This window comes from Cyprinodon tularosa, unplaced genomic scaffold (assembly GCF_016077235.1).
Source record: "Cyprinodon tularosa strain WSP-4 unplaced genomic scaffold, ASM1607723v1 ctg267, whole genome shotgun sequence".
Lineage (NCBI taxonomy): Eukaryota > Metazoa > Chordata > Actinopteri > Cyprinodontiformes > Cyprinodontidae > Cyprinodon > Cyprinodon tularosa.
In genome coordinates, this window is record NW_024038971.1 from 1,516,955 (window position 1) to 1,634,384 (window position 117,430).

Consider the following 117,430-nt stretch of genomic DNA (forward strand, 5'->3'; position numbering starts at 1 on the left):
CTCTTTATGTCAGCTGGTGTGACTTTCTCTTTTTTTAACCAATGCACCTCTCTGACCTCTCCCTTTGACCACATGAGGAGAGCTACCCTGCTGGGTGTGTTTGTATAGAAGTTTGTATATTTGTGCAAAGACTATAAAGTCCCTCCTGTACAACACCACCAGGCCTAAACCCCCACGCAGTCCAAGCGTAGTGGAGGCCTACCTGCTCGACAGACACCTGTAAAATCGTAAAACCGCACCATTGTACAGGTTCAAATATTAACCTCCATGTCTCTATAGGTTCAGTTCCAGAACTTTAACGTAGATCAGATTTCTAGATAAATTATTATTTCTTCAGCTTTGTTGAATTCTGACATATTTATATGATTAAGTATACTAATTTCACTACTGATCAGAGCAGCATACAAAACATTTTTTATAACGATTGTTCTTTGCAAATATTTGCAGTTGTACTTCTTGTGTTGACATCCAGAACATAAACATGTGATTTTATTTGCTCCAAGTGCATTTTTTTTTTTTTTTGTCTCTCCTTTAATGTTGTGCATGAAACAATAATAGTAAACAGAAAAATAAGACCTTTCGGATTTAAAGGAGACGATAGCCGATCCTTTCAGATGTGCTGGATCCAGACGGTCTGATGTCGTAGGCAGCTGCACTTCAAAAACTAGATCAGATTTCTATTACAATATGTGTGTCTGGTTTGATTCTGCTTTGAAGGAGTGGTCCATTTGTGACAGGGATCTTTCATCCCTTGTGTGGTGTGTCGGGGGGACGTGGAGCCGTTGCATTTTATTGTTGGAAATTCAACACCATCAAACTATTTCACATCAAAATACAAAGCACATACTTGTCTCATTAAAATTTCAGAAATATAAAATATGAGGTTGATTTTTTTCCCCCTTTAATTCCTGCTGTCAGACTTAACTTTTCAGAAATGTGTTTTTCCCATGAATGATCAGTGAAACTTAAATAAATTTCGAAGACCCATTCTGTAAACCTGATAAGCAATCTTAAAATCTATACTTATAACCCCCCGTTCTGCAGTCAGCTGGTCCCTACAAGTATCTGTAAGTCCCCACAAAGTAGTATTTTCTAGGGAATATGGTCTTACATTGTCCCCTTTAAGGTAACAAATACTTTGCCACATACAAACACGACGTCTGTTGTTTCCTGTTGGACAGAGCTCTGAATGAAGGTGGATGTGAAACAGATGTCATTGCAACAACATTTTCAACTTTGTCCAGAAATGGCAGGTGCAGAAAGACAAAAACATCGCCCCCACATGCAAACTACAGAGCCAATAAGACGGAAAGAATGAAGGCACACACTTTTATCAGGTCGGAGTCCAGTGGGTATAATATACATGTTGGGGGGGCGTAATGGGTGGTCATCAGAATGTTTTATGGATTTATGTTTTTCACAGGAAAGATTCAAGGTTGGTGATGTATTTCTATCAGTTTTCTTTAAATTAAACAATGGAACCGCAGACCCGAACAGCTGGGAGGGGACATTTGTGTTCTGTTCTACTGAATCTAACAGAATTGAAATGAAGTTTAGTTTTCTTCTTCACTGTTTCACATTTCTTTTAAAATTTGTACTGTTTGTAGTTGTTTTTGCTGTACCTGCATCTGAATGAAAATAAAATAAAGTCCTGCTTGTTTTTCAGAATTTGATAAGGAAAGCTGCATGGGGAGATTGTTACAGGGAGAAAAAAAAGGAAAGAAAACACTGGACCCAGTCTTCTTATAGATATTGAATATCCTCTATAGGATAATTAACTTTACTGGTCAATGCAAATGTACAATACAAATAAAATCGACTTATGGAGCAATCAGATAATACTAAATTTACTGCAAATATAGATTGTATTAATAACAATCAATCATTAAAAAAGCAGATGCCCGTGATACATCAAGAAAGGCACATAGGGAAATCCCAAATGAAGTACCTGACAAACAAAAGACTATCACAAGACTAGTTTGTCAGTTTTTGTCAGTAAGCTGTGCAGACGGCTGTCTTAATAGAGAATCTTGAAAGCGCTGTGGTCTCAATTTTGATATCTCTGCTTCTGCAAGACCTCATCACGCTCCTGCTGACCAAAAGGAGCCCAAAGGTACACTGCTTAAAAACAACACATTGAGGATCTTTAAAACTTTAGGTTTTTTTTTAAGCAGATGAGCTTCCTATGACATCTGTTGTAAAACTGAATCAGCTTATAAAAAAAAAAAAAAAAAAGAACATCATGCTAACAGTCCAGCATGGTAGTGGTGGGTTGATGGGCCGGGGCTGCAGACACCTCAGTTATCAGAGCTTTGCAGGAGCCTCTCCTTAAATGTACAAAAAATGTTGCTAATCTGCAAACCAGTTTCTTTAAAATACACTGTTTACTACATATGATGGTCAATCAAATCAAGTTACATTAGCTGCTTTCAGAATCAATCCTATAAAAAAAGCAGAAATAGGTGGTTGAGAAGATCCTGGTAGTTTTGTAGTTTGAGGAAGCACGTCATCTATGACGTGGCTGGACCCTGTTTAAGGAGGAATCGCTGCTGTTTCTACTGGCTGAGAGCAACAGAGGTCGACTTTATGTTATCCAACATTGCCTTGTGCAGTTGCTTTTTACAGAAACTACTTCCTACAGCTGTTTAAATAAAAAAGCATCCAAAATAAAGTCTGCTAATGTTGCTCGTTAAGCTTGGTAAAGCCTTGGAAGATGAACAGAACCTATTTTACAAACCTGGTCTACAAAGAGGCAACAGAAAGACCCAAGGTTGATAGAGATATCATTATCAGACATTTATTTCGAAATATTAGAGCTGTTAAATGTTCTGAACAAGCTCTTCTTCACTGGTGAGAAGGTGCAACTGAGCTCAACCAAACCATTTCAAGCAGAAAGTGAACTAGAAATATGAGATTGTCAGTTCCCAGGAACTTCGGAGACTGTAAGGAGACGCTGCGTCATTTGTTAAATGTAGGAAATCCAGCCTGATGATTTCCTTTACGTCCAGAAATATAGAAGAAAGAAGCTCAGAGCAAGACAGACACAGTGGAAGGATGAAAGGAGACGCATTTGTAACTCACAGATATCCACAGATTTGAAGAGAGGCAGGGTGGGGTTGGAGTTCTGGTATTGGGGGTTTGTGGTGGGGGGTTGATGCCTAAGTACATGGGTGGTTTCATTGCTTGAGGGTTGATGGTGGGTGAGCAAGAGACACGCTCACACAGAGCGAACGAGCGAGCAGGCCACCCAAGTAGTAGCCAGTCAGAAACCTGCGTGTGTTTGCTGCTGACCCCTACACATTAGCACAACACTTCCTCAATTTGTCTTCTGTGTTCTTGGACCACAAATGAATTTCCTCCCACCCTCTTTTTTTTTTTTCCACACACTACCTTTCAAGATGCTAACATCCTCCTGCTTCACTGGCCTTCACCCACCCCATCTCCAACCTAAACTTCTGAATGCACTCACACACACACACACACACACTGACGCTCTTTTCACAAACTTAACTTGCTTATGTTACTTGGCCAACAAAGAGAATGCATGGAGATAACAACCTCAATTGAAAGGCCTCGGAAACTTACTAAATCAGATATTGCTGTGTCCCTCTGTTCTAATTATGTCAGCATTGAGGCTCTGTTTGATTGGAATCAAGCCTTTTGATGTGAAGCTGCAGTAAGACGCCAAAGATTGACCTGCTCTACACCCACGAGGTTCTTATCTCTTTCTAATCTGATTAGCACAAGTGTTGAGTTGGAACTCCAAAGGCAGAAGTTGTTTTGAATTATATGAAATCCACCCTCTTTGTCTAGATTTGTACATTAGCTGCTATTTTTTCAATGCATAGATAGATAGATAGATAGATAGATAGATAGATAGATAGATAGATAGATAGATAGATAGATAGATAGATAGATAGATAGATAGATAGATAGATAGATAGATAGATAGATAGATAGATAGATAGATAGATAGATAGATAGATAGATAGATAGATAGATAGATAGATAGATAGTTTTGCCTGTGAAGCCCTGCCCTTTCTTTGAAATCCGCAGGTCCAAAGTTTGCATTACCACCTGCCAGTTGCAACTGACAATACCACTGTTACAACCGTCCTAAACAAAGACTTAAAGAAAGTGTGTTTCTCTGTCTCTTTCTGTGTTCTGTGTGTTTTGCCCCAAAAAGGGAACCATTCATTACGATGACAAAGGGGTAAAGAAATGCATTATCATAATTAATCTTGTGTGAGACCGTGGGTGGCAGCTTCAGCTCTGCTTCTGAGTCTGAGGGAGGATGTCAGTGCAGAGTAACTCCCTCTACTGCTAAGCTGCGCTTTCCTTTTATTTCTTGCCTTTTTTCATTTGACTGAAGATTTTATTTGATGCCTGTGGTCTCACAGGTAAATATTTTGGAAGGGTAATCTTATAAGAAGATTTTACGGTCAGAATCAGACCTGCATAAAATTACCTTGTCAAGGTTCTCTTTGCTTCATGACTGATTTCTGATATAATTAAGAGGATTACAGCTAATTTGTTTTTTTTCTTCTTTTTTTTTTTGTTGGAATAGATATACATCAGCATCTTTTCCAACACAGAAATTTATGAAGGAATTATTCATTTCATCATGAAAATGTAAATTTCTAGTTTTTTTTAGTTAATTGATCTCCCTGAAAATCTCCAGTGCAAGCAAAAAAAAAAAAAAAAAAGCAGTTTTTCAACTCTAACCTCAAAATCCAAAATCCAATATGGCTGCCTTATACGGCCATATAAATAAATAGGCTTTTATATACCTATTATCATATATGATATTAAGATGAAAACCTCTGCTACAAAAACTTGGTAAAAGATAAAGGGACTAAAGGATAAAAAAAATGTTTAATAAAAAAAAGAATAAGTTAAAAAAAAATGATTTTTCTAAGTTTTCTTTTCTATGCATATTTGGTAGCATTTTCTGTGGGTTTGCAAAGGGAATATTATTTACGGGCCTGTGGTATGGAAAAATTTTGCAACTCCTGAACTTGCATCAATTTGCTGATCTACTGGTTTCCAAATGTTAAAGTTTAACTGACGAGTGAAGCAGAACCCAACATCTGTAGCCTTCAGCCCTTCCTGCTGGTTAATAGAAAGTTACAGTTACAATTTTAAGATACATATTACTTTACTTTTTAATATTCTTTGTGGTACCACTACATACAGCTCAAGTATATACAGTGCTACTTATTCAGCTCGTCTAAAGCCCTGGTTATAAAAACATATTTTGATGTATTCCTAATTGGTTCTTAATTGTTTTTTTTTTTTTCAATACATCTGTAAAATCTAAATAGCATAATCATGAAGCTGTTGAAACAGTCTGAAAACACCATTCACCCTATATATAAAGAATGGAGGGGAAGCAATATGTTCTGAATTTTTCTCAGGGTTTTTTTCCCCTCCAAAATAATCAATATTATATAATTTATCAAAGCAATCAACAAGAGATTTTAAGGTCAAATGGGTCATAGTGAGGTACAATGACTCCAGTGATAAAGCCATATTAGTAACAAATTGACTTAAGGACATTTATGTTGCTTAACTGTCCACGAGGTACAGTAATTGTAGAGAAAAGGGGTAAATTAAATTAGATTTTTATGTGCTCTTATCTAGTTTTTAATTTTTTTTAATATCTTACTAAATTATTCTATGTACCGGTACTTTATTTTTAGGTTTTCAGTTATTTGTTTCCTGGTGTTGTTTCTTTTACCAACCTTTCATTTTATTTAAGTCTCAGTTTAGTGTAATAATAGGTTAAACCAGAAAACAACAATATAGGTGAGATAAGTTTTCCTTTTTATAGTCTCTGCAACATCTTTGACACTATTAGCCCCATAAATGGGTCACTTTTAAAATTATTTTGTTTTGAATGTCTTAAATAAGCTTTTGAAAATGTAATCAATGTAAAACTCCTCTTCATGGCAGTTTTGATTACAGGTATGTTATTCAGTTTTTGTTAAATATCCTTTCTTCTTTGTGGATATGGGTTCTGTGTCACAACAGCATCAGCTTCGCTTGATTTTAAGTTTTTTAAATGGAAAATCTTTTTTCACTTAGTTTTTTCTCAAATGATCAAGAACTAAAGGTGTGAAATATTCCTGGTTCTGTGTAAAAAAAAAAAAAAAAAAAAAACATTTCCCTGGCCTGACAATTAGTGAGGGCCGAAGCATCCTTTAACGTTGCCTTTAGTTAATACAAAACCCACAACAGACAGAAATTGAAGCATGGATGAGAGTTTGAATGGAGTAACTGGGGAAGTATTAAATCTAGGGTTAGAGATGATAAGGAGGTATATGGGATAACAGAATTACAGGAGTAAATAATAAGAAAGAAACATAGAGAGATCGGAAAAGTTTAAAAGCTCTAAGGTGTAAAATTAGGATTAAAGAAGAAGAGAATGAAGCTGGGATAAACAGAGGAAGTTGGGAGAGGGAGAGAGAACACACGGGACAAAGGATGTGGAGAGGTGAAAAGGGGATCAAGGGGTTTGTGTTTGGAGGCTAGGGAGGTGTGATGGCAGATATCTACGCAGTGCATGGTCATCTCCCATGGTTTATTTATCCAAGGCCTCTAGACCAGGCCTTGGACCTCCCTGAGTTTGTTAGGCTTGAAGGGGCCCCTTACCACACAACCCAATTCCTCACATTCCACATTAGCTCCCATTTCCAGCTGCCTGTTTGCTTCTACCATTCAACCTGACCCAACCCAATCCAAGAGAACCAGCTCCAGTACAGCAACGAAACAGACTGGGCAGTGCCACGCTGGAAATTCCAATGAGTCTATAGATGAAGATGTGTGCGTGAAAAAGTTGTGTAGGAGAGAAAGACTTCAGAGAGCTGTTGTGTAGCAAACATATCTTTTCATTAAATTCAGCATTATTACTGCAACTTTCATTAAGAAATTTCAACAACAGTTAAAATAAATGTCACTTGATTTAATGACACTTGTTATTGATGATTAAGAATTTTAAACTAATCGAAGAAAGAATGATGTCATAATAGTATATGTTTCTTTTTGTCCAGCTTTGCTAAGTCACCCTTCAACATTGAGTTTAACTTTAATGACAGCCTACAACAGGACAATTAACAAAATGTCCATTCCTGCATAAAGATTTACACTGCTCAAAAAAATAAAGGGGACACTTAAATAACACACTCTGGATCGGAATGAATGAAACATTCTCAATGAATACAAAATTGGATATACTGAAAACAAAATCCCACACAAATCATTATGGAAATCAAATGTATTAATCAATAGAGGCCTGGGAGTCACACACAAAATTACAGTGGAGAAACACACCTCTGGCTGATCCAACTTTGATGTAATGTCTTTAAAACAGGTGAAAATCAGGCTCAGTATTGTATGTGGCCTTCATATGCCTGTTTGACCTCCCTACAACGCCTGGACAGCTCCTGATGAGGTGGTGGATGATCCTGAGGGATCTCCTCCCAGATCTGGACTAAAGCATCCGTTAACTCCTGGACAGTCTGTGGTGCAACGGGACATTGGTGGATGGATGGAGATGTCCCAAATGTGCTCAATCAGATTCAAGTCTGGGGAATGGGTGGGACAGTCCATAGCTTCAATGCATTTATCTTGCTGGAAGTGCTGATACACTCCACCCAGCATTAAGAGTCCTGCATTAAGAGGAACCCAGGGGGCAGCAGCCTCAGCAGAGACTCTCTGAATTCTTTTTACCCAGACGCCTCCTCCAGCTCTGCTGGGGGAAGCTAGAAGCGTCCAAGGCCACATGAGAAAAATAGTGTCCTGGGGGATCCCCTTGGCCCCCTCCTGCTGGGATACCTCCCAAGGGAAGTATCCATAGAGCATCAGAAAAAGATATCCGAGCCACCTCAGCTCAATCCTCTCGATCACCAAGAGAAGCAGCTCTACCCTGAACGTCTCCCCAATGACTGAGCTCCTCACCCTATCTCTAAGGGAATGCCCAGCCACCCTGTGGAGAAGGCTCATTTCAGCTGCTTATATTCAAGATCTCTATCTTTCAGTCATGATCCATATTTCATGCCTATAGTTAAGGTAGGGATGTGGTCCAACGGATGTGTCAAGAGTTTTGCCTTTTGGCTCAGCTTTCTCTTCACCTCAACCGACCACTGTAGCATCTGTTTATAGCAGCAACCGCACCAATCTATCTATCAATCTCCTACTCTATTCTTTCAAAAAGCTACATCAAGTTTCTAATAAATGCTGCAAGTGTCAAATCTCAGAACAGTGGACCCAGTATTCAAGGCAAGACAGACAGTGGGATTACTCAAAAAGTGTTTATTAAAAAAACTGATCTGCAGTTACAGCAACCAGGGCATCTAAGGCAGGAACCTCTGCAAGAGAGAAACACAGGTTAGTGACTATAATGATCTGACGGGGGATGATTATGAACGTCATCATCCAGTCCAGTGGCAGTTTTTTCAGATCTAATAACATTCTCTCCAGTTTAATCTAAATTACTGTGCAATAATTCAAATTTGAGTCAGTCATGAAATGCTGTTTGGTGAGAAGTTATTTATCATAATTTTATATAATCCCTCATACAATAAAAAATTATTTTAACAAATTTTTAGGCATTTCCAAATTACAATAAACAGATTTTTACAACCAGTCTTAACATCAAGATGTAAAAAATGTGTATCTTGAAAATTGAGAAGGCAAAATTTTTATTGTGTTTTCTAAGATCGATCTTCTCCCGTTTCCATATGTTGTACAACACCAAAACCTTTGTGATTTAATTTAGCAGGTTTTCCATCCAGGCGTTATGTAAACTGTGATGACGTAACTAGCTGCTCAACATCAAACCTTGACATCCAAACTGCATGCAGTCTCATCGCTGCTGCAGAAAAACCCTGCAAACGTCTCACACCTATCACCTGTATGCAACAAATTGCTTACTTTAGCGTCAGATTGTTTTACAGGCACCTAAAAGGCCTCAAATTAGCTCCAGCCACCTGACAAATGTTCCACACACTGACTCCGAATGGTGTTTAGGTAGGGAAGGACTGTAATCGGGTATAATGTTTGTTCTTCACCCCCATACAGTCATAAGTGGGGCCAACAGGGGCTTATAGTAGCAAAGCACTAAATATAAAGTCAGGTTTTCTACTGCTCTTCTTTCTCTCTTTTTCTCTGTCAAGCAAAGCGTAGTAGTAAATTTAAAATTAACAATGAACAGAATACTGATTGTGTAAAACTTTGTATGGGTAGAGCAAGCAAGTAATGTTAGAATATAAATATAATTTAAAAGTGGATGAACTAAATATTTTTTGTTAAATTTGGGATTATGAAGGTGTCTTATTTACTGTAAACGATTCTGAACTTTTATTTATAAATGTGTTAATTTGACATTGTGTTGAATACTCTTTCTTTCTTTCTTTCTTTCTTTCTTTCTTTCTTTCTTTCTTTCTTTCTTTCTTTCTTTCTTTCTTTCTTTCTTTCTTTCTTTCTTTCTTTCTTTCTTTCTTATGTGGAAGCTGCAGAGAGATAAGGCTTTCACACTGAACCAGTCAGCACCAAGGTGTTGACAAAAAGTATTTGTATGTGAACAATTCCTTCAGTATAATCCCTATCCATAACTTCTCCTTATTTTTTGTGGTATCTTTACGCGACTAAATTGTTACATTTTCTTGAATGTATAGAGCCTACTTTTAGAAGATTTTGGCCTTGAAAATATGAAGTAACCATCACTGGTGCAAATGATCTAATGATACCAATTAGATGTTTACATTTTGTTAAATTAAAACCACAAACTTTAGTCTCCATGGGATTTCCTATTTATTTTTTTTTACAAATTAACACTTAACTGTAAAGTACAACAAAAAAAAAATCAAACATGGAGTTATTTCTTTGAATACGTTTGAAAAATGTGAATTTGCAAAGAGCCTAATTTAGATTTATAATCATCAATAAAATATAGTCCAACCGATTCAATTTAGGAGTCACGTATAAGAACTAAAACAAAACATGCCTCAAGATTTGAACATCTCTCAAGCACTGTTCAGTACACTGTCTAACAAAGGGGCACAGACAGGGAAATCATAATCAGAGACCAAAGACACCAATGGTAAATCTGGGGGGGGGGGGGGGGGGGGGGGGGGGGGGGGGGGTAGCAAAGGTCTACGGCTCAGGAATGGGAATCAGTTGAAACATTTAACTATTAACTATACATAAATCATAAACAGTCTGCAGCAATCTCTGTTGGTTACAATGCTCTCAGTTGAGACTGAGATTACACTAAAGGACCATCACGTACAATCTCCTGTGACATTGTTATCACTGAATGTCTATAACTTTTTAATATATATTAACAGTAATGGCAATAATATTGCCCTTTCAACATTTGGTGGGATGGGGGCTCATAAGTAGTGTTGCACCGATACCGATACCAGTATTGGACGGGGCCCCGATACTGCCCTAAAATGGTGGTATCGGTATCGGCAAGTACCAACAAATAGGGCACCGATACCATTTTGAGAGCCATAAGTTTATTCAACTATTGTAACCCACTCCTCGTAGGCAATAAAAAGTTCTACTGGATTCACTTTGTATTAGATTTTTTCCTGCTTCACAAAGGTAGGGAGCAGCTTGACAAAGCCATGATGGCAATTATTTTACATTATTATGGTATCGGTATCGGCCGATACTGCACAGCCAGGTATCGGTTATCGGTATCGGGGCCAAAAAATGGGATCGGCGCAACACTACTCATAAGTAGCCTGAGCAAAATAAATAAACTCAAAGAAGTGACCTACCATGACTATGAAGCTGATCCCAGTGGGAAATTTGTCCTCTGCATTTGTCCCCAACTATGTAGGGGCAGTGATTGCCATGCCAGTCCAGGGACTGACTGCAGTTCTACTGTAAGGTGCCTTGGTCAAGGTCAGTGACCGGCGTAACATGTAACAACCAAACCATGCATTTTGCTTTAGGTTAATACACTATATTAATTAGGCTACATTTCGAGAAAAAAAAAAGAAAATTCCACCATCCCCATTCTTTTTTTTACAACTAGACTTCTGGGTTTACCTTCTTGTATGACAAAACCAGAACCATTAAAAAGGTCAGGTCAAAGTTATCTTTACTTATTAGAATGGCTCAGAAGAGAATTTTTGGCAAGATATGATGTTGCTCTTCATCCAACTGGACTAATCTTGAGTGGGCAAAGATTTCACTATCCACATGAAGTTTTATTAAGTTTTTTTCTTTAAATACCCTTTAAAACAGTGTACTCTAAACCACAAATAAACACTCTAAATATGCTGGTCTTTAAATGCAATAGTACAATCTGCCCCAGCAGATCTGACTAAAACCTTCAAAATCAGAGGCTCCCCAGCCTTTTCAAACATGAGATATGTTACAGTGATATGAAGAGTGTTAAAAGATCTGCAATTCCCACACAGAAAAAAAAGGTTGTGGGGGGAAATAGGAATCATATGTTTACATTCCAGTCTGAAAAGCTGAATTAACTTTTCTTCTCTCACTGATTGGCCTGCGCCGATCAAGCAGCAGAACTGAGAACTTGTTTTTTTTTTTTTTTTTTTTTTGTACATGCTCGGTGGTGTTGCATCAATTATGTGCAAAGTGGAAGGCCACTGAGAGAAAACGGGTAGGCGATGTGCACGGGGGTCGTGCGCGTGAGAAAAGCGCGCGTGAGTGCGTGCAGAGTTTATTGAAAGAGTTCCTCTCTCCCTCCCTGCCTGCCTCCCCCTTCTTCCCTCCTCCCTCCAGGCCAGGCAGCAGCAGCCTGGGTGGTCCCCCTCTCTCTCCACTTTGGTGAGCTGTTGCTTAGCAGCTAATAATAGGCGATGTTTGCAAAGTAATTTGCCTCTTCCTTGGCCAATGGGAGTCGGAGCACTTTTCCATCAAACCTCCCTTTTCAGGATTTGCCGAGAGGCGAACTTCTCCAAATGTTAATCGGAGTTAGACTTGACACGGACGGACTGCAGACTGTTAGGCTTTCTACTACTACTCCTCCTCCTTCTACCACAGATACTACGGCTCCCCTCTGAGACGCAGTTTCACCAACTCTCGGGACGAATGAAGACTGAAGGATCTATACGGATTTCGGCGCATAATGTCGGGATGGAGTTTGGAGACTTGTTTGGCTCCGCGGAAGAGTAGAAGAGCGAGTTTGTCGCCGGTAGCGCTGGATGCGCTCCACGTCTATGTTGGATTACAGCCGTGTTTTCTGAACTCCAAGCATCGATTCCCCTCCGCATCGCTCCGCATCGCTCCTAACACCCTTGTTGGACTATGGCCTCGGATCGCGGGGTCTCAGGGTCCGGCGTCTTTGGAGATTTACCCCCAAGTTATATGCGCTCCCCTCCGCCTGCGCACCCAGACCTGCAGCGCAGACCCAGCTATTGTCACGCCGCTTTCGCACTTAAACAGATCTCAAAGGTGATGCATTTTTTTTAAAATCTATGTTGGATTTTCTTTCAATCAAGTCGGGAAATGTGAATGAAGCGTAATTTAGTTTCCATTTTGTGCGCGATTTGATATTACGTGCGTGAAGCACAGTGATGATCCCACCAGAACCCCAGGATTGGAGCAAATAAAATGCTTTTTAGTGTTTCACTAATGAGATAAGAGTTGTTTGAATGAACAGGCAGAGTTTCATTCATGCTTGTCCCTCAGACCAATCAGTGTTTTGCAGCCGTGCAGTTCGTGCTTTCCTGGGCTCTGTGCGCGCCAGCGGAGAGCAGCGCACTGGCCCCGGGTCTGTTTGGAAATGTGGTGGGTCCTGTAGAGGAATTCACTGATTGAGTTTGATCTGACAAAGCATCTCTGGACCGCCCGGATGCTTGGACGTGTTTCAGCACCGCTGAGAGAAACCACAACACCAGAAAGCTATGTCCCTCTGCAACAAACAGCAGCAGCAGTGACATTTTTAACTAATGGCTCCCACACCGAGGCGGATTGAACCTGATTTAAGTTAAACTGTTGGGGATAAAGTGTTGAAAAGCATAAAAAAAAGATGAGCTGGGAGCCTATTTGTAAACTGCTGCTCTGTCAGTTTGCACACAGGCACATAGATACCCGTTTAAGAATAAAAAAAGGAAGAAATGCTCTCTGATATTCACAAATCCAGTATTTTACTGTGCTTTTCTATATTTTAGAAACACAACTATCTCTACAGTTTAGTAATATGTAGCCAGTTAGATTCAGATAGAGTTTATAATGTAGGCTAATGAAATAAATTCTAAAACAGTGCTATTTTAATCCAAAAAGTCAGTATGTACCTTGAAAATCAACCAAAAGCTGCTTTATATGGATTAAAAAACAAAACAAGAATCATTATCCTGCATGAAGTTTTCATGTCAAATCCTGCTTTTAGATGCATTCATTGTATGATGTTTTATTTTGCCTGCATATTACTTGATAATAATGTCCCTTTTTTTAACCCCTCTGAACATGCCTGACTTCCAGGGAAAGGCAGTAGGTCAGAAAGCTCCTCTGTGGATCCGGGCGAGGTTCCAGGCCTTCCTGTTCTCTCTGGGCTGCCGCATCCAGAGGCACTGCGGGAAGGTCCTCTTTATCGGACTCTTGGTGTTCGGGGCTCTGTCTGTGGGACTCCGGGTGGCAGCCATCGAAACCAACATCGAGCAGCTGTGGGTGGAAGGTGAGTTTCAACAGATCTCCTACTTTAGAGAGGGTGCTGGATGTAGTTGCATTAAGGAGCAACGGATGTGGATGTGCTTTTATTTGTTGGGTTCAGGTTCCACAGCTGCTGTTTTGGACTTTAACTGCATGACACATCCAATGCTTCCATTAACATTAGTTTTAAGGACAATTACAGCAGCTGGAGCAATAATTGTGAACATAGAGTCAACCTTATACTGAAATGATTTGATGACAGAGCTGCAAGTGTGTGTAGTTGGATTGGTTGGAGCAAAAGTTGAAGTTTTTTGAAAAATGAAAGCTTATTTTTCACAAATTTCTACCGGTTTATATTGTAGATATGTATTGTTAGTACTCCAGTGTGTATAGTTGTTTTGTAGATTGTTTTATACCATAAGACCCACTGTTTATTTGACCACTTGTCAAAGTGTATTGGTACAGCTTTCCCTGCATACATAACAGTGACATCTTGGCTTTTAAAATGCTTTCTGCTTCCTCTGTCATGCAGTAACATACTTTCATTTAGATAGCATGAAAGCCTCGGCATTGACCCTCTAATTTTTATCCATCTCTAAACTTTTGGTTTTTTAGATATAAGCCAGTTTTTTTCAGAGGCAAAGTCTGCCTCATTTGGTTTTTCACACTGGCCAAATTCCTTTTAAACCCTCAGGCTTTCTGTGCCGGGCCTGATCCCTGCAGCAGATGGGACTGTGTGAATGGTTAGCCATCTTTGAGGGCTGTGACCCCTCCCCCCCCACCCTTACACCCCCACCCCCCCTTTCCAGCTCCCTGTGTGGTCCCTAACTATTCTTGGATTCCATTCAACAAGAGGCAAGCAGGCACCACCTCCCTGAACCCCCCTCCCTTCTCCTCCTCTCTCCTCCCTCCTCCTTCTCTCCTCCTTGCAAGAAAAAAAATATAAGTGAATGCAGCTGAAGTTTACCCACCTGTTTTGCACGCTCTAAAAGCGCCACAGCAGTTGGTGAATATAAACAGACTCTATAGGGTTTAAGCCCACCATGTCGCTGGAGGACAGGAACAGGCTGCTCCCACAGGGCCCGGCACGGAGGTGTCTGAGGAGTCCCCCCGCACACTGCTTGGTGTCGGCTGAAGAGTGTTGGGAGGCCCGTACGCTTGACTTGCACAGGAATTTGAATAAGCTCCTCTGGGGCACACTTTGAAAGAAACACTCTTTGTTAAAATTAGGTGAAATTATTATGGTGGACTAAAGGTGTCAATTTTTTGGGAGAAAAACATCAATAATAGCAAGATCTGCCACTGTTTCTTCATTCCTTTGGTTATTGTAAATCTTTGGGATTACCTCTGTGGCTAATTGGCCGAGCTGCCCCCTTGAAGGAGATGTTTAGATGTTTGTGTGCCAGTTGTTTTTGCTGCAGGATTCAGAGAGCTGAACCAGGATAGGAGTAGGGGAAGGGGGGTACCGCTGCTGAAAGGGAGCGCTGTGCCTTTAAGAGGCTGTGGCCATGTTTCTAAAGTTTCTGCCTGCCTTGTTTCCACCAATAGCCCATTGACAAAGCTGCTAGGGCCTCAATGGAGAGTAAAGTGGTTCGGTAACAAGGAGAGGTTAGTTCTCTCTGTTTCTCTTCCACACACACACAAACATGGAGCAGCGCACACTCATGCTCTATTGTATGTAAGCCAGAAAACATGAAGGGGTTTAGAGGGGGGGTGAGATGTTCACAAATAAAACTGCAGATTTCAAATGAAGGGACTCAAAATATTGTTCTGTGCTTTTGAGTGGGTTTTAATGATGCTTGCTGTGTTGCAACTGAAAGGAGAGTCCATGTTTTCTTACAGTGTACCTAATTTGTTCAAACTAGTTAGGAAATAACACTAATAGTGTTAGCTCTCTGGATGTGTGAGAGATACATTGATGTTTTTTTGAAATATTACATTTTTACACACATGCAAACTTCTCTTCCTTCCCACATTTGAAGTTTTTTAGCTCAGTTTTCTGGCTATGTTCCTGTCTGTACGTCTTCCTGTCTTCGTTTTGACTGCGACTGCGTCTGTTTATATTTCTACCTGCTCTGTAAAGTCAGGCCACCGGGGCTTTTTTTAACTGCTTCCTCCTTTCTACAGGTCACCAAACCGTGAAGCACAGCAGCATTAGTCAAAGGAGGACTAGACATAGGGATGTGACAGAAACCAAAAAAAGTTTAAATCTTCTTCGTGTTAGTCGCTTTAGTTGTTGCGCTCTGACTCCAGCATTCTCATGTGTCTGCAATGTGGACATGCAGCTCGCAGGGTCAATTTTCAGCCTCACACCTATGTAGCTGAGATGTAAAAGCTGCAGCATCAGGGTGTTTAGTCTAACAGAGGGATTAAGACCTTTGTCTGGCAAGGTCTGAGTTTGCTGTAACATTATGAAGAAAGTCCATCAAACCTTGTTTAACATCTTAGATCAAAGATGCCCAGGTCGAAATTCTCCTGACAGATTCTCTTTGCTTGAACAACCAAGTCTGGTTTATTTTTTCAAATTACTAATACACTTAAACAAATCGTCACCATGGTATTTGGTGTTTTTTAACTTTGAAATTAAAAGAAAGTCAAGGATTGATGCATCAAAGCATAGATCCACTAAATAGTATCTGATTTTGGCCCTTTAATATATTTGAAACAAAACCCAACATGGCGGTATTCGAAGACTGTCCGATGCTGACCCCTGGCTCCTTGAACGTTGTATTTCCGAGGTTTAAACTTTGAACTCAGCTACCACTTTTATGCTGGTTGGTTTGAGCTAATGCTCTGACCTGGTCAACAGTCTTTATTGTTCACAAGTAGAAAGGAAAGATCATAAAATGAGGTGCAGGAAGAAGACAGGGATGAGTAGAGACAATAGGAGGATTGGGGCAGGAGCAGGGCGGAAGGTTTATGGCTTGCTCACACTTTTTCCACTCTTTTTTGCAGCATTTTTTTTTTCCTGACGCAGTTAAGCAAACATCAAGTGTGAGAATGTCTCCTGCGTTTCTTTCTTTCCCAACAAAGTCCCACTACATTGTTTGCTTTCTTTTGCCTGAAGGTTGACCAGAATATGGTGCTTTCTTCTTTGTTTAGATACTTGCTTTTTTCGCTTATTATTCTTATTTTCCAATGCCCTGTTTCAAAAGCTTGTTTGGAAAAGGGGGGGGTTACAAAAAAAAGAAATGGGTTGCACGTAAAATAGGCGGTGTTTACTCTGACATCAACTAAACTCATCTTTCTTGGCGGGATTCGAGTGAGGCATGACAGACATATACACAGACTCAAGCTGTCCAAATATGAATGCAGCGAGACAGGGCCCTGCAGCCGCACCACATGTCCCATAAAAAGTCAGCGTGGAAAGAGGGGGAGGTAAAGACCATGCACAGTCCAAAGGGATGTGAATGCACAGGGACCAAAGGGTTGTTTTAGCTAGATCTGAAATTAGAGGGGATATGAGGAGATCAAGAACTAGATTGAATAGAATCAAAAGAAAGGGTTGGTTTAGTGAGAAACTTCTGAGTTTACGCAAATGAGTGAATGCACACATGGGCATTTTTGGGAGTTTGGAGCTGTTTCTCTAAACAAACCTCAGGGCCGTGCGGCAGGTAAATGCTATAATTCATTGGAGTACACACAGCGGCCCAGTTCAGACAGAGAAAGGGAGCTCTATGAGGCATTATTGGAGGTGAATAGTGCGCAGAGGTGCCCCAGCTAGATAAATAAACTCCCAGCGTTCAGGGCCCAAGACCTCACTGGTAGAGAGAACAAACAAGACCAGAGTCAACCTGGGTCACTTCTAAATGTTTACTTCACCCCCTTCCTTCCATCTTTCAATTCAACACTACCTCATTCCACTCTCTTTCTCAGCAACACCCCCGCCTCAATCCACCAACACTAACACACATGCACACACGCTTCAACAGACCGACCAGGACCACCCCCTAACAAATAAACACACTCTGAACTGAAATATATACATATGCAGATGACAGACACATGTTCACCTGCCTTTATTTTTCCACAACCATTTTCTCAAGCTGAAAAAAACCCCAACAAAATTGATGACATCCATTAGCTAGTGAAATGTTCACAATATTAGGTAGGATTCATCTAAACTTTTCTCACTCCTTTGTTTCTATCCACATAAAATCCCCAGCACCGTCCAAGTGTGTTAGCATCCCTGCCACTAGAATCTAGATTCAGGTTCCATCCTCAAAGTCAATTGCAACAATGCAATATTACTGGTCTTACAACATTTAGTCTGCAATCAACTTGGATCCTGCAAAAGTCGATAAATTATGCTGCTTCAAAACTGTTATGCCGTTTCTAATGTTTTGGTGAAATCTTAAAACTTGACATTGGACGGCCAAGTCTTGGCAACACTCAATGCAATCTTCTAAGAATGCAGGATAATAAAACCTCAATCAATATAGTGTGGCGCCCCTTTTCCTATTGCTGAAGAGAACCCTTTGTCTCTGGTCTGCACAGTATAAAGCAACACCAGTCACCTTGGAGTTTGCACCATTTGCGTCTGTCTTTACACAACTAAAGTATTAGAAGTAAAGAGGGCGAGGGCCACAGAGACAGAGACTGGACATTTTCTTGGTACTTTGGAAGGAGAGGAAAAAAAAGAAATCTTCCTTGGGCTCAATAAATTCATTTCTCATCTGAATGAGACCAGCAACGTGGAAAAATTTTGCTTTTCAGGCTGGGATGAATGTATGTTTCAACCACACATTAAGCAGTATTAGCGGTCAGTGGAGTGTCTAATGTGACTATTTTTCACTGTGGCCAACACTGCCCATGATTAGCATAATTAGCAGAGGCAAGCCTATACATATGGAAATGGCAAGTGCCTTAATGCCAGCCGTGATGGAAATTTATGTGTGCTGGCTAGCACCACTGGCACATCTGAATAGAATGTAAGTGAAACTGATTTTTCTGTTGTTTTGGCTGTTGATACAGTTTCCGCAGGGCAGGTGTGAAAAGCGGAGCAGAGAAATTACAAAAAGCAGAAATGAGAGATGTTGTTTTCTCAGTTCAATGCACTATATATGCTTCTCATCTAAGGTAACAGTATCCTTAATGACTCAAGAACTGATACAGTGTATTTCTATAGGTAAGACAGCAGCACCCTCGCTCCTCTTTCTCACCCCCCCAGGACTCAACCTCCCACTGCCGGTTCCGGCATTGTTTTACGGGGCTGGGAAAGTTTTGGTCCATTTGAGGGAAAAGGGACCTTTTTCATTCTGCTGTTTGTTGGGAAACATTTGAAAGAAATTGAAGGGTTGCATGACAAAAGGTCTGCATTCAGTGCGAAGCCGTACAGAAGGATTGTATGGCGGAATAGCCCATCTGCTGGGAGGCGCCCTGGGTGGGGGAATGCCATGGTACATTGGTGTTCCAAGATGCGCGGTCTGGATTCTGGTAGGACAGATATGACAAATGAGTGTAGGAATGCTGTATTCAAGTTCAAAGAAATCAATTTCTAACTTTATTAGAACACAAAAGATAATTTTATGTTGGTCAAAACTGGTTTGCTCTCAAATGTTTTACTTCAAATCAAAGAGAAACTCAATATCTGATTGACACGTTTAATAAATGAGGCAAAAACAGCAACAACATATCAAATGAAAGCCTATATGTCTCTTTAAGCCTTCTTCATTTTGGATCTTCCTCCCTAGCAGCGTGGGGCCTTTCAGGGGCCCCCTAATCCATCTAATCTACCACACTGAAGTTTGAAGGTGGCCCAGTCTGATCTGACAGGATATGTAACTGGGACAAGCCCTTTAAGATGTCTACAGGAAAGCAGAATCAGCAGTGTATAAAGGTGGAGTTGGCATCCCCTCAGGTGTGATCAGCCACACTGATTTAGGGATTTCTTGGTGTGTTGCCTTTAGGACGAAGGGTCAAGTGGAGAGGAAATGTCTGAGTTACGTGAAGGCATCTGTACTAAAACACTATTTGCCAACAGAAGGCCATGAAACCTTGCTGAGGCTCATAATGAATGCATCAATTGCTCTAAAAGCATCTTTTGCAGTGAAACTGGTAAACAAGCTCATTGTTCTCTCGACATGCTTGCCTCATATTTATAAGGCTCTTTAAAAAAACTGCTGACCTAAAGATGTGTTTTTAATCCTTATTTTATTTTCCTGTTAAATAAAGTCTTGTTTCTTTGCATCTTGCATCTTCTCATGTGTTTCCACACTCGAAAGAGCTTTCTTCCCAGGGTGGGAACATTTCTGGGAACTGTCTCTTTAAGGTTGTTAGAAACAGAGGCTGAGTAGAGAGGGGGAGTAGGGGGTAGAGTGAGAAAGAGTGAGAAGGAGACCAAGAACTTCAGAAAGAGGGAAAGGGGGGTATGAGAGAAACGAGGAAAGGTAACAAAAAAGAGAAGAAAAAAAAAGAAGAGCCGAGCTGATTTAAGCAGCAACTATGAGGGTCAGTGTGACACTTTGCAGAGATTGGGTGTTATGAGGCCGGACCTGGGGCTGAGGAGTGAGGCGAGAAGGATAGCAGGGGAGAAGATCGACTGCCTGGGTGGTCCAGATGGGAGGAACGAGACACAAATAGCTATAATTTACTTCAGGAGGCCTATAATTACAGAGCCAGAGTCTCTCCAAGCCACCCAGTTCCTGTTGGGATCAAAACACTGTGTTGCAGAGGTTAATATACGAAATGTCAAAAAAGGTTTTAACAGATGTCATAGAGAGGTCCGCAATCCTTTCCATTTTGTATCAGCCATTTTTTTGACCGGGATGTTGTCTGGAGATGGAAATGGGGTTGAGAGAAATGGTAGAGTGGGATAAATCTTTCTAATATAGATACATGAGAATGTGAAAAACAAAGGGATAATGGACAATTTATATAAATACATTGATTTAAAAAGTGGTTAAAAGTTGCATTTGTCCAATTTTAGGAAAATCTGTCTTAATCCAAGCAAGAGATTATCAAAAAGTTGATGGGATGTTCATGGTTACGATTAAAGCCTTGAAAGTTAAGCCTAGAAATACTGGACTTGTCCCTCCAAGGCCGGGAAATCCTAACCTGATCTCACACTTTAGCGGTGTAGGCTGCATGGTTTGTTGTTTTTTTTTTTTTCTTTCTTTTCTCCCCATCAATTATAGGAGCCTGCTCTCCTCTTGGGGGAGGTGCAGGGAACAGGAGGGAAAGAGGACAAAAACTAGACAAAATGGAAAGATAAACCAAATCAGTATGGGTTAAAAGGTGAGAGGATATAGATGCTTGAAAACAGGGCAAAGCTGTAATTGAGTGAGGCATAGTGGAAGTAAATAAAAGAATGAAAAAATTTAGATTTCGGATGGAGATAGCTCTTCGCCTCCTCTTCCCCTTTTTCCTCACTCCCCTGCCTCCCCTCTTGTCTTTCTCTCTCCGGGGTTGTCATGTAGTGCGACAGCAAGAGGGGCAGACAGGCTCTCTGTGATCCAGCGCGGCATGTTTCATGTCCACTTGGCACAGGCACAGATCCCCCCGGCTGGCAAACTCTTTTCAGGGCAACCTCCTGTAATTAGGGGGCTGGGGGTCTACCGCACAGCATAGCATAGCCTCACATTTCTTCTTTCTGTCTTCATTCTCTACTCTTTCTGACTATTTTCTGCTCATCATAACCTATTTTTTTTCCTTAAACATGTTTAACTTTCTTCATCTTCTCGTGATCTTTTGGTCTTCTCTCTATGTAGGATTGTGTTTCATGCAAGCACTGTTGAATTATACAAGAAAAGCTCACAATGTTTCCATAAAAAAATACTTTTGCTCTAGTTGAGGGTGTTTGAGACCCTATCTGCTGCTACGAGAGCTACAGTAGAAGGTTTTTTGGGGCATCAGAGGCATGGTTTTACTAACTAACAGGGCACATCTGTTTCGCAGAAGGAACCAATGAGAAGCCGTATTAGTCATTTTTCTTGGCCAGACGCTCCCTCTAGTGAAGTGCCTTCAAAACCAACACTGGTGAAGGCCAAGGGCGTTGGTCAATACGGATATATGCATGTGTGTGGGTGTTCTCGTGAAAGTATATGTGTGCGTGTGGCACGAAAATCTTTAATGGGCTGCAAATTTGTGCTTTTTAATCTCTGTGAAGAATATCTACAGATTTTCCTCTTTCTTTCCATGCTTTCTAGCTGGCAGTCGGGTGAGCACAGAGCTTCGGTACACCAGGGAGAAGCAGGGAGAGGAGTCAGTGTTTACCTCACAGATGCTCATCCAGACCCCCAAAGAAGAGGGCACTAACATTTTAACGCAGGAGGCTTTGCTAGTTCACATGGAGGCCGCATTGTCCGCCAGCAAGGTGCAGGTGTCGCTATTTGGAAAGTGAGTAAAGGGGTTTCCACACGTTTCTGTGCATTCATAACAAAATCAAAAAGGTAAACTCAACATTCCTTATTTTGGTTCTTTTGTAGATCCTGGGATCTCAACAAAATATGCTACAAATCAGGTGTTCCTATTATAGAACATGTCATGATTGAAAGGGTAAGTTCACAGTAAGTTTATTCCTTCAAGCAAACGTTTCTCATGATATATGGGGTTTTGATTGTTTTCTTCTCCTTATGTCCCAGATGATTGACAAGCTGTTCCCATGTATGATAATCACCCCGTTGGACTGTTTCTGGGAAGGGGCTAAACTACAAGGAGGATCTGCCTATTTACCGTGAGTTTCTGACCCAACCCAACACATATCTAACTCTTTTTTGCAACCGTTATAATAGACCTTTGGGTTTCATCTGAACCAACAAGAGGTCCACAACCTGCAGGATGGAGACATACAGTTAAGCTTAGGGAGCGGTCTGTCAGGAGCTGCTGTGACTGACAGCGGTGAACGCTAATAGAGTTCTTTTAGGGTCCAGAGTGACTGGAGAAGGACGACAGGGATAGGGGTTTTCTGCCAGAGAAATTCAAAGAGAGAAAGTTTAGGGAGGGATGCAGCGAAAACAGGGAGAGGAGATGGCCGCAGCGGCAACTGGGTGGTGGGTTAGTAGTGCGGAGGGCGGGGAGGCGGTCGCAGTGGTGGTGGTGGCGGTGGCAGGGGAGCCCTTTGGGTCAGACAATGGTAAGCATTCTTTCAGTTTACGAGTGAGTGTCCATCAGTGCTGGGGCCCCAGAGGAGGAGGGAGATGGGGTGGTGGTGGTGGAGGGTGGCTTTGTCAGCTCATGGCTAACACTCGGCATTCTCATGGTAATGCCCTGGGCTCCCAGCTCCCAAGTTGTCCAACAAATAAAATGGGCAGTATTCAAACCTCAAGTCCCCCGAGAAGGACGGAGAAAGGCTACAAGACAGTTAAAAGTGGAGTCTGGGCGTATTCGCAGATTCAAGCTTTTTTTTTCAGACCCCTTTCTCTTTTTTTGTGGAACAAAGTTCTCTAGAGAAATAGAGTCGATGAAAGGGTCCTTCTCTTTTTCTCTTTTAGTCGTCAGGAGTGATATTTCAATTGAGTGCGTACTTTAGAAAAAGATTGTTTAGATTATAGCAGATGTTTCTACGCAAAGAAATATTTTGTTTATGGATCCCTCTGAGCTGACGGTGCATTGTTGCACGACAAGCCAGCGCGTACAGAAACAAACACAAAGTTTCCCATCCTTAGCATCTCCCAGTTGGCTCGTGTGATCGCACAAGAGTGGGAGAAGTAGGGTCTTTGATGATTCACACATCATCCAAGCATTCCTGTAATCCACACAGTGTTTGTGACATCTGTTGTTGTTTATTAAATGTTTATTACTTGCGTTTTGTGCAGATATGAAGAAACAGGAAATGGTTGTGGATGACGATGCTTTTCTTGAGTTAACATTAAGAACAAATCTGGGAGAGATAAATTCAGAAGAGTGTGCAAAAAAGGGAAAATAGAGGAAAAAAATGTATAGGGAACCAAGAAAGCAGCAATCTTTAAGAAAAACAAAAGGGTTCAGGTTTGGTTTAGTCAAGGAAGAACTAGCCAATAAAAGAGTGTCGTAGCAACGAGTAGAAAAATAGGAGTCTGGTATGAGAGGATAGGAGTGGACTCCTCTTTAGGATTCATTTGTGAATCGTATAATTTCTCTTTATTATTTCAAATGACGGAACAATGTCACAAAATTAACTAATCAACAAAAGATCATCTCAAAACATCTGAATAGTTCTATGAATTGGATCAGAAACAGGAAATAAAATGTATAGAAATTATTATTTATGCTTTCAATAAAAATTTGCAAACATGATTATATCACATTACGCAAATAATATGACTTGTTCTGTCTCTTTGCTCTTCCCTGCATCTATTTTTCCTCTCCATCCCTTCCCCTGCTTATCAAGATGTTTGGGAGGCAGAGGTAATCGTTATGACTTGGTGCAGGGCACTGAAGAATGAAAGTGAGCAGGCAGCCACCATGCCTTTTTTTTTTTCGGGCATTGTGGCAGCGTGAAACAGGATAATAAACGCTATTTTATCCTGTATCTGTAGCTCGCCTCATGCGTGGCCCCCGTGCAGCTGAGGAAAAGCAGAGAGCAGATTAGGCCTTTTCCTGTCCGTAATAAAGATTAGCGACTAAACCAGCAGACAGGAGATCAGATAGTTTAGAGTTTCTTCCTAAAAGTTAAGACTTTATGACTATCCTGGTTTCAAGTGTTGACCAATAAAAGTATGGTTTTGCTTTGCAGAGGCATGCAGGATATCCAGTGGATGAATCTTGATCCTGTCAAACTGATGGAAGAACTGGGCCAGTACACATCCCTAGAAGGTTTTAAAGAGATGCTGGACAAGGCCCAGGTAGGAGAATTAAATATTCACTCAAAAACAAGCGAATCATTTTTTACATGTGGCTCACCACTTGGGGAGAAATCTCTTCAGATGCTGCCCAATCTTATTATGTTGTAATAACCCCACAAAATCTGCATCTAAACTGCCATCAACGTCCACAAACATAGAACATAGAAACTTTGATAACACCTTTTCTTTGTCTTCAGGTGGGACATGCCTATATGGATAGGCCATGCCTTGACCCGTCAGACCCCGACTGCCCTACAACTGCTCCCAATAAAGAACAGGAAGAAGTGTGTTCATGCTCAAAAAGGTTCATCTGTAGGGATCCAATAATGGGACATCACTTTTCTAAACGCTATCATTTTCTGCCTTACCAGAGTCTGGACATTGCTGAGCGTCTCCAGGGTGGATGCCACGGCTTCAGCCAGAAGTTCATGCACTGGCAGGAGGAGCTCATCCTTGGAGGGCGGGTCAAAAGCAGCCAGGAAACTCTACTAAGGTGTGTGGGGAAAAAATAGCACAGCAGATCGAAGTTGAACCTATATGCTCTTTGCACACCAGTACCAGATTGCCTCATAGCAAAACAAATCAAGTTCTTCAATAAACTCTGGGTTACTTTATGATGATTGACAACCAAATAACAGCCTTGTGGCCTACTATACTTCCTTTCAATGAATGAAGTAAAGAACAAGGAGAAAAACATACTGCCTGGTGCTGACCCAAGTCCTTTTATTAGTTGGGCCCAAAGCAAGTATAAAACATTAGTGTAATGTCTTATTTTACTTCTAAATGTTTCATTCCTTTAAACAAATGTTTTTGTTAAGCCCATTTCTTGCAGCAATTATAAAAATAATTTCCACTCTTCATAAATGGATTAAAAAAACTCAAATGTATTGATATGTTTACTATTCTCTAAGCGGTGCTTCCTATTATAGTAAAGCTGTTTTTTTAAGGAATATGTATTTAATGTTGAAAAAATAAGCTCTGTTTTTTGGATCAGACATCGGATACTGAAACTTTGACGCAGATGCTTACTTAAGCATCAACAGGGGGCTAATGGCTAGCCATTTGTGCTTTTCCTCTCAGTGCTTGCTAATAATTTGTATCTTAAAAGTGTCAGTTTCTCTTTTTTTCTATTTTTTCCCTACTTATTACCCAAAACCCTGTTAGAAAATGATGAGGGCAGTTGGCTTTTTTGTGCAAATTAACTAAAAAGTTATTGGTTGGACCAACAGGGAGTTGGTCTTTTTATTAGCTGGCTTGGCAACACACTGGAGGAACAGCTCAAGAACTAGTTCCTATCTTACTCCAAAATAAGACATAGCTTTAAGGGTTGGAACCTTCACACAACCAAATGTGGCTTACTAATTAGCAGCTATATATAAGAGCTGTAGGGATATAGGTAAACAAATGTCAGAAGACTGAGGAGCAGTCTTTATGTTGAGAAGGGAAATGAACATGAATTGATTTACCTCAATGGTAAAAACAGCCTGATTTGTATTTAGCTCTAATATTCTGTGGTTATGAAGAGATGAAGCTTAATGCCCAGAAAACTCATAGTTTGTGTGCTTTGCAGTGCTGAGGCTCTCCAAACCATGTTCCTGTTGATGAGTCCAAAGCAGCTCTACGAACACTTCAAAGATGACTACCTGATCCACGACATCAACTGGAATGAGGATAAGGCCACCGCCATCCTCGAGTCCTGGCAGAGGAAGTTTGTGGAGGTTTGAACATCTTATGCCATACCTCTTCTACTAACTTTAAAGCGTTAGATCATTTTTTGTCTCCTGTGTAGCTTTGTTTTCCATAAACACTCTCTCCAACTGCAGTATTGAAATTCCATGAGTCCTCAGCTCCCTTTAGAGTGAACCACAGGGCAGAACAGGGCACTGTGTGTGTGTGTGTGTGTGTGTGTGTGTGTGTGTGTGTGTGTGTGTGTGTGTGTGTGTGTGTGTGTGGTAGGGCAATCATCTCTCTCTGTCAGAGCCCTAGTTATAGGAACAAGCTGTTGCTGTGATAGCCGACACCCACCTCCGAGGATTTGGGGGAAGGGGGCAGAGGTTTGGGGGGGATGACAGAGACTCAAGACCTCCCCCTTCGACGCATTAAATAACAGGAGCAAATCTGTTTGACATAGCCGATGATGACTTCATGTTCACAGGTAGATTTTCAGAAAGCTAGGGTTTAAATGCATTGCGGAGAGCCGCAGAGAGCGGCTGGCTGAACCGTGGAACTCCATTCTTTTCACCTTTGACCTTATAACCTTTGGCATCTGTGCTCATTACTCCTCAGTTGTCATACTCATGTGTGGACACACACATGCTGCCACATGTAAAAACACATTTGTGCTCATTTTTAGACGCACTTCGCAAAAGATAGATGGGTCCTCTCAGAGTTTCCTAACTTGCATTGGAAAAACGTGTTTTGACAACTGGTTGTTTCCCTCCAGGTGGTCCATCAGAGTATTCCTGATAACTCCAGTCAGTCCATCCATGCCTTCTCCACAACAACCCTCAATGACATCATGAAGTCCTTTTCTGACGTCAGTGTTATCAGGGTGGCTGGAGGATACTTGCTCATGGTGATTACCTGATAAAATATGTGTTTTCATTTTCATGACTTAATAGTTTAAGCAAGAAGTTGTGTCTTTTTTTTAACCCTCCACCTTTTCTCCTTAGTTGGCCTACGCCTGTGTGACGATGCTGAGGTGGGACTGTGCCAAGTCGCAGGGGGCTGTTGGACTGGCAGGGGTGCTTCTTGTAGCTCTGTCAGTAGCTGCTGGACTGGGTCTCTGCTCTCTCATCGGCCTCTCTTTCAATGCTGCAACCACACAGGTACGACGCAGACGGATCATTCAGTTTTGGTGCTTGACTTTAATGCTTATAAGATGATAAATAATGAAACAAAGTGATTTGAGGAGTTGCAAAACACTAAAGTTTTATGCTATTTTTTGTCAGCCCTGCATAACTGCTGAGAAGCGGGGAAAAAACACCAGTTTAGAGGACAATTTGATCTTAGAAGCATGTGCGGGGGGCTATACCTTTGATTTAATGGCCAGAATGTGATGTTAAGTCACTTCAAATGCTCATTCTGACCCTTTGCCTCCACTGATGTGTTTCCCATCCCAGGTGCTTCCCTTCCTCGCACTAGGGATTGGTGTGGATGACATGTTTCTGTTGGCTCACTCCTTCACAGAGACAGGAAGTAATATCCCGTTTAAGGTACTTTAAAATATCTAAATACTCCTCTTTTTTTAGGTGCTTCTCTCTTTCCTTTTCTGACTCATCTGTGTTTTTGTTTTTGGGCCTGAAGGAGAAGACAGGAGACTGCTTGCGTCGCACCGGCACCAGCGTGGCTCTAACTTCCATAAACAACATGATTGCATTCTTCATGGCTGCCCTGGTGCCCATCCCAGCGTTGCGAGCATTCTCTCTGCAGGTATGTTTTAATTCCACCCTCACACGGATGCGCAGGGACGTTAATGCGGTAAGCGCACAATCGCGCTCCGTGAAGCCCAAAGCTCCTTTGCAATTGAAAAGAGAAAACTCAAAAGAGGTGACACTTCTTCACGGCAAGGAAACCTTTTGTTCCTGGTTTTATTGGCCCCTTCACCTAGAGGGCCTGGATATCTGTGGCTGCATGTCTTTGCATGTGTGTATAACGTAAAATATTCAGAGCATAGGGAGCAGTGGACAGACTTAAAGAAGCAGACAGAGAGAGGAGGGAGTAGTGGATCAGTATATCACTGGCCCGTCAAAGCGGTTTTCTCTGATCTGTGACTAACTGTGGGTGGTCTGAAACACACAAGCGCACAGATAAACAGACACGCATAGATGTGCTCACACTGGAAACCACATAATAGAATGTCAGCTCCAGGGTCTGAGCTGAGTGGGGGGTGGTGGTGGTGGAAGCACTGGTGACGGCTGATGGTTTTGCTCAGACTTGCAACATATATGTAATTTTTTTTTCATGTCTTTCAAATCATTCTTTCTCTCGTTGCTCTGTCTTTTTACCCTCCTCGTTGCCTGTTGGTTTGAAGCTGGGATTTTTTTTCCTTGTTGGGCTCCGCTCTCAGATCTGTAAAAAAGAAAAAAAAAAAAAGTAAAAGGTTTTGACTTTCCCCAGCTGTGCTTATACATCTGTTATTTTGCACTCTTCTCACTTTGTTTTTCTTCTTTTTCTCCCTGCACCTTCCTCTATCCCCAGGCGGCCATTGTGGTGGTGTTTAATTTCGCCATGGTGCTGCTCATCTTCCCTGCCATTCTCAGCTTGGACCTCCACCGGCGTGAGGACAAGCGCTTGGACATCCTCTGCTGCCTATACAGCCCCTGCGCCGATCGCGTCATTCACCTCTCGCCAAATGAGCTGTCAGAAAGCGGCGAGCAGTCTCACGTGCCCGGGGCGGGGGTGTCGCATGCACACCAGTACGCCGCTGGTCCAACGATCACCACCAGCACCCAGATCACCACCACCGTGCAGGCGTTTACACAGTGCGACTCGGCTGGCCAGCATATTGTCACAATTCTGCCACCGACTTCTCAAATCTCAACAAGCACTCCCTCCATCATTGTTTGCCCAACCACACAGACTCAAGGTACATCTGGAAATATCATACAGGAAATCTTTGGTTTTATTTTATTAAAAATTAATAAATAAATAACACTCGCTTTCTTTATTCTTCCTCCCAGGTGTCTCACCTTCTCCAACCACATCTGTGCCAGACCCCTACGGCTCCCAGCTCTTCACCCCGACCTCAAGCTCAACGCGGGACCTCCTAGCCCAGGTGGAAGATTCCAAATCAGGGAAAAAGTGTGTCCCATTCCTCTTCCTCCACTGGAACCTTTCTATCTTCGCCCGGGAAAAGTATGCCCCGCTCCTCCTGAAGCCCAAGAGCAAAGTTGCAGTTGTGGTCCTCTTCCTTGGGCTTCTGAGTCTCAGTCTATATGGAACTACCATGGTGCACGACGGCCTCTATCTGACTGACATCGTGCCCCGCGACACCAAGGAGTATGACTTCATCGATGCGCAGTTTAAGTACTTCTCCTTCTACAACATGTACCTGGTGACCATGGATGGCTTCGACTACGCCAGATCTCAGAGGCTGCTGATTCAGCTGCACAACGCCTTCAACTCTGTCAGATACGTGGTCCGAGACGAAAACAACAAGCTGCCCCGTATGTGGCTGCACTACTTCCAGGACTGGCTAAAAGGTAAAAACATCAGACGACATTGGCATCTGAATAAACATTTCCAACCTTCTTTGGAATTCTTTAAGCAAACATTTTGTTTTTTCTGCAGCACGGTTTATTCTAGAAACGCAAACTTTTTCTCTTACATAAGATTTTGCATAGATTCGACCAGCTGCCAATTCAAATCTTACCAATTCTGATTTCCCAGAAATCACTAGGATTTAGGAACACGATGCAGATGTATATTTCAAGTGTTTCTGTGGGGGGTCTTTATTTCACGTCACAGGGAAGAGAAAGAAATTAGTATGAAATAGGCTTTTAATACTTCAAAGCAAAACAAAGACATAATTTAGCATCTTGAATCTACAATGAGCCTGGTTATTATCGCTGCTAGAATGCACTCAAGTCTCAGTCTTTTCTGTTCCTTCACACCCAGAATTAACCATAGACATTTGCTTAATTAGTATAAAAAAATTTAAAAAAATTTATTTTGAAAAACATTTCTTTTATATCCCTCTCTGTACATTTTTACACACCTCATTAATGGTAAAAATATGTAATCTTGAATTATTCTTACTCTGTAATGTCTTAAGTTTGTATTTTGCTAAAGCCAGCCTGCGGTGGGTGTAGGGTAGAGAATGTAAAAAAGGGTGAGTGAAAGTTCAGACATGCTATACTCCCCCCTCCTCCCCTCCACCTGGACTCAAGGGTGGCGTATTCGATCGGTTGAGGTCATGGGTTATCTTTTCATGTGTGTTTGGATGTCCTTAGGTTATAATGTGTCAAAGGCCCAGTTGAGAGGAAGTAATAGTTAACAGGTCAACCAGGACCAACTGTGGGAGTGAAAAAAAGGAGGAAACATGATATTTCACATTTTGAACGTCACCTCATATGAACAGACATCTGGAGAAACTTTCCCTTTAGTATTGCTGTAGGAATCAAGGCACTGCCAGGTAATATCCACAATAATTCTTTATCTTTATTATCTCACACACAGGCCTCCAGGATGCTTTTGACGCTGACTGGCAGGCAGGCCGGATTACTGCTGATAGCTATAGGAACGGCACAGAAGACGGAGCCCTGGCATACAAACTGCTCATCCAGACAGGCTCCAAGAAGGAGCCTTTTAACCACAGCCAGGTATCTTTAACCAGATAACCAGATATTTCTCTTGTGCTTTAGCCTGTGGTTCGAGGAAAACTAATTGCTCTGATTTGTTCATTTTTAGCTAACTTCTCGCCGACTAGTGGATGATGAGGGTTTGATTCCCCCGGAGGTGTTTTACATTTACCTGACGGTGTGGGTCAGTAATGATCCTTTGGGCTATGCTGCATCTCAGGCCAACTTCTACCCTCACCCCAGAGAGTGGATTCATGACAAGTACGACACCACAGGAGAAAATCTGCGCAGTAAGTGGCTCAATCTTAAACACTTTCTTTTGCACTTGGCATACAGAAAAACTAAATAGCCTTTTTTTATTTCCTCTGATCATTCAGTTCCATCAGCAGAGCCCCTGGAGTTTGCTCAGTTTCCTTTCTATCTGAATGGCCTTCGCCAGGCAAGCGATTTCGTAGAGGCCATCGAAAGTGTGCGTGCAATCTGCGACGAGTTCAGCCGCAAGGGCGTGCTGAACTACCCTAACGGATACCCTTTCCTGTTCTGGGAGCAGTACATCGGCCTCCGTCACTGGTTCCTGCTGTCAATCAGTGTTGTGCTGGCCTGTACCTTCCTGGTCTGCGCCATTCTCCTGCTCAACCCCTGGACGGCTGGCATCATTGTAAGTTACCTCTCTATTTGCCTCATCTTTCCGTTCCTCATCTATTTTGTATTTTCCATTTCCTCTCCTCAAGATCATTAGCATTTCCTCCTTACAATCCTCATTTTTCTTTCTTTTCTCTCCTCTCAGCATAGCTCACAAACCCCGTCTCGGGGCCCTTGTTTTTCTCTGTAGAAGGCTGCTCTCACACACAGAGACTTTGTCATTCTTGCATAGGTTTACGCAGCTATAGAAAAAAGGAAATGCTAAACAGTCAAAACACCCAGTGCCATCCTGAGGCCTGTACTTCCAGCTCCCTTGCTGTTTTTGTCAAAAGACGAAGGGAAGACATAGAGAGAGAACAGATCGACCCACTTGCAACCTTTGCCTGCACAAGTCATCCATCAGAATGCGTTCATGAGACTAAGATAGAAAGTATCAGACTCCACAGACTATTAGCTTCAGTGTTCATGAACAATCACCAATATATGCACACATATAAAACAAACCCACATATGTTGATGTTCTCTGTGGGATAACAGCTGAGTAAATGTCTGCATGTTGTATTTAAACAGTGCTTTATCAGCGATAAAGAGGCAGCAAATAAGAGCAGTTTGGGGCCGCTGGTGGCAATTCCCCTACTCTTGAATTTAGCATCAGGATTCAAATTCCTGACATCCTACTTAGTTTTACGTTGAAAGTAGATATCTTAAAGTCTTCATCCTGAAGTAAGAACTAAGGTGGTGTTGTGGTGTATTCAATTTGTTTGTGAAAAGTAAGATTTTTATTATTTCCAATCACCGATCAGCATCGGCAGATGGCTGCTCAATGCCGAGCCTGGAGGTTTCTTCTTGTTATAGCGGGTTTTCCTTTCCACTGTTGCTACAGGCATGCTTGGTGTGAGTCGATGCAATTAACTGGTTTTCCTTAGATTGAAAACTGACTCGATTTGACTGTATGATCTGGTTGAATTTTCTATGTAAAGTGTCTTGAGATGACATGTGTTGTGAGTTGGCTTTATTTAAATAAACTGAATTGAATTTAATTGAATCCGAACAGTGTAATTTCTAAATGGCCCAATGTCAGTCATTATCCAATTCCTCTGTAAACGTCTCCTTTTAATGTTTTTATCTTGTGTGTGTTTTTTTATATGCAAACACTGCTTGATATTGTCATAGGTATTGTTAAAAATTCAGGCTTTCTCAGAACAGAAGGAGAGAAGGAAACATAAAAGAAAAAAATTGGACCTTGCTAAGCTGAGGGTTGGAAATCTGACTATGTGATTAAATTCCCGAGTGCAGGGTCACAGCGTGGAAAAAAAGATCGATTTAGTCACTAAATGACAAAATCACTCTCTGATAAATACCTCTTTCAGGTCTGATTTTTTAAAGCAATGGGTAAATGTTATGTTTTTTTCCCCGACAGAGTTGTAACATTTCATTATGTTTGTGTGTGTTCCAGGTGTTTATCTTGGCCATGATGACCGTGGAGTTGTTTGGCATCATGGGCCTGATTGGCATCAAGCTCAGTGCCATTCCTGTGGTCATCCTGATCGCGTCGGTGGGCATCGGAGTGGAGTTTACCGTCCACATCGCTTTGGTAAGTCTGCAGGCTACAACCCCAACTCATAGATTACCAGCTAACACTTCGCTTCAAACCTGCAAGAAAGATGAAAGAAATAGTACAAAACCAGGGATTTTAGTTTGTTTTTAGCGAGCCCAAATCAGTTCAAAGAGGAGACTCCTGTAGTTTTATTTGTTAAATGGAAAGTAATGAAGGTGAAATGTTTGTGATTAAAGATTTATTTTGGCTTCCTCCTTCACGCTGGCAGACCTGTGCTGTGAGCTGCCTTGTAGTGAAGTGCAGCAATTCCAGCAGTTCTGCAGCCTGCAGAGTTTTACCACAAACACGTTCGGTTTTTTTTCTGATCGGAAAGATCTCTAATTCATTCCTTTTTCTCCACCTTTCCCGTTTTGCCACAGGGCTTCCTGACAGCGATTGGCAACAGGAACAAGCGGTCAGCAGTGGCCCTGGAACACATGTTCGCCCCGGTTGTGGATGGCGCAATCTCCACGCTGTTGGGTGTTCTCATGCTGGCAGGATCGGAGTTTGACTTCATCATGAGGTGAGACATGTGTGGTGTTTTTTGTTGTTGTTTTTTTTACCCCTAATTTGGGTGCGAAGGGAAACCTTGTTTGGCTTGATGCAGGTGGAAGTCGTATTCTTCTATTTCTGCACACACAAGGGCACTCGTGTGCAGACAGTGACTACTACACAGCTGGTTCTGCCACTCCAGGATCACACACACACACTCCATCTTAGAATGCAACAAATGGGGAAAACATCAGTGGTGTGTGTAGCAGCTGCTTGTAAACATGGAAGCTTTCTGCTGCCCAACGGGTGGTGTCTCTCCCTGCCTCTCTCTCTCAAACACACACTCAGGGAATCTGTAAAAATTCCTATCATCCATTTGGCATTCTTTCCTTCCATGTCGGATGCCATATTAAAAAGTGGAGCTAAATTTGAACTGGTCAGCCGGTGTGCAGCCCACCAACAGAGCTTGTTCCCTCCTGTCTCCTTCTGAGTGGATGTGCGTGCGCTCCGAGTAAAGCGTAAATCCTGTGCATGTGCGTTGTAATGGGTTAGTTTTTTTTTTTTGTTTTTTTTTCCTAGCACTTCATGGGCGAAGTGGAAAAAAAAAAAGGCGAATAGCTCCATGTTTTTCAGCAGAACGTGGTCTCAGCCCAAACCCGAAACCACAACCTTGAGCTCACATACTGCAACAGGCCTCCATGACATAAAAAAGCACAGTTTTGCTGAAGAAACTCATACAGAAGCAGAAGGGGAGGCAGGGAGTGGGTGGAGGAGAAACCTTGGTAGGGTGGCTGATTTGCACGGATATGTGGTTCTTATGGTTGGGTGGAAGATAGTAAAGTGAACCTTCACAAAGGTGGAGAACTCCAATGATGTTCATGGAATCAACTTTAAAAAGTAGAAGAGAAGTAGAGGTTTGTTTGTGGATGGAAAGGAGGGGCGGGGTCAAAGAGGCCAGAGGCTCTGTTGGAGGTCTTGTTTAGCTGCAGTTTCAGTTAGACAAATGGGGTGAGCCTGAGCAGGCTAGCATAAACACACTGCTCTAAACATCTTCTGGCCTTGAAACGTATTAAATAAACAAACATGTACGATTCAACTCCTCTCACAACTCTCTTTTTAACAAAGAGAAACATATACCTCCATAGTCTACATGCAGAAACTCTTCAAACTTGACCACAACTGGAAAAGATTAGAGTTTTTGTAAACCACTAAATTCCTGACAGTAAGAAACTGATGGGGGTTCTAGAGTATTCTCTTTTTGTCTGTCAGTAAATAAGGAAGTTGCACATAAAGAATACCAATGTTAGAATGTGAAAATAACACCAGCCTGCTTCAGAATTAAGCCGTCTGTTAGGATTATGCTTTAAGTTTAAGTTGTGTTTGACTTCCAGCTTCTTTTTACTATTCCCGAAAAGTAATAATTTGAAGCAATTGGGAAGAAGTGTCTTTTCTTTCTTGTTCTCCTCATCCCAACTTGATTATTTCCCCTCCTCTTTATTTCTTTCACCTCTTAAAGTCTGGCCCAGCAGACTTAAAGCATCTCACTGTCTCTATTCCTTTGCATTTTCTGTTAGTGTTTAAGTGGAGTCCTCTCTAATTTGCTCGGTGGAGTTCTTTCTTGTGGCATGCCTCCACCCCTGGCCTCCCCAGAGCTCCGTCGAGATGCATGCACACATGCGCAAAACCAACATGCATACAGTGGGGGAAGCAAAAAAAATAAAAACAGAGTGAGAAAAGTTGTGCAGCAGCAGCACAAGATGCATCAAAGCATGTTTAAGCTGAGTGGGGATTCAGATTAACCCTCCCGTCTCTCTCTCTCTCTCTCTCTCTCTCTCTCTCTCTCTCCCAGACTGCTTTGATACAGAAACATTGCGTTTTCCCAGCCTTCTTTCCCTGCTTTTCCTCCTCAAGTATATGTTTTGATTTGAATGTATAAAGAAAAATGGAAATAAAGTGTTTGGATTAGTTTGTATGGTACCAGAGTTCAGAAACTAAATGTGATCTGGTTGATGTAAACACAAGGAGGAGGAAGGAATCAGAGATCTATTTAACCCAGGGTTAGGTGTGCATAAACCACAAGAACAAAGTTTCTGGTCACATATAATAAAAATGTTATTTTTTTCAGGAACTTTTTTGGCATCCTAATGCTAATTTTGGTAGGCAGATTATGTAAAGTAAACAGTATTAGAAGAAACACAATTCAAAGCAATTTTTCTACCTTGATCTACCAGGATGTATTTTAACCAGAAGCAGATGCAGTTTTACTATTTTGAAATACAAGGACATAACAAATGGTATCTGCTATCAGTTGTAAGATATAAAAGATATGTTTAAACAGCAAAAAAGCATTTTGTCTAACCACGACCAGGTAGTTTTTTCCATGGTGTGCTGTTAATTCAAGCTGTAGTTGTCTTGTCATTTTAACAAATGCTCCTATCCGTCCATCTTGCAGGTATTTTTTTGCCGTCCTCGCCATTCTGACTGTTTTGGGGATGCTGAATGGCTTAGTCCTCCTCCCAGTCCTCCTCTCCATGATGGGCCCTCCAGCTGAGGTCACCCCGGTCGACAATGCCAGCTGCCTGCCAACACCTTCCCCTGAGCCCCCGCTGCCTCCTCCAATGGCTCACCATGGCTACCTCACAGCCCATAACCCTCCGCGCTCGTCTCGGCAGCAGGCGTTTTCTGACTCGTCTGACTCGGAATATTATTCCGAATTGACAACGACATCTGGGATTGGGGCGGAGGAGGATTACAAGTACTGTGACAGGAGCTCTTACCAAACTTCGCACATGGCAGCTCCGCCTGCAACATCTCATATACTGGTGGAAGCCAGCAAGAACCCAAGCTTCCCTAAACTTACGGTAAGCATTGCAAGGACACAGGTCTGCAAAGATCTATGTATAACTCTCCGTTAACTTGTGTTTGTACCTATGAGTAACTTCTAAATGCTGTTTTGCTGTAGGTGCTGAAGCCGTTTAGAGAAAACGCAGCAGGTGGGAGGGTTCAACCATTGTGTGAATCCACCCACAATCTGCAGCCACCTCCACCTCCTGGTAACCAGGGGACCTGCTGGGATGGAAACAGACGGGAGCAGCAGGGTGACCTCCAGAGACTGCAGGCTCAGTCAGCTTCATGCTTACCCAGCGACAAAGCTCATTTTCCTGGGAGGACTTGTCAAAGTGGCCCCAGGCTGCAGAACAGCAGAGGGCCTCAGCCAAATAGGACTAAAGGGCCGAATTACGGTCATGGCAACTCTTCACTGCCAATGCAACAAGGCCTTACTGGGGGCGCCGTCACCATGGTCACAGCCACGGCCTCTGTCACAGTGGCTGTGCACCCGACCTTACCGGGGGCTGCCTATCAAGGATACATGCATGAAGGTTTTGACATGGACAGCGAGTCAGACTGTTTTGAAGCTGCTAATAGGACTCCTAGTGACAAAACAAAATATTCTTCATGCAATAGAGACTCTCTAGAGCTCCAAGACTTGGAGGCAACACAGGTCCAGACAGAATATCAACAAGGCAAGTCACAAGGTGAGTCAAGTTTCTCTGATGATAATGATTTTTTTTTTTTTTTACCAACTTCTAAAGATAGAACTGAGAACTTTATTTTCTAAACCCTTTCCTGTTTCTCTGTTCTGCAGGTGGGCTTCGGATCCAGGCATCCAAAGACTGCTAAAGATCCACTCACAGTGGCATTCTCACTTCAAGTCTCTGGATCCCAGAGCACCTTGACCTCCTTACTGTGTCTCGAACTCTCATTTGTACATAGGCTTCACGTTCAAAAAAGAAAAGAAGACGAGAGGATTCACTTTAAGGACATGAAAGAAAATTACTTGTTTTAAGAGTTATATAAATCTATGAGTATATATATTTTAATACTAAAAAAAAGAGGGAAGCTATTTAAAAGAGTACGGTGTAACTTGGGTATACTCTTATGTCAGATGTAAAAGATTATTTCCATGTGGGGTTGTGGATTTGTTTTCTGTCCCACTGTGTATAGAATAAGAAATGTTCTATATGTTTTCACAGAAAAGTGAGATTCTATTAAGGTATTAGAGTATTGAACATACATGGTCAGTGTTTTATTTCTATTTGTGTTATTATGTTTTTTTTCTTTTCGTTTTTTTTTGCTGCTACACTTCCTATGTTATTTTTTAGGCAATTTGCCTTAAAAAGTGCAGTCCCCCTGCCCCACCCCCTTTTCTTCCACAGTATTACACTATAAATCCTTTGTCATACACAGTCTGTCAATGCAAGTTGCAGAAACTTGCACAGCAGATACTCTTTTCCAAGCAACAGTAACCGTTGTGCCTTCAGTGTGTTGCCCACCTCACCCCCCCCCACCTTCTCACTACCCCAGCAGTTAATGGTCAGTATTAAGTTTTCCTTTTAGGTGCTAAACTTTGCTTTTAATTATGGAAAGCAAACACTCCTTTCTCATGTTTGCATCCTCAACATCCTCTGCAGTTTTAATTTACTTGAAGGAGCTCTGATAATTTATGTTTATTTCTTCAGCAGTTTTGTAAGCTCATATATGGGGCGGGGGCGGGTGTTTTAGTCACTTTTACGTCAAAGTGTTGTTCAACTTACGGTTTATATATCAAAAAGGGAATTTTAAAATGCAAAGGGAGTTATTCTATTTGATTAGTTCCCCCTTTTTAAAGTTGTCTCAGTGTCCTGTCACTGTGACTCAAGCAGTTCAGTCAAACTTCGGTGCCTCCAACTCGCTTTGACTCGCTTTCTAATAGCTTTGTTGTTGTTGTTTTTTTTTTTGCTAAAACAGAGATAAAGCTTCATCGTTCAGTATTGGTCTCATCACTGCCAGGTTATACTGCAGGGATAAACATGCAGATCTTTTGGTGGGGGTTTTGTCATGTTTTAAATGGCAGCTTATTCCGTTTTTCTTGCCTTTTGTATGAAAGATGAGTCAGTTTGCTACTGTAGTTGGGAATCACGAAACAGAAGCAGGCAAAGCGCCCTTTTTCAGTTCGAGCAGACAGCGTCAGATACAGGTGGGGGAGGGGGGGTGTCCTGCATTGGTTTTTAGTTTATTTCAAGAAAGATGTTAATGTCATGCCATATAAATTATTTATATTAAAATTTTTATTTTTGTAGTTTGTACAGATTTTAGTATCTAGACTGAAGTTCTATTTTTAAAGAGTAAATATATATTATATATAAATATATCTATTTGTTCCTGAGGTTATTTTGTTTTTTTGCTTTTTTGGGGATTGGGGAGGGGAACAACACATTGGTGCGTAGGAGTGCATGTGTTAGTGTGTATGTATGAGGGTGTGTGTGTGTTTGTGTGTGTGGAACAAAGGAGGCAAATGGAGGAACATGAAGGAGAAGGTGAAGAAAAAAAAAAAAGACACCACGTTTTTGGGTTTCCTCCTGGCCCTTTCTTCTTCATTTTTATTTCTTTTAAGATGTCCTTGTCCACGTCTGAAACACTGTGATTTCTGAAAACTATGCTCAAGAGAACCCATATGTGACAGTTTATATTCCCTCACCTGCTATAGAAATTAAACTAACAAAATAAATTGAATGAAAAAGTGTTTTCTTGTGGTGTTTGCCCCCTTTTTCTTCTCTTCTCTGTTCTCTTTTCTGATTCTGAAAAGACGCCATAGGTCAGTGCTGTTATCTCAAGCTGTTCAAACGCTCAGTGTTTGCTGGTTAAATGTACTTATTCAGCTGACCCTACCTGTTATCAAGGTTCATTGTTTAAGGACACAAAAGAAAAGGCTTAAAGTCAGCTTGTTGATATTTATGACTTAAAAATTAACTTCTTGGCTTTTAATTCTCGTAACCTCAACAATCAGCACAGCTTTTTTATTCAGCCGGATATGTTTCCATGTGTAAGCTTTATATATCATGTAGTGCATTGGAAATTAACCCATATCCACTAAATGTTTTCTCATTTGTCATTTTAAAACTAGGCTTACAAATGTTCAGTCTTAATTGGGACTTTACTTGAATGACAGACACCAAGATTTTCATAACTATAAACTGGAAGAAACTCAGAAATTATGCTGCAAACCTTTCTTCATCCCCTTTACTTAAACATCCCTACAAAAAACCCAGTGCTACCAACTGCCTTCAGGTGTGTAATTAAATCTGTCTCTTAAATGCATGTAAATAAAAACAACATATGCTGGTTTATTTAGAAAATTCCTTTTTTTTTTTCAGATATCCCTCAGCTGCATGCAGAATAAAACCTATCCACATTTAGAAATAGCTCAATATTTCTGTAGGATAAAAATTATATACAGAGTTTTTCATGAATTATCATCTCAAGTATGAAGGGTGCGTTTTCATTGATGATGTCCAAATAATAGGCATGATCGAACAAGTTTAGAACAGCTCCTGAGAGAAAGTGTCAATTTAAATGTTCTGAGGCATAGCAGCTCTGGCATCATATTGGTAGATGTTTTCATGCTTTCATGCTTTTTCATGGCCATTTATTGCTATAAAATACCTAAGGGAGGTAATATTGCCTTGAAATTGGTGTTTGAACAAAACAATAAACCCAAACACACCAGTAAGAGAGTAGCATTTGGGTGCCAGAGCAAAAAAATGTTACAGATTGACATTAAAACCATGGCACACAGCACGTCATCTCAAGGCATTTTACAGAGACAATTCAGCCAGATCATACAGTCAAACTGGTTCAAGCTTTTCTCTCTAAGATTGCATCGACTCATTGAATCAACAGCAATCCCTCACCCTGGTTTTGATAGTTCCTTATTCATCTGTGTGTTTCATGCAGCCAACAGGGTGAAACATTCCCACTTCTTTAACAATAACCCCACATCATAAAAGCTCTGCTCTACCTGCAAAGCATCTAGGATAAGATGTTGTTACTCTCCTGTCTAGATCCCCTTCACTGTGTGCGCACACAATGACACTCGCTAATATACACATTCTTACTGTTACTGTTTTGCAAACCGGTATTGCAATTCTTCAAATCTCCAGCATAGCAACCTTCAACCTAATCTATTGAGTTTTAGTACTAAGACATTTATTTGTGTCCAAACTTGAACTTTGCCATCACCATTTAACACTTTTAACACCAGCTAGATTTATGGTTAACAGCCAAAGATGTAGTCACCTTTCCATTGGGGAGTCTCAGGGACATAGTTAAACATTTCCTCACCTCTATGCCTTCTTATACACAAATACCCTCACTTATACACACAGGCCCACCTGTGTAGATGAAAGGTAGCCCCTGTAAATTCCTCTGCTTGCCGTATAACAGCTCCTCGTTTGTCAGCTCAGGCAAAGCAGCCCATGTCTGAATCTGATACCTCAGTCTTTTGAAGTTGCTTTCATGTCAATTTACATTTAAACCAAAGCAGTATGCACACACTATTGCAATTTAAACTAACAATACAGCACGGTGCAAATGAAAAGTTGCATTTCGCATACCTCTACTGCAATTTTAGAAATACGAAATGCACAATTGCTCTAATGGTTTTAGGTAAACTTATTGTAAATGGTAATGTTGCATGAATTTAAGGACTCAGAAAGAAAAACAAGTGGCAGTTATTACTCGTGAATGAGATGGAGTATATGCAATCTTAGTTATGGAAAGAAAAATGTACCAATAGTCAGAATTTCCCTGTAATTCTTGCAAAAAGTAGGTCACTGTAATGCTGTTTAAATTTTTCCTAGATGTTAAGTTTAAGGATTTTTCTATGCGATAGACCAACGCAGCGCATCACATAGCCTACAAGTTAAAACTTTTAAAATGGTTTTGAATGTTTCAAAGTTAAGCAAAATTGTTTTCACAAAGCTGGCTACTAATTAATAGGCTTCACATAATTACCAAAACATGTTAGAGTTATAATCTTAAGTTATAAAACTTCAAAAATATGAATTCCAACATGTTTCACATCCAGTATTAGAGGGAAAAAACACTCTCAAAATGTTTAAAGATGGTTGAGCCATACTCTAGAACAATCAGCTGCGATTACAACAAAAAGTGGTTCTATAAGCTAATGGCTAAGAGGTGCTAAAAACATAAATCTCTCGGATTTTGATCAGTAAAAATAAATATTCAAAACCATAAATCATTAAATCATTCTCTCAGCTCATATTAACACAGCTTTTGTTGCATGTAAAAAAGGGACGACTTTTCATCATTCTGTTTCATTTTCCATCTGCTCTACAATTCTGCAGTATTTGTTACCGTAATTCAACCCAAAATGTATGCTCTCTCTGCTTTTGGTCATCATAGCATTTTAATCTGCTCCGTTCCTGTTTGACTGTGACACATCCTGGAGTTTAAAAAAAAGAGCTGGGTTGCTGCAATCAATACCTTTGATTATGGATTATAGATTTGGACCTGTTTCCAGTGCTTAGTCCTGTTTCTCTCTTAGACAGAGCTATGGCCACAGATTTACTGTGACTAACTCTTTCATCACTTCTGGCAGGAAAACTGACTCAGCTTTTCTGATTAACTGTTTCTTTCCTATACAGAGATCCCTATAGCTCATTTTCCATTTAGTTTTCTAACATAGAACATATGTATGGATCGGTTCTTCTGTGCTCTTTTAGTATGACTGCTTCTGTCTCTTTGAACCCTCAGTCAGCCTCATCATCCTCCAGTTGTCATGAAATGTGTAATTTGCATTAAAAAAATCACAAAACATTTTTAGGGAGAGTGATGAAATTAAACAAAACTTGAAATATTTAAAATAAGTGAATTACTGAGTAAATTTTGACTATACAGCACCTTTCTTACAAAATCGAAATATAATTTACCCTAAAACCATGATGACCACAATATCTAAAATAAGAAATACACACAACAAAAAACTTAAAAGTATGTGTGATTAGAAAATATATAGTTGCTCTTTAAAAGTATCAACATTGTTAAAAAATGATAAAGACAAGAGAAGATTCAAGTCATCACTGCTTGAAAGTAGCCGTCTCCGCAGGGCTTAAAACGGCAACGCTGAACAGAACAGAGCAACATACAGGATGTGTTGCATGTAAATCACAAAAAGTTAACACTAAATTAATTCTAGTAATATCTGGTCACCAGTAACGATTAGAAAATTTAATATTCTGAATCAGATGTCAAGAGCTGTTCCATGTGAAGATGATCAAAAGCTTTTATTTTAGAACAGGTTCATTTCCAATACAGTAACCTAAATGAGAATAAATAAAAAAAAATGAACAATAATCTCCTCATCTTGCTTTGACAGCAAGATCCTTGGTATTTAAAACACTTTCAATAAGCAGAAACTGCATGAATGAGAGGATTAATCAGTTTTAAAGGCACGCTGTCAGTATAAATGAATAAATATAATGTCTTTTCAACTGAAATGAGAGTTGTTATTGTTTTTCCTCATGTCTGGCAAGCAATTAAGTACAATCGACGATTTACGTGCTTGAAATTTCAATATAGCTGACAACAGTCTGGTTTACATGAAAACTAAAAGTTTAGAAAAAAATATGGGAGGTTGAAACACTTATATGGTACTGTACATCCGGCGAGGATTTGTTTTACTCCAACAAAATTACTTTAGATGAGAAGATAGGCAGTATGACTTCCTCTAAACTGTGTGGTATGTATGTCTCCCTGAAGTCTGCTTTCGCATTAGCTGCACAGCTCATTCCTCCATGCTTTTGTGCTGCACCCAGTGTGAAGGTAGACACACATACACCACCCCCTGCCTCACAAACACACATGCCAGTGCATGTTTTAGACACACAAACACTTTTCTTTGCTAATCAGCTCTATTGAATTCCAGCAACAATGGGCGCTCATCCTCTGGCCACCCAAGCTGTGCACATATGCACACACACTGACTCACACACAAACCAGCATGACCAGATCATGAGATCAGACTTTTGTTCCTTCGTGGTGTTTTCTCTTCCTCCAGCGGCCTCACCTTCACACTCGGGTCAGAAGCTGGCACAGCAAGATCGTGTTATCTGGGCTATCAGCTCCTATCTGGGCCCACACACTGCTCTCACACCCACAGAGAAGGGGAACAAGCCTGTTTAACCTCTCTCACATTTACTACCTTTGTACTACAGAGAGGATGGCTTCATGTGGGGAAAAAATCAAAATCTTCAGTTTCCTTCTTAGCTCATAAAAACTGAAATTATTGACAAAGAAAGTTAGTAAACTGTTATCTTTATATCAGTGTGAGCAAAGGCATAGGCGTGGCTTATCCACAACTTAAATTAGTGATGATATATGTAATTTTCACAAGCACATTTAAAACATTAGCACCTAGTTAGTTGGGATATCAGGAAAATGTTGTGAATGTGTTCAATAAAATGTTCAGATAATGTGTAAATTTCAATATTCAGCTTTCATCCAATTGTGATTAAATATACTGTTTACTTTTCTTTTCTAATGTAAAATAAATTATGTTTTAAAAATCATTTAAAATAACATATTCTGTAAAGTAGTATAAACAGAAGTATAAGGGCATTAAAAAAAGAAAGAACTATTAAGGACACCAAAGTCAAATAATCAGGTCATTAGCAGGACTCTGTGTCTTGACTGCATACTGAAGAGGGTAAATTGGCTATTTGATCAAGGTGTGGAAGCAGAGACACATATAAAAGCTGCAGGACATCAGACCTCGAGGGCTGGAATCAAGGAACCCCTGTATAGGTCTTTCAACTGCTAATGTATTGAAGCACCTTTTTCTATTCTGACCTTCTACACAGTTTGCAGAGAAGTTACAAATTATCAATGTGATCTACTGAACAAAGGCATCAGTCAGGAAAAAACACACCTACTGTAAGAATATGATTTCCAGGCCTGACAGAAATCTACTAAAACTTAAGTGGGATTTTGTTCAACCCAAACACAGCACTACGTTACCATAAGAAGTGGTTACCCACAGTGGTGGCAGCATTATGCTCTGGGTTGACTTTCCTAGTTTTTTTATAGTTACTTTCTGACTGGTTTTGCTTATTCAAAGAGAAGTTTACTTGGTTATACTCTATACTCTCATTGATCCATATTTATTCTGTGTAAATTGTTTAAAACTTTAATCTTTTAAATCCATTAAAGCGCACAAAAAGACTTGTGAAATCTTCCTAGATTTCAGTGTTACCCATAGTTAGTGAGGTTTGATTTCCTGTAAACCTGGGGTTGACAATGTCCAGTTCCTAAGGGCCATTATCCTGCAACCTTTAGATTGGGAAGTTGACGGCCTAGTGGTTATGGCATAGAGCTTGGAATCCTGAGGTTGTGAGTTTGAAACCCACTCCCACAGACTGCCACTCTGGGTCTCGGAGCAAGACTCTTAATCCCTGATTGCTCTGCAGGCGCTCAACCATGACAGCCCACTGCTCCCCAAAGGGATGGGTTAAATGCAGAGGTAAATTTCTCATATGTGAGATGAATAATGTCCGGTTATAATTATTTAGGTGTGTCCTTGGTCCAACACACCTGAATGAAATGGCTGAATTACCTCCTCAGTATGCTGTCAGTTTGTTTGGTTTTGTACCAAGGACACATCTAAACTTTGAAGGATACCGAACCTCAGGAACTGGAATTGCCGTCTCTTGCTGTAGAACATGCCTGAAAGAGTTTCCGGATATTACAACATTTTTACTCAGATGTCAAATCTTTCTCAACAATCCGCTGTCATGCTTATTTACTTACATAAGCATTTTCCGCTCTGAGACTGTTCTCAAACACTGCATGCTATGTGACGCCTTACGTTCTCTGCTGCTGCGTGTATTTATATGTGTTGCATGTGATGTGATTGCACGCTGAACCGGATTTGTTGCTCCAGCTTGCTCCTTCTAATCATCTCTCGCCGAAACAGAGGAAGAACGAGATCAATATTTACCCCAAGCTCTCTTCGACATAACAAATGTGTTTGTAATCTATGCCCTGTATATACGTGTGTGTGTGTGTGTGTGTGTGTGTGTGTGTGTGTGTGCGTGTTTGGTATATCTTGGCCGTGACCAGGCCTGTCGAGGGGTGGCAAGAGGAGCAGGGAGGAGGAGGGATATGAAGTTCCAGGCAATCATGCAGACAGGCGGTAGGGCCCGTATAGTGTAAACATGTTTTAAATAAACAGGAACAGCGTAATGCCCTTTTAATTGATTCATTCTGTGCTTTACTGTTTACAGAAGGGCCTAAATATGAGCCTCACAAGGCAGAGGCCTTGTGTTTATAAGTGGTTTGTTTGGTTCAAACAATAACAGTTCCAACACCAGATGTAGCTGTGGATCAGTCCTGATGTGTTGAGCTCTACTACTCCGCAGTTTGAAATTCCCATTCCTTCTTTCCCTGCATCTCTCTGTCCGTGTGGCCTTCAATGTAATGCTTCATAGCTTGGCTGGAACAAAGAAGCAGCAGCACCTCTGCTGTCTCTAGCCAGCACATTTTGGTGTGTGTGTGTGTGTGTGTGGGTGAAGTTTAAATTGTAGCCACAGTGTAATGATATGGTGGCATGGCATTGAGGGGTGCTCCAGAGGGAGGGCGGGGGTTGGTAATTAAACATATGCAGACACAGACACTTACAGAGGGCAGGAGACACACACAGAGGGGGAGAAAGAAAGCAAAACCGAACACATCCAAGTGGGGTAGTAAAAGCTAATGAAAGCTCAGTGCTAGGTTGGCACAGACGGCCATTTCATGTGGTGAAGAGGAGAGGAGAAGGAGGAGGAGGGCTGGGACAGGCCGGGGAGCAATAAGGCAAAGACCTCTACACAAAGTTTGACAAAGTAAAGAGTAAACTTTAACTGAAACCATGCATTGCTTTTCAATATAATTTCTGTCAAAATCACTGATTTGACGATGAATAAGTCAAACAATTAACATGAATGCATTTTGGTGCGATAACAGTAAAAATGAGCTGTAGAGGCAAAGTTTTTCTTTTGTTTCCCAGATAGCCTATAGTGGCTTGGAGAAAATTCCATACCCCCTGAGCTGTTCGACTCATCATCATGTTGCTGCAACCATACAATAGTGTTTTTATATTACCGGTACATGTGTATGCGATGGGCCAAAACATGGTAGTGTACAATTGTAAAGGGAAAATTCATGATTATGAAACATTTTTCAATTACTGGTAGTATATTAGAAGTGTAGCATGTAGTTTAGCTTTGGAAGACTGTTTTGCATCTAGAGACTAAAATCTTTGCAAACATTTCCCACCTAAACTGCTTAAGCCCACTCAGAATTGATTGAGAGTTTGATTGAGGAGAATCTTCCTTATGTCTGTCCACAGAATCCCAGTTGGATTTGGATCAGGACTTTGACTAGGCCAATTTGAAAATGAATGTATATGCTTTGAGCAAAATTATTATATCCCCCCTTATGGATGCTTAGAATTGTTACTTTGCTCCAAAGCAAATTTCTTAGGTCTCTTTTGCAGCTTCTTTAATTCAGTTCAAATTGTATAAAACAAAACAAAACAAAAACAGACTGTATTATTCCCAAAGTTTTAAATGTCAAATTCCTAAAAATTCTTATCGCTTATCGTGTTTTTTTTTTTCTCCAATAAGTTGTTGTACATTTTAATAACTGTAAGCATGAATTTTCTCTAGGGATCTGGATCTGGAGAATACTTTGACTGATGGGTAGTGTTGGGGTAGTGTTAGCTTAGTGGTTAGAGCGGTGCTCTTGTGCTCTGAGAGTTGTTTCAGGAGATTAAAAAGAAAATTAGAGAACAGCATGTTAAATGTTAAGGCTCTTAGACCATCTCATTTCACATGAATGTCAAGCAGCCTGATGTCCCTACGACCAGCTTGCATTTATTATTCAGAAAGATAAGATTCGTGGGATTGTAGCCAAGCTCCCTGGACATGGCTGCAGGAGAAGAATTTATTACAAATCAGAGAGATGATATGAATGGCAACAAAAGAGCCCGGGAAAACTTTGTAAGACATTAAAGGTAAATTTCAAGCTCAAAGAACATCAGTGTCAGTTTGCACCTTCCATCACTGTTTCAGCCAAAGTGGACTTAATGGGAGACTACCAAGGAGGACACCATTGCTGAAAACAAATCATTAAAAAGCCAGACGGGAATTTATCAAACCTCATGTTGATAAGCCAGAAAACTTCCGGGAGGACGTCCTATGGACAGATGAGACAAAGATTCAACATTTTGCCAAGGCACATCGGTTTTGTGTTCATAGATGGAAAAATGAACTATATCAAGAAAATAATACATTCCCTCAGTGAAACCACTGGTGGAAAGTAACAAAGTACATTTATTTGATTACTGTACTTAAAAGTATAGTGGAGGATTTCTATGAATTTTTGAAAAGACCCGCCCTCTCCACGTAAAAAAAAAAAAATGCAGATGCACAACCCTGTACCCGCTCCTGAGAGGGAACGACTATTAAACGCGTGCGAGAGCATGCACAAGCCCGTTTCTCCTCATGCATGCTCTGTTTAAAAGTTGCTGTTTGTATCGCTCTTACAAGCTTACTTTGCAAAAAAAAATTTGCAATTTTTCCACTATGTCAGACTCAACACTGGTAAGTGGTGAGTCTGAGGCACGTAGGACGGCCTTACGTAGACATATCACCAGAATGATTGACAATTAGGAGGACCACTTATTTTGATGATTTACCCAGAAAAAAAAACATCCTTCAGTATACCTTTAAGTAATTTTTTTGATTATCTTTTCTTTACTTGAATAATTTTTGGGGGGGGCATGTATAACTTTCACTCAACTACATTTCAAAGTCAAATATTGTGCTTTCGACTCCACTGGATTATAAGGAAGTTCATAGTTATTTGTTACTTTTTAAATGCAATTTCAACAAGATAGCAGTACTTTGGACTGAATTTGGACACCATTGTTTTAGAGATTTGCATGACGTTCCACAAATGTGAGAAACTCAGGGAAGATATTATCTTTTTAGTTTATACTTTTAATTCTGTCATTGGCTGTTGCCATGTGACCAAGTTGTTCAGTAGGCTGAGTTACGGATTCTTTGTGGTAATAGATTCAACCTTACACCTCTATTCCATAATGAAAGTGTGAGAAGAATCAAAGCACTTCTATTTTGCTTTTGGTTTGATTTTGTAGAGTAGATGTGTGACAAAGTAACTTTTACTTGTTTAACTATGAGTATCAATACCTTTACTCAAGTGTACTACTTTTTAGCACCACTGAGTGAAACACGGACTGGGGCTATTTTTGCTTAATCTGGCACAGGTTTTCTGAATCTCTGCAGGAGACCATAAAATCTCAAGACTATCAAGGGATTTTAGAGAGAAATGTGTTGCCCAGTGTCAGAAAAGTTGGTCGCAGGTCATGAGTCTTTTATATAAATATATGCAGACAGCTAAAAATAGCCAAGAATGGCTACGGGGAAAACATTGGACTCTTCGGAAGTGGCAGAATTCTATGAGCCCTGATCTTGATCCTATTGAGGATCTTTGGAAGGAGCTAAAACATCCTGTCTTCTAAAGCCCCCCTTCAAACCTGAGACAGCTGGAGCAGTTAGCTGATGAGTAATGGACCAGAATACCTGCTGAGAGGAGCAGAAGTCTGATTGAGAGTCACAGGAACCGTTTGATTGTGAAGCTAAATATTAAGTACCATAATTTTTTATCCAGGCCTGCGTAATTAGTTTATTATTCAGAATCAGTCTGATGTTGCATGGTTGAAAAGTGACTTTCATCATTTTCATATAATTTTTTATCTTTTGTCGGATTTAAGTTGTTTCTGTCACCACAGTGAGTTTTTCATTTTTCATTATATGAGGGGTGACAACAATTTTACCTACGTGTGTAACTTGGTTTCCTTTTACCTCGCAATTATGCAGGGCAATGTATTGTTAAAATTGAAAATATTGAAGTTTGCAAATATGTTGTAAAATAATATGAAAGACCAAAAGGTTTTTACAAGGCATTAGTTCCACAGCAGTAAATGTTTTTTCCTGAATGTTATTTTTAATACCGGTAAATGCACAGAGAATAACATGATAATGCAAATTATAACCCCGTTTTGAACATGTTTTAAAATAAATGTATTGTTTTGCCTTAAATGTTGGTATGTTATTTGACTTTAGTTCCTGCTTATGTTGGAACAATGTCTTTTATTTTGTTAATATTTTACACTTTCTGTGAGTGATTCTAAATAAATTTGGGGCTTTGTTGAAACAGTCAGAAATGATTGGTTAGGCAGACATTTTTGCTGTGTGCCCTAATGCTGTGGTTTTGGGAGAGGGCTATAAAACTCTGAACTGTTGGTGTTAGTTTTTCTTTGAAAACTCCACATGCTCCACATGTTAAGGGCTCTCTCTACTATGCAAGTAAACATCTGATTTCTCTGTTGAGTTCCTGCACCAAAAAAAAAATCATGGGGGGGAAACACTGGTGGGTTTAGAGGATTAATTTCAAAAGCGCAAAGACACGTTAGCGTTTCTACTCAGAGTTTGTGGTTTCGATGGAGTTTCCTTTAAGAGGCCGTACCCAGGCGTGCTGGCTTTCTATCTTTACAGTTCTCATAAAGGAACTGATTGAATTCAAGAATAGAGTTTACAAGCTAATTTCACAGTCATGGATAAGACCATGTTTCTGATGCATTTCATTTTGTCACAGGACAGCTTCACATTATGTTTTATCTGAACGTGTATTTACTTAGTTTTTTCTTTGGGGTGACCCACTCTGGTCCCTGGTTTAAACTGAAAACTGACAAAGGCGAAGCGGCACATTGTGACTGACAGAGTGGCCCAATGGACTAGTCAATAACTCCATAGAGAAACTGAGGAACTATGAGCTATACAGCAAACATGTGTGTAAGTCAATGGGTGAAAAGCAGTGACATTAATTGCAGTTTATTGCTACCAACCCTAACCCCCCCTTATCTTTATAGTGTGTGTACACCTCAAAGTAAGAACAATTTTTATAATTGCTACCATAACTTCAAGGCTTCTCCACCTACACTTTAATTTTCTCAATATCTAAAAAAGGTCTTTCTCTTTTATGTGGATGTCTTAATTCATACTTTATGCAGCCCTTTATTTACACACTACAGTGAAACACCTTAAGGCAACGTTTTTCATAACTTTGAAAAATCAAACACCTTGTGTCTTTAAAAGCTGTTATGGCTTTTGGTAAGTCAGATATAGATATACTTTTTATATACATTTTTTTTCCCAAGCTGTTTTTTTTTTCATGCTAAGGTTTGAAGGAGCAAATGTTAAAGTTCATGTTAAAGCAGGCTGTTAATAACCCGTTTTTTCAATCTACACTCACTGGTATCGTAAAGGCATCAGATCAGAGGCCATCTGTGCTATCACCAGTGGCAGGGATTCTTCCTGGGCATCATGGCTCATATGTCTGGGTGTCATAGTGTTGGGGGGTGGCATAAGGACTTGGAACACAGACAGGTTACTGGGATGAAATGCATGCTAAGATGTGTTTGTGGGGTGAAGGAGTAACGATGGAGGGGTGAGGCAGGTGGTTGTCCACATTGCATTGATGATGTGTTTATCCAGGAAACACTTAATAGACTCTTTTATAACATAAGTCTTGTCTAGGAGCTTGAAAAAATGCAAAGAGACCAGGAACAACTAATTAGCATTTTTCAAACTCAGTTTATAAGGATAATGATATTTTATGCAATAATGACGGTTAAAAAAATAAACATACGTGTACATGTCTCCAAATTTTAGGAATGCACAATTCTATAACTACTCTAAACATGTACAGAAACTTCAAAACCATGTTTCTGCTTTAGAGGAAGAACTGAATCTGCATTGCTGTTATCAAACAGAAAAAAAATGAATCCTCAAATCTCATAATTGTATGGAACTCTAACAAGTCAATGGATTCCAAAGAGCTTTATGCTACTTAAGCGATTTGCGAACTTTTTGTCATTAGGGCCAAAAATGTCAGTGTCCAGGGAACAAAAGTTTTAATTTTTATTCCTAATAAAATGGAATTCAATGCAGTTTAATTATATAGCATACATTTACAAAAAGTAATCTCAAGCCACTTCAAGGACCACATTCAATCATATCATACAAACAGATTAGTTAATTGTTCCGTAAGGAAACTGACCTGATTGCACTGAGTCAGAAGAACTCCAGCAGAATCAGGCTCAGTGTGAGCGGCCTTCTGCTGAGGCTGACTGGTAGTTTAATTAGCTAAAAGCAGACACACAAAATGAACATAGAAGCACTGAAAAGAAAACAATAAACCATCTCTATAGGTGGATCTCTCTAGTAAAGAGACAGTTAAGTAGATGAGCTCTGAGACAGGTTCCATGTCAAAGGGATGAAAGAGAGCAAATACGGTTAGCTGCAGTAAACAATTAAAGAAACAGGACTAAACACTAATAAACAGGCCAATTTATATCTAGAACTAATGGTGTTGATGGCAGCAGGCAGTCCAGCTGATATTTCCCCTCTGAGAGGGTTTCCCAGTCAAACGGAAACAGATAAGATGGAACTACTATACTGAGGAAAGGCTAGCCAAGAAAGGAGAAGAATCTGCTCCAAAAACAACAACTTCTGTTTTGTCTGCATTCAGGAGCAGAAAATTAAGAGTATGTTTTTTTATGTCTCTTAAGACATGTCTGTAATCTATGTAATGGATTAGCTTCATTTGGATTTATAGACAGATATAGCTGAGTATCATCACCATAACAGTGGAAATTAATCCCATGCTGTCTAATAATTCTACCAATTGGGAGCACATATAAAGTAAATAGAATTTTCCACAGCACTGATCCCTGTGGTACTCCACAGGTAACCCAGGAGCATTAGAAAGATTTATCATTAATGTGACAAACAAGTGCTGCTCCTTTAATTCCTAAAATATTCAAGTCTTTGTAAAAGAATATTATGATCAACTGTGTCAAATGCTGTACTGAGATCTAACAGGACAGATACAGTACAGATACAAGTCCATTATCTGAGGCCATGAGAATATCATTAGTGACCAGAGTGACCAGATATCATTTCACCAGAGCTGCCTTAGTGCTATGATGAGTTCTAAAAACTGATTAAAACTCAATTATATTCCAAAGAAATCTACATAAGAAAGATTAGATATTGTTTTTTCATACTTTTTTAAAGGTTTTACTTACTCAACAATAAACTGACCACACAATATTTAAATAAAAACTAACAAAGTGGTCAAATTTCATCCGAAAAGCTCTACTGATATTAAGGAAAAGAAACAAAACAGCAAATATGGTACGATTTCCAAGACTTTGTTGTGTCGTGACAAGGAGATGGCACAAACTTTCTTTATTTGACCAACTTAGATAAATTGGCCTGTCCAGTTGTGCTCTTTATAAAAAGTCACTGGTTGCTCATTACTTGCAATTTTATTCAACTTAAATGCAAAAACATGAATAATAAACGCTGAAAATGTTGTTTCTCTCATAAAATTCCTCTTAGGGCGCCAATAATATAATATTTAGGATTTAGCAGGGATTCAAAGTTGTCAAAATTACTCTGGGTGTGTGGGCATGTTCATTCATCTGTGTTGCCCTGTGATAGACTGAACCCACCCAGGATATACTCCCATCCCTCTTGTGATAGTAAACTGTAGTAGGAGGTTACTGGACATAGTTGGATGGGATTGAGTCCTGCTATGTTTGAACTCAGCTTCTGCATGCTGCCTGTTAGCTTCTCAAATTGCTACTATAATGACCTCTAGTGGACAAGTTACATATTGCACCACAAACTCTATGTTTTAATAAGCCTTAGATGTCATATCTGTCATATGTGATTTCCTTGAAATGAAAAACTATAGACATTTAAATGTTTTTTGTTTTTTTTGTTTTTCATTTTCCCTTGCAATGCAACAGATGTGACAGTTTACTTGTGTATGAAAAATAAACATGGGGAATGGCGTCCTAGTGGTTAGGGCATTGCACTTGGATCCCAGAGGTTCTGAGTTCAAGCCCCACTCCTGCAGACTGCCACTCTGGGTCCCTGAGCAAAGACCCTTAATCCCACACTGCTCCTCAGGCGCTGCACAATGGCAGCCCACTGCTCCCCAAGGGGAAGGGTTAAATGCATCCATTGCCTCTGTTGACCAAAAAAAATCTGAATTTTCAAGATTTTTTTTTTAAACTAACGCATTTCACTTTTAGATCTCCCATTTCATAATTGAATCATCTGCTTTTTCTCATATTCTAAGTTCATGTAACTAGTTCTGTATTTTTCATTTTCATTTCCTTTCATTTTCATAGGTGGCTTTAAGCGTGCTCGGCTTGCATACAGTTCCTGTATGTGTTTATTTGTTCTCTGTGGGGGGATCAGGCCTCCTAAGCATCGGCCTCTGACGCTTTTCTTTGTACTGAGAAAATATGCTTTTGGATGGATGGAAAACTTGGAATAGCTAAAGAGCCTGGGGTGAAACAGATAACCACCACCCACCCCTCCCTTCAGATCACTAACGAAGGAAGTGACACCTCTAAATACTACAACTCCTTTTGTGAATGTCTTCTCCCAGCAAGACTTTCTGTAGTGTCTATAGAAACCTGGCCTGCTCTCAATGCGCCTGCTGATCTTTTTTTTTTCTTAGTTAAACATTAAACTCTAACAAATTTGAACAAACAAATGCCTAACAGACTTAACTGCGCACAAACATGCACTGTGTTTGTGAAGCAGAGGGCCCACCCTGAAGGCTGTGTGTGACCGTACTGATAGTGAATATTCATAGAATAAATGAAATGATCAAACAAAAATAAAAAGTTAGATGAAAAAGGGTTTAGAAGCATTTGGTGAAAATAGGTGCATTGTTATGTAGGTTACTAATATCACACAAAGCATAATCCGTCACCTGTTAGTGTTTGACTTATAAAAAAGGGTGTACCTCTGATGCTACCAGAAGACTAGATTTTTTTTTATTTTCATTATTCATAACAGACTCTCTCTGGACCCAAGGCATCTGGAATGTGTCATGCAGAACATAGCACTCTGCTTACATGTAAAGAATAATTAAAACTGTATTTCTATTAATGTAGCTGCCCCGGGTTGTTTGGTCTTTGGACAAGGTTTCTTACATCTTAAATAGTTTTTCCTCAAGCGTAGAATTATTCATCCTCAGTCTGAATACTCCGGCATAGACCTAGAGATTATCAAACACAGCCCAGAGTACACAAAAAAAGGCTTTTACCATCATTTTAAACCTTGAACAGCTGTGACATGTTGGTATAGTTGTTACACTGTGACACCTTGGGACAGGGGGGGTAAATAAGTTATGCAACACTTGCTTAGAGTGTAAGTGACATTGGGGGGGATAAATAAGCTGTTAATTGGAATTTAACATAACACCAATCTGCATATATTTATATAAAAGAGTAAGAAGAAACAATTCAGAGGCGGATATGGAAATACTTATTGAATATATCTAACGTTAAACTCCCAAATTAATTAGATAAAAAATAAGAAGAAGTAAACCTGAGTCTTCATTTTCTTGTTAATGCTTAGAATTTGACCCCAGACTCCTGAAATACCATTTATTACCAGCGATTTATGACCTTTATGTGATGTTGCTTTAAAGTAAAATTTAAATCTGTATGTTCATCCATTAAAACGTACTGATGTGTTCTCACTTGCAGGTATCATAAATACAATCTGATTTGTTAAGTGTACCACCGTGGAAGTGATAAACTCAGGCTATGAAAATGAAAGAGCAACTGACTGGAGAGGGACAGGGGGCGGTGCTAGGAGGAAAGAGCTTTAAGTGTGTGTGTGTGTGCGTCTGTGTGTGTGGAGTGTAGGAGTTTCTGGGGACGACAGGAACAGGAGGAGGGGAATGCCACCCACTAAGCCAGTTGTGGAGAAGTTCTGGGGGTTGGGCTGCCCACAGGAAACAGTTGTGGCTCCGTCCCAGGCCTCACACCAAGCATCCCAGGGCCACCCAGTCGCCAGCAGACAGACCCACCAAATGGCCCGGACAGTCAACCGACAGGGATTTATTTATTTTTCATCCCTTGGTGGCGGCGGGAAAATTGCTTATAGCACAAGCTGTTTATTAGAACTTTGATTTGTCATGTGTCAGTGTTTGCTTGAGGGGGAATGTGTATACACAAGTCAGGCTTGTGTATAGTAGAGTTAGTAGGCTTGGAGGCTGAGAGGGTGTGGAGCAAAGAAGCTTCTGAAGGGTTGGAGGGGGGGGGTCTCCCACCCTGAAGGCAATGGCTGAACTGCAGTTTGGGTCATTCTCCAGCTGTCCGTGCTTGTTGATGTCACTAGGGGCCGGTTTGCAGGAGGTGTGGGAAGAAGGAGACAGCATGTGGACAAACACAGGATTCCTGTCTTCACATGGATGAAATGCAGTACGGCCAAATGGACGAGCATTTACAAAGATTTGGACACAACTATAGGGTGTCGCTGAAAAACAGCCCTTAGAGCTGAGACATCTGAGACAGCAGTTTGCATCTTAAAAGGTTTATTAGGTTTCAGAAGAGGCAGCTGTAACATAAAAAAAAAGATAATTTAAAATGGCGTGTGTAAATATTGCAAATGTTGCTTGTTTTAAACAGCAATATGCTTTTAAAGAACAACTTGTTTAATGATTAAACTAATATGGATCAGATATAACATTAGGTTAATGTTTGAGGAATGATGCAATCAACATGGGTGTGATCCAAAACAAAAACATACACATTTAACTCTATACAGTAAATAACTATTCTTTTTACTACTTATCTACTACTTATCCAAACCATACAGTAGTGCAAAATATAGTAAAGCTTTTTCCAGTCCCCCCACTTGTTCCTCATTATTAGCTGTCAAATATTTTATTAAAAGTGTTCCTGTTGTGTAGCAGAAAGAACAAGAGACTCAGCTTTGGCTAAATCCTCTTTCTTTTAAATTAGAGTAAGATATTCCAGTATAGGAGACCCTCTAATTTCTTAACTAATTCTGGTATATCATACCACATTAATTTTAGAACACTCTAAAATTTCCCATTGTGATATTGATATCGGATATTGGTTCAATATCAGTCAGAAAATGAATATCAGAATATATCAGCCTGCATCTAAAATCTCTAATATTGGCATATGTGGATGCACTGTATATACTGCATATACCCCATAAATCTTCTTCTTTTGGCACCTTCTTCTTCTCTTTTTGACTATTTGTGTTGATGTAACAATTAGCCAATCAATCAATTAATCAATCAATGCTGATAGCAGTCTTATGCCTCTATTTAAAGTTAATATAACCCATTGTTTAATAAGACATGAGTGAGTTGTTCTTGCAGCTGTTGTTGATTATTATTATTTGTTTGAGTAATGTCACTGATCAAGCCTTTTCTAACACCCAACACTACAAAATAAGTAATAAAAGTTTGTATGATTTATGCTGCTATCATATCAGATCAATATCTGTCAAAACTCAAAGCTGCAATATTGGTATCTTATTAGAAATTAAAACATTCTATGGAGACATCAATATTATCACAAAAACAAAGTGCTTTTAAAATACAGATAAAAAAGAATCAAAGCTCATTTAATTGAATTTGTCCACATGTGGTTGGTTATCATTCCAGCAGCAGATATCACCGTTTTTTGGGGGAAGGTACAAAATATAAAGTCAAATCTAACTTTGTGAAATTTAAATCCAGTGGCACCCAGAAAGTGGAACAAAGTGTTTTATTTTTTAGAGTCTGCACCATCTGGGCTGTTTTTTTTTTTTTTTTAAGCGAGAAGCTCTTAATGTTTTGTATTCTGTGGCTTATTGGGTTACTTTGTGACAGCGTTGGTGGAAGATCAACATCAGTTATCTTGTCATTGCTGGTCTAATTTAAATAGCAGTTAACCATTCTTATTTACATTAAAGTCATATACAATTGGTATTTAATATTTGTTTTTAACTTAGATAAAAGATCGACATGCAGCAAATTACACATTATAATGTTTTTCTGCTTATTTGATTGTTTTGTCTCTTTTGATTACTTGGTTAGAAGATTTGTAATGATTTCAAACAAATAAACCATAAACCTTATATTTCTCTGGTTTTAGTCAGGGTAAAATATGAATAAAAACACAAGTGTTTTATTTTTGGGATATTTCTGATGCTTATTAGAAACCATTGAAAAACATAGCAAAGCTATTTCTAAACACTTCGGTCCCTTCAGTACTGTGGTTGGATGGATGGATGGATGGATGGATGGAGAAAATGATAGGCCAGACAAGAAATACCATTGATGACCGAAGCTTCCAGAACAATTATAAAAGGAAGGAGAATATGCTGAGAGGACAATTACTAGTTTTAAACTGCTTATGGTGGGAGAGCACCACTGCATCAGTAGTGCCATCATGAAATGTGTAGTGGTGGCAGGATTATGCTATGGGATATTTCTTCTCATGTAAATTTATAAAAAGATGGTTGGAGCCATATACAGAACAATTCCAGAAAATTAAATGCTTAAATTTAAGACTTAAAACTGAGATTAAGGTTCAGTCATTGAGATCATCAGCTCTAACTTCTGGTTCCACCAGCGTAAAATTGTGGTTTTCCAAGTGCTACACTGACATACATTGAAAGAATTAGTGCCACATGGTTTAAACTTCACAAGTTGCTGGTATAATGCAGTTAGAAACAAAACACATCAGAGGGTTCCCGATTTATTTCTATAGCACTTTTAAAAACAACATAGAAGCTTTGGGAAGTGCTGCATAAAAAAAACAAACAAACACAAAAGCATGTTATTTATAAATCACACACTAATGAAACCAGAAAGAAAAAAAATGAAATAAAACAAATGTACAGTTGAAACACAGATAAATAAATAAAAAAACTCTCTAGTTTTAAAATGCATTTTAAAAACATCAAGAGATGGTTAGATTTACTCAGCTAAAAAAAATTAATTCATATAATGCTGTTCACCAATAGACATTTCTGAAAACTCTTTATGCTGGAGCCTTATCCATCCAGTGGCTACAGTTTACATTCATACATTGATGCACATTGGGTTTGTTTGGCCAAGAGGCACATCAGCATGTGGCAGGAAGAATCTGGAACACATGGATCGCAAGATTTGGACGGCTGCTCTGCCCACTAAGCCACATACTGCAATTAAATAATTTAGTGGAGAATGAAAAATGGATCTAGTAGTAGCTTTCTATCACCACACTTACTTCTACTCGAGTAATTTTATACTTAAATAACGCTTAAGTATAACTTCTACTTCTTTTTCACACTTCAAATTACTTTACTGACTGAAAATGGAAAAAAAATACACCAAACATAAACACAACCCAAAGGTTTATGTGCAAATGAGATAGGTTTAAAGTTATTTGTCCATTCAGAGGTAAATGATGCTCAGTATAATTAACCACCAGCATTTTTAATCCTCCCAGACCTACAGTTTTGTTTGCCGTACATTTTTCATTTCCAGAAGATACATTAATAGCACCTAATGAGTTTGATAACTAGACTTTTTCATGTTATGTACAGTATGTTTAGCAAGAAAACGATATCCTAATATAAGGAGAGTGGGTTTATTTTTCTGAGTGATATAATGGAGAAAAACCATATAAAGAGAGAATATTTTAGACTGCAGACAGTATTAAACATATGAGTAAATGGATGTATTCAAAGCAACTAACATGGCTACCAAAAGATAAAGGTTGAAAAAAACTTGTTTCTCCTTTCTGAACAGTCTTACCTCTTTTATGAAACCTCCAAAGTAAAAACACTTCAAGTACAGACAAAAGTAACTTTTATTGCACCAATAGTCTTAAATGTGTCCTCTATCTTTATCAACACAGCGCTTCAGTAAAATTCTAAAAAAGGTATATTTTAAGTATATTTTTTTACCTTTTTACTTAGAAGAGCTGCTCTTGAAGCTTTTTGATGGGGTCCCCAACATCTCTTTTTCGCCAAAGTAACTGTCATGTTGTCATGGTACCACTAGAAGGCGCACATAGTCTCTATTATAAAAGTATGATGCACAGTAGCAAAAAAGTAATGTCCTTGGAGCATCAGTTTATGGAGAATTCTCAAACCCACTTTGTTTTTCCCTTTGAGAACTTTATAAAGAGGCACAGATAAATTAGATTAGATTAGATTAGATTAGATTAGATTAGATTAGATTAGATTAGATAAGATTAGATGAGCTTTATTGATCTCACAGCGGAGAAATTCACTCGTCACATATTGGCATATAAGTTACAGAAGGTGCAAACAGGGAGGAAAAGGGTGCATTAAGAATAAGCAATATATATACAGTATATCCAGATATATACAGTATATCAAATGCTGTAAAAAATAAATAAATAAATAAGTGCTTTATGTTGTATCTTAATAGCCCTGTATCGCAGCTGCATTTGCATTACAAATGTGCTGAAACCCTAATCCATTTTCTAATGATGTTGAAATAACACAATTTTGCATATTCTTTAGTTCCGTATAATAAGAAATTAAATTATAATCCTGGCTGAATTAATTTGTTCACATAATTATATTAACATAATAAATCTGATGGTTTACAGAAACACACTACTATTACGCTGCACATTTTGGTTATAAAAACACTTATGCCAAATTTCTTTGAGTACCACTAAAGGCATGCCAAGGATTAGAAGAACCAGTAGTGAAAGGCATTTCAAACAGGATTGACTCATAGGGGCTGAAGAGAGGCCCGCTTCACACTTTTCAGGTTTTTATTTGTAACATTTTAGTTAGCTAATAAAATCTCCAGAAATATTCAACATTTTATGCTTTCGACTTAAAAGCATGATGTGTATGAAGACTTTTGAAAGGCACTGCAAATAAATAAGATGTATTTGTTTAAAAAAAAATCTAATAAAAGTCACAAACTATCAAAAATATTTATTAGATATAAACTAATAAAGAAGTTTTTATTGATCAGCAATTCAAAGTTTCATGAACTCATAAGGGAAGTTCTTTTCAAAAGAATTACCTATGTAGTTACATTTACTCCGTTACATTTACTTGAGTAACTTTTCGGAAAAAAGTATTTAAGTGTAGTTTTAAAATGTTATACTTTTTACTTTTACTTGAGTACATTTTCTGGGTACTCCAAACATTGGAAGTAACATCCCTTAACAAAAACAAACTTGGTGTGATCAAATATGTACCACTGAAAGACGCACTTTCTTCCTTTTTGTACTCAAGACTTAATGGTTAAATGTTATCTATCTGCTGAGTCTGCTGTGTCATTTGGAGGTTGGTTGAAAATCCAGTAAACCGTATACTTTTGATTTAACCTTTTTCTACATTTATTGTAATTTATTAAGCATTAAAAATCTGAATTTTAAAGAGTGCTCCTAACACCTACATTTTTATTGTGCAATTACTGTATGTTATATAACTATATCTGTCCTATTCTTTAAAATGCCAGAATTTGCATGTATCCCAACAATTTTATAAGGTGGGTATAGCGCCATCTACCAGAATGTTTTTTGAAAATTTTCAAAACATTCTGGTAGATGGCGCTATACCCACCTTTGTAATTTCTTTCAAAACAGTAGAAGGAGAAGTGTATAACCTTATAAACCAATCAGAAGAAACTGACGCACATTTGAATCTTTGGCGGTGTCGTGTTTGGTCACAGGCAGGTGAGCTAGATTTCTCTTTACAATCGTTGGACGGAAGAATAATATCATATATAAAATATTCTTTGTTTGGTGAGGGGGCAGTTTTCTGTTTAAATACGGAAGCCGGTTCGTTATCCAGGTTCGTTCTATAGCATTGTTAGCTTAAAGGCTAAAGCTAATTTGCGTCTGTTTCTTTTTTTTTCTTATTTTGTTTTGTCAGCTCGAAAAGAAGCCGAAATGGAAACAAATCTGGCCAGACTTTTAGTTGGGCTGTCTATTCAGATCAGCCGCAGTGATGGTGAGTTTTTTTATTAGTTTTCTTCGTATGTTATAACTGCTGCATATTTGCCGAACCCCAGCTTTTAGCTTCATTTTGAAATATCTGTCTGTCCATCAGGTCGAGTCCATTCGGCCATCATTAAATCCGTGGAGCCCTCCAAATCTACAGTCATGGTCGAGTGGACTGAGAGGAAAATATGCCGGGGGAAGGAGGTTGGTGAACAAAACATATTTGGAAAACAAAGGAGAAATCGCCTGGTGAAACACAATAGCTAAGTGCAGCCTGAAATCTAAGGGTTTCAATTGAGTATTGGAAAATAAAAAATAGCTGCTGAATTTTGTTCAAGCTTTTTAAACACAAGCTTGTTTAAAAATATGGTAGCACATATATCCAGAAAAAGAATAATGCTTGAATTTTATTTATGCAGAGAAGCCAAAAAGAAAACAGGTTGCTTATTTGTTACCTTTCTTTCTATTTCCTTAAAAGTACCCTACTTAGGTAAATAGCTGACTCTACTGGTTTAAAATATGGTTTCACAAACATCATAGAACTTAGTATATAAGCTGTGTTGATATTGTGTGTGTGTTTAGAGTGGGAGATTGTTTTTTTTTTATTGTTCCATAACTTTTTGTTTCTTGAGGGGAGGGGAAAATGTGACACAGGGACTGTTTGTCTTGACCACCATTAATAATTGGAAATATAGGAGAATGTTTGGTTTAATTAAGATGATTTTTGATCTAAAAACAAAAGATTATTAAAAAATTGTAAGAAAATAGCTTCTCTCCTTAATGATTACAAGGGTTCACATTAAAACATCTCAGTTCAAGGGATATTATGTCAATTGATAAACAGGATGAATTCAATTCAGTTTATTTATATAGCGCCAATCCCGACCCATGTCATCTCAAGGCACTTTACAGTTCACCAGATGATACAGTCAAATTGATTCAAAGTTTTCTATCTGAGGAAAACCAGTTGATTGTATTGACTCGGATGCAATCCCTCACATTAAGCATGTTTGTGGCGACAGTGGAGAGGAAAAACTCCCTTTTAACAGGAAGAAACCTACAGCAGAACCAGGCTCAGTGTGAGCGGCCATCTGCACAGGTTGACTGGGGTTCAAGGAGACAGAAGCAGAGATACAAAAAGCAAGATGAAGGATATTGGATGCTTAGGGATTGTTTTGTATCTATGAATATTGAAAAAATTCAGTATTTATTGAATTTGAAATGTCCCATAATCCTTGTGTGAAGGGTGTGGCATTTGGTCCTGATGTGAGGACAATGACTCTTGTAGAAGAGTGATTGTTTTGGTTAAAAAACCAAATTCCATCTTTGAAAAATTATTGATTACTAAACTGTGTTACATTATTTCTCCATTCAATTTTTTTTTTTTATGTAGAGTTGGTAATAAGTTGAAGGCTGGAGTTAAAGTTAATGTGTGATATATATATATTTTTTATTATTATTATTATTTCACAGATTGCCTATGCATTTAATCGCTTGTTTGGTTTAACAGTCTTTTGATAAAAGGAGAATTTTTTTTTTTCTCTGAAGCCTCTTTCCCTCTGAAAATAGCAGGTTAATGTGTGTTTTTGAGACAGGGGTTGCTCCGCTAACAATCGCCGTTTTGCTGCTTTCCCACTGGCAAAAAAAGTCAAGTCTAACCCTTTGCTGGCCAGCTGAGTAGCCTCTGTCTCCCTGCCACTGCATGTCATATGACACCATCATCTTGTATTGGCGTTGAAGATGTCACCATTGGGACAGAAATCAGGAAAGTAAACATTGGATAGTAACATGTAAGGAAGCCAGGGCGTAGTAAGTGTGCTTTATCATTTCGCTGTTTTGTCTGTCCAAATCCCTCTCACCAGTGCTTCGCCATGTTTATCAAATGTAAACAGTTGTTTTGGCTTGTTGGATCAGAAGCGACTGGTGCGGTGTGTTGATGTCCGTATGTTGCATTCAATGGTGTCACGTTATGTAGCGGGTCAACCCGGTTCTGGTGTTCCCACACCATGCCGATCAGAGCCGAGGGGATTTTAAGGCGGGTCACTTGCAGACTTGTTTGACCAGGGTAGAGATGTGTCAGTGAGCCGTTCCTACTGCCATTAAAAGCAAATTGTTCCCGGGTTTAAACGTGTTTTTTAGCCAGTGGAAAAGGAGTATTAGACCTTTCCCAACGTGCCATTTTCAGTGGGGAAAGAGAATTAAGTGAACTGTGTGGAAATAACTGATAAGCTTTCCACTGCCTAGCTTAAATGATGGTTAACATGAGCTTTTAGCTAAACAGCTCCTTTGTTTTCTTTAAAGAATTCCTCCACATCTAGATTTCTGTTTTTATTTCAGATTGAGATCAGCGAGCTGTGTCATCTTAATCCAGAGCTTTTGCATCATGTGAATGCTGCTACTAAAGCTGAGATGCCTTCTGATGCTTCTGATAAGGCAAGTGATATTAAGAGTTTATTTGTTTATATATCCTGGGACGAACTTAAAAACTAAAACATCAAAGATAATGTATTTTTACTTTTATTTAATTCGTTTTTAAATATTTAGTGTAGATGTTATACCTTATGTTACCGTGTAAATGAGTTTGGCTGTAATTTAAGGACAGGTTCTAATAAATCTTCAGTGTGGGGACTATAAATCTGATAGGATTTTTATTTTTTAATTGCTATTTTGCACAATTTGCTTAACTAAGTACTTTTTGTTGAATATAAGAGATTTTGCAGATTTTTTTTATACGTACATTGTTTGATTTACTCAACTTTCTACCCCTTTTATAGAATAGAAAATTTCTTTATTGTCCCACAATAGGGGACATTTTCAGCAGCAAAGAGATTACAGAAGAAAATTTATCACACAAATGTGGACCTTAGGAAAATGTATAAGAATATAACAGTAAGGAGTTAAAATATAAACAATAAAATATTGTACTGTAAAGTGTTTTTTAACAGTATAAAACTGTGCACCTGGAGAATAAATACGGTAACCAATATACAGCTATGGAAATTTTTACAGTAATGGATATTTTAAAATAGCAGCAACATCAGAGATGTGCAAAATGTAGCATGTTATTTAACTGACTATGGTTTCTATCATTACATTTGCTTTTATTTGTTCATGCTCCTGGTGGTTGGCTCCTTTATTCCACTCTGTATTCTCATGAGTGTAGAAAGCCGCAGAAGGCTAGAACTGTTGGTCTCCTTATTTTCACTGACTTGGAAGGATCCAGTGCAGGTGGACTGCATCCTTGTAAGATGCAGCCCATACATTTGAACGCAGCCATAGGCTGCATTGTATACTGAAATGTTATTACTGAATAGCATTTAATTTTGATATATTGATACAGAATTCTTGAATTATTTGCAATCTTTTGTGTTCTGTCCCAGAAGTATACGGGTCGTCTTCGCTCATCCCGGATCCCGGCTCCTCCCTCCTGTAAGTAACCTCAGAAATTGTTTGCTAGAGAACCGCTTACAGTAATTTTCACCTAACGGCTGGTTTCATTCCAAAGCTTCGGCTCCAGCAGCCCAAAATGATGAGGAGGAGTCAGGTTGGCAAGAGTCGCATGTGTTTTCTTTTTAGACAAAACAAATGCAGAAAATCAGAAAGGCAATCTAGCAAAGCCTTTTTTGTTTTTTTTTAGCACTGATTGATTCTTTTTTTACATTTCTATGAGACACGGGTGTCGGGGAGGGGATGGATACTTTCATTTTTTGTGCTCACTCAGAATTAACTCTTACCTTTTTTTTATTTATTTTTTTTTTTTTTAAAGATGAGCATTTAGTAATGATCACTTGGTGGGTTGAGGATGGTGTTGGTTGGTTATTTTGGAAATGGAAGACTAAGAGTCTGCTTGTTTTTAGCTCTTATTTAAGCCTAGCTCATCGTATTGATTTTTTTCTTTTCTTGGGCTTTATCTCTCTTAGTTGCCCTTCGACAGCAGACTCGACAAACATGCTTGTTCCAGCCCCCGACTTCATCCGTGCCAACCATTAAATCTTCTGCAAGGAACCCGGAAACGATAATACCTGAAATAAGCTCCTCGACGCAGTCTGCAGGCTCCGGTTAGTAGTGATAATTCCTACTGTGGGCAACAGTGGCGTTGGATGTAGGAGCTTGCCCTGAAATCGAAGGATTGACATCTGTGGATGGATTTTAGTTGACATGAAGTTGTTGTTTCCTATTGATTTGTAATCACATATCTGGTATTTGATATTGTCAAGATATAAAACTTGCATTTAAAAATTTAAACAAACTGCTTAATTTGTTCTTGTTTTGGTAGAGTTTCTGAATACATCTTTATAGATGCAATTCTTATTTGTGCAGCAACTCCTTCACAGCAGCGAAAAGGAAATGAAGGCAAAGCGGCACGGCAAATGCTTCATTTACGCGAGTCGGTCAAAGAAAACGAACCTGAGATAATGCCTCCGCCTTCAGCCAAAGGTCAGTGGTTCCCACTGACAGCAGGTGAAATAAACTCCGATTCCTTCACATTAGTCTGTAACAGTAACGTATCTCTGCACCGCAGGCAGAAGAAAATCTGTGGCTCCAGAAACGAACAAGAGCAACAAAAGGCTTTCTACGCTCATGAAGCCTGAACTGCAGCCCAAGAAGGGGAAGGTAGAGATGGATTATTTTGGTTTTCATGATTTATTGAATATTAAGGAAATCTGCATTTAAAAGAATGATTTCCATCTGGTTTAGTTCGGAGAGTCATCTAGACCAAATCAGAAGTTCTATGAGATGATCCAGGACTTTAGAGAAACCTTGGAAATAACGCCGTTATCCACCGCAGACAAAGTAAGTTTGGACACACTTTTTTTATTTTGTTTTTAAATCTAGCATTTTTTTAAACTCTACTTTTCTCTTTTCCTCACAGGCCGAGCCTCAAAGGATATGCGTTTGTGTTCGCAAACGGCCTCTGAACAAGCAAGGTGGGCTGAAAATGCATCCCTCAGCAACATCATAAAAAAAACACAAACTTTTTTAACAAATATACGTACGTTTTTGTATATTTAAGAGGTTACCAGGAGGGAGATAGATGTGGTGTCTGTACCTGGTAAAGGCACGTTGCTGGTCCATGAGCCAAAGCAGAAAGTGGACCTAACCAAGTACTTGGAAAACCAGGTCTTCCACTTTGACTGCTCCTTTGATGAAAATGCCACCAATGAGATGGTCTACAAGTAAATATCTTCACAGCAATAGATCACATGTAGAAAAACATCTTGCTTAGCTGCTATTCCACTACATTGCTTTGTTTTCTAACTCCCTAGTCTTTTTTTCCCCTTTCAGGTTCACAGCCAAACCTTTGGTGGAATCCATTTTTCAAGGTTGCATGGCAACATGTTTTGCCTACGGACAGACGGGAAGTGGCAAGACTCATGTAAGCCCCTGTGGTAACATGCACAGGTTGAGGTTGTGCTAAATTTAGACTTGATGTCTTCTTTCCTGAATCTTTTGTAGACGATGGGGGGTGACTTCACAGGGAGGCAACAGAACAGCACTAAAGGAATCTACGCCTTTGCAGGTGATGCTCCAACCAGAAGCTTTCTGTGAACCTTTTAAAGGGGAAGTGGTATTTTTAAAATGCAAATGTTTGAAGCCAACCTGCAGACCCTATTCTGGGCCCTTCACATTTGTTTGCATACTTTGTAAAGATGTGCAAGGGGTTGTTCTAAATTTTTATTTATTGTAGCTTGGATTCAGCCATAAATTTCAAGAAAAGTTAATCCTTTACACCATTTCACCCTTGTTAGATATGAATACGTTCATGTAAAATTAGAACATTTCTTCACTTTAGGAGCCTTGTGTCAAGGATGCTTTGTCAGTGGCTTATCTTACAGAGCATAATTTTAAAACGGTCTTAAAATTCAAGAAATTCTAAGCTTTTTTTTATTTTATTTTTTCTAAAATGATGCCCATGAGAGCTTCTTTTAGACGTGGGATTCTTTGTGAAGAAACAAATTTGTAGCACTGCTCCATATTGATCTCCGGTGTCAGGTTTAGTTTGGCTGCATATGTTAGGAAAACCCTTCATAAGGTAAATCTGATTTGTTTCTGTGACACAAAGAATGTTTAATCAGTGCATGTTTCCGCAATGCTATGGGCCTGTTTCTCTTTCAAAGGTCATGGAAATGTGAGCATGCATGGCATGGTGCTCTTTCAAAGGCTCATTCATCGGTGCCAGATTAAATTACACATTTAATCTCACATTTAGTCTAAGCAAATATAGCAAAGCTGTTCTCTGCCAATGAAACACAGGAGACACAGAAGCATCAGATGCATCTGGACAGACTTTACTGGACACGTTTCAGGAGCATCAAAGCTGCTCTAGACGAGCCTCTGAACTTAATGTGGAAAAACATCAAAAATGAAGCAGCAGGTGCTTTTCTGCTGCCCAAAGTGCATGCCGTGTGAACGTAGTTTATTTGTTGGTTTATATGCTGTGAACTTATTAATATAAGATTTCAGGCAAACACTTGGCTTTTACGTGGGGAAATGTTGATTGCACTGTAGAACTACACCTTCATCACTAGTTGTGTTTATTTTTTCAGCCCAAGATGTTTTCGCCCATCTTAACCACAGGAGGTATGCTGATCTGGATCTGTGCGTCTATGCCAGCTTCTTTGAGATCTACAACGGCAAAGTAATAAAGAACTCATGAAGCATAAGTGGCTCTAACAATCGACCTCTTCAGCCTTTATGTAAACATTTCCTTTTTCTTTCTCCGCTCAGGTGTATGACTTGCTGAACAAGAAGGCGCAGCTGCGTGTTTTAGAGGACGACCGACAGCAGGTTCAGGTGGTTGGGTTGGAGGAGGTCTGCGTGTACTCGGCAGAAGACGTCATCAAAATTATTCAGACGGGGACCGCATGCAGGTACTGTAGGAGATGGGTGACGTCGCCTGATGGGACAAGAATTTGACTTGGATGTGAAAGTTGTTTAGCGGATTTTAAACGCATTGATCAAAGAGCTTCAGTTAGAAAAGGTCGTAGAACAGCCAAAGGAATGAAACTGTTTGGGACAAAAATTAAACAAAGGGTTAAGATTTCTAAGATGTTAAGTTCTTCCAACTCTGTCTCCCCCAATTTTTGACAAATCTATTTTCCACTCTTTTTCCAAATAATCGCTCAGACAACCACGCTGTTGAGTTCAAAGATGTGCAAAATGTTTTCAAGAGGGGTAACATTTTTCTCCTGTTCAATGAGACATTATTGAATGTTCAAACCTGAAAGGGTACAAGACTAATGTTTATTTGAAAGTAATATATAATGATTTATTGTAAATAAATAAATAAGTAAATTATAAATGGATCAGTTGCATTTGTCAAATTTACCGTGATGGCCCTAATTTACAGCAAAGAATGCTTTGCACTAGTATACTGCTTTATTTCTGTCAGAAATAAAGGCATGTGCAGGAAATGCAACTGATCTTTTATAATTTACTTATCCAATAAATCACATTATATATCACTGTCAAATAAATATTAGTCTGGATGTACAGCACTACCTGCCTCTTCAGACATTTTATCATGCTGTGTGTCTTCCAGCACTATACCCCGCTGAGGACAGTCTGTTTACAGCAGTGCCATTTTTAAAATGTCCTGTAGAGGGAGCGCAACTTAAAATTTACTTATTGCTGCTTTAAATTATGAAATTGAGGTGAAGTCAGATTCTAGGTTTTCTGTGATTATTCATTAAGATTTGCTGTTTGGATGGTTTTAAATAAAATTATTCTTCCTCATTTAACTATCTGCCCAGAACATCGGGACAGACGTCAGCCAACCCCAACTCCTCTCGCTCCCACGCCATCCTCCAGATTGTGCTTCGACGTAATGACCGTGCTTCCACTCTGCACGGCAAATTCTCACTGGTCGATTTGGCAGGCAACGAACGTGGCACGGATGTCAGCAGCAACGATCGCGGCACTTTGGTTGAGACTGCAGAGATCAACCGTAGCCTGTTGGCTCTCAAGGTAAAGAGTGGAAAACACGGAGGGCCTTTCTCTTAAACCATGACCCAGGAAGACTAACCATCCTGTGTGATTTGTAGGAGTGTATTCGTTCTCTTGGGAAGAACAGTGATCACATTCCTTTTCGAATGAGTACTTTGACCAAAGTACTCAGGGATTCATTCATTGGAGAAAGCTCCAGAACCTGCATGGTAAAGAAACAAACTCCTCAATTTCTCTCAGCTTTATGCTTGGATTGTGTACAAATTTATAATCTAGAATGACATATGATGATCTATTCTGACACAAAGCTATAATTCCACCCTCTTATTCAGATTGCAATGGTGTCCCCAGGCATGGCTTCTTGTGAATATACAATGAATACTCTTCGCTATGCAGACAGGTACAGACAGTGTGAAGTTCAACATCTGAAAATGCCCAGAAAGCACTTTTATGTTAATTAAAGATAGAGTTCTTGTGTAGTGTAGAAACTTCTTGAATTTGGTTCTGGTAATTATCTGGGTTGGACAAATATTTCTTTGAACACATTTCTTTCTTTGCATCCTTTCCTTCTTTCTAGTTTGTGCTTCTCTTGCATCCATCTTTGTCTCTTTTCTTTTGTTACCCCTTCTGGTCCTTCCACTCATTTTAAAAAAGTTCTTTTGTGAGTCGATCGATTTCTGTCCCTTTCCTCCCATCTTCTGCTCATACTTTTGTGTCCTATGTTGTTGTTCCTTTTCTTTCCCTGACTAGTTGTCACAGCTTTTTTTGCACTTCTTTTCTTGTTTACTTCATTTCTCCTATCCCTCCTTTCAATTTTTCCATTAATTTTTTTAGACAAACAGGAATTGCTTTAGTTTCTTTTTTGCTTTTTAAATAAAATAAAACCTAACATTAAGAGCAGGATTTGCATATTGCCAGAAGCAATTTTAAACTGAAGAAAAACTTCTAGCTTTTTGTCAAGGATTGTATCAGGTGTATGAGGTTTTAAAGCTTGTGGTGAGACACATGACTGCTTGAAACATGTCTGGTTCTTTTGCAGAGTGAAGGAGCTGAATGGCAATCCCAAAGCTATTGAAGCAGAGAAAGAAAAGGAGCCAACAGACAGTTCATCAGAGGAGGTGTCTCACAGCAATGAAAGTTCTTATCTTAATGAGGTATTTCTAAGTGTTTTAACATCTGTTGCATGTGAACAGGAAACTTCTGTAGAGTTCACAGTGCTTGATGTCATATCACAGGTAGCAGAATTGGAGGAGAAAGTCTATGAAGAGCTAAAGGTGGTTTGTGTACTTATTTTTTTAAATATATTTTTTAAGTGTCTTCCCATGGGAAACTAAACAATTGTCATTCTTTAGAGGTCAAGTGAACTCTATATTGAAATGGGCCAAATCTCCTACAACATTGAGGACAGACTTCCTGCTCTCGTGGATCATTCCCGGAAGATGCTGGGTTTGTGTTGCATTTGACTACATCTTTCTCTTATGTTATCATTTCTAGATTGTATTCTATTTAGGGCTGCAACTAACGATTTTTTTAAAAATCGATGAATCGGCCGATTATTTTTTTCGATTAATCGATGAATCGGACAAAAAATATTTTTTATATTAACCTCTTTATTCCAAAATAAACATTTTAGACAGAACAACCAAGCACACAAGTACAGGTTGCTCATTAACTGTACTGGTGCAATATGAAAAATAAATGTTTGTGTTAAAACTACGCAAACTTACATGAGAAGTGCAGCTGTACATCCACAAAATATAGGCTACTTTGTTTCATAAAGCGCAAAAAAAGACAGGCATTTTTGTTTTTAAAAGCCCCTAAGGGGTTCAAACAATAGGTCCCCCCATTTCAACAAATGAGTTTTTTTTTTTAGACTAGAAGAGTTCTGCCTTTTAAGACAGGAAAGTATAGCAGTTAAAGTTGCTACTTGAAAAAAACCTTAACCATAGAGATAAAAATAGCCCTGTGATTCAAATTATAAATTGTATTTGGAATAAAAATGAGAGAACTAGGGGTGCTAAAAAACACATCCTCCAAAGACAGATATTTACATGGGAATGTGGCATATAATTAATTGACATATTACTGATCTTGCTGGATTTTATTCTGCTTTACTTCCATAAATTGTAGAATCTCCTTTACTTTATCTTTGCCAGAAGATTTAAACTTTAAAAGCCTTGCCCTCATAATTTGCAAGTTAATTTATTTATAAAGAAAATGTAAACGCTGCTTAAGCTAATTCAAATGAAATTAAAAGTAAAATAAGTAGCCAACCTTATCACTGTCTGTAACCTACTAACACGGTAAGGAAAGCATCAGATGAGCTACCTGAGAAACTAACGTTACGTTTCCCCACTTTAAAACGAAACAAACATGGTTACTCATCCTGCTGATCAGCTCTCTTCACTGCCATCGAAAGCTCCGAACAGTGGTGCTTCCGTGCCATGTTAATTTGTTTTAACAAAAGTTGCATGTTACGACTTTTTTCACTTTACAAAGCGCAGGCTATTTTAATTATTGTGATCAATTTGCGCCGTCAATCCCGGCGCATGCGCGCTTCATTTTCAGTCTGGACGCTGAGGCTCTGACTGCAGCGCTGAGAGGGACTCCTGCGGGAGAACGGGGTTGGGATGGGGCAGGCGCCCCACGGCAGCAGCTGCCGCAGGAGAACAAGAGTAGGAACGATACATGCTTTCACGTAAGAGTCTCCAAAAGCCGCCAGTGAAACCGTAAAAAGTCGCCAGATTTGTTGCTAGTCGCTTTTTTGAAAAATAGTCACTGGAGGGGTCTGAAAAGTTGCTAAATATAGCGACAAAGTTGCTGAGTTGGCAACACTGCGCACCTGCGACGCTGGTTCGCTCTGCCGTATTTTTTTTTTTCTTCCCCCGTTTCAGTCAAGTGGCAGTGATGACGACGGCGGCGGATAACGTATTAATCGCGCGACACAACTAATCGATGATGACATTCGTTGCCAACGCTTTTAAAAGTCGATTTTTATCGATTCGTTGTTGCAGCCCTAATTCTATTTACCTTTATGACCAATATTTTCAGTGTTTGAAGCACAGAATATTTTAGTTATGGAGACCCTGTTGTATTTGTTTGCAGACGCTGTCATGGCTCTGCAGTCAGCTGTGGAAAAGGGGCGCACGGCGAGGCTAAACCACTGACACAATCCATCAGAGGGAGGAAAAAAACAGTTTCTTAACCATTTTTGTTGTCCTATGTAAGTTTTTGAATAAAAGGAATCATACTTTTATTTCATTTATTTTTCCTCTTTTGGGGTTGAGGGCACGTGGCAAAGGTCAATGGGCCAAAATTTCGAACCTGTGACTTCACTGAGAACTAAAGCTTTCATATCCGGGTTGCTCACTCTTGCATCTGCTGAAATATATCATGGCAGCATTTAAACTCTTTCTTGTAAACCCCTTCCTATGGCATGTTTGCTACTATGATTAAAGTGCTTACTATATATATACTTTTATTTTTTTCTTTCAACCAAAAATCTGAGTAAAGCTTAGATTAAATCCAAGTTGTAAGGTTGGGTGAGGGAGCTAATTTGAATTGATGTAAGATAAATCACCTTGTTTCCCCTAACATTGCACTTGCATTATTGATGTTAAGGCATGTGTCCGACTGGGCGCCCAACACCCATATGGAGCACTACATCAGGGTTATTGCATTTTGTAGGGGTGTCTGAATGTCTAGTGGATAGGAAAAATGCATCAAAGATTTCCCACAATGCATCTTGAAAAATGGTGTACATCAGTGGTCATCATGTTTCTCCCAGAATTCTTTGCAAGACGTCTCCTTGCAAAACCATTGAGGATTTTAATTTTTTATTTGGTGGGCATTGTTTATAGTTTATATTGGTCATTTTTTTAGTCTTGATAACAGTTTGGATTTATCACCTAATAAATTAAAATTGGTGATAAATGTGTAAAATGTGAATTATTTTTAATGATTATAAATGACACTTTATGTAAAATGTGTCCCGAAGAAGCCCATTAAAATTTGTATTTTTAGTATTGTTTGTGATTATGGGGATTGCTATTGCATGAATTCACATCTCTATAGGGCCTGCTTCTTCTGGGTTCGAACTCGGGGCCTCCCATCCGGGTCCACGTTAGGCGTTACCGCCCGCAGCCCTGTGGAACATTGTCTTTATAGCCTTGAGGGTTTGGGCCCCGGGTGCCCTCATCTGCCCTTCTCTGGTGGTTTCCTCTGGGGCTGCCCGCACCTGTTAAAAAGCATATTGTCCATCTGAAGGAGCTTTGTAATTCCTTTATAAATGAGAATGCCTATGCATACATACCAAAGGAATTAGGTTCTGCATACACACTAAATACTACACTACAGCTACAGATTTATGAAAAATATTGCACAATAAGTGTTGCCTTTCAAACACATGGATATCTAAGGGATACCTGCTGCTCTGGAAGCTTCTCTTGATGTTTACTTTTGTTGGTCTCCCTTTTGCTGTTATGCTCTGTTTTGTGTCCCTCTCATCTCATACAGGTTTGGAAGCATGCTTATCAGTGTTTCTCTACATCTTGTGTGTCTATTTTTTATGTTTTAAATTTTTTATGAACTCTTTACTGTCTCGATTTCTTTATTTCCCTTTTGTTCTTATCTCCTCTTTCTTTCTCACCTCACTTTCCTTCTCCGTGTCTAATTTTACACCCTAATTAATTTTCAATAGTTTCATATACAAGTATCAAGTGGAACCTTATGGCAACAGCTGTAATGATCTGCTTTTCTAAGCAAAGCTATTCCCAAAGATTTATTTCTAAAACAGGAAACAAACAAATTCCGCCTTTTCTCATAATAAAACAAAAAAATTGTTTTTTAAGGACATAGCTGAGCTCTAGTGGTCATATGTGTATATAGCCTACTATAAAGTTCACTATATAGTCCCCACTCTATATCATGATTTAGCGGTTATGGCGCACATTCGGACACGGCCTTGGTAAGAGATATTTAGAACAGTCAGTTACAATGACCAAAAATGTATTCTTTTTTGTCATGAGTATTTTCCACTTTCAAAATTTTTTTTCCTTGAATAAAATGCTTTTATACTGATATTGAACAAATTGTGATGAATATGGCACAGTCTGATTAATAGAAAAGTCATCCCAGTATTGGAGCACCCTCCTTTCCTCAAATGCTCAAAATTAGCTTTTTCTATTCTTGAACAATAGTTTTGCCTTTCCACTCTTAAAGTTATGTGAACTTAGGTTACAATGTACATGTCTTCTTTCACAAGAAAATGCAAATAAGTAAAGCAGTTAAAAAAAAAATAATAAAAAGCTTGCTTTAGAGAACAAACCAGTGGTATGTTTTTAAAGCTGTTTGTAGTTAAATATAAATTACCTAAATAGATGAGGGCATGAACATAAAACATTGTAGTTTCCGCTTATTTTTTCAGTGCTTGTGTCCTAATAAAATAAAATATTAAGGACGACTCGAGGCTTGTATAATTTTGTATTAGTCTTTACCTGTACTCATTCAAGAAAACATGTTTTAACCATTAACTAAACTTTAAATGGTACAATACATTTTGTTTATGATTAAATCTACAATTTCAAAGCGAACTATGACATGATTAGGATCAAATCAGCAATTTTGACTGAAAAAGGATAAACAGATTTTTTTTGTGACCAGCTTGGTATATATTTGCTTTTGAGATCACATTTTCTCAGCTGCATCTATGTTAACATAAAATACATCATAACGGCTTCCGGGGTAAAATTTATGTAGTTAAACATTAATTCAAACCACGAATACTTTCAATACTTCAGTAAAAAGTCTTGGATTTAAAAAAAAAAGCCAAGCGCTCCCCCCAGGGAAGCTTACAAACTGAATGGCACCCAGAACAGTAGGGGGCGCTATAACGGTGTAGGAATGGTATTCAAGGTCTCGAGAAAGAATAAAAGGGAAGATTACGGATTAACCAGGGGGAAAGAAACGGTGGACCGGATGGCCATGATGTGGCTACGCTTTTCGCTTCTCGTTTTGGGGGTTTTCTCGCTCTGCTGCTCTACGGCCGGCGACAGCAGCGGCATCAAGAAGATGAAGATGCAGTTTGCTACCGGACCCCTGCTAAAGTTTCAGATCTGGTAAGGAAACGAGCAGAAAAGAAATCTGGCGAGTCATCGAAGGCTAGCTTAAAAAGAAAAAAAAAACAACTCCCTGTCTAACATTGCAGTACAAACACAAATAAGATATTTCAGCCAGTTTATGTGTACAAAATGCAGAAGTTTTTTTTACAGACTGTTCATGGAGAAATATCGAAGCTAATTGTGAAAGTAACATTTTGACAGCTCCCGCATACATCGGTATCATGGCTTCACTTCCGCGGTGAAACGTTAAATCCTCCTAGAGCCGCCCAGTTTCTGTGGATTAGGTAAACATGCCTTTATGTAAGGTACAGACGACCTAATCTGAGAGTGGAGTTATCTGAAAATTCAAATGTTTTATTAATCCTCCTCAAACATCGAAGCAAAACTTCCAAAAAAATAAAAAATGACTGCTGTGTTAAGTTAAACATTAAATTGTATAATTAAATTTTAACGCTAGAACGGCATAGCTTGGTAAATATTGAAGCCAGTTAAACCCTAAATTTTCTCAGCATGTAATAAGTGGTTATTTTTAGTTATTAGTAGTTGTAGTAGGAATTACTTAACTCGTTAAATATTAACTTAAGTTATGATGTTACTCGTAAATTTGAAGGTAAATTTAAAAAGGCATCACAGAGTTTTCTACTGATACTGCCACCTGTGGCCAAAACACAGAACTGCAGTTGTAATATCGTTATACTTTTTTTTTTTTAGAAACAACAGTAAATAACAGAAGTAGCACTTAGGCTTATGAAAACCTCATTCACTGAAAAATAATAAAGCCTCTGTGTTTACGTGAGTGTGTGTGTGCAAGCGCAAAGAGGGTAGTGGCTAAAGGAAGCGAGGTAGGAGGGCAGAATTATGTCCAGGAGCAAATGGATAAAAATAAACATGAATCGATACTCTTGCGGATGTGTCGATGCATCGGATCGTCAGCTGTTTGATCGACGCATCGATACAAAATGATTATTATTTACACCCTTAATCCGGGTGTGCATAAATATTGTAATAATGGTACTAAAACTACTTATTTCTATCCTTAACTCACTAAATAATGCTAATACGCTTAAAAATGTTCCATGACTTTTGTGAGACAATTTTTAAGCTTTTTACATTTTCTTGGTTAAACTGCTTCTCTGATGTCATCATCAGACATGCTCAAAGCAATATGATTAAACCATGTTTTCTGCATTTTAGTCGTTTCTTTCTTTTTTTAGGTTACGCACTATATAGCTTAAAGTTAAAACAAAACGAAAACATAAAACTCAAGAAAACTAGATTTGTGTTTAAATGAAAAAGTCAGCCAACGGTTGTAGCGTAGAATCCCATTTCCGGTGCAGATCGTGCAGATACGAGTGATAAAACAGGATTTTAAGGCATTTATTTTCTCAGGAAATGCATTATATTTTAGTACATTTACTATTTTTGGGGAGGAAAAATATAGGTATTTTTAACAATATAAAATCGAGGAGCCAATGAAATAAATGAGCTGATGCATGCGTAGAACGGATCGTGCTACTGGGACGGATCGTGTAGTGACATCCATCTTGAATATAACGCTTCGATTGTTTGCTAGGTCGGACACATTTAAGGACGCACATGACGTCATATACGCCGAACAGCGCAGGAACTTTTATGTAGATTATTATAACTATTATTAAAACTTAATAATTAATTTAATTAAGTTTAATAATTAATCAATTTCAATACATTTTTGTTATTATCTAATGAGACATTCAAGTATGAATTGGAGCATTCACATCAACGAATTTCATGATATCATTTCCATACACTTCGGAGATCACATCACAATGGTTTTGTACTTGCTTGGTGTGTCTAGAAAACAGCAGGTTGGGCCTGAGTTTAAAGGCAGGGCAAACAGTCAATGGAAACCGGTTACAACTAATCAGATAACTGGATGTGATGCAAAAAAAAGAAAAGGACTGTTGAGGAAACAGTTGTTAATTAAAGATATATTAAACTCATTTGCAGGGGTGATTATTGATATGGGTGTTGCAATGAGATACTTGGGTCACAATACGATATTATGATGATATTCCAATATCTCTATATACTGCAATAATTTTTCTAGCAATCAAAATTAAATGTATCAATTAAGAAAAGCAAGTGTTATATATGTTCTTCAGAAGATATTGATTGTAGTTATTCTGGTATCGATGTTGTTTGGGGTTTCAGTCAGTCTAAATCTTCCACTGTGATTGCCTTAAATACAGGCATGGCGCTGTACGGCATAGCGAAATGGCTCCAAGTTCTGTCTGCCAGAGTGGATGTGAAGAGTTAGCCTATTTTTCCTCGTTGTTTTAGGCAAAAATTTTTAGTTTTTAAAAAAATCGATATGAGGAACTGAAAGATCAATATTATATCAGGCAGCGAAAATCACAATATATCATCTAATCGATTTTACTTTTGTTTTGTTTTTTTTTGTTTTTTCCATACCCCTACTCATTTGAAACATAGTAAAGGGTATCCGTATCACATTGCTCTTTTTTACCTGCAATCTTGAGTGTTACATTTATAGAAAAAGGACTAGAATTATGGATAATTCTTGGGCCTCGTGTATTTGGATTACTATAGACAGTTTTAGACTCGACAATCTGAGCCTTACTGTCCTATTTTTACTAGTTTTGTACTGAGAATCAAAACCATCTGAGGTCATTTTTTTAGCATTGCCTTATGTGTCCAAGGTTTACAATGATTTTTGAAAGAAAAAAAAAACTCATTTTGTAACATCCACCTAAATGTATTTGGTTTTTAATAACCTCTGCTATCATCACCATCATTACCCAAATCTTAACGTCTTAATTTGAAACAAATAAGGACAAAAGCGCCTCGTTTCCTTGCTCTGATATACAGGAGATGAAGCATCCTTCACAAACTGAAGATGCATTCCAGAAAATGTTGATACATGTTGTTTTGGCTATTAAAAGATTTTGTCCTTAAAGTTGAACGACCTGTTTCCCTTCTCCTCCTGCAGCATATCCTGAGGGTACAAGCGGGTGTTTGAGGAGTACACGCAGGCCTTGTACCAGCGGTACCCAGACATCCGCATCGAAGGGGAGAACTACCTTCCTGTACCCATCTATCGGTAAGCGTCAACCATTGTCTGCCGGGGTCTAAGTGGATTAAGTCCAGTTTAGGATTAGCAGTAATTTACTAAACAAACTAAGATTCTCTTGAATGCTCATTTGTATGTGTGACAGACAGTTAAATGCCTTCACTTTAGGATCAGGCACACTACAATAGAAAGATTTGGAATCTGTTACCAACCCAATGTGGTGTGGAGGTGATCAGTCCGACGCGGCTGAGATATTAAAGCGACTCAGGTTACTGTAACGGTGCACCTGCATTGAGTTTGGTGTCTCGTCATCGTTTTGATGACTGAAGGATGGCTGAGATTGCTGCGTCAGTCAAAGCCAGTTTTCTATTTTTTCTTGTCCTAAGCAATTTCCTTTAGACATCGTATATGGATAGCTGTGTTTGGCTCTGTAAGCTCTAGGATCGATCCACACCTGGTGAATATTCTCCAAACTCCTGGATAGATTTAGCTTTACACTTTTTTCAGATTATCTTACATCTAAATCCTCAGTTTTTATAATATTCTTTTCTTTTTGGATTTCAGTAGCTGTAAGAGAAGCTGTAACCTAAGTGAACATAAAAAATGCTTTTAATGAATTTAATATTCTACATTCGAATTCAATGGACCTCTTGCCGGCTCCTCCCATAAAAACAGCCTATGTCTGACCGCACATCTTACCAACCCTTACTGTGTGAGCAGGTCCAACAAACATCAACTCCAAGCAAGATGGTGGGGCGGTGCGCCCACGTCAGATACTAGCTACCTTGAGTGGTTATCTGGAGGTGAGCGGTGCCTCCAATGGCTTAAGCAGTGTGGCAGCCAGACTCGCGGTTAAATGTGTCAAAAATAACGAAGCATAAATACGTGTTATGTTTGAATGGCTTTGAAGCCCATGCAGGGGTAGCTAGCATGCATGCATAACAAAAGACCTACTCATCGTTGACTAATAGACTATATAAAATGAAAGAGAACTTGTCTGACCGTGCAAAGAGCATGACTGGTCCATAAGGGTGTGCTGGTTACATTTTAGGTACAAGTCATGGGTTTTTCAGATTTCGCTTGACACTGGTAAGCATTAGCCTCAATAATAGTCATGTCTCCTTCGTTGCGTATATTATATATTGTAAATATATCCTTCCACTGCATATTGTAAACATTTTTGCCTCAAACTGGAGGTATCGGTCTAAAATGATCACACACAGCTAAACCTCTTCACGTCATGGCAATCTGTCGCGCTGGTCATGTTTGACCATTTTTTTGGTTGGATGTAGCAACAGTATCTAAGGGGGGCAGGGCCCGGAAAAGGTGAATTATGGATATAAATGAACTTCTCGGTGTCTCTGATGACTAAATAGATTTTATTTTAAAGTTTAATTCAGTATTTTCCTCTTGTGCATTTTTTAAGGAAACTTTCGGAATCTCTTTTTTTGGTGTGGTAACCCGCTCACATTCATGAATCAGTCAGCTGTCTAAAAAGAATATTTTTTACACCGACCCAAGCAGAGCAACTCCAAGCTTTTTATAGAAGCCATAAACAAGAGGCAGTAAAGAAAGTCACAGTCCACAAACACTGAAACCTCAGTCCCAGTAGAATCTGACAATATGTGCTTTTGCATCCTGGGGCTCCTTCTAGTTGACTTAATGAGCACACAAGAGATGGCTAGATTTAGGAGAGGAGGCTGTGTCTCATCACATGCTTCAAATTCCCCAGACATCATTTCTTTGAGCTCTTGTAAAGTTGGCGTCTAACTCATGTCACCCAGAATATGATTTTCCTTCTGATAAGTCTTTTTTTTTAGGTTTTACCTGTTCTACTTAAGAATGTTAGATGTATGGGATTGGAGTTGCACCAATTTTTGAGTGCAGCTTTTAGTCATCTCTTAAGCCTCCAGTTTCGGCCGAAACTGGAGGCTTAAGGGATCTGAACTTCCATATCAATGCGGTGTTTTTGCACCATGTTTTTTCTCCTACACTGTTTACATTTGATCACTTCTGCACTTTAAGAAATGAAAATGTCATGAAAGCTGAACAAAACCAAATTAGGTTTTGTATGTCTCATCTGAAATGGTGTAACCACTATATAGTTCCCTTTATAGTGATTAGGGCGGACATTTGGACACAGCCAACAATTAAAAGATTGGTTTGAATGAAATAACCTTCAACTAATCTAGTAATCGATTAATTCCATTTTGTAACTCATCTAAAATGGTGTAACCGCTATATAGTGCCCTATATAGTGATTAGTGCGGACATTCAGACACGGCAATTAAAAGATTGGTTTGAAAGAAATAAAGTCATGGATTTTAAATAAAAACAGGATTTAATGACCACACTAATCCAGTCTGTCAATTCAAATATGACATTTTAAAGATCTTGTGTATTGCAGAATAATGCATTAATGTCCAAAGCAAAATATCACTCCTGGAAAGTCAATATTATTTTATTCAATATTTTTTTTAGAGATAAGTGTAATTTCACCTTACAAAAGGGAAATCGGAATGAGATTTATTTTTCTTGCTAAAGCTATAATGTGAAGCCTGCTAATGTACAGTTTAAGTCATGATTTATTTATTTATTTTTTTTACTAGAAGATAGTATTACTCTATGCATTCACGATGCAAATATAATTTCATTTGAAATGGATCGAAACTAATGTTTTATTAGTGCTTTTAATAGGACTCTTATGACATGAAAAGGGCATATATAGAACAATAAAGGAATAATTGACTTTTGACATATATCCTGCTGTAACCAGGGTTGTTTTTTGGGAGCTGTGAGCAGTAATATATGTGCCAAGTTCAGGGCTGGAAGCTCCTCAGTCCGTGTGCAGTAGGCCTCAGATAACCACATGGCCATGGTAAAACAGCAACACTATTGTTTAGAAGTTTCTGTCTGAGGCAGAGCAGATAAATGTAGGAACTAAAAGCATCAGGGACATTAAGAGGAAAAGAAGAGTGTTCATCTTTCTTCTTTTCACCTTTTATTTAGGCTTCAACTTGTCCACGTCCATGAGTTTCTATTTCTGATGAGTTTCTCTCATTTCCTCAGACACATTGCTTCCTTCCTGTCTATGTTCAAACTACTGGTGATCGGGCTGATTATAATCGGCAGGGACCCATTCGCCCTCTTTGGTATTCAAGCCCCAGGGATCTGGGAGTGGGGTCAGCAAAATAAGGTGAGACTTTCTGCTTTTCTTTGTTTTTATTTTAAAGTTCCTACTCTGATAAGTTGGGGAGATGCCGGTGTTTGACTCGGCTCTCAGGATTTAATCATATCCTCCCTAGCAGAGCTCTGCTGGTCTATAAAGATCTCTTTTGCTTGGACTTTTTCCTTGGTGGTCGACTTCCCACTCAGGGAGTAAGGAAGGCATCACAGTTTTCAGCATTAGTCACAATGTTTGCTTTGTATTAGAGATAAAAGCTGTCATGTTTTTGTAGGACATTCGGATGCGAGATAAAATAGCTAGCCTTATAGCAACTGATGAATCTGCAGTTAGAGAAAACTGCTGTGGATTCCATTATAGTATTAGAGCATCGGTACTAATCCCATCAACCACTGAGGAGAGCCTTCATTGCAGGGATTAAGTCAGCCAACTAGATGTATGCAAACATGTGACGCCTTCAACACTTTAATTCATATTGGTTCTGTTAGGTAAAGTTTCTCCTCAACATCATTTTAGTGGGGCTTGGTGAGGGGTCTGCAACCCGTGGCTCCAGAGCTGCATGTGGGTCTTTGGCCCCTTTACTGAGGCCGATAACAAAAAATGAAGACGATAACAAAGACTTCTCTTGTTTTCATGCAATATCAGTACAGAATATCTACAAACGCAAAACAACAGAGGAAAGTGGCTTTATAAAGCAAGTTAATGTTTCTTTTTTAGCTTTAACTGTTGCTTAAATATTAAGGTGGGCTATTTTTTTTTTTTTTTTATCCCTCATGTTTATGGTGTAAATTAAATTCTGAAAATAGAAAATCCTAATGATCCTGAACTTTTATGTTAATAAAAGCTTTACTGTGGCTCTTATTTTGTAGCCATCATGATAAAGGGACTCTTTGAATTGAAAAGGTTACAGATCCCTGAGCTAGATGATCCTCAGTGGGAAAAATAATCTAGAATGAGTTTATATTTGAAGTAGGGCTGAAATGGTTAATTGATTAATAAAATAATCAACTAATCTAGTAATCGATTAATTCCATTTTGTATAACTAATCTAAAATGGTGTAACCGCTATATAGTGCCCTATATAGTGATTAGTATGGACATTCAGACACAGCAATTAAAAGATTGGTTTGAAATAAATAAAGTCATGGATTTTAAATAAAAACAGGATTTAATGACCACACTAATCCAGTCTGTCAATTCAAATATGACATTTAAAGATCTTGTGTATTGCAGAATAATGCATTAACGTCCAAAGCAAAATATCACTCCTGGAAAGTCAATATTATTTTAGAGATACATTTAAATTCACCTTACAAAAGGGAGATCAAAATGAGACTTATTTTTCTTGCTAAAGCTATAATGTTAAGCCTGCTAATGTACAGTATAAGTCATGTAATTCCTTTCTCACCTTCCACAAAGCTGCGCTCAACATTATATTGTAAAATTATCATTGTAATTAAAATATATTTATTGTGTTATTACTGAATTGTTTATAAATTAAGTGTAATGTAATGAGGCAGACATTAATAACCTTTGACTCGGCCTAAGCCTTTCAGTCACAATGTTTATGTAAATATTTGAGTTTTTATATCTGAATAAACTTAAACTAAACTAAAAATTAAATTTCAGAAAATGGAAGTTTGTAAACGCATACATCTTTGATAGATAGCTCTCTCTCTCTCTCTCTCTCTCCCTCTCTCTCTCTCTCTATATATATATCTCTATATCTCTATATACAGGTGCTGGTCATAAAATTAGAATATCATGAAAAAGTAGATTGATTTCAGTAATTCCATTTAAAAAGTGAAACTTGTATATTATATTCATACATTACATACAAACTCATATATTTCAGATGTTTGTTTTGTTTAATTTTGATGATTACAAATAACAAATGAAAATCTCAAATTCATCATATCAGAAAATTAGAATATTGTGAAAAGGTTCAAAATTGATGGCCCCTGGTGCCACACTCTAATCAGCTAATTAACTCAAACCATCTGCAAAAGCCTTTAAATGGTCTTTCAGTCTAGTTCTATAGGCTACACAATCATGGGGAAGACTGCTGACTTGACAGTTGTCCAAAAGACGACCATCGACACCTTGCACAAGGAGGGCAAGACACAAAAGGTCATCGCTAAAGAGGCTGGCTGTTCACAGAGCTCAGTGTCCAAGCACATTAATAGAGAGGCGAAGGGAAGGAAAAGATGTGGTCGAAAAAAGTGTACAAGCAAGAGAGATAACCGCACCCTGGAGAGGATTGTGAAACAAAACCCATTCAAAAATGTGGGGGAGATTCACAAAGAGTGGACTGCAGCTGGAGTGAGTGCTTCAAGAACCACCACACACAGACGTATGAAAGACATGGGTTTCTGCTGTCGCATTCCTTGTGTCAAGCCACTCTTGAACCACAGACAGCGTCAGAAGCGTCTTGCCTGGGCTAAAGAGAAACAGGACTGGACTGCTGGTGAGTGGTCCAAAGTCATGTTCTCTGATGAAAGTAAATTTTGCATTTCCTTTGGAAATCAAGGTCCCAGAGTCTGGAGGAAAAGAAGAGAGGCACTTCATCCACGTTGCTTGAAGTCCAGTGTAAAGTTTCCACAGTCAGTGATGGTTTGGGGTGCCATGTCATCTGCTGGTGTTGGTCCATTGTGTTTTCTGAGGTCCAGGGTCAACGCAGCCACATACCAGGAAGTTTTAGAGCACTTCATGCTTCCTGCAGCTGACCAACTTTTTGGAGATGCAGATTTCATTTTCCAACAGGACTTGGCACCTGCACACAGTGCCAAAGCTACCAGTACCTGGTTGAAGGACCATGGTATCCCTGTTCTTAATTGGCCAGCAAACTCTCCTGACCTTAACCCCATAGAAAATCTATGGGGTATTGTGAAGAAGAAGATGCAATACACCAGACCCAACAATTCAGAAGAGCTAAAAGCCACTATTAGAGCAACCTGGGCTATCATAACACCTGAGCAGTGCCACAGACTGATCGACTCCATGCCACGCCGCATTGCTGCAGTAATACAGGCCAAAGGAGGCCCAACTAAATACTGAGTGCTGTACATGCTCATACTTTTCATGTTCATACCTTTCAGTTGGCCAACATTTCTATAAATCCTTTGTTTTTATTGGTCTTCAGTAATATTCTAATTTTCTGATATGATGAATTTGAGATTTTCATTTGTTGTCATTTGTAATCATCAAAATTAAACAAAATAAACATCTGAAATATATGAGTTTGTATGTAATGTATGAATATAATATACAAGTTTCACTTTTTAAATGGAATTACTGAAATCAATCTACTTTTTCATGATATTCTAATTTTATGACCAGCACCTGTATATCTCTATATATATATAGATATATATATATCTATATATATATATATATATATAGATATATATATATATATACACACACACGTTGGAATCCTGCAATATACAATGTCTAGCGCTTAGTGAATGGTTTTTTTATGCAAGAATTGATTGTACAAGTTTGACTTTGCTGTGTTTTTCTCCATTTTCCTTAGGTCAAAAAAGATTGCGTCTGATCATTTTAGAAGGATGTGTAAAGTAGCTGTTGATGACAGTTTTCAACCCAGTGTTTGTTTTTTTTGTCAGATATATGCCTGCATGATGGTGTTCTTCTTCAGCAATATGATTGAAAACCAGATGATGTCAACAGGAGCGTTTGAAATCACATTTAACGGTGAGCTTTTCTTTAATATAAAACTACAATCCTGGAGGAATCCTCAAAAACCTTATTAACCTTAAATCCTCTTCCAATGTGATATACCGAGCATTTTAATGAGAAGAATGTTTTGAGTTTGGTGTATGAAGTTGTGTAAAATGAGGCCACATTATCTACACACAGTCAAGCTTTATTAAGTGTTACTGTGAATCTGTTCCAAGTATAAGGGAACAAAAAATAATTCAGATTCATTTTATGGAAATTGTTTTTATTCTAGATGTACCAGTTTGGTCCAAACTGGAATCTGGTCACCTGCCCTCCATGCAACAACTTGTGCAAATCCTGGACAACGAGATGAAGATGAACATTCAAATGAACACAAGAACGCAACACCACTCCTAACCCTACTTTTCTAGTCCTGGCTGGAGCTAAAAGCCCCTCCTTGTACGTTACTGAAAACCTTTTTTTTTTTTTTTTGCTCTGCATTATGAGGTTAAATGTGAACGCTCAACACCGACTGTGTTTCTTTCCAGGTTTGAGGTGGGCTTCTCTCTGGGCCGTGAAGTGATGTTTATGAAGGTCTGCGCTGAAGGCAGGAAGACTGCTGGCACAGACTGGACGCCCCCATCACTCTTCACCATGCTCTGTAGAGACGTCCTGCCCCTGACGCCAGAGTGGGATCGGTGGCAACAGTTTAGGCCATTCGGTTATGTTCTTGTTCTATCCATACTACTGCAGATTTCATCCAGGCGAATAGTGGTCCACTAAGAGCAGATCTAACATTGATTATTGTAGTCTTTTAACTTGTTGCATACAATTGACCTTAACGAATTAATAAATGTTATTTGTACCAATGAGCCATATGTAGAATTCTAAGTGTTCCATGCAGACAACTAGTTAACAGTGTAGAAAATACACCAGTTAAGATCTGTAATTATTGTTGTGAAAATGCCATTCAAACCATGTCTTGGAAAGATTTCTGAATAATTTTTATATTTACATACGTTGGAACAAGTGAGTGAGATTAATAAAACATGGTAATGATTTCTGTGTAATTCATCTGCCAATTCATCCATTGTTAAAGATGGCTTATATACCATATGCTGGTTTGCCTAAACATACAGCACTGGAGGGGGAGGAGGGGGACCTTTCTGGTGCAGTGTACTTGTCAGTCCATAAGGAAGTGGTTCACATGAAAGCAGAACTGAGCATCCATCTGCTCCTGTTGTTGGTGTTGAGGAAGCCTTCAGATTCTTTGACTGTATAACCCAAATCAAGATCCAGCGGCGGAGATAGAGGGGGGATCTGGACGCTCTTGAAATATGATCGGCCCCTACAGATGATTGACATGTCTCTGCATAACAGCACTGGTATATAGAACTTTGCACTAAACAGAGGCGAGAAGAGTGCAAAAAAATGTATTCAAGTAAAAGTATGGTAACTTTGAAATACAAGTTAACAGTGCAAAATTGAACTCTAGTTACTTAAGCAAAAAGTTACTGAAGTAACTCAGTTTCTGTCTTTGCAGAAAAAAAAATTCTATTCCTTAATTAATAGTTGCAATAGATAAAAGAAATTAGGTATTGAAAAGTAATTTTGTGCCAGGGCTTTACAGTGCAGCACTGCTGCCTTACAGCAAGAATGTTCTTGGTTCGATTCCTGGACCGGGGTCTTACTGCATGGAGTTTGCATGTTAACCCAGTGCATGCTCAGGTTCTCTCCGGGTACTCCGGTTTCCTCCCACAATCCAAAAACAAGATTGCGAGGCTTCTCTAAATTCTGTGTGTGTGTGTGTGTGTGTGCGTTCGTACGTGCGTGCGTGAATGGTTTTGTCCAGTTTGTCTCTGTTGCCCTGCGATAGAGTGGCGACCTGTCCTGGCTGTACCTAGCTCTCGCCCACTGACAGCTGGAGATAGGCACCAGCACCCCTCGCAACTGCAGAAAAGCATAAAGGAAAGTGGAGAAAAAAAATGCACCAACAATGGTTTATATGATTTAATAGTAAATGCCCTGTACTTAAATATAACTGTTTATAAATGATCCGTTACATATGCCTAATATGTAATTAATAATTGTAATTGTTTAGAGGATCTATTAGGGAACTGTTTATCTGAAGGAAAAAAGTGGGATGGTTACTCTAAAGTAAACCTTGTGTACTAAACCCCCTAAGGATGAAAGCAAATATTATGTAGCAATTTTGACTCAAAGGGCCCAGATTCTGGAGGAGGAGTGAAGATGCAACTAATCCAGCCAGAAGCTTGGAGACCTGGAGATTCTGATTGGACTTTCCAACAGGAGTTGGCACCTGAACAAACTGCTAAAAAATATAGTAGTAATGTCTGCATCTGTGCATTTCCCAGCACGTTACTTTACCTTAACCCCACAGAGAAACAATGGTATGCAGCCCAGACCTTGAAGATGAGTGACACTGATCAGCCTTGTTTGAATTACTCAGGTTAATACATTATTAAGATGAGAAATTATTATCCCTTTCAATAAGTTAAACCATTTCCACTTGAATTTACATATATTCAAGTAGAGCTACTTTCACCGGAGCATACTTTTCTGCTACCCTACTACTCACCAAAGGGAAGGAATAAAACTCAAGCAAAACAGTGTGACCACAAGGGGGCAATATTTACATTCAACGGGTTTCAGCTTGTTTAGCAAACAAAGTACACATTTTAAGCTATGCTGTGTTTCTAATATTAAACCACTTAATCATTTATGGTCACCTGATGATGGCATAAACCAAAATAAGCTGGACTCTGATTACAATGAACAAGGAGGGCAAGAGAGTCAGAAATCAAGTCTATCTGCTGTTTGGGTAGCTAATCAGGGTATAATAATATTGGATTGCATTTTCATGTAGTGAATTGGCAAAGTAAAAGGAATACTGTAGGCTATGAGAATGAGGAATTAGCCACATGTTGAATGCTGCCTGTTCTCAGACCCTGATTGTGTTCTTTACAATATGTTAACATTAATGCTTGTTTTCCACAAGATTCATTTTCGTTCTTCCTCAGAAATACAATAATTCTAGAAGACCGCAATCCAATTTTTAAGAAGGTGGAGAATATGTTGCTATTTTCAATCCTCTTGAAAATCAACTCTCTCCTTTTCTTTGCTGGTTTGTCCTCCTCCTCTGACATCAGATTGCAAATACTCCCCTCAGATCCAGAACTGAACAAAAATCTCTTTTCACCAGTGTCTGGTAAAGACGTTGGTGTGTGGTACAGCCGTAACATTGAGCTATCTAAGATGGAAATACAATAACATCTAAAACCTTATGTGCCTTTCTTTTATCTTTTGTGAAGCACTTTGTGATTGTGATATTTGCAAAAGGTTCAATACAAGTAAAGTTTTTATTAACATCAGATGGCACAAGCCAAAAGCTGGTCCACAGTTGGAAGGCTTTGATTCAATTTCAATTCAGTTTATTCATATAACACCAATTCACTACACGTCATCTTTACAGAGACAATTCAACAAGATCGTACGGTCAGATTAGTTCAAAGTTTTCTATCTAAGGAAAACCAGCTGATTGCATACTGTAGAGTCATTGACTGAAAGGCAATCCCTCACACCAATCATGCTTATAGCGACAGTTGAGAGGGAAAAAAAACCTTTAACAGGAAGAAACCTCCAGCAGAACCAGGCTTAGTGTGAATAGCCATCTGCCGAGGCCGACTGGGGTACAAGGAGATAGAAGCAGACATACAGAAAGAAGCAGAGATACAAAAGGCAACTGTCAGTCAGCTCCACAGGTGGCCCCGTCCAGGAAACACACAGCCAGGCAGAGGAGCTCTGATCCAGCTCCCGTGTCAGAAGATCAAAGAGAGCACATCCAGTTAATCACAGTCAGAGAAACAGGACTACACTGAAAAATAGGCCAAGCTCCATTATCTATAAACAAAGGTGTTAGGGCAGCAGCACAGCTGATATTTCTCTCAAGGATGGAGTCACAGCCAAACAGGAACAGACCAGATGAAGCTACTATGAGAAAAGGCGAGAGAGAACAGTGTAAGAGATTGAACTAACAAATACAGCAGAATGGAAGATGAAAAGGGGTCCCTATGTCCTCCAGTGGTCTAAGCCTATAGCTGCATAACTATAGTGTATCTCAGGATAAAGTGAGCTCCTCTAACTATAAGCCTTATCAAAGCCTTAAAAGTAGACAGGGTGCCTGCCTCATGGACTAATACTGGTAGTTGGTTCCACAGGACAGGAGCCTGATAACTAAACGATCTGCTTCCCATTCTACTTTTAGAAATTCTAGGAACCACTAGTAAACCTGCAGATTGAGAGTGAAGTGCTCTGTTAGGAACATAAGGAACAATCATACCTCTGATATAAGACAGAGCTTGGCTATTGAAGGCTTTTATATGGAAAAAGAGGATTTTAAATTTGATCTGGATTTAACAGGAATGAAGCGAAGCTAGGATAGGAGAGATATCTTTTTCAATAGCTATGAATTTTTATTTAAGTTGATGATTAAAAACAGTATCAATAATGTTTGACATGCCATTATTTTTTTATGAACAAAAGTCCAAACTGATAAATTTGTAATTTTTATTTCTAGATTAAAGTACCCAGTTATTGGGAAAATAACATGCTGAAACAATTGTACATGAAAGTTAACTTTTTCTGAAAACTCTCCTCTCCTCTCCTCTCCTCTCCTCTCCTCTCCTCTCCTCTCCTCTCCTCTCCTCTCCTCTCCTCTCCTCTCCTCTCCTCTCCTCTCCTCTCCTCTCCTCTCCTCTCCTCTCCTCTCCTCTCCTCTCCTCTCCTCTCCTCTCCTCTCCTCTCCTCTCCTCTCCTCTCCTCTCCTCTCTCTACCTGTTATTCTAATTTCTCCAGTTTTTCGTATTAATTTTAAAGAACCAGCATCTTTTCTTCCCTTTCTTCCATTTTGGCATTTTATCCATCATGTTCTGTTTCATTCATATTTTTAATTGCTTTCTTTGCCGTCTTATCTGCCATTTCATGACACCATAATGAACAGATATTCATAGCAAATATATTAGGCCCCTCATATTCTGTTGTATATTTGTTGGATCTCTATTAGGATATTTGCCCCCCACCTCTGAAGGATTATATTGTAGTGATTTATGATGCACTGGAATCTGCAATCACCGCCTCTACGACAATTTTTCAACTTCATCCTGGTGATATACTCTAAATTCCTCCTCTGTTTCACCCTGCTCAATCACCAACAAAAACTGAAAATCTCACCCAATGGTCTATATCAAAAAATATCATTTGATGAAAAAATAAAATGACAAAGGACTTACTATATTTTCTTGTGAAGTTACATATTTAACTATATATTTCTCTTAATAGATCTCTATCTTTGCCTTTCTTTTACTGTAGTATGAACATCTTTTATGCATCTGAACATCTTTCCTGCTGTTCTTGTTTCTGACTTTAATCAATAATCCTCCTTTCAGCATCATGTTGAAGGGTTTTTAAATATCAAAAAGCCAGTCACAAAGCAGTTTATGCCAAACTCATCTGCTGCTGAATGGACTCAAAGTTAAATGATGATTATGCCAGATAGACCAATCTGGTAGAAAGTATTCCTTCTGACTACAAGGCATGCAGGTGTAACCTATCCAGCTGATTAAAGAGCAATAGATCTGATTGGCTGCTGAAGCACCTTTGACAGTGTCAAATTCAGTTAAATTTCAAATGACACAGTGGATTTTACAATAGAATATCAGCAGTAAATAATGGGGTCAGGAAGGAACAATCATTCTGCCCTCTGCATTGCTGTGGCTGTTTTACTAGTATGTTGTTTAGTGCAGCCCTCGGCCTGCCTTCGACTGAAGAAACGTCAGATACAAGTGAAAAAGAGAGATGCTAATTTTGCTACCACAGCTGGAGTCCAAGAAGGAAAAATTGTGTTTGGGAAAGTATTGGAGGTTCCAGTGGGAAACCAAAAGTCCTCATCAAATGACTCAGTGGATGACACTTCTGATTATCAGGCAGACTTCCCTGGTATGTTCTTAGCATCTTGCAAACTTGAGAATTCCAGTTTAATTGTTTGACACTTGCAGCTTGTGATGGCAAATTGGCTTTTTTGAAGCCTTAAAACTATTATAATGGGTTCAATATTAGAGATGGTGCTCTTGTGTGACATCTAGTGGACAAACTCTAAGTTAGAGGGACTCCTACAGTTTTACTTGTTGGGTTCTTAAAATAGAATCTGTAATTTTATCTAAGCTTCAGCAAAGTAGTTTAATACTTGTGACAAGGTCTTTGATTTCAGAGCACTATTGCCATATGCAGCCTCTAAAACTGCTGAAATGAGATGATTTGATCCTTTGCTTTATAGGCTGGTCCCAACCAATGGACATGAATGAAGCATCGATGAAGAAATGGAACAGTTTAGGAACTTCTCTACACTGTTTTGGGGACCACATGAAGTTCAGATATCTTGGCCCAGGGGCTTCTCAATTCTCTGTTATGCAAGGTAAAACTAAAATGTTAAAGCTAAAATGTTGACACTTTACTAAGTGCATACTGGTGTGACTTCTCTCCACAGCAAATGGGCATCCGATACCACTGTCCATGCTCCCTTCAAGATGTGGCTTTAGAATGCATGGAAACTCGATGGCTTTTGTTATGATTGCTCCATATCAAGGTTGCAACATGATTCAACAGGTATCTTCTGTGTAAACACTTTTTTTTCCCCCCCCACACAGATCACATGTGTTCTTACATCAAACAACAATTTTAAACACCAACATTTCAGTTTCTTTTAAATGTAAACATTAACAACTTTTACTAAACTAAAACATTGTGTTTTCATTCAAGGGGGAAAATGTTATGCTACCTCTACTCTGGCAAGGCAATCCCCTGTCCCTGCTGTGTCCCAAACATATAAGTGCGGGTGTGCAGCTCCCCCAGCAGGGTGTGCAGCTCCCCCAGCAGGGTGTGCAGCTCCCCCAGCAGGGTGTGCAGCTCCCCCAGCAGGGTGTGCAGCTCCCCCAGCAGGGTGTGCAGCCCCTTCAGCAATCATACTTTGGCTATTCATATATCTCGCCAGCACTGGCAGGACCTACAAAACCTGCACCAATTCCACGACCCCAAACTACCATCCCTCCACCTGCTTTGGCACCAAAAGTCCCAAATCCCCATACTGCCATTTTTCAGAATTTTCCCTTATGGAACTTGCCTCAGTTTCGGGAGCTCCAAGCCTTGCCTTATCCTATTGGAATGGATCCAAAGCATCAAACTTCCCAACCAAGGGCAACAGAAATTCCTTCTACAACTACAGCACCGACAAGTCCCCAGCCAACACAAACTGTTCCCCAAATGCCTAACCCAAAGCAATCGGCAGTTCCGCCACAAGGTCCCCAAGTGCTGCCAATGGATTTCAGCCAAGTCTTTGACTTTCACAACTTTCTTCAAGCAGCATCTGAAGCAGCAAAACCTGTACCATACTTCCCCTCTTACCCAACAACTGCTCCTCCTTCGACTGCTGTGCAAAGACCTCCATATCCCCATGTCCCATTTGACCCAAATTTCCCCTGGCCATACCCTGTTCAGTTTCCTGCATTTCATCCCATCTTTGCTTATCCTCCGGAAGGATTTCCTAGCTATCCAGTGCCAGAACAAAATCCTGCAACATCTAAATGTTCAACTACCCAGGCTGCTTCTGATTCTCTTCAGTGGAATCCTATGCCGTATGTACCTTTAATACCAAATGAACAAGATTTTCTGCAAATGCTTTATTCTTCCCAAGGTCAGGTTTGAAGAGTTGAATAAAAAATTGAAAAACTCCTAGTTCAAGTCTTTTTGGATTGCTTTAACACCTCTAAAGTAAAGGGTAAACTTTATCAAATCCAATTTAAGTCTTTAACACCTATGAAATATTGTAATTTTTCAGCTAATTTAAGATCATTTCCAGTCTTACCACAGGTTGTAGAATGGTCTTAGATCTGCAGGTAATCTAGCTAACAAATTAAAAACTTCAGAAGGGTAAAGGCTGGTCATTAGCTGCAGCAACTTTTTAAGGGAATTGGGCAAACTGACTAATGAGGCCACCTTTTAATAACCTTCAAAATTTAAGTTTCCTTCCCCAATTTAGAATCGGTTCCACTTTCTCTCAGTCCCTGAGCAGTGCTGCAAGGATCAAACATTCCCTTTGCAGGCTGATTTTTGTTGATTGGGGTTGCTAGTTCTGTATACTGCCTTAGACAATGTAGACTCTTTTGGGGGGGCTGTAAAAAAATGGAAAACTGGCAAAATTCTTGGAAACTGTTGCTCTACATGCCTATGCAAATCTTACCTACTCTGTAAAAAATGATTTACTGCTGCATAAAAGAACCCTTCAAAAAGCACGAGCAGCCAATTTGTCAATTGAATAAGAAACATGGAATTGGTACAGTTATCAAAATCCCTGAGCCATTGCCCAAACTTAGTCATAATTTTATGGGGTGTTGTCGGAAAATTTAGATTTCTCAATATATTAATCCCATTTACTCAAAGTTTTCAATTGGTCTGTTTCACCTTCAAGCCCACACCATTCTCTGGTGAGGGGTGTTTGTAGACCAGACCTGGCTTCTTCCCATAACAAACCAGATTCTTTCTCAAGGTTTATACATAACATGTTTCTATCAACCAAAGTCTTGTAAGGGGAAACGCACACTACTCATGCAGAACGGGCAGAATACTGTCATTAGGGCTGTATGAACTGTTCTCTCTTGGCAAAGATATGAATAAATGTGCCGATGAGTGAAATCCATCTATCTACGTTTATTTAAATAGGTGGAATAGTTGGTGGTTTTTTTTTTTTTTTTTTTTTTCCCCACGACAGGATTATTTTTTTTTTTTTAAACCATTAAGATCATTGGCACCCCTCTAAGTATGATTGGTTTCTCTTGAAAGTGAGGCAGCATCTGAGGTAATTATAGAATCTGAACTGGTTTTAGACTGCTTAGATCCAGTTGAATTTTCAGAGTTGGCCAAACTATTATTGAAACCTTCAACTTCTGTTGGATCCAGTTCCAAACAAGTTATTAAAGGAATTATTTCCTCCATTTTGGTTGCATCTGTTTGACGGATGTGTACCTCAAGCTTTTAAGGTAGCTGTAATTAAGCTTTTACCTAAACTGTCTCTTGACCAAGATGACTTGGTCAATTATAGACCTACATCCAATATTTTTGTATCTAAAATTGAGAAAGTAGTTGCTATAATTTTTGTTCTGTATTTTGTTCCCAATTCATCAAGTTCTCTGGTTTTATAAATACAGGTTTATATTTTATTTTCTATTTTAATAAATTTCAATTTCCTCACAAACTTTGAGGCAACATGTTTTTTTTTTTTTTGTTGTAAATCATAAAATGCCTAAGAATGAACTGCTTAAATTAAGATTAGTTATTTTATAATCTGTTATGTACATTCCACTTTTGGACAGTTAATACTTTTGACAAAAGTGTACTCATGGTGAGACAAAATGCCAAAAGCGGTACACAAGTCAAAAAAGGATTGGGAAACACAGACTTATACCATAATGAACTTTTTAAAGCGTTTCAGTCTGGCTTTAAATCACTGAAATGGCTCCTGTGAAAGTTGCTAATGATATTCTCATGGCCTCAGATAATAGACTTGTATCTGTGCTTGTCCTGTTAAACCTCACAGCTGCATTTTACACAGTTGATCATATTTTAGAAAGGCTTGAATATTTTGTATGAATTAGGGGAACAGCAATAGGCTGGCTTAAATCTTATGTGTGATAGATTAGCTTTTTCCCTTTAATGATAAATCTTCAAACTCCAGGTTTATCCACAGGGATCACTGCTAGGACAATTTCTCTTTACTATATATATATGCTCCCAATTGGTAGAATTATCAGACAGCATTGGTTTAATTTCACTGTTATGCTGATGATACCCTGCTATATCTGTCTATAAATCAAGATGAAAATAACCCATTACAGACTACAGGCATGTCTTGAAGACATAAAAACCTGGATGACTCTTAACTTTCTGCTCCTGATTGCAGACAAAACAGAAGTTATGAAGTTTGGAGAGTCTTTGAAAAAAAAAAAAAAAGCTGATTAGTCAATCACTTAATTTGGATGGGATTTACTTGATCTTCGATAATAAAGTAAAAAGTCTTGGGGTTATTTTTGATCAGGACCTGTCTCTTAAATCCCATATGAAAGAGGTTTCTAGAATTTCCTTCTTTCATCTCCGGAATATTGTTAAAAAATAAAAATGTCTTATCCAGGGGTGATGCTGAGAACTAGTCCATACATTTATTACTTCAAGGCTTAACTATTGTAATTCTTTACTGACGGAAAGTCCTGAAACTGTCGTTAAAAGCCTTCAGCCGATCCAGAATGCTGCTCCCAGAGTTCTGATTAAAACAGAGAACATATTTCCCCTATTTTAGCTACTCTTCATTGGCTTCCTGTTAAATCCAGAATAAAACTTAAAATCCTCCTTCTCACATATAAAGCCTTAAATGGCCAAGCTCCATCTTACATCAGAGATCTGATTGTTCCTTATGTTCCTAACAGAGTACTTCACTCTCAATCTGTAGGTTTACTGGTGGTTCGTAGAATTTCTAAAAGTAGAATGGGAGGCAGCTCTGTAATGATCTGGCTCCTCTCCTGTGGAACCAACTACCAATTTTAGTCTACTACTTTTAAGGCAAGGCAGAAAGCTTTCCTTTTTTTTATCAAGCTTATATTTAGAGTGGCTAAGGTTATCCTGAGCTATCTCTATAGTTATGCTACTCTAGGCTTAGACTGCTGGAGGACATAGGGACCCCTTTTCATCATTCTGCTTCATTCTATCTCTTTTCTACCATTCTGCAGAATTTGTTAGTTAAATCTCTAACATTATGCTCTCTGATTTGTCTCATAGTAGCATCATCCAGTCTGTTTCTGTTTGGCTTTGAAACCATCCTAGAGAAACATATCAGCTGTGCTGCTTCCATCAACACCTTTGTTTATAGATGTTGGAGCGTGGCTTGTTTTTTACTGTAGTCCTGTTTCTCTGACTGTTACTAACTGTATGTGCTCTCTTTCATCCTTTATCATGGGACCTGGATCGAAGCTCCTCAACCTTGCTGTGTTTTTCCTGGATGGGGCTGCCTGTGGAGCTGGTTGACAGTTGCCTTTTGTATTTCTGCTTTTCTGTATGTCTGCTTCTCTCTCCATGAACCCAATCAGCCTCTGCAAATGACCGATCACACTGAGCCTTTTTCTGCTGGAGATTTCTTCCTGTTAAAATTTAGTTTTTCTTTCCACTGTCGTTACAGGCATACTTGATATGAGGGATTGCTTTCAAGTCGATGAGTCAATACAATCACCTGGTTTTCCTTAGATGGAAAACTCTGTATGACCTGGTTGAATTGTCTCTGTAAAGTGCCTTGAGATGACGGGTAGAGAATTGGTGTTATATAAATAAACTGAATTGAAATTTATTTAAAGACTAAGAACTGGTGTTAGTCCCCTGCTTTGAGGATTTGTAAGGCTTCTTCTGACTGTACCGTAAGGAATACAAAACAATACTGAGTAAAATCACTGATTTTAATATGCTTGAGCACATTAACCGGACTGGAACATTCTGTATCTCTTTTGGAAGTTTGAGAACACATATGAAGTTTGAACAAGATTGTTAAAATGAAATCAAGAAAAAATAAATCTAGAACATTTCTTGTGTTCTGTAGACTCCACAACAGGTTTGTGTGGTAATGTTACATAAATGATGCATGTTCCAGTTGAGTTTTGAGATCTGAAATCTAGAGTCTACTGTACAAAGGGGGTACTTAATTCACTTTGTACTAAAATCAACTGAAATCAGTTTGAAAAGAAGTTGCAACAAACACATGTCAGATTAATTGCACAATTAAAACCCAAAGGGCTCATAAATGTAATCACAGCTAACTTAAAATCGTGTAAGGATAAAGTTTAGATGTTGAAGGAAATAGAAATAAACCCTGACAAAGAATGGTAAACAAAAGGATCTTATAAATGCAATTTAAAAAATCATATTGTATGATAAAAAAATGACATGTAGCTGAAACAAACCTAAATAGATGATTTTATTATTGATATAAAAATGTTTTCTTGTAGTATATAAGAGGGGTAGGCTGAGCTTCTTTCAGCTATAAATTGTTCCACCTCTTGAACCCTTCTATAGCAGATTAAAAAATACAATACAATCTGGAATGTGGAAATAATAAAAAATGGATTGTCAAGTTCACCACTGAGGTTTTAAAAGCAACTAAAGATAGTTGGTCTTTTGGCCACATAAGAAAAAATACCAGTTAAATTGTTCAAAAATTGCAAGGATCTTCAGTTCATCAATTAGAGGCCTCCAATGATCAAATTTAGGAATAAATGTCACAATTATACATTGTTTTGACTGTTTCCAATCAAATATCTAAGTTTTTTTTTATTACATGCAGTAGATATGAGCAAAAAACCACTATGGGTAAAAGGAAAATGGAAATCAACCATTATCTATGGATATAATTAAACTGCATGTTCATATTCTACCATTGCTTGGTTATGAAGGCCTTCATACTTGAGCTGTTTATGATACAGTGCTTTGGGCACATTTGCTGTATAGTCATGAGACAACAGGATGAAATCTGAACAGAACTAGAGTCTCACCAATTGTATCTTAATTAGCAACAGAGGGCAATCTATGGCTGATCTTCTCTCTGATTGGTTAATTCCCTTTCAGAATCAACAGGTGCTAAGATGGTTTGGCATAATTAAAGGTGAGACTGAAGCTGTGTAGCATGGTTAACTCTTTTTTGTCTGTTGCTGTGATGGAAGGTGCAGCACGCCACAGAAGATGTCAGATAATAGCAGCCACAATCCTCTTGTTTTCTGTAGCACTTGGTTTAACCTGTTTTAGCTGGTATGGACTAACAAACATAAGAAAAGTGGGTAAAAGTACCGAAGTGGAAGACAAGGGTACATTTAAAGGGAAAGAGCTGAAGTATGAGTCGGGTCGTTCCTCAGCTCTTGCCACAGAAATTGGTTTATATGATGCCTCAGTCCCAGCTGATAAAGGTAACTTCCATATTTATTTATTCATATTTATGAAATCTAGAAGGTAAGGATGGACAATTGTGTTTCTCCCATTAACTTACAGAGGACACAATAGTTGAAGCAGCTGCATGGAGCAGCTCTAATTCTTCACTTTTCTGCGGCCCTAACAAAATGAAATTTAAAGTGATGGGACCAGGTGCTGATGAGCTACAACTGTACATGGGTAAGAGTTTTCAGCCATGTTTTATGTTCCCTCAAAGTTTCTATCAATTTATATTGCCCTTTTCCCTCCCTCCTCCCCAGGCAATGCAGACCCTGTACCTCTGAGCAGGATGCATGAAACCTGTGGCATCTTGGTGAAACGGACACCATTTGGACTTATCCTACTTGTCCCATATGATGGATGTGGCGTTAAACAGGTATGATTTTATTCATATATACCAAAATCTGTTATTGCCCTGTCTTTGCAGATAAATCTATAAATACAAGGCATCACATCATTTCCCCTATGTCTTGTTTCAGAACGGGACCCACGTGTTGACAATGCAGTGGAGGAAGAGTGTTGTTAATATAACCTGCAACATGTTGCCAAACACTGATCTCAGTACAACCACTGAGCCTGTTGATGATTCTTTAAAAACAACTGGATTTCACAGAGCCCTTCATCGTATGAAGCGGGGTTTTAGATGGCATCCCATATATGATCCTTGTTATCAACGCCGCCGTTTTCCATTTTTCCATTATTTCTTTTCAACACCAACTCCGACCACCACCACTACTGCTGCTCCGACACATCCATCTTTACTTTATCAACGCTTCTTTAAGAAACTCCTGGAATACTACCCATTCTATGCTCATTATTTTAAAAGGCCCAGATATCATCTGCCCCCCTATTACCAAGCTTATAACCCTCCAGAATGGCATACATACTTTCAAACGACTCCAAAACCTAAGTTGTTTGCTCATCCCTTTCAGAAAATCCTTGCAGAGTATTTTACCACCCCAAAGACGACTCCAACAACGCCGACAGAGCCAACGGTGACGTCAAGTACTGACTGCCCACAACCAAGGATTGGTCCTTCTGCAAAGCACAGCATTTATAATTTTGTTCCCAGAGCGTATGTTGGTAACAGTAAGATCCAACAAAATGAGCAGAACTATATATCTGGATACAGTCAAGCAAATCCTGATGCCTTCTGGGAGTCTTTTCCTTTGCTTTATCATTCCACAAGTCTAGTTGATCCAGACTTGGAGGACCTGACATCTAAGTGAGTGACTAAGCACTCATGGAACACAGCCTAGTGGTCCTACTTTTTAGATGTTTGCTTTTTTGTGAAAAACTAATAAACAAGTTGAACTCTGAATTGTGTATTTTGGTTATCTGGAGAGTTGGGAGTTCTATGGTGCAAATGTATATTTTCCAAATGAGTTCTTTAAAAAAATGCTGATGAAGGTTCTCAGTCATCCAGGTCATAGTCATTCCGGTTACCATTTGCATGTTCCCAAGCAATACAAGGCCTTGTCTATAAGACTCAAACTCGCTGTGGATCCAGACATTTGAATTGAGAAAGCTTCCTGGAGAGGTGGTGAAATGTCTTCAAATCTTGAAAACCAAGTCCAGTTAATAATTTTTGAATTTTTACGGAATTCTTAAAAAAAAAAAAAAGGAAATTATAGATTTTTTTAACTAGAGCAGTTTGGAGAAGACTAAAGATCTGTAACCTTGGTTAATGCTTAAAGCAGAGGAACAAGTTTCCTGCAATTTTGTAAAACCAAAACATTCAATGAAAATGTTCTGTTAATACTGCATTTGCTGGAAGTGCACTTTTACATCAGTGTGAATCATTACAAAAATCCCCTTTTATAGTATTTAAGTTGATCCCCTACTCGGGATTGAAGTTAGAATTAACCTCAACTTGATCTTATCGGTTACCATTTTTCCTGAAAACCTGAGTTTTCTCTATCAAGAGCATTGCTCTGTAAGTGCTTAATATTTTTTTAAATATGCTCAAAACAAAATGGTACATATTTGTACTATGTGCCATATTGACCAATTGAAAACCTGTTTTCTTGCACATAAAAAAAAAGGAACCTATTAAAACGTGAAATATGATTTTAAATGTACAGAGATGTGAAACTGGCATTAATGGAACATCACAGGAGGGTTGATTAATACTTTATGAAGTGAATTAACCAAAGCTTTCACATCTACTTTGGCTTAATGCCAACATGTTTTTCTATCATGTTGCAAAAGTTTTCTGTGCTCTCACTTTCAGAGCACAGCAGAGATATTGTGCAGCTCTACTTTGGAGCATGATTAAATGGGCGCTATTTAGGTGACAAAGAATTTTAAGAGTTTTTTGGTGATATAAAGTGCATCCTGCAACCTGATCACCATTAAACGGTGTAAATGAACCTTGACCGGACTCTGGATCTATTCCCGTTTCTGCTCTAACTTTCCTCCACACAGCGCCCTTTAGTAGATGGAGACAGAGCACTGAAATCACTTCCTAGCTGACATCAAAACATCAGATAAAAGAAAAAATATAATCTGATAAATTATTTCTGTCTAAGTTTGCTTCATAATTGGGGGAAATAGCTTCCAAAATAAATGTGAAATGTATTTTAATCCTAAAATTGTACTTTTTAACAATATTTTCCTTTTTTTTCTCCTCCTAATCCAAGATATGACACTTCTGATTGAGTTAGATATTGCTTTCTCGGTTGCACTTATTACCAATGTCCCAATAAAATTTTTGAGTAATCTGCTTTTTTCAAATTCTAACTCTATCCTTAAACTTATAAATCCCTTCAAACTCTTGGATTTGCTTCAGCTAGCATTACTCTCTTTAGTTCCAGCTAAATTATTTTCTTTTTTTTCCACTGAGCTTTCCATACATATACTTGTATAGAATGTTTTTTGATCAAATAACTGCAGGTAAACAATGAAGCCACTGTCTTCCATGATTGGGTAAACCATACCTATATCAAAGGTCATAAACAATGTTTATATTTGAGGTATTTGAGGCGTGATTTGAATAAGCTGGAACCCATATCTGATGTAACAGTTGAAGTATAAGGAAACTATAGGTTTCACTTTTCATATTTGAATATTTCTAATCCAAATGTATTGATTGTTTTGCAATATATGGTGCTTTTTTTGCACAGCAGTTTTATTGTTGTGAATTTATTAACATTGGTAAGCCTTAGTAAACCCCATTCTGTCTCTTTTTATACATTTCTGCATGGTGCTCTCTCCCTTGGGCACCCTCTGATGCTGCATGTGAACGAGGAATATTTACACATCACTGAAACTGGGCTCCATGTGACTGTGAAGAATGTGTAACACTGCACACTCTGAAAATAGAGTACATCATAGCTCCGATTCTCCACAGTCACTTGGAAAAGCTGTGTTTAGAGGCACTGAGCTCAAGAAAAAAAGCCTTATAAGAACAAGGAATCTCAAATGCATCATTTCTATGCAGATTTCCTTTTTAAATTGCTATTCATAATTCAGCTTTCTAAAAAGGGCAGTTGGAATTTTTAAAGGTATATATTTATTGTATTGCTTAACTGTACCTTTGGCTGATTTTTTTTTTATGTGAGATAGTTTATCCTGACGGAAGAATATGGGGTTTTGCATGAGGTAGACATGTTCAGTGGGGCCACAATAGGCTACTTGTGGGAGGACAGTGACAGCAGCAGGACTACACAACACCACAGAGGCGGCTGTATGGTTGAAAGCTGCAACTGGGCCGAGGAAGTCCAGGACATCTTTGCACCACAAGCTGAAAACATTTACAGTGGGAAGCGAGCCAGGCTGTCCAGCATCTCTGTGAGTGGCCATCTATACTGTCTCAGTTGCTACTTTGGAGAAATGTGCATAAAATAAATGATAAAACTTGAGAGTTTTTCCTTTCACAGAATTCCCTGCTGTGTGTTGGGTATTTTTAGTTGCAGGCGTATGACGGGTGAATGATTCAAGTTATCAGCCCACTGCTTCACTGTGACACAGCACTCTGAGAGCTGAGTGCTTTGGGTTTGTTTTTTTCAATATATGCTTTTTGTGCTTCCTCCTCTTTTACGGTAGATTCTGCTTAAACTTCTAAACATTAAAGAAAATATGAAACACACAATAAGAGGCCATTTTATTTTTTTCATCTTTTACATAACCTTTATCATATGAATCTGGGAGCATTTGGTGGTTTACTTTCCAATAATACAATCTTATCCAGAAGATTTATCTCACTCACCTGGAACATCTGCTGTTCTTCAACAAATCTACCTTTGACATTCCTCCTGCCAGATTTATCAGGAGTATTTCATCCTTTCTTTGCAGTAAAGGAAAAATGGAGGCTGAAAGCAAGTGAGGAAGATGGAGGCACAGATAACAGATCAGGAAAGCCATGGCAGCTCTAACTCTCCCCTCCCTCTACCACTCAACCATTTCTGTCTCCTCTACTGCTTCCGCCTCTTCCCACACTTGCATCCCCCTCCTCCTCCTTTCACTCTCTGCTGCCTCTCCCCTCCCTGCACTCTCCTCTCTCACTCTCCTCTCCTGCATGGACCTGCAGTATATTGGAGCTCTACTGCAGTATTGAGAAGGGCAGGACGGCTGTGTTAGTACCATGCGTTAGAAGGATGGTGCACCAGGAGAAACGCGTTTACCAGGTGTGTGAATTTGTGTCTGTGTTGGTTTGGGATTCAGAGAGGGAAGTGTTCATGTCATGATCTTCACAGGTAGAGGGATAGGTATCTGCGTAATGAATGGGAAGCTGGGGATGTCAGCCATAATGGATGAGTGGATGTCGGAAAAGGGAGTGGATGCTTTCATGTGATTCCAATTTGTGTATCTCTCAACCTTCTACTCACTTCTAACCTTATCTTGATTTAGATGACCACCAATTATTTTGGTGGAATTGTAGCTGTTTCTTCTTGAGGGGTAAAAATAGACTGAGGATAATAATTCTACATCCTGTTGGTGTCTGGGCTCTATATTTCATTCATGAAATCATACTTCATGAGGGATAAATGTTGCGTTTGTGTGAGAAATGGGGGCATCTGACCATCTATTTTTGGGGAACAAGAGCACGGAGAGTAAAAAAACCTCACCTGATTCATCATTTGACGTTACATCTTCATCTGAATGTGCGTCACATAAAAATGAGCTGTTTTATTCAGGTCTATGAAGGCTAAGTGCAGCCAAAGAGAGGAAGCTGTGAATGAGGACAAGTGAGCGCATGCTGCACAAGAGGTTCACCACAATTTTTAGGAAGACTTTGGGCCCACTTAAGGACCCAAGGAGGTTGCTTAAACAGACTTTAAAATTGAATTCATACAGGACTTGTTGACATGTGTATCAGCTGATGGTTTCTACAGCTGAAAAAAAAAAGTTAAAGGAGAAAAAGCTTTATTGTCATTGTACCGGATGCAACAAACGAATGCACACATTTACTGTTTGTAAAGTGATGAGCTCTTTTCTTGCTCTCTTTGGTGAAGGCTTCCAGAAGGAAATGCACATTTATGGCTATATGAAACAAGAAACAAGAACTGGTAGAGAGAGCCACCTAGTGGACCCTTGTATGGTTTTGATTTTTAATCATATATTTGTGGCTTTTGAACAGAAAGAAAAAAAAAACCCACATATTTCATTTTTTTCATATTATGAAAAAATAAAAATGAAAAAGGTTGAAAAAAACTACGTGTTCAACTACAATAAAGTCACATTAATGAACAAATTGAAAAATATATATATATTTAATTCAAAAGGGCAAATATTGTGAAGGTACACAGGGATAAATAAAGACTTTATAAAATAAAGATTTTAAATTCCTTCATATATTTTTCAAAATGTTACTTATTTTTCCCAGATTTTTTTTTATTAACTGACATTTTAAAATAAAAACCACGATGCGACTCAAAGGATAAAATAACGGCAATGCCTTTCACATGTTTCCATAATAAACCCATTTTATTTATAATTATAATCTTGAATAAATGCCTATCAGACACAATCTTTTAAAATTAGCTATAAAATCATTCAATCAGCTCAGCCTTTGTAAGATGAGTGGAAGTGGCAGCACAGGAGCCGCGCTTTTATTAATATCCTTTATAATTCATGTTGCTATCTTTTTTTCTCCTGTAGGCTCAGAGGAATGAGAGAGAGTCAATCAGGCAGAAACTTGCCCTTGGCAGTTTCTATGACGACGAGCCTGTCATCTATACCAGCTGCAGCAAAAGCACCCCATCCTTACGGTAGGTTTCAGTCAGTGTTTGCTTGAAGTTTGATCAATGCAACATTTCTAAATCAAACAGGATTGCTGTTCTGTAAATGACATTAGCTAACTTTTTTTTTTTTTTCACAACGTGCCTTAGATCTATTATTAGAAACATTGATGGATGGATGAAAGAGAAACTCATCCTTGTTTTACAACATTTTTAAAATAATAATCTAACAAAGAATATGGCAGTTTTAGTATTTTTTGGTTTTATGCATTAATGTATGCATCCTTGTGGCATTTTTATATTACTCATAGTAAGTGGCACACTTTTAAGTGGATATTACTGCTTCTATAATCTAATTTTGATGTCAGAATTTTATTAAAAGAAAATCATTTTCAAAATAGTTTACCATTTACGAGGCCTTCGTCCTAAATGTGGCCTTCACTGATTCCAGAACAGGCCTGTTGACCTTTGTTGCATTTTGCGTTCCTCCAATCACTGCAGCAATGCAATGAGGCTTAGAGCTTTGCACCTTGGCCTCTTTGAGGAGTTTAAGAAGTCCGGGCTGCCTTCATTACAGCATTCAGCTCATGTACATTGTTTGTCCTAGTATAAACTTTTTTTCATTTAAAGTTGCTTATTTGTTTTTGGGATGGAGTTTGTTCTGTTGTCACTTACTTATGACTCCTCTGACCTTATTTCAATCTTAAGTCACCATTTTGGAAATACATACAGTATATGCATTGACATGTATGCAAAAAAAAATAAAAAATCAACAGTGATGGTAGTAACAGTGGAGCAAACAGTGCTCTGGTTTCGTATGTGTGTCGGGGTCTGTAGATATCCAAAAAAAAAAAAGAAAAAAAGAAAATAAATTATTGATAAAAATCATGTAAGCTGAGAGGAAAACTATATTGTAAAGAATTCCAGGTAGAGGATTTTGGTGACTTTGAGCTCTGGTGTGAATCAAGAAATTCACACTCGCTCAGTCCCCTTGGTATCTGTGCCTCCCATCTCTTCTTTTAGACTAGAACCCACAAGTCCAAGTTAAATGAAACACATACAGAACTTTGATCTGAAAAGAGGGTCACTTAACAACAACCCACTTAGTTTTCCCCTTAGACTTGGTAAAATTATTTTTTGTTAGTGTTGTTTAAAACAAGGGATATGACTGTTGTAGCCAATCCTATCACATGTGTGTAGTGCTTTTTACAGGAGTGACTCCAGGAATCATTGTAAATCTGTCCCAAACACTCAGATAGGCTTTGATGCACATTTTTTGAGGAATGTAATTGAAAGACTTTTTCCTTATTTAGTGAAGATATTTGGCTTTTTAATCCAATGTGATATTTTGTAACAGAACACGATTCCATTATTCCGGTAAATTAATTTATCAATCTCACTATGGGCTTATCTTTTCTGTTGGTTAATAATTTGAAAGAGAGCTAAAGGAAGCACTATTAAGTAATTATTGATTTTACAATTTTAATGGAAACATTCTGCTGCGTTTTGGCTAAATGGTTTGTGTTTAAAATTCTACACAAAAAAAGGCAAAAATATCTCATTAATTGATTAGTTTAGAAGTGTGTAAAATAACAACCACTATCCTTTGGAAGTGCATTAAGAAATAGAGTGAGAGAGTGTTGCATAATTTAGAAATAAAGTAGGTATTAAAATAGTTGTGGTCAGCTTGATCTAAATGTATTAAGTTTGAGACTGAAAGTAAAAGGCTTCCTGTAATGCCAGGTTCATTCCAAGGAGACAGGAATTGGATAAAATAGCCTCCTCCCCCCAAAGAGAAGCAGAACAAAGAGTTTGAAGAGTGGGAAAAGCTGGCATAAGCCACAGGGTGTAATGGATAACCTCTGACATTTTTGCAAACAAAAAAACATGCAAACGGTGGATTTCAATCTTAGGGACATTTCTCACACTTTGTTTTCATCTTTTATGAAATTTACTGTTGACTTCATGTCTTCAAACATACATTTTTTGTGCAGCTTCCTTTATGCTTTTCCCTTTGCTGTTAAGGACATAAAAACCACATTACAACAGACACTCAACAACACAGCTTCCTTTGTTGAATTTACATACAAACATGGTACGAACTAATTGAGGTTTTGAACAATAACAAAGGCACTAGTGGAGAGGGTTGCTTTAAATGATGGTCAAAAGAAACACCCTTAAAAAGGCTGTTTCGTCATATCTAGGCAATGCAGCGGTGACCTCTTATAACTTCACAGCTCTTAAACTTTTCCATAAACCCTGTTTACCTAACTTCAAACCACGGGCCGCCCCTATTGGCTTCCTGTTGATATGAGGAAGTGCAAACAAGAAGCGAGGCCTTATAAAACCAATAAACTGGGATTGTGGTATTTCATTCATGTGACCCCGATTTAAGTGCATCATCATGGGGTTTAGCTCTAGGTGGAAATTCCAGCTCCACTTCGTCCCGTTTGTCAAATGTATTCTAAATTGTTCTCATCCTGGTTGTTGAGTAATTTCTTTTCAATGGGTGGGGTTTGTGGTGTGAAGTTTAATGAATAGTGTATTTATTGTTTGGAAAAGCTGTGGGGAGGACTTTATGAAGGGACTGACTTTGCATTTTTTTATATGTTAGGTTCAGTTTCTACTTTCAATTTCATTTCTTCCTCCATCCACTCATCCAAGCTTAAACGAGTAGATACAGAGGCCCTAATTAGAATTCTATTTTGGGCCCATTTTTTTTCTTAAACTCACCATTCCCATCAGCAGTTCTTCAATAACTCTCTGTCGATCATTTTATTTTTGTTAATATTGTTCTTTCAGTGCAAAGAAAAACAGTAGGTAATTGATAGCATATTATTTGCTAATATTGGCCAAAAGTTGACATTTAATTCATGACACTCTTACCTTAGTATTAAGATTAAGGTCATTCAAGTTAAAATATAATTGTTATCCAAAAAGCCTGTTTAACTTATAAGAAAGCAACATTAGTATGAAGACTTTTTTCTGTTAGCTGACTTGCATTAGTGTGCATGCTCGCAGTTTAATTGACCATATATATAAAAAAATAATAAAAATATATAGCTATTCTATTACCATAGTAGCTAGCTAGCTGGACCATGTTTCCATGCAAGCATTAATCAGCATCACACTGTTGTCACTTAAGTTAATTTACTCTAGTTTCTATTAGCAAAGCTTTGCACTTCAACCTAGAGAAATAATATATTTTTTTATATACTTCTGTGAGGTAGCATCTGAGTGCTATCATTTAAGGTCATAAAAAAGTACTATTATAATGACATGATAAAAGCTACCTGTAAATATGCATAGACATATGCTTTACCTTGAGCAAGATAGGATAGGATTACGGTATATGCAAAAAAATGCATTGTTCTTATATAATGAGATTTTACCTTCTCCTATTGCCTATTCATTCAGCATGAGCTTTATCCAGTATGTCCCACTTGTATGTAAATAATCCCAAACTCAGTGTTTCAACATGGGAAAATGGCTGCAAACTGATCAAACGGTACATCTTGGACTTTTGGTCAGAGATACAGAAGTGGAGCCTGCTGCACCACAGACATATATACGTAGAAGCCTCATTGGGCGCAGGTTTGACGTTGACGTCACCGCCATATTGTATGTGGCAGGTAGTAGTTGCCAAACTGGACACACTAAAGCTGCAGAGTGGCAACAATAGGAAAAAGCTGTGCAAGACCATTCTCTTTCAAGGTTTTTTAGCTTCATTACAGAACAGATATGGATATAGATGTCTGTGTATATATATACCCATATATATGTATATATAATATTATATATATTTATATAGAGAAATGTATGTATATGTACGTCTAATTAATATAAAGATTAATTGGTTAAATCTAAACATTGTGGTCTTCATTATTTCATAAAACTGTGTCGCATGGGAATCTTTTAAGATCTGGCATAGACACAGATTAGGAACAGACTTTTTGGGGAAGTATTAAAGAGTTAAATTATTAATATGAGTAAAACAATCCTAGGACAATAAAGTAAGACAAAATAAAAGGACAAAAGTGGTAAAATAAGAAAAATGTTATATTATGAAAAATAAGGGGAAACATTTTCAGAACAGTCACAGTTTGCAGAACTATTTCAGTCCTGGAGTAATAGGGCCAGAATATATATACATTTTTTATTATTTTTATTCTTTACAAGAATAAAGTCAAGGGAATGACGCCAAAAGATACATCAGTAAACTCATAATATTACAAAAATAAAAATATTATTTATATAAAGTATATTCTAAGATTAAAGTCCCTCTGATACTGTTAAAGTGTCAGAGCCTTACAGCAGATTTGCCACATTCATCATGGCGGACGCTCTGAATCATCCGCACTGTAGCCAAACCCCACCCAACGAGGTGTCTTGATTATAATGTCTATGTGCTGCACAGCCAGCAAGCATGCAGCAAGAGGTTTGCAAGTGGCAGGTAGACTAGACCTACTGTTAGCATTAGCTGGTGCTAATGTTAGATGATGTTCATGCCAAACCGCAACACAAAACACACAGGATAAACCATTACTAACGTTTCTGTCAACAAACAATAGGAACAGAGCTTCCCTTCATCTGAAGTTTTTTGGCAAATCCAGCCAAGGTCAAGATAATAAACATGACCTTATTGCCCAAAAAGGCTAAATATTTATATATGTATATCCTCAACTGGGTCTAAAAGGAGGGCAGAATCAAATGAAAGTAAAAAAAACCTGCGAAAAGAGGCTGATCTTTTCAGAAACAGTGCAAAAGGAACTGTACCTTTTTTGCTGTATCGGTGGAATTTTGTTTGTGTCAAAACAAAATGAGGGGGTACAGATTATGCATGTTCCCTTTATCTTTAAGTTTCATCTTGACTAAAAGAAAAAAATCCTTTTTTTCCCCCCCTCAGGCTACAGAGTGGGGTGAACCTGCAGGTCTGTTTTGTTAACGACAGCAGCAGTGATAAAGACAGTGATGCTGAGGACAGTAGGACAGAGACAGAAACTAGCCTGGACACACCATCACCGATGGTAATCACCTTTAGAGACTCTCACGGTGCCTGCGTCTCGTGTCCAGTTCCAGAACACTGGCTGTTGCAATTCTAATCATTCCTTTAAATTTTCCACACAGAGCAAGCAGAGTTCATCGCTGTCAGACCGTGACACTGCAGAGGAGGACTCAGATCCGTTAGATGACTGCAGTGGGTTTTGGCGGGTGCAGCGAAGGCTGCAAGAAGAGGCCCGGGTAGCGCTGGCTTTAGCTCGACCCATGGCCCGCATGCAGGTGGAGGTGGAGAGGCAAATTCAGCTGCACAGACGTTCACCTGTCGCCGACCTGGTTAGTCAAAGAAAATAGATAAGATTTATTGTTATACACTTTTCAAGACAATAAAAGAACCATAGGATATGAGAAGGGGAAATTAAGTGAAAATGGATTGGCTACTCTAACAGTAAGCACAACAAAAGATGACATTTGGGACTTGCAGAGCTTCAGTAAATAGTCGATTGTCTGGTCTGTGTGTAAGAACAAAGAGAAACTCCCTGAAACTGGTAAACAAGCTGGTAAACAAGCATTTTGTCCCACCACTGATTGATGGGGTTTATTCACAAGCTCTGCTTAAAGTTGATGAATTCTCACAAACAGAATTCTGTATTTATTTGACATGTAAGACTTCCTCTATGTGTGTCTTTCAGCTCCCTAATCTGCCCCACATTAGTGAGGGGTTGGTAAAGTGGAACCTAAAGCGTGGGGACATGAGAGACATGAGCCTGGGACAGCTGCAAGTCATAACGAATGACTTACACTCACAGATTCAAAGTGAGTTGGTCACACAACACAACCCCATACACTACATTAAAAATGAACAAAAGCAACTGAGAAATGGGAGTTCCACAACCTTCCAAATGTTGTGGTTGCCTGTGATGATGATGATGACACTTGTAAGCAGTCATATCATAATTTGGTATGTGGTACTTTGGTATTTTGGTGGGTAACTTATTGATTCCCAGAATTAATTTCTAATAGAACCCTGTAGGGGCTTTCTGAAATATTAATTTGTGGATAATCTGATGCAGATCTAAATGAGGAGCTGGTGCAGTTGTTACTAATGAGGGATGAGCTGCACGTGGAACAAGATGCTATGCTGGTGGATATAGAAGACCTCACTAGGTATGATTCCTCTTGTATCAGTTTGAAAATTGCTGATTTATTCATCACTAACTTCTCTTCTTCTCTGCTGCAGGCATGCACACAGCCATCAGCGGCACCCCACAGAGAAAGCAGTCTCTAAATAGAAATCCTGTTTACACGTTTCCATCAGCACGCCATCCAACCACCTATACCAGAGACTGTTGAGTTGATGGTGTTTTGTGTTTTTTAACTCAAGGCATAGTGATGATTTCCGGAAAGCCCCAAAACCTAGCCTATAGTATAAAACAAATGCAGTTTAACACGTCCCATGACTCAGTCTGAAAACTCCCCAAACCAGAATCAAAAAAGAATAAGATCAGTGATTTCAAGATGGACACAAATGAGTTGGTGCAGGCGTCTTACTCTCACTAATAATAAGTCATGCTATATTGTTTGTTTGGATGGGGGAATCCTTTTGACCCATGTCTATTCTTTGCTTTTGGGGAATTTTTGCACAGAACCCTCATTTTTGGGAATACTTCACGAGACTCATTTCTCATTTTCTTTCCTTTTTTAGAACACGGATTTAGCCCTCTTCAAATACGCCACATAAAAAAAAAAGTTTAGTTCAGTGAGTAAAATGCATCTTTTATTTCACCATGAGCAGCATATTAAAGTTTTTTTCAATGTTGAGAATCCCTTTTAGCGTGTGCTTGGAACAAATATTTCTGTCCATAAATAGTGAGTTAACATTAAGGAAGTAAAAAAAGATTTAAAGTTAAGTATCAAACTTTTGATAGGAAATATGCAAAATCATTTATGTTTTCCTCACAAACAAATATATTAACAAATAACAGTCAGAGAATAATCTATTTTATCTGTGTACATGTTAAGAAACTTTATTTATAGAATGACTTGTTTAGATGTGTTTGGTGTTTTCACACTCAGCTTTCTAAGAATGTCAACTCGTACAAAGATCAACTTTATATTGTTTGCTTCATTAAGAAATGCACTGTACAATGATTGTAACAATGAATCAAGTAATAATAAATGTTTCAGTGAAATAAGCAAGCCTGAATTCAATTTGATTTCAGGAGAATGTATATATCCTCATTTTATTTTTGAATTACCAACCATCTTGCACTCCTCATTCAATAATGTGTGGTGTGATTTCTTTGAAACCGAAGATCAAGTGGCAATGTAAACTCTCCTCAACACATTTATGGTGTAGTTTAAATTTGGTCACAGCGGAGTTTCTCTACTCATTCACACATTTGCGCTTCTGAAAGTGTGACGCTTTAGAAAAAGGGTTACAGAAAGCAAGCGGGAAAAAGCTCTAATGAAAATAACATGTAGCTGACACACACAAAAAACTGACGTAATAGGTAGTTTATAAATAGTGGCTAAAGCAAAGTGGATTAAAGCAATCTGTTTGGTTATGAAGGTGGTTATAAGTATAGAATTGTAATGCCTGATTAGATGGAAACAAAGGGTCTGGAATTTAATTTACCACTTACAAACAAGAAGAATGAGAAAATTATAAACTGAGCCACCTCAAGAGCACAAGCTAACTGTTGCTAGCTTGAAGGAAAAGTCCGATCAACAAGGAATAATCAATGAATCATTATTTATACCAAAAACTAATATGTTTGCGGTGATTTAATGAATTTTGCGATAATCAGCAAAAAATAAAAAAAATTATTTTCGTCGCCATCATTGAGTGTGGGAGTGGCCATTTTTTCCCAAATATAGTAACACCTCACTCCTGACATCTTTTGGCAGTTATGTCACAGTGCGGTAAGCCTAGCGTCATTCTCCCAGCTTCACAAGCAAAATCAACGGGAACTACTAGACTCATCTGTAATCAACAACAATTATTGAAGATTTCGAGAGCTATAGTTAAACTGACAATGCCCACATGCATGGCAGTTGGAAGTTGTAATACATCTGGTACAAGTGAAAAAAAATAATTTATTTCCCCTTTCTGATTCATGAGCCTCGATGGACGGGTTACTGCAGTCCTGGTTGTTGGATTGCCAACTTGACGAGAGACGATTTGCCATTGAACTTCTGGCCAGAGAAAAAAAACATAATATTTAGCCAACATTTCGAAGAAGAATGTTTTCAAGAAGAATTGAATAATACCATGTAGTGACAAACACTAGATATGCATTGGGACTTGCTCAACAGCTGATACCGCATTGTGACGTGACAAACCGGTATGGTGGCAGTAGTGTTCTTTGACAAACATGGATGTCTCCAGTAAAGCACATTCAAAAGAAATTACTCTTGATTAAAAACACTTATCATTTATTGAACAGTATGTGATAATTTCATATTTGAAATACTTTCAAAAGTATAAATTCTGAATATGACTGGGCTTTTCCTCTCCTTTAAAGAGGCCAACTGGGCGTGCAGGTGATGCAGTGGTTAGTGCGCACGATCCATGTACGGAGACCTTAGTCCTCAACGAAGCCGACCCGGGTTTGAATCTGGCCTGGCGTCCTTTGCCGCATGTCTCTCCCCCTCTCTTATACCTCCTTTCCTGTCAGCCTACTGTCAGCAAAACGAGCCACTAGTGCTGTAAAAAAAAAAAAAAAAAAAAAAAAAAAAAAAAGAAAAAAAGGCCACCTATGGCCAAAACACAGAACTGCAGTACTCTTCTACTCATTCTTGTTAATATTTTTTGATTATTCTTTAGTCCTTCCTTTTTTTTGCTGGTCGCTCCTGATTATCCATAAAATCCATCTTGAATATAATGCTTCAATTTATTGCTAGGTCAGACCCATTCAACATGGACTAGCTTGATGTCACATCTGCAGAAGAGTGCGGGAACTTCCAACCCAGAGTAAATAATAGGCTACGGGCTTATATATCATGGACGTAATATTGGAGGAGATGGGGGGATATGTCCCCTTGACTTTTTCAAACATCATTTTCGGTCCCCTGCACATTTTACTGTGCAAAAACAGTGTTACGTTACAGTACACAGACATTTGTCGAGCACTAGGACCAAGATGAAAACGGCAGTGAAGCTGAAGCCTGCTTCCCTGAGTTTGGAACACCCACAAGCTCCTGATTGGTCCACTTTCCTTTTCTTGTGTGATTGGCTGTCACCACTTTCAATTCTGAGAAGCTCACTTTACAAAGATCTTATGCGGCACTGAATCGGGTCTGTGATTGGAATGTTCAAACACCCCAAAGTTAGTTATATTAGAAATTAATTGTGCCCCCCCCCCCCCCCCCTTGTTATAGATGCATCAGCGCTGATCTAGAGGTGTCAGTCTGCTCATCAAATGGTGATTTAGTTGTAAAAGGTCAAATAAAAAGGCTATTTTAAAGATATCTTTTAGTAAAAATGTCTCTTTAAAGGATTCACTTACTAATTATATGACTACAACATTCTTCAAAACGTAACAGTTTACATTACAAATAATGAGAAATTTACACCCATATCAGCAGTGGACCCAAAACCCCTCCTTGAATTTATTTTTAAGGTTTATTAACAACAAACGTTAAGGAATTAAAATATATACAATTCTTTAAAATATAAGAGACAAATGCACTAGCTGTAATTGTAGAGATAAACATGCCAAAGGTTTGATAGTTATGGTTACACCAGAGTTGTAACTAGTAATTTCCTTTAAAATCAAAATCTTTCTTTCAATACTCTATTTATTTAAATATCATCTGGTAAAATATATTTAATCTATGATTATAACCCCATATTATTCAAGAAATTAAGAATACGCGGTCCAGTGACACTCATATCAGATTATAATAAAGTTTTAAAATCAACAACCTTCAGTCATGTATGAATATATTTTCCACATTTTCTAAATGACGAAATAAGAGGCTTGAAAACATCGTTCTGTGTGCAATTAATCTATTGTGTCAAATTTAGTGAAATCAGGTGCTGAACTAAACCTTTAATCAATACTCTAATGTATATAATATGAATGTTAGACAATGTTGCAACAGATTAACAATTAAGCACTAGGGATGCTGGACAATTTTGCAATTAATGCATTTTGATTAATTTCTGGATCAAAGTCTAAAAGATTCATGATAATTGTAGTCCTGATTATCAAAACACAGTGAGCGAACACAAATGTTTTCTCACAAGATAATTAGGCACTGATAAATTTCAATATATCGACTCATCTAACCTGGACTGGATTATTCTTGACTGAACACAAATTCGTAAAAACAAACACTTTGATTTGTAAAATTTATGCCCTGCCAAAAAGAAAACTGAGACAAAAGGATTATCACCAAAAACTAAATTTGGCTCATTATGTCTTTGTTGGATTCACATTTCAGGGCCATTATCACTATAGTTCATCAATTCTCATCGTACACTTCAACAAAATGTCCCTTTCTGAATGACAGCAGACTTTTCTACTGGCTGGTTTGTTTATAAATGCATTTTGGGGCGTCTTCCTTCATATTATGTCCAATTCTGACCAGAACCGTCAACCATTATGGTTTGTATTTAGATGCAGGTCCCAATGGTCAGAACTAAAATAATTAAAAAGGCTTTTAAATTTTCTGCCCCTAAGACCTGGAATAGTTTGCAGTTGGAATGAATATTGCAATAACATTTTACTTTGTGGAAATTTAAATAAAGTATACAAGCCACACACAAGTTGTGCAGCACAACTATCAGTAGAGATTAATAACAGAAATGCAGTAATCTCCAAAATTATAACTATAATTAGAAATGTAGAGTGGAAATGTTGTGCATAAGTAAAAATGTATTTCTTACCCCTTACCTAAACCAGTCAACAAGATATGTCAGCTACCACAGCAGCCATAATATTGATCACAAAGCTGTATTTTTCTTAAATAATTAAAAACAATTTTAGTAAAAATGAACTGTGGTTTATTTCTCTGAAACAGGATGAGGACTGATGAACACATCTATACAGTTACATGCTGTAGTGTAATTAATTTACCACACAAAGTTCAAGATCTCCTGCGCCCCCTGATTTCCTATCCTTTTGCATTACAGAGGCGCTACTGCGCATGTACAACTTTTAAACAGAGTCGATAGGCAAAGGTTTTTGCACTCCAAGGCCGAAATACGTCACCAATCTGACGACAAGGACACAGCTTTGCTCGTCATTAAAAACTAAATATTTATCTTAAACTTATGCATATATTTCTAAATATTTTATTTTTATAAATGGTTGGGGCTGCGCCACTGATGCATGTGCATGCACCCACAGAGAAAAAGAATTGCGTAACGTAAAGAAGGAAAATGTAGCACTGCTAAGTTATTTATCCCACTACATTTGTTTTTCTGCAGTTTAGAAGGTAGCTTTTTTTTTTTTTAAGAGCTACATGGACAAGCAAAGCGAACAAGGCTGAATTTTATTGGAAATGAGCTGCATGGCTTCTACGAACTCTAGGCACACAGACCTGAAGGTGACAAAGAAAGGTGATTAAAAGCTCGGAATGATGAAGAATAATTCTGAAGGGATCTAAGATGCATAAAAAAAAGTTATGTTCCCACTAATACTTGCTAGCAAACTAACCAGCAGGTTAATCTGCCTGCTTGCTAGAGAACCCAGCTGTTACCCTTAAAATAAAATAGATCAAACACCCATGTAATCAAAATGATAAAACAGTAAGGCTGTAAGCGTTTAACAGAAGAAACCTCCAGCAGAACCAGGCTCATTGCAAACATTGCGAAGGAGACAGAAGCAGACATACAGAAATATAGTCTAGTAAACTAACCCCACCCGCCAGCGGCCAAAATAATTTTTGCCTGCGAGTTTGTACGGTAAATAACAAAGTACACATTTAATCTCCATTTAGTCTGGTTTACCAGGCTAAAAGAAAGAAGCAGGGTTATGCATTGAAGAAAGGCTCACGCCCATCACGGATACTTAACTTCCAATTGGGAAATCAGTCTTCTTCCCTGTTATTAGGTAAATAGATACTTTAATGGGAGACTTTTATTTTGAAATTTGCATTGGGGTGTGTTTTTTAAAAGCCCTAGAGTTTAATTTATAAAAACCTGTTGATTTTGGGTCACAATCTTGAGCCATATACTGCAATTCATATCTGTGCATAATGTAGATGCTTTTATTTTGTAGAGTCCCTGGGGTCTTACTTTGAAAGTCTAGCAGGGGCGTGAGTGTTAAGGAAAGGGTAAAGTAGTGTAAATAACCAGAAGGCTCCCACCACACGTCGTCACAGTGAGACTTTTTTCACACACTTCAGAGAGTGTGATTTATTTCTACAAACCAACTTACTGAATGACATAAGCTACTCAAAAAATAAAAAAAAAAGTCGGCTAAAAATAAAAAGTCTGTCAGTACGTTTTGTTCAATGAAAACCAACGGTTTTGTCTATCAAATTGAGCTCAATTTTTGCTTTACTTTGATCATTGTCATGCTTAACATTACAGCGTTCAAGATTCTATGAGGGACCCAGTTACACAGAGATGTCCCTTAGCAAAAAGTAGTATACTTGAAGTAAATTCTATTAAGAATACTTAAGTATAAGTTTAGAAAGTATACCGAACAACTTACTTTTAGTGTACTTGAAGTATTACTAAAGTAATACTTCTTAGAACTAAATTGCAACATTTTTAAGTTTACTAAACTATACTTTAGTGAACAATAAAGTAAACAATATAGTCAAATACTCTTGACTAAACTATTGTTAAGTATATGAAATCTAGTTTAGAATAAGTAAACTCTAAGTGCACTGCCTGATTTTAAGTATGAAATAAGTGCCATTTTAGTAAACGTGAATAAACTACTTTTTGCTAAGGGGTGGGTACACTTAATAATTAAAATGAAAAAAG

The 117,430-nt window shown here is 38.7% G+C and overlaps 6 protein-coding genes across 9 annotated transcripts; all 6 read left to right on the forward strand.

Annotated features, from left to right (window-relative positions):
• The first annotated feature begins 11,823 nt into the window (after window positions 1-11,823).
• Window positions 11,824-38,994, forward strand: ptch2 (patched 2). Its single transcript, XM_038289224.1, has 23 exons — window positions 11,824-12,438; window positions 13,468-13,660; window positions 21,783-21,972; window positions 22,062-22,131; window positions 22,218-22,309; window positions 24,290-24,398; window positions 24,596-24,682; window positions 24,770-24,891; window positions 25,969-26,116; window positions 26,842-26,973; window positions 27,071-27,226; window positions 27,521-27,613; window positions 27,705-27,830; window positions 28,599-28,986; window positions 29,081-29,602; window positions 30,579-30,721; window positions 30,810-30,990; window positions 31,078-31,358; window positions 32,799-32,936; window positions 33,320-33,462; window positions 35,884-36,292; window positions 36,394-36,967; window positions 37,078-38,994. The coding sequence occupies exons 1-23, from the start codon at window positions 12,292-12,294 to the stop codon at window positions 37,110-37,112; spliced, it is 4,479 nt and encodes a 1,492-aa protein (XP_038145152.1). The 5' UTR covers window positions 11,824-12,291; the 3' UTR covers window positions 37,113-38,994.
• Window positions 38,995-61,030: 22,036 nt separating this feature from the next.
• kif2c (kinesin family member 2C) lies at window positions 61,031-72,633 on the forward strand. Of its 3 annotated transcripts, none has more exons than XM_038289331.1 (22): window positions 61,031-61,225; window positions 61,325-61,419; window positions 63,553-63,648; window positions 64,596-64,644; window positions 64,721-64,759; window positions 65,136-65,273; window positions 65,536-65,652; window positions 65,738-65,829; window positions 65,914-66,009; window positions 66,089-66,143; window positions 66,230-66,392; window positions 66,502-66,592; window positions 66,673-66,736; window positions 67,764-67,855; window positions 67,945-68,087; window positions 68,970-69,183; window positions 69,261-69,371; window positions 69,495-69,562; window positions 70,202-70,280; window positions 70,356-70,436; window positions 70,515-70,608; window positions 72,268-72,633. In XM_038289331.1, exons 1-22 carry the CDS (start codon window positions 61,165-61,167, stop codon window positions 72,327-72,329), a joined length of 2,100 nt encoding a protein of 699 aa, XP_038145259.1. In that variant the 5' UTR covers window positions 61,031-61,164; the 3' UTR covers window positions 72,330-72,633. The 3 variants fall into 3 exon arrangements, with proteins under 3 accessions (XP_038145259.1, XP_038145262.1, XP_038145261.1); XM_038289333.1 differs by having other exon boundaries at window positions 61,036-61,225; window positions 70,202-70,316; window positions 70,398-70,436; XM_038289334.1 differs by lacking the exon at window positions 64,721-64,759 and having other exon boundaries at window positions 61,035-61,225.
• A 2,453-nt stretch (window positions 72,634-75,086) lies between these two features.
• LOC119786186 (thioredoxin reductase-like selenoprotein T1a) lies at window positions 75,087-86,279 on the forward strand. Its single transcript, XM_038289354.1, has 6 exons — window positions 75,087-75,278; window positions 78,274-78,384; window positions 81,424-81,550; window positions 85,165-85,252; window positions 85,512-85,678; window positions 85,768-86,279. The coding sequence occupies exons 1-5, from the start codon at window positions 75,139-75,141 to the stop codon at window positions 85,634-85,636; spliced, it is 591 nt and encodes a 196-aa protein (XP_038145282.1). The 5' UTR covers window positions 75,087-75,138; the 3' UTR covers window positions 85,637-85,678; window positions 85,768-86,279.
• Window positions 86,280-90,839: 4,560 nt separating this feature from the next.
• On the forward strand, window positions 90,840-93,014 carry LOC119786126 (leucine-rich repeat extensin-like protein 5). Its single transcript, XM_038289233.1, has 4 exons — window positions 90,840-91,234; window positions 91,572-91,709; window positions 91,782-91,900; window positions 92,054-93,014. The coding sequence occupies exons 1-4, from the start codon at window positions 90,967-90,969 to the stop codon at window positions 92,993-92,995; spliced, it is 1,467 nt and encodes a 488-aa protein (XP_038145161.1). The 5' UTR covers window positions 90,840-90,966; the 3' UTR covers window positions 92,996-93,014.
• A 5,381-nt stretch (window positions 93,015-98,395) lies between these two features.
• On the forward strand, window positions 98,396-99,613 carry LOC119786143. The gene is made up of 3 exons (XM_038289253.1): window positions 98,396-98,482; window positions 98,563-98,678; window positions 98,782-99,613. The coding sequence occupies exons 1-3, from the start codon at window positions 98,431-98,433 to the stop codon at window positions 99,529-99,531; spliced, it is 918 nt and encodes a 305-aa protein (XP_038145181.1). The 5' UTR covers window positions 98,396-98,430; the 3' UTR covers window positions 99,532-99,613.
• Window positions 99,614-101,816: 2,203 nt separating this feature from the next.
• On the forward strand, window positions 101,817-111,677 carry LOC119786125 (schwannomin-interacting protein 1-like). 2 transcript variants are annotated; one of them, XM_038289231.1, is made up of 7 exons: window positions 101,817-102,094; window positions 104,405-104,514; window positions 109,391-109,511; window positions 109,612-109,818; window positions 110,175-110,298; window positions 110,556-110,649; window positions 110,723-111,677. In XM_038289231.1, exons 1-7 carry the CDS (start codon window positions 101,912-101,914, stop codon window positions 110,772-110,774), a joined length of 891 nt encoding a protein of 296 aa, XP_038145159.1. In that variant the 5' UTR covers window positions 101,817-101,911; the 3' UTR covers window positions 110,775-111,677. The 2 variants fall into 2 exon arrangements, with proteins under 2 accessions (XP_038145159.1, XP_038145160.1); XM_038289232.1 differs by lacking the exon at window positions 101,817-102,094 and adding an exon at window positions 102,770-102,930.
• The last annotated feature ends 5,753 nt before the right edge of the window (window positions 111,678-117,430 follow it).

Excerpts from the sequence above, each read along its gene's own strand:
- ptch2 (XM_038289224.1), top strand. The coding sequence starts at position 12,292 with ATGGCCTCGGATCGCGGGGTCTCAGGGTCCGGCGTCTTTGGAGATTTA. Across the intron at positions 27,614-27,704 it reads GAAGTAATATCCCGTTTAAG|GAGAAGACAGGAGACTGCTT; the intron begins GTACTTTAAAAT and ends TTGGGCCTGAAG. Across the intron at positions 27,831-28,598 it reads TGCGAGCATTCTCTCTGCAG|GCGGCCATTGTGGTGGTGTT; the intron begins GTATGTTTTAAT and ends CTCTATCCCCAG.
- kif2c (XM_038289331.1), top strand. The coding sequence starts at position 61,165 with ATGGAAACAAATCTGGCCAGACTTTTAGTTGGGCTGTCTATTCAGATC. Across the intron at positions 69,372-69,494 it reads AAAGCTCCAGAACCTGCATG|ATTGCAATGGTGTCCCCAGG; the intron begins GTAAAGAAACAA and ends CCTCTTATTCAG. Across the intron at positions 70,437-70,514 it reads AAGTCTATGAAGAGCTAAAG|AGGTCAAGTGAACTCTATAT; the intron begins GTGGTTTGTGTA and ends GTCATTCTTTAG.
- LOC119786126 (XM_038289233.1), top strand. The coding sequence starts at position 90,967 with ATGGGGTCAGGAAGGAACAATCATTCTGCCCTCTGCATTGCTGTGGCT. Across the intron at positions 91,235-91,571 it reads TTATCAGGCAGACTTCCCTG|GCTGGTCCCAACCAATGGAC; the intron begins GTATGTTCTTAG and ends TTTGCTTTATAG. Across the intron at positions 91,901-92,053 it reads GTTGCAACATGATTCAACAG|GGGGAAAATGTTATGCTACC; the intron begins GTATCTTCTGTG and ends TTTTCATTCAAG.
- LOC119786143 (XM_038289253.1), top strand. The coding sequence starts at position 98,431 with ATGAAATTTAAAGTGATGGGACCAGGTGCTGATGAGCTACAACTGTAC. Across the intron at positions 98,483-98,562 it reads TGAGCTACAACTGTACATGG|GCAATGCAGACCCTGTACCT; the intron begins GTAAGAGTTTTC and ends CCTCCTCCCCAG. Across the intron at positions 98,679-98,781 it reads ATGGATGTGGCGTTAAACAG|AACGGGACCCACGTGTTGAC; the intron begins GTATGATTTTAT and ends GTCTTGTTTCAG.
- LOC119786125 (XM_038289231.1), top strand. The coding sequence starts at position 101,912 with ATGTTCAGTGGGGCCACAATAGGCTACTTGTGGGAGGACAGTGACAGC. Across the intron at positions 102,095-104,404 it reads CCAGGCTGTCCAGCATCTCT|GCTCAGAGGAATGAGAGAGA; the intron begins GTGAGTGGCCAT and ends TTTCTCCTGTAG. Across the intron at positions 109,512-109,611 it reads TGGACACACCATCACCGATG|AGCAAGCAGAGTTCATCGCT; the intron begins GTAATCACCTTT and ends TTTTCCACACAG.